Here is a 112,711-nt window from a genome sequence, read left to right as displayed (position 1 = left end):
ATGCATGCATCTGCCACATTTAAGGTAACATTAAGTACGGGATTCTCTTTGTGATGTTTAGCTGTGGTTTTCTTTCATCTTTATGTTTAATCAACTCATTGCATGATACAAGCGCAGTGAGGACAAGCACTGGAAGAAAGTAAAATGCAGATTACCCAAGTCATATATTAGGGGGTAGAACATCTCATTCTAGCTACAAGATTAAGACAATGTAAAATTGTGTCACAGAAGAGACAATAGGGACTCATTTGCTTTTTATGTGCAAGTGATAGGAAACAGCAAAGAAGAGTTTTATAGGTATTCATATTTTTATTGTATTACTTTATTTTAATGGACCAAGAGAACCTGCTACAAGTGTTTCATTATATTAAAGGGGTTTTCTGGGCCCCAACAGCATTTTATATACTAATGACTCATCCATCAGTATGAGAAAGGTGGGAGACATTCAGAGCGTGCACCAATGAGCTGCCTCTGGGTGCTGAAAGCTTCTGATGTGTACACGGCTGTAACCTGTAATAGGCGTAGAGCTGCAGTACCCTGGCACTACTGCCATAGAGTGGAGGGAGCTGTAGCTCTGTGTCTATTACTTGAATAAGAGCAGAGCTGCTTCCAGCAACCAGAGGCAGCTGAAACGAGAATTTGCCAATTCTCTCAGGTTTTTCTTTGCAGAGTCACATCATTTATATCACATATACCATTACAATAGAAGATAACACCTTTATTGTAATCACCACTGACAATAGATGATGTCACAGCTTATTTACTTCCATCTGCACAGAGGAGAGTAATGAACAGAGGTAAGCTATTAAATATCACTGTTCCCTCATTTGCATAAAACTACTGATTTACATGAAAGTGGGGCTCCACAGAGAATAGCAGAATTATATTCGGAGTCTGTAGATAAATAAAATTATTAAATAAATCACATCTGTGACTAGGTTTAGAACCAATTAAGGGAGCATTCCCATTTGCCCTCATGGCCACCTGCCAGGTCTCTGTCCTATTTCCCGGGGAAATTGCAAAGGGGACGGCTTTCCGCTGGTCAGTTTTAACACCTATTCATTTGAATGGGCTTTTAAAGCAAACCGCTGGTGTCCATTTGCAGACTTCCGTGGGGAAACCATTTTTTTTTTTTTGCATGGACACAAAGTCACAAAAGAAACACAAGACCTCTAAAACAATGCCCCTTGGAGAGATAACAGCAAAGTTGAGATGTTGGGCCATAATGCACAGCAGTACATTTAGCGAAACCCAAACACAGCATATCAAGACAAACACCTCATACCAACTGTCAAACAGTTGTCATGGAGGGGTGATCATTTAGGTTTGCTTTGCAGCTTTGGTCATACCTCCCAACCATCCTGGATTCTGCGGGACAGTCCTGGATTGTGGGTCCTGTCCCACGATCCTGGTCAGCGGGAAGTATGTCCTGGATTGAACTAATCTCTGTCCAGAGAGAATGAACCAGGATCCGTCCCAAGATATTTTGTTCAAAGTGGCCTTCCCTCAACTTCAGTTTCTCTTCATTACATATACACGCACCTACACATTACAGTGAGAATCAGGATACAGCTCTCAATAGAGGAGCAGAGTCAATAAAGAGATGCAGGATTTCACAGAAAGGGGCCACAATTTGTTAATATTAGTATAAAATTTATTATTGACATAAATCCTGGCAGAAACTGAAAAGTTACTTGAAACATTTATTGCTTAAACGCTTTAGTGTGTGTGTGTGTGTGGGGGGGTTACCAGTATTTTTTAAATTGGAAAAAAATAGAATTTGCTTTATGCTTTTCTTCAATAACAGTCATGAAGTAACTGCACTAAACTGACATTGTGATAAACTTGAGAAATTTGTGATAACGTCTCTATAAGTGACTTATGTATTACATTTTATACATTTACAGTCACTTCATTCAGAAATCACAATTACAGTGAGGAAATTGTGCCCCCTAGTGGGTATAAATGTCTAATAATTAGAAATATGAATCACCTATGCAATGATAGGAGATGCATTTCAATAATGATTTTCACATCAAGGTGAAAACAAAATGCTCAAGACAGAGCAATATGGATGCCAAAAGAATAAAACACTTGCCCCAATACTACTTCTTACAGAGAAGTACTGAATACTTGAAGGGGTCATCCCATCTCCACAAAACCTTTCTTAACAAAGAAACAGAGGGACCATCTGATCAGAAGTGGAAGCCTCAGATTTACAGGTTCATTTGAAAGTGTGCTTTACACATAACCGAAATACAATAAAATGTGAAAAGCACAAAAATAAATCAGTATTTAAGAATAAATTGCACAGGTTTCTGTATGTTACAAAATAATAATGATACAAAACCCAAAAAGAATTAAAAAAAATAGCAAAAGGCTTGGGGACCCCCCAAACAGAATCCTAATCTGCTTAGAAAAGCGGTTACCCATGGACCCCATAGACAAAATTGTGAAGAAAAAAAGTGTTTCTTGAAGGAATTTTCTCTCTGCATTTTTAAAGCAGAATTGGCAATGGACTCCTGCAAGGGAGGCCTAAGACAGCTGTGAACCTAGTCTTAGGGGGCGTTCACACTTGAGCCCCTGTGCGCCCGGGGTCAGTCTGCAAGTTTCAGTCCGTTTTTTTTTTGCCCGGACAAAAAGTCAGACATGCAGGACTTTGTGTCCGGCCAAAAAAACCAGTTTCCCCATGGAGAAGCTGCATATGGACACTGGCGGTTTGCTGTTAACCTGATTCAGCTGGAGTTTTCCTGTGTGCACATGTGCCTGTTACCATACCCGCAGGAGCTAAGGACAGCATGGACACCATGCGGCATGGAGGAGAAACCTGCATGGAAGTGCAGACTTCTTCTTTGAAGGAGATGATTTTTGGCGTCTATTGCTGATCCCTACAGCTAACTGGTATTTCTGTCTTTTACTGTGGACACGTGGGACTCTGTTACAGCCTGGGAACCTACCATCACCCACCTACCCATGTGTTTATGGAAGCTTGGCAAGAGAGCAGCACCATGTATACCTGGATGGCTTCAGACTTCTTTGGGCAGTAGAACACTGTGATAAGAAGAAAGGAGGAGGGCTTGTGATGAAGGACATTTGGGACATTTTTTGTGGTTAATGGACAATAGTGCTGATGCAAGATACCGAACTATCAGCTGTGAGCAGGAGATCTCACCACCTACCAAAGGAACTGCCACATGTTATCATGATAGCTGCATATGTCCCCCACCTCTGCAAAAAAAAAAAACTTAGACAAGAGGTTTGTCTCATGAACATAAACTATTTCATAATTCAGCACCCCTTCAATGGGCCAAAGAAGCAGTCATGTGTTCCAACATTTAACCTGCAGGCACTTGTCTAGTGGGCAAGGTCCCCTAGCAAAACCAGCTGATACCAGACCCTTCCCTAACAGCCAACTGCAACTGCAGCTCCAGGCTCAAAAGAGGATGAAAACGGAACTGCAATCCCGAATAAAAAAAATGCATCACTGGAAAGTGAAGAAGCAGCGCTAAAACGTATTGTTGTTAGTTTTTAGCACTTTCCTGCTGACAGGCCCCCTTTAAGAGTTTCTATGGATAATACACATTTAAAGGAACCAATTCAAAACAGTTTTATTTTTAGTTTACAATTCAAAACCACAAAAATGACAAGTAATTAAATATATAATGCCATGCATAAACAAAGTATTTCCATGCAACAGCTAGCTAAAATATATAATACAATGATAAAGCATACTTACTATTATAAACAACTTTTCTAAATGAATGTGAATATAAACAATGTTGGAATATATTTCTGTTCCTTTCACCACTTTTTAAACTGTTCTCCTATAACTTATCTTCCATCTGACTGCTTGTTTGCATTATATCTCCGTATTCAGCCTCACAGAGCTCTATGCAGCTTGGAGGGTTGGAGAATAAGTTACTTTATTGACTCATTCTGTGCACTGGTAGCTTCTTATCTCCAACCTAGAAGTAATACAATTATAAATTTTCTTATTTTCACCTTCACTACTCTTTTATGAAAAGTGGTTTCTAACTGGAGGTTTAACAAACATTTATAAGTACACAACATTCCTGCAAGGGTGACACATTACTCCTGTATACAGTAAACATACTGCAAAAAATATACTTTACACAGTCTATAGAGCACAGTCATTCACATCAATATGATATATATATACCTGTAAACCTGGAAAGATTTCAAATAAAAAGCATAAACTCAACAACGGTCAATGATCAATGCTGGCTGTGGGTGACAAAGCTTTTGTCTTTGCGAACCCCAAGTGGAAGAGGATTGAGTTTAGATTAATGACAAGGAATGCATGATCTGAGTTTGCTGTCCTTTGCAATTCTTGGATCACTTGAGGGATGCTGAAAATTTCAAACAACTTCTTATTGCTCCTGAGAAGGAAAAAGAAACAAGCTATTAAATATATGGATATTATACGGGATGTTTTTTGAGTCAGGTTTGAAGTGATGTATCAGATGACATGAGGACATTTTGTCAAAAAGAGTTGCAGATCGCAAATAATCTGACTCTGTTTCATCTTTCATTTACAAGTAGTGTCTTTACTGGATGTTATGACTATCCATCTTTTCACCTGCATTACTTTTCTACTCATGACATCTTATGCTTTTCCTCCTTTAAGCTAAGGTTTCATGTTGTGGAAAAGCTGAGGCAGGAGTGGCTACAAAAGGAATGGGAAATACAAAGGTAACACTTAGGGTCCACTCACACAGAGGAAAATGTTGAGGAATTTGGTGTGGAATTTCAGCGCTGAATAAAAAGCCTCCCATTGACTTCATTAGGTTCCTTTTTCTGCTAGCAGAGCTGAAATTCCACACCAAATTCCTCACCTTTTTCCTCCGTGTGAATGGACCTTTATATTTCTGCCTTCTGCTCAATCCGCACCTGTCTTTAAAGGGATCCTATGTATAATTAAAACACATTTTTTTCTGGTTGACACGCAGGAATAGCCTTAAGAAAGGCTATTCGTCTCCTACCTTTTGTTGTCTTCTCTGCGCCGCCGTTCCGTAGAAATCCCGCTTTCACAGTAAGTAAGCGGCCATTTTCTTGTGGCCTGTGGGCATATGCAGTCGGCTCTGCCCGAGACCTACAAGTTTGACCTCCTGCACCGGAAGAAGACGCGTGCAGAGGACATTCCTGAAGAAGATGGAGGCGGCGCTGAAGAGTTCTCTCGCAACATTGGGGACGCCCGCAGTGCTGCTTGAGCGCTGGGGACTGCCCCCAGTGCTGCGAGAGAACTCATTTGCATACCGACAAGTATCAGGATTTCTACGGAACGGTGCGCGGAGAAGACAACGAAAAGTAAGAGACGAATAGCCTTTCTTAAGGCTATTCCTACGTGTCAACCAGAAAAAATTGTGTTTTAATGATAGGATCCCTTTAATTAAAAAAAAAACAAAAAAAACAACAACAACGCAGCAACGTAAAGGCCTCATCCTTATAATCACACGCCACGTAAAGTGTACCTCTAGTTATAAAACAACTGTGAATATAAGGAACTTTCTAATATTTCTTATTCAAGATCAAGATGAGGCTGAGCTAACTTTTACATAGAAATCTGTGGAGGGGATTGGCTGCTAGAAAAGACACAGAAATAACTGATTCTGCTAAACAGTGAGCAAACACTTTTGACAATGTTGTATGTTCAAGGCAAGACTCTAGCACTGCACAGGCAGAGGTAATAAATCAACTAGCAGGCAGCAGGCTCCCTCCTCGCCCTCCCCTCTACATAGACTTAGTGGAGGACAGAGGAGCCTCTTAAAGAAGTTACAGGTTTGTGAGAGCCAGAAATCTTGCTTGTTTGTAGGTGACCAAATATTTATTTTCCACCATAATTTGCAATGTGATTTTCTGGATTTGTTTTCTCAGTTTGCCTCTCATAGTTGAGGTCTACCTATAATGTCAATTACAGGCCGACCTCATCTTTTTAAGTGGGAGAACTTGCACAATTGGTGGCTGACTAAATACTTTTTTCCCCACTGTATTTACTTAGCAAACCATATCACATCAATGATAGCGAATTGATATGGGACGCATGGGGCACCCTGGTGGGCAGAAGGGGAAGCGGAGGCAGCCGTGAGCAGGGAAAGATAAAGAAGGTCGCGATCCCGCGGGAAGAGTATTTGTTAGGTAAACCCCAACAAATACTGCTATTATTATATTCTGGGAACTCTTCAGACATAATACTGTGTGGAGGGTTCACTGAGGGACATTAAACCTTGAGGAGGGGCTCCTATGGAATATTATACTGCCTGGTAGAGACTTTGGGACATTTTAGTATATGTAAATAGGGTGTTATACTGTGTGGGGGGCCAGGAAAGGGGGTGCTATGCTGTGGGGAGGGGAGGGGGGTGCAAGTCAAAAGTTTGCTATAGGGCCCAGTCTTTGCTAGTTACGCCTTTGGTTCCAAGAATAAGTAGAAAATCTTGCTGACTGATCTGTATTACCAGTTTTGTTTTACGATTCTATTTTAGGCTTCATGTTCCTTTAAACATTTATTTGACTTACCGGACCTTGGAAAGCTTCTGCAAAACAATGCTTAATTTTTCAAGTACTTGCACATCGACTTTGGTGTCTTTGAGTAACGCAGCACATGTACAAAAAAACGATTCTGTGCTACATGACTCCAGGAATGGCTGCAAAAATCCTGCAATATAAATAAAAAATATATAAAACTACAGTTTCAAAACTGGGCATGATAGACGAAGGCCCACACGTTTTCTACACCAGGATTTGTGAGCGTGGTGTAGGAATTTTTGAAGCAAATGTTCAGTAAGCAATATGTGGCACAATAGTTTGCAGTAAAATGTCCTAAAGCAGTGGTCCCCAACCTTTTTTGCACTGGAGACCAGCTTCAAGCAAGACCATTTTACCATGGCCTAGCAGGGTGTGGTGGGGGTGAGAGATGGCTTTGGTCATATGGGGCAGGCGGGTGTGACACGAGCGTCTGAGTGGACATGACTAATTGCTAGAAACCAAGCTTGAATACTTTACACTAGGCGATGTTGCAATGGTAACGTGTAGACTATCAGGTAGTGTGGCATCCTTAGCAGCTACAGGACACCACGCTATCCGATAGTTTACACGCTACCACAGCAACATAGCCTAGCACGAAGTATCCAGCTAAGACTGAAGCCAGCTGCCACAAGACCCGCGAAAGACCTTCAACAGTCCGATCCTGGTTCGCAGACCAGTGGATTGGGGACCCCTGTCCTAAAGGACATAAACATTTTTTAGAAATAAGGACTCATCTCTCTTAAATGACCATAAAGATACAACAGTTGTAAAGGAGAGTTAGTCCATCAGATAAATAGTTATCACAACCAAGCCCTCCTTATTGTTCTATGGAGACGATGACATTTCACTGATATTGTTCATTTTGAAAAAAGCAACCAAAGATTGAACTGTGAAATACAACTATACCAACTCACCCTGGGGAGGAAAATGCCAATGAAGTTCTACACAGACAGCAAAAAAAATTCCTAGATCCCAATAAAACACAGTATATCTTATCCTACTAATATGATAAATGTGAAAATATTTATGTTTGTTACTCAATCACGCAAAATGGCTGAACGGATTTGAATGAAATTCGGCACATAGATACTTTGTAACCTGGATTAACACATAGGCTACATTATATCCCGGTAAATGACATGGCTTCATGACTGTTATGAATTTATGTTCACATACTGTATTAAACTGCTCTTGGCAGCAGCTAATTGCAGGTTGCTGATAAAGCCTGATCTGTTATCTCTCTATGTAAACAAATGCTAACCCTCAGTCCATTGTGAACAAGTATTTACATATTAGGGCTTGTTCACATCTGCGCCCCGGTCTCCATTCTGCAGGTTACCGTTTCCTACTTGAAACTGAACAGGAGACAGAAACCTGCAGTCATTTTTCACACCTATTCATTTGAATGGGTTTGAAAAGTGTCTGGCCGTGAGCGTTTTGTGCTCTCCGTGGCGAAACTGCTTTTTTTTTTTTTAACCGGACACAAAGTTGGACATGCAGTACTCTGTGTCCGGTTTAAAAAAAACAAAAAAAAAAACGGTTTCGCTGCGGAGAGCACAGTCCCCTCTCCCACCTAGTGAGACAGCCATAGCACCCAGGCTGAGTGAGAGGTTGGGTGCCCCTATGTTTGACTCTCTCACTATCCATTTACTTGTATAGGAGTTATACTAGACACTAGTAAAGACTGTTCTTCCTGCATGACAGAAAGATTTATTTTGTTCTCCATAACAGACATTGTAAAACATGATTGTGATTGGCTCGAATGGTACTTCATGACATGTTTTAAGAGGAAACATTTGTTTCTTGGCCTAGCGAGGAACTGAATTGTCCAGATGTGTGAACAGATCAGGAACAAATGTAAGAACACAAAGGAAATCTTTCCTAATGTTACACTGAAAATTCTTCTTAGTCTAACAATTAAATGAAAAAGGTAAAGAAAGAGAAGAAAAAAAACTTATACAGCCATGGTCTACAATTTAGCCATTCTCTGCGCCCTTTATAAAGCAAAATGGTGATGAGGTAATCTTATAAATCCTATTCTGCTTAGCACCCATACGTTTTCTATATATATGCCTAGTTGTTTATATTCCACTGGCAGCAGATCACACAAATGATAGGGAAAATAAAGTGAAAAAAATTCTACCAAAAACTAATGATACGCAATTACAAAAGCCTCGCTGAGTTCAGTTTTCCGGTAATCTTAAACACGACCATTAATCTTAAACTGATGAAAGCTATCAAGTAAGAGAGTTGGTAAAGAACAAGCCGGCAAATAAGCAGACTTTTGCCATATACATTTCAAAGGAATCTCATGTTTGCTCTTAAACTAGGGAGGATGTTGGTTTTTTTTGTTTTTATTAACACAAAATTAACTCATGGAACACAGAATTTACTAAGAAATTATTTTCAATGGCTTATTGTATACTATAGTCAGGACCTGGCACTATCTGAAGAGTCAGAAAATACTCGGAAGTGATCATTGCATCTGGCTGGCTAGAAGTGGGGGAGGCTTTTTGCATCCCCTTGGCTTCCCACACACCAAGATCATAGTGTTCCAAGAACATGCCATGGCAGTCAGAAGAACAATCAATGGCCTCCTTGTTGTCGTGTACAGATGTGTAATAGGTCTTGATCTAATCTACAGAGCCAATTTTGTTCTATATAACGCAATACAAAAGTATTGCAGTATATTGTACAGGGGATCAAGCAATCTCAAGCTCAAGTCCCCTTGTGGAACAGACAAAAAATAAAAAAATCCTGTATCATGAATGATGTAATAAAATAAAAACCACAAGGCACACATTGTGTTTTCATCAACTGTCCCTCACACCCAAAGAAAAACCAAAAAGTGATCTAAAAGTTGTATATATCAGTAAACAGTATCAATATAAACTAAAACTTGTCTCGCCAAAAAGGAGCCCTAACATTGCTCTATCAACAAAAAAGTTATGGACACCAAAATATGGTGCCTCTAGGCAAATAGTATATTTTCACAAAATGGAGTTCTATTTAGTAAAAGTAGTAAAATATAATAAGGCTCGGTTTACATCTGCGTTTGAGGATTCTGTCCCCCTCTCTGCATGAAAAATGAAGGGAGAAAAGTGCTGCAAGCAACACTTTTCTCTCTGCATTTTTTGTGCAGAAACCACACAGAACCCCATTATAGTCTATGGGGTCCTCGAGTTTCCTAAGCTTTTTTATGCGGATTAACTTTCTGTTCGGGAGGTCCCCAAGTGGACCCCCCGAACGGAAACCTGAATGCAGATGCGAACCTAGCGTAAGATCAATATATTTTTGGTATCACCATAATTATGATGACCCACTGAAAAAATTGCCAGGTCCTTGGAGTGAACACCATAAAAACAAAACACAATCAAAAATTGACAGAATTGTACTTTTTTTTTGCATGTGGATGCCCCCAAAACATTACATTACACTCCTACATGGTGCCAACCAAAAATACAACTTGTTACACAAAGAATAAACCCTCATATGGCCATGTCAAAAAAAATAATAATTTTTTTTAAACATATGAAATTTGGAAGACAAGAGACGGAAAATATGAAAAAAAAAATAAAAAAAATTTGCCAATCCTCAATGCCCAAACTACCCTATTACATAGTTTCTTAGAATCGCCTATACATGCACACGTTCGAGTGTGTCATCTGTGGGGGCCTGCGATGGTCCGTTCCATTTCATTCCATTGAAAATAGAGCAGCTCCTATCCTGCTTTGTTTCATTCAAACATAACTGATCAGAAGTCCCCATAGAGGTAAGTGTATAATGGAATATAATCAAGACACTCGGATTCAGCTGCAAACTCGGCCTCCACTCAGATACACACTCAGTCATGTGAATGGGGTCTAATTCATTTATACAAAGATGGTTGATACAATAGTGTCTATTTTGTAAGAGCCCTGACATCTTCTGTAATATAAACAAGCTACTACTTATTTAGCCTATAAACAGCAAGCCATTAGATTTGATAACATGTTTTATTATCTCACTTTACCTTCTCCTGCTGGATTTCCAAGACTTTGTCTGTATTATCAGGATTGAAGTCACCAGTATAATAAAGACTGTCTAGTGACACTGGTCTTCTGGATCTTATTTTACTGTCTGGTCCATGGCTTTATCTTCCTTACTGTACTCCGCTTAGAGAGTTTAGAAAACTGAAACGTATGTGCATACATTTGCTACTTTTATCATTATGTGTTTCCACTTACAGCATTATACTCCGGATACTGTAACTCTATCATCGAACAAACGTCAAAATATTGTCCGTTTATTTTTCTACACTAGTACTATTATGCTTGACTTGCTTACTGGATATGTCGTTTTTTTATTTTGTTTTTTAATCTTTGATAACCCAGTCAAAACTTAGATAAAAGTTGTATGAGACTCATTTGCTTGAATAAGGCTGATCAACAACACAAGACGCAAATGGAGAAAACCTCATTTTTTCTAGTCTGTTACAACCACTAACCTATTGATGATTCCGCGACATAAATTAACTGGCTAAGTAACAGGTTCTAATGCCTTAAAGTGCTGACCAAATGGACACTTGAGAAAGGAACGATTTTATGTTTATGGTTTTTTGAAGGTCTGAATAAACATTTCCTGAGGCTAAGCGCGGAGCCATTCCATTCCATTCCTATGCTATATATTGGATGGATTGGTCTTGATGTGTTCATTACTACGGTTTCTTGGGGATTCCTGCTGATGATGGTCCCTCATTGTATTGTGTTGATATTTGTTGGGCATACTTAACATTTATCAAAAGGTGATTTTCCAACTGTCCCAATATTTGATTAATTTCTAATATAAGGGATAATGCACTAGGTACCGCGCGGTGCTGTTTTTGTGTTTTTTTCTAGTTAAAGTGCAAAAAGTCATTTTATAAAAAAAAAAAGGTCTGTTAGTGCTATTAATGGGTGTCCCTGTTTCCTTAGATAGCCCACCCACTACACCCTCAGCAGCCATCATTAGAATACTAGATCTCCATCACCACGCCCCCTCTCCCACTCACTGTCCCCCTCCCTTTTTCCCTAGCTAGCTGTCCCACTGCACCGCCAGCAGCCATCTTTGTGACGGCACCAGGGGGCTCACGTTTGAGCAATAGCCTACTATTGTTCACTGCGTGCACATCGCTGATGATGCAACCTGATAGAAGATGGCAGGAAGGAAAGATAAGTATGCTGGGTGGGGTGTAGTGAGGGGATGGGAGAGGAGGACTGAGGATAGGAGGAGTGTAGTGAAGGGAGGGAATGGGTCGAAGGAGAGAGAGGGGGGGATATAGTATGTAACCCCCGTCTCTGGAAGCGTCGAAATAGAGAGTCACAGGGTAGTATGAAAATGTGCCTGGGGCGGTCACGTGACCGTCCCAGCGATCATGGTAAATATTCACTTTTGCTAATAAAAGTTATTTATAAAGTAGGTGTGTGGAGGTCTGGTGTTTAATGTAATTTTTTTTTTTTTTTTTTTTATCCCGGACAATCCCTCTAAAATGCAGTATTACAAAAGATGAAATTTAGCTCTGGTCACAAAGGTCCAAAACACCACCAGTCTTGAAAGGGTTAAAAATATAATCTAAAATATTAACTTACTTGTCTCCATTGAAAGCTGAAGCAAAATATCAAGAATGCCTGAAATAAGTCCCCTATTTGGGACATGCAAAAGATCTACAACAACAGGCACTGCCTGATACTCCAAGAACAGAGATCTTCCTTCATCACTTTTCAGGTCCATGCAAAGAGAATCCAATGCCTGAGCAAGGTAATCCACTAGAAATAAAGAAGAGTTTGAGAAAGTCAAATCTCATTTTATACACCAAGTTATTCACATAGCTGTAAACGTTCCTAAACACAAGCAAATACAATCCGGAAAACCAAGCCTGTATATTGGCCACATTTCCCAAATGGACTCTGATACAGAGAATGGGACTCTGCATCACAGTGATGGTAGAAGTGCTTGCACTATACAAAGTGTGGGACAGTAGAGCGGCAGGGAGGTAGATTACTATGATGCAAGGAATCCCACTGTCTAAACCAAATTCGCTCTGAGAAATGTGGGCAATATACAGACCATATATGCCCATGTGCAGGAGACCTTAAAGCCTTTTAGGATTTTTTTTTATTGTGGCATAACCATGTAAAGATAACCTTCCAGAGCTTGAGTTTAAAACTGCATCTCCAATTATAAATCAACTTCTTTTAGCTGAATAGTGCAGGTGAAAACAATAAACTTCGTAATAACATTTACTTAAAAAAAACCAACAAGAAAAACAAAACAAAAAACAAAATAAGCGCTTTATTCTCCATTTATGTGCAGGGAAAAACGACGGCAGGAAAAGACACACCTTAGGGTGCATTCAAGCGGAGGAAAATGGCGCTGAATTTGGTGAATTGTGCCTCCCATTGACTTCAATGGGTTCCTTTTCCTGCTAGCAGAAAATTCAACAGGAGGCTTTTTTTTCAGTGCACAATCTGAGGCGGATTCCATACCAAATTCAGCACCATTTTCCTCCGTGCACCCTTATGCAGCAGCTTTGCCTTCCATTTAGAGGAGGGAGATGAGGAGTCTGCTGTAAAAGATATACCTAACCTATCTGCTCCACATTATAACCAATATAGCACTTAACTCCACTCCATCTTGTAATAGAAGACTCTATCATAGTACAGAATGATTAAGCAAGCTCCTCCTTTCTCTCCCCTCTCCATAGACTTCTATGTGAGGCTGAATACAAATACAGAGATACTAGAGATATAAAGCGGAGTTCAGGATACAGATTTCTTTACCTGTACTATTTATTTATGAAAAGTGGTTTTAGAACCAAGATTGGCTTTAAGAATGAGCTTTGTGGTGTGCCAGAGTAAAACAGCTAATAAAGTATATTTGTGCAGAGCAGGGCTTCTGGGCTATCTTTTTCCACTACTGCTTCAAGACCAAGAACCTAGTAGTAATTTGGCTTCACCCATTGAAGTCCATACTACAAAGGCAAATATTGCTCAGTTTCAAGATATCATAAAAAAAAAAAAATGTCATTCATTATATGCTGAATCAAATTATGGGGCATTTAGGGTAAGGCTTGTGTAGCAGAAAAAAAAAATCAGAATAAGGCCATTCCTACGATAATTGCCTCCTTAGCAATGCCCCACCTCAATCTGAGAAGCATTGCTGTAGAACATGCGAGTCCAATTTGTACTTGTGTAAAACACTGACTCAAGTGTAATGATCATTACCTTGTGTCACAGTTTTAAGTACGACTAGAGTTGATATGAATCTCAGTGCAAAATTGTTGCTTTTAAAGAAAGCTACAGGTCGTGGCTTATCCTCCAGTATACTTTCTTCTCCAGGATGATAGACTACTCCTTTAAATGTCTCCTCACCAAGGCGCCTTATGGTTGAGGTCAAAGTAGACTGTGGATATAAAATAAATTGTAAAAAGATTTGGGTACTTTTCAAAATATTTTAAAATTGTAATGTTAGTTAGTATATGACCAGAAAAGACCTTTAGGCAAATGCCTGACCTGGGTTCGGTTATCAAGCTGCCTCAATGTCCAATATGAAAACCTCATGAAAGAAAAATGCAGTTTACTATTGACCAATGGCATCCATTGAAACTGCTCAACAATAACAGGCAAAATCTGCAAAAGAACACAAGAGACATTTGTTTTAATGGCTACACCAAAAATGCACATCAGTTGGGATCTACTTGTTGCGATCCACATCAGTCCTCAGAATAATAGGGCAGCAGTGTTGGTTGTGACCATTAAAGGCACCCACTGGAATGGGAGTTTATTACAGCACTATGTAGGGAACAAAACAGGACCTGGTAATGTTCTCAAGATCATTATGGATCCCTGAAGTCAGACTTCCACTTGTCGATAAAGCATATCCCCAGTGGTGTAAGTACCGGGGTAGAAGCGGTAACAGTACCTTAGTAGGCTGATGCTCTTTTTTTAATAGGCTGTTATCTTCCATTACCTGCTAGGTAACGGGCAATATTTACCGGTACTTACCGATCCCTGCTCCTTCTCACACCACCTCCGCTTCCCTTTCTGCATCGTATATCATGTTGCTGGGGCCCCACAAAAGTTAGAAGGGGAAGGGGTGGCTGCCGTGAGCAGGAGCAGGACAAACTCCAATAAATACTGATTATCTTTTCAGATCCTGACGGATAATAATCGGAGGCAAGCAAACATAAAAACCAGTGTTACTCACTTCTCTCCTGGGATCCTGGCCCATATGACGCCTGTGCCAATGTCGAAGAGCGCAGCAGAGAGTGTGGCTGAGCGCAGGAGAGGTAAGCAACACTGATTTTTATGTTCCCTCAACTCCCCTGGATCTCCGATCATTATAGTCAAGGGGTCTGAACCCAGAGTATAATAATAATTTGTGGGAGCATAATACTGTGTGCAGGGGCCACTGTGGAACATAAAACCTTGTGCAGGGGCCACTGTGGGGCATAATACTGTGTGCTGGGGTCACTGTGGGGTATAATACTGTGTACAGGGGCGACTGTGGGGCATAATACCGTGTGCAGGGGCACTGTGGGGCATAATACTGTGTGGAGGGGTCACTGTGGGACATGACATGTCTGGAGGCCACTTTGGGACATCATAGGGCGTGTAAATGGCTCATTGGGGCCAGGAAAGGGCACTGAAGACTTTTTACTCTGCAGTTACAGTTTTAAAACAATAGACACCTGATGAACCCCATTACAGTCAATGGAGTCTGCCGGGCTCTGAGTGTACCCACTATTACAGCGGTCTGCCTATCCATTGTTTTTATCCTGTTTGTTTGTTTATTTATTTATTGTGTTTATCATGTTTTCGGACATCTCTAGTTGTCTAATTAAATTGGACTGTCTATGTGGTTTTGATAAGCTCAGCGGTTACAGATGAATGTATATCCATGTCAAAATCTTACAATGTATGAGACTTGATTACTAAGTTCTAAGAGTACAAAATGTTGTAGCACACATACCTTAACACACTTCTCCTGAAAATAGTTTGTGGGCAATTTATCCATGGACAACGATTTGTCTCGGCCTCCGTTACCTTCTGATTCAGAAAGGCAATCCATAAGAATAGTAACAAGCTTGTAGACGTGCATATTATGAAGAACCTGTGGAGCAGCCAAAATGTTAATAGTTACATCTGCGTTCTTTGCACATCAAAAGAGCAAAATCAGGAAAATTTTGATACAGATGATGTATGTAGCTTTAGCACACACAGGAAAAGTTGAAACTTGTTATAGTGCATTGACTCAATGTCATATATTGCCCAAAGATGTTTCTGCTGCACAAAGCTGGTCAATAATCATTTCTAGATGAAATAGAATAAGTTTCTAAATTTGGTTAGGGAAATAGGGAAGCATTATACACTAACAGAAGGTAAAAGGAAGACAAAGCAGTAAGCTTTACCAAAAACACAGTTTGTATTGTGTCAATCTTCTGTTATTTCTCCTGGTAATGTATACATAAACTGACAGCTAGGCGCTAGCAATCACCTTGTTGATATACCACATTTTTATACAGTGATCACGGACTGTACAGTGTGTGGCTGGGTAGTGACACATTCTACATCACACATTGACATTTGTCAGGTCACTCAAACACTATCAGGAACGGGAACTGTGTCCTATAGGAAACGCTGGCACTTTTTCTTAGAATCCCTTTAATGCATAAGACTGTACGTATTTAAGGGGGCGTTCACACTACCATTGGATTCCGTCAGCAGTGGCCGTGGCTATTGTCCGTATAAGATTTTAGCAATGGACACTAGCTGATCAGTCTGAAATTTCAATTAATTTCAATGGGATTTTATCTTGTGTCCGTATGCCCATATAAGCTCATATATCCAAGTACCCTGCCCTACCAGCCGGGGCAGGGAAACTGCGGTTTTTACCGCATCCACACGCTATACCAGAGCGTTGCTTACTCCTCCTGACGAACAAGTCCGATACAGGATTAGGGAAACGTGTAGAGGAGAATGTTTTTGTATTGGGGCAAACGCTCTCTAGCTGCATATTTATAACGGAGAGAGCCTCCAGGTCCTCTTGTTATGCCCAGGCTCCTGGCGTACTTTGCCTGCATATCAGTAGTCTGATGTGAATCACAGGACTCTGATAGCGATCGTGTTTATGTATTTCAACCAAACTCCCTTCACAATATTGGGGGGTTTTACTTGTGTGATTTGGGACAGATGAGCTCAGATATCCAAGTGGTTTTATATTATACCACAAGCACATCTGTTCATTCACACACTAGTACTAGTTTTACCCTAAAGCAATTTTAATTGGACCTAATAAAAGTTACATTTAAATTACTCCTTCAGTGAATAAATAATTCTTATACGTAGTGGACAACAGATGCGACAGGAGTTGTGGCCAAAGTCGTTGTGTAGCCTGGCCTTATACTGCAGTTACCGATTAATACCATAACTGCAGCAATTACCATTTGGTAACGTTAAAGAGGTTTTTGGAGCACTATGGTATTAATGACAAACCACCAATTAGCAGTGTGAAGAGGCCACAGTACAGTGGCCTCTTGACTGTGTACTAATCACTGTGTTGCACTAGTGTATAATGGCTATGCTTGGTATTGAAGCTTCTATTAAATGGGAGTAAGTTGAGCTGCAAAGACACCGTATAGTTCATGAATGTTATATTGCATGGCCTATCTCAGAAAACTTCCTTGCTACAGTGGTTATGTTCAATAACTGCTGTGCTAGGCTATGTGTACATACCCGAGTGCGTCCTCCGAGTGGACTTCTGATGCTGCTTTCTGATCCTATAATTAGAACAGTTCCTACCCTGGTCTGTGATATTGAATCACAATGGGACAGAAGCCCCATAGAAATTCATTAAGCATGGAAGGCACTCAGATGACATTTGGATGATGCCTTTCATTAAAAAATTGGCCCCTCTCAGCCTGCAAACTTGGTCGTAGCTCAACGCTGCAAACAGTGGTCACTTAGTCAGTCATGAGATCTCATGTTATGACCCCATATTCTGCCACTAAGTATGCAAAGAGTCATTTGCATACAGGACACAGATCATATAGAAAGTTTTGTTAACATTTTTGTTAATTACATATATTTAAAAAACTGTATTTTATGGGGGGGAAGTGTTTAAACTAAACGCCCCCCATCTACTTTATAAATCACTTTAGTTATCAAAAGTGAATATTTACCATGATCGCTGGGGCGGTCATGTGACCATCCCAGGCACATCTTTATAGTATCCTGGGACTCTTCGTCTCGCCACTTCCGGAGACGGTGGTCACATACTATATCCCTCCTCTCCTCACTTCCTCCCCTCCTGTCTCCTCACTTGCTGTCCCGTCACTGAGAAGCCCAGAAATCACTCAAAACACTGCTAAAGGTATTTGGTGGCATTTATTAACCCATTAATAGCACTAACAGACTTTTTTGTAAAACGATTTTTTGCCTGGAAGATCCACTAGTAATCTATAACAATAAACTAATCTAAACAATATACTATTAGCTGTTTGAGGCAAACAAAACAAATCGTAATATTACCATACAAAGAATACAGACCTATGGCTAATTGATAACAATGGCTACCGTATTTTTCGGACCATAAGACGCACTAAGGTTTTAGAGGAGGAAAATGGGGAATAAAAAATTTAAGCAAAAAAAATTGGTAAAATATTTAATAATCTAATAATCTAATATTTCACCAATGTAAATAGAACCGGGGGTTTTCGGACACAGGGATACCAAATGTGTATGTGTTTCAACAGTAATGTTTTTGTTTTATATGTATTCTAGGGATATGGGGGTGATCTGAACATATATATATATATATATATATATATATATATATATATATATATATATATGTTGTTTTAATTAAAATTGTTTCATGCACTTTGTGCACAGGTTTGGCATCCATGGATGGAAAGAGACACCCTGCAGTGAAGCTATGCAAGAAGAGAAAAAGGGGCGGGCCAGACAGGTGAAGGAGGTGTGGTTTTCTAAGCAAACTTGAAAACACGCCTGTTTCACCCGTCTGGCTCGTCCCTCCTTCACTGCCTCTTAGATCTTGCTCCTGCAATGAAGCCACACAGGCAGGGAAGTAGGGGCGGGCCAGACGGGTGAAGGAGGCGTGGTTTCAAGCTTGCCGAGAAAACCACGCCTCCTCCCGTCTGGCCCGCCCCTCCTTCCCTGTCTGTGTGGCTTCATTGCAGGAGCCAGATCTGAGAGGCAGTGAAGGAGGGGCGGGCCAGATGGGAGAAGGAGGCGTGGTTTTCTCGGCAAGCTTGAAACCACGCCTCCTTCACCTGTCTGGCCCGCCCCTACTTCCCTGCCTCTCATATCTCGCTCCTGCAATGACGCGACACAGACAGGGAAGGAGGGGCAGACCAGGCAGGCACCGTGCTGCTCTCCTTTTGATTCGCACAGACGGGACACAGACGCTGCGCACGCTGCATTCGGACTATAAGACGCACACACATTTTCCTCCCATATTGGGAGGAAAAAAAGTGCGTCTTATAGTCCGAAAAATACGGTAACCACATTTTCTGTCAATCGTACCTTAGGTTTTACAGGAACAAGTTTCTTCTCAACATTTTGGGGTTTTGGAAACTGCATAGTTTGGGAAACATCTTTACTTTTCTGCACTGTGAAGAAGGAATGTTTTCTCTAAAAAACAAACAAATGTGTCAACCTACTTCTTAAATATCAATTATTAAACTCTCCGAGAGCACCAGGAAGTAAAAAAAAACACAGAACTCACTTGTAGGTTTTCTAGACGAGACTGAACTTTCTTAGCTTGACTTTCCAGTTTCTTATTTTGCTCACTTACTTCATTGAGCTAAAAGACACAATCAAGAGTGTACTCTGAAACACAAGACACAATCAGCCGGATGGCACACAAAGTGGCAGCAATGTGAGCTAACTGCAGACACAATTGGCATGCTGAATATTATATATTTTCTGTCATGGTAAAACGTGCAAATAAAACTAAGTCTTAGAATAATTCATTATGGCGCACTATATAGGAAAAAGCATAGTCTTCTGATCAGCATTTGCTTACATGTGCATAAAACAGCCATGTGCATGAGTAAATATTCGCATTCACCTAAAACTCATATTAAAGAGGACCTTTCACCACCTCTGTAAATTCCAGCACTTTCCATCATTTAACAGGTGCTGCTCCACTGATATTAGAACAGATGGATTTTTTTCTCTAGCTCCCACTGTACCTGAGCAATAAATGCTGTTATTTTTGGTGCCCGAAATTCTATTTAGTGTCTCTACTGTCTGGTGGTAAGTGTTAGGCCGGGTTCACACGATGTATTTTGGCACGTAATGTGGCACGTTGACGCCATGGGAGCTTTTGCGGGCCGTATACGCTCCCATTGTTTTCAATGGGAGCCGGTACCGTATACACGGCGCTATTTTGCGGCCGTGATTTTGCGGTGGCCGCAAAATAGCGCCGCATATACGGTACCGGCTCCCATTGAAAACAATGGGAGCGTATACGGCCCGCAAAAGCTCCCGCGGCATCTACGTGCCACATTACGTGCCAAAATACATTGTGTGAACCCGGCCTTAGGAGTAGGCATGAGGGTGAATGTGAGCTCAGAAACATACACACGCACCCTTCCTGCTCTTGCCTGACACTGCCAACTGACTGTACAGAGGCCAAGTAACATATCAGGGCAATTATCACAAAATAACCAAAACTGAAAGTCAACTCACAGTAACAGTCAAAACACAACTTCTGGACCACAATATAAAGCACTTTAATTAAAAATGTGACTTTTCTGTCTGGAAAACCTCTCCAATGTTCCTGCCACAAGGCTAATATGCAGATCACTCCCTGCTACGAGGGAAGACTTGTCCATAGATGTAAGACAACGTCACACTAAGTGGAAGGATGACAGACTATTCTCTCTACACTCAGTGAATGGAATAAACATCTGCTTTTACTGTGCACTGGACCGATCATTCTTCAGCATCTCACAACTTACATTGTAGGAAAAGTCTTCTACACTCACCGGCCACTTTATTAGGTACACCTGTCCAACTGCTCGTTAACACTTAATTTCTAATCAGCCAATCACATGGCGGCAACTCAGTGCATTTAGGCATGTAGACATGGTCAAGACAATCTCCTGCAGTTCAAACCGAGCATCAGTATGGGGAAGAAAGGTGATTTGAGTGCCTTTGAACGTGGCATGGTTGTTGGTGCCAGAAGGGCTGGTCTGAGTATTTCAGAAACTGCTGATCTACTGGGATTTTCACGCACAACCATCTCTAGGGTTTACTGAGAATGGTCCGAAAAAGAAAAAACATCCAGTGAGCGGCAGTTCTGTGGGCGGAAATGCGTTGTTGATGCCAGAGGTCAGAGGAGAATGGCCAGACTGGTTCGAGCTGATAGAAAGGCAACAGTGACTCAAATAGCCACCCGTTACAACCAAGGTAGCCAGAAGAGCATCTCTGAATGCACAGTACGTCGAACTTTGAGGCAGATGGGCTACAGCAGCAGAAGACCACACCGAGTGCCACTCCTTTCAGCTAAGAACAGGAAACTGAGGCTACAATTTGCACAAGCTCATCGAAATTGGACAATTGAAGATTGGAAAAATGTTGCCTGGTCTGATGAGTCTCGATTTCTGCTGCGACATTCGGATGGTAGGGTCAGAATTTGGCGTCAACAACATGAAAGCATGGATCCATCCTGCCTTGTATCGGTAACGGTTCAGGCTGGTGGTGGTGGTGTCATGGTGTGGGGAATATTTTCTTGGCACTCTTTGGGCCCCTTGGTACCAATTGAGCATCGTTGCAACGCCAAAGCCTACCTGAGTATTGTTGCTGACCATGTCCATCCCTTTATGACCACAATGTACCCAACATCTGATGGCTACTTTCAGCAGGATAATGCGCCATGTCATAAAGCTGGAATCATCTCAGACTGGTGTCTTGAACATGACAATGAGTTCACTGTACTCCAATGGCCTCCACAGTCACCAGATCTCAATCCAATAGAGCATCTTTGGGATGTGGTGGAACGGGAGATTCGCATCATGGATGTGCAGCCGACAAATCTGCGGCAACTGTGTGATGCCATCATGTCAATATGGACCAAAATCTCTGAGGAATGCTTCCAGCACCTTGTTGAATCTATGCCACGAAGAATTGAGGCAGTTCTGAAGGCAAAAGGGGGTCCAACCCATTACTAGCATGGTGTACCTAATAAAGTGGCCGGTGAGTGTATGTACTTGTAGCTACTTCTGGCTGCTTGTGCGATTACATATGGGATGTAAACAAACAGTAGTAATTATAATGAATAGGGGAGGGGGCAGACTGCTCTTTATTGTACACACCCTTTGCATCAGATTCAAATGTAAAATGTGCTGCAGCCATAATGGGAATATCAGCAGCAGAAAAACTGGTAGGACACCATATATAAAGGCTTATACAATCATAGACCAGACTGCCCAGAAAGACCCTGCACATATTTCAACTTTTAATTAAAAATGTAGGTACAGTTTAATCAATATGAACTTGCATCAATTATTTAAATTATTTTGCATCTATGCCATACTTTTTAACACTACCATTAGCTAAAGGTTATGCCACTAACAAAGGTATACAATCAGAATGGCTGATATGTGAATAACTCAAATCAAAATTCAAACAAATGACATATAGTGGGTGTGGCATGTAAAAAAGGAGTGTCCGAAAATAATCGCTTATTCATCGGAATAGACGCAAAATGTTCAATTAATCATGATTTTGATCATAATCGCCAAGTCCAAATATCAAGCAACAAAACTAACTGCACTGATTGCTCAAGGACTAGTGGAAGTAGAGAAAGATTCCAATTCCACTGTAATCGATGGAGCGGTGCCTATTATCACATGCTAAGAACTGGAGTTGATGGAGGTAGTGAAAGGTCCTCCTTAAAGGGGTTGTCCCGGAAATACTGTTTGTTTGTTTTTTCCCCCAAGGGAAAGAGAAAAAAAAAAAAAAAACACCCAAAAAGACAGGTGAGTATGTTTGGTTCTTTTAATTATGATTTTTCTCCTTCTCTGGCCTCCAGGAAATAAAAATGGATTTCCTGGACTACCCCTTTAAGTAATCACACATTCTATGATAGTAAGACAGATTCTCATATATGCTAAGTGAGTAAGGTCAGTCTTACCTGCTTTTTTAAGGTATCATTCATTTCCTTTAAAGTATCAAAAGATGACTTCAATCTTTTGTTCTCCTTGATCTTCTCTTTGAGGGTATCTGACAGCTGTTTTACCTCTACATCATGCTGCTGCAAAGAAACCAATACAAAATGTTATAACTAGTATTAGTTATATCAAAGTAATATTTGCTTGGCAAAACAATCCACATAATAGCACCACAACATTATTGTAAAAGCATAAAAATAAGTTTAACTACTCATCCATCAACAACGAACAAAAAGAATATCAGAATATTAAAGAGTATGAAACAGGATTTCAAAAGGCTAAAGTTGTAATATCAAAGAAAATGAATGATCAACTTGTCCTCAAAGAAAAATCAAAACGATAGCTCAGAGTGTGTGCACATTTTATTACTACCATATGTCGGAAAAGGATCTTACTTATATCAATGTGCAACTGAACCCCCATGGTATCCACTCTGTTTCTACAGTGCTTATGTGATGTTAAATGGCATTGAGTAATATACTTGTAATGTCTGACCAGCTTTACAGAGGACCTTTCATCAGATCGGGCACATGCAGTTTTATATACTGCTGGAAAGCTGACTGTGCGCTGAATTCCGTGCACTATCGGCTTTCCCGATCTGTGCCCGGTGTAAAGCTCTATCGGTCCCGATACCGCAGCGCTTTACAGTCAGAAGGGCGTTTCTGACACTTAACCAGGGAAGCCCTTCTGCCCAGCAGCGCCTATAGTGCAGTACAGTGTGAGCGGGGAGGAACGCTCCCTCCCTCTGCTCACACAGTTCGTCCATAGACGAGTATTATCAGGAGGGGAGGGGGCGTTCCTCCCCGCTCACACAGTACAGCGCGATAGGCGCTGCTGGGCAGAAGGGCGTCCCTGGCTAAGTGTCAGAAATGCCCTTCTGACTGTAAAGCGCTACTTTACCGGGACCAATAGCGCTTTACACCATGCACAGATCGGGAAAGCCGATAGTGCTGGAGAGTACTACCTCTTTTTTTTTAGCTTACAATATCAAAAACTTCAAACATTTCATAAAATTGACAATCTTAGTTCTTAACCCATATAATCCCTCACTCTCTACTCCGGATGGAGCATGTTTTGAATAAGAGAAGAACGTACCTCAATAGTTTAATTAAAATGTATCAGCCAAAACCAATGTGTGACAATGACCTAAGCCAAATACAACTGGCCCTGGAGATGGTGTGCACAAAATAAGCAGCTAATAATACACGTAACCTGAGCATGATGTACCAATGTGGAACTGTTTAAAGATCTGTACCACTTGATTTATTCTCTAAATTGTTTCAAGATGTTTGAACTGGAAAATGACATACCTTTTATTTTGGGACATATGGTATGAGAATGTTGTTTGATGTGTCCTGTATAAGATGTGTTACCCAAGTTGTTAGTCACACTATGGAAACTATGCCATGTTCAAAGAAATCTATTAGAAGATTATGAAAATCTACGAAGGCATAAAAAAACAAAGCTAGAAACATAAGAAACGTAAAAGGAATATTTACATTACATGGCGCAAGACAAAATGCTTTGATTAACCACAGGGGTTTTGAGGTTGCAAGATTATGTGTTTATGAGGTTGTGTGCAAGTGTAAATATCTGTGTATACAGCAGGTTTTATTTAATAACTCTCATATTACATTATAGATTTTTAAAGTTATTCATACACTTAGAAAAACAATGTCCTCCTTCAACTACTATGCCAAGATACACCCGCTGTCTCCTACAGAGATTCGCCACAAATTCTAAAATCCGTGGAGAGAAAAGTCCTGCATGGAGGACTTTGCTCTCCGTTGAAAACCCAATGGACACCATTATAGTCTATGGGGTCAGCGTGTAACCCTTTTTTTTTTTTTTTTTTTTTTAGCATACAGGCTCTCCGTTGTTCGGATCCGCATGTAACTCAGCGCATGGCAGAAGTTATCAGCACTGAGGAAAAATGACATACATGTATGGTTATTTATATATTTAGCATTTTTATTAGTATATATTAAAAAGGATCAACATAATGATGGTCTTTCCTCAGCGTAGGCTATCAGCTCAATCAGGGATAAGCCATCGATAGGCTAGAATACTCCAGAAGGCCCCTCCAAAACGGTTACAGATCAGAAATGTTACTGAGGCAACCCTACTGTACCTAATAGAAAGGAGAGATCTAAAAGACAATTGCAGGAAAAATAAATTACCTGTTTCATTATTCGAAATTTCTCATGTACAATTTCTTCCACATCTTTTATCTTGCTCAGCGTGGCCTGGTGTTTTAGAAGCATCTCCTCCTTTTCTATTAAACACTGCTCTTGCCTTTTCAGCTGAAGGGTATATTCTTGCTGGGACATTCTCTCTTGCTAGGTAAAGCAGAAACATATCAAACAGCTGCTGTGCACAAACAAGCAATACTGTGATGTCATCTTCAACAGCCATTAAAGTTACTATTAATATTGTAGCTATTATGAACATTAAAAGACCAACTCCAATTGTAAAATAATTAAATATTATATATTAATATTTTATAACTAATTTAATAAATGCAAAGATTATTGCATATTTGCTTTCATACTAATTTAGCTTTGACATAATTATATACATATATGTTAGAGTCTAAGTATTAGACATTAATACTAATACATAATAGAGCAATTATTCCATACGTCATATGTATGGAATACATATGGAGTATGGAAAATAAAGATCAAAGTTTGTCTTACTAACTCCCCACCCTGCCAGATAACCAGATACTAGGCTTATCGATACAAAATTGGTGTCCACGCCCGTGAACCAAAGTGGAGAGTCAGTAACAAACAGCAGTTCTCACCCTGGCATGCGCAAGCCATGCATGAAATTGCGAGGATAGTAATTCATTGCATCGCCTCCATGTTATACTTCTCTTTACCTGCAGCTGATGCCACATCTAGCTGCAGATGGTCACAACTTTCTCTAGCAAAAGTCACACATCACTGCCATGGCTTTAAGGTTTGGATATGTTCATACCTGAATCTGTTAGAAGCCTTTAGGCTGCATTCACACAGAGTTTTTTTGGTCAGGAATTTGGTCAGGAAAAGTCTGCTTCAGGAAAATTCATGAGGCGTTTTTTTTAAGTGTTTTTCAGGCGTTTCCGCCTGAAAAAAAATAAATGCAAATCAATGGGAGGTGGAAAATCTGCCTGGCGTCTTTTTGACAGGCCGGAATCCACCTGAAGAATGGACATATTCATTCTAGTTTCCGCTAGCAGATTTTACTGCTAGAGGAAAATCCACTAGCAGAAAAAAAAAAAAGATTACATAGGTGAGGCGTTTTTTGGTCAGGATTTTGAGGCAGATTCCGGACTCAAAAACTCTGTGTGAAGGCAGCCTTTGTTGTCAGAAATAGCAGACAAAACAGTGCAGCATACTTCCCCTTTTTTGTCTGGTAAAGTGACAGCCTTCATGAAGGAAAACAAACGTACCCCTTTAGTCAATGGACTTTGTGAGGCGCTACTGTAGATAGCAAAACTGTCCACATCTTGCATTTAACTTTTCTGTGACGCAGATGTGGCGCTAGGTATAAAGGGTTTGCCAGTGGTGACAAAAGAGTGACAAAATCCTTTAGAAGTCTGTATAAACACAGATACCTACTTTATCAGTTTTTAGTCCTCTGTTAAAATTTCCTACCTGCAGTTTTTGATAGATTTCCGATAGCTCTTCATATATATCATGGATTTCAGAAGGCAAAACATTTGGGCTTCTTAGTGCAGTGTTTTGTGGCTTTCTCATACTGTGTTTAGAACCAGCAGGCCCACTCACTAGAAGGGATGGTTCAGTGTACGTATTGGCTAGTAAGTGAGATGGCAAAGTGACATCTAGAAGAAAATAAATAAAAGTTTTTATGGTAACAGCAGATACAAGACAGTGATGTCATATATGTATTACTAGGCCTTCTTACCTGTTTCTGTATACAAGTGGCTATTAGAATCCTGCACTGGACATACTTCATCATCAGTGTATTCATCTGTGATCTCTAGTTTAAGGCTTAAATCATAAAAATAATCAATCCTAATATCAGAATTGAAAGATAGGTTTCGCATGGTCTGAATTTTCTATGACCTATGAAAGACTATAACTGTAAACACTTCCACAAACATCTATCCCTATTTCTATGCAGTGATATAAATATAGGTTTGCATATGATCAACCATAGACATACTGTAGATATTAAGAGAAATATATTTAATAGTCAGTTTGCTTATGTCTGTACCAATTTTTACTATCTCAGTCAACCCCTTTAACCTCTTACTACTTTCTTATACCATTATTTGTTATGTTTGATCATACTCTACTACTACACACTGTGGAATCAGAAGGATTGACTGTCAAAGTGACAACCTAGAACTGAACCTAGTACTAAAATAGATTATTTTACATCTCAAAGTGTACAGTTCTCTTAACCTAAACACACCAATATAAATAATAATAATTAGAGATGAGCGAGTACTGTTCGGATCAGCCGATCCGAACAGCACGCTCCATAGAAATGAATGGATGCACTTGGTACTTCCGCTTTGACGGCGGCCGGCCGCTTAACCCCCCGCGTGCCGGCTACGTCCATTCATTTCTATGCGAGCATGCTGTTCGGATCGGCTGATCCGAACAGTACTCGCTCATCTCTAATAATAATCGTAAGTGTCTGATTGGTGGAGGTGCGATTGCGACTTCCATTTCTATGGAAATGCTGGAGATGGTGAACTAACAACATTTTCAAACCAAGTACTCCCTCATAATAAACAAGTTCCAACTGAGTATCCCCAAGGGACACCATGGTGTCCATCACGTGGCTGATCCTGCTCCTGATCTGGCGAAATAAAACTAGCATGCCAAGCAGATTCTTTTGTTCATGGGGGCACCTGTGGTAGATGCACAATAAAAATTCTCAGGCTCTTTTAGCTTCTCACCAGCTTTTCTTTCATCGGATAATAGATCAGAAGCTATTTGTCTACCCGTTGCTGTACAGAAGATTCACCCCCTTAATCCTAAACCCAATGTCTTCTTATATTTGCCTTTGCTTGGTGGCCACTTTGTCTCAATATTTGAAAACTGTAGATGATTTTGGCGGCACTAGTCCCCTGGAGTCTCAGAGCCTGGACACTCACTAAATCTGATACTTCCAGAGCACTGGTTCTCAGCCACAGCACATATTTCCTGAGACTGCACAGTGCACTGATGTAATGTGACTTTAGTGTACGATATTTACATAGTTTACCTATTACAGTCACGAATCCTCCGCAGTAAATCCCGGAGAGCTTTATTATAATGTTTCTTCTCAAGGAGGGTTACAGAAGGGGATGCTGGGGACATCCCAGAGTCTGCCATTTGACAACCCAGGTGAACTGTAAAACAATAATAATAAAAAAGAATATACAGTGCACCGCTAGGAAACCACATACTGCAGAGCATAAGCCATATCAATACAACAGTCATGGCCAAAAGTTTTGAGAATGATACAAATATTAATTTTTACAAAGTCTACTGCTTCAGATTTTCTAATGGCAATTTGCATATACTCCAGAATGTTATAAAGGGTGATCAGCTTAACAGCAATTACTTGCAAAGTCAATATTTGCCTAGAAAATGAACTTTATCCCCCAAAACACATTTTAACATCATTGCAGCCCTGCTAAGGACCAGCTAACATCGTTTCAGTGATTGCTCCATTAACACAGGTGTGGGTGTTGATGAGGACAGGGCTGGAGATCAATCTGTCATGATTAAGTAAGAATGACACCACTGGACACTTTAAAAGGAGGCTGGTGCTTGGCATCATTGTTTCTCTTCTGTTAACCATGGTTATCTCTAAAGAAACGCGTGCAGTCATCATTGCACTGCACAAAAATGGCCTAACAGGGAAGAGTATCGCAGCTAGAAAGATTGCACCTCAATCAACAATCTATCGCATCATCAAGAACTTCAAGGAGAGAGGTTCCATTGTTGACAAAAAGGCTCCAGGGCACCCAAGAAAGACCAGCAAGCACCAGGACCGTCTCTTAAAAGTGTTTCAGCTGCAGGATCAGGCAATCAGCAGTGCAGAGCTTGCTCAGGAATGGCAGCAGGCAGGTGTGAGTGCATCTGCACGCACTGTGAGGCAGAGACTCTTGGAGCAAGGCCTGGTCTCAAGGAGGGCAGCAAAGAAGCCACTTCTCTCCAGAAAAAACATCAGGGACAGACTGATATTCTGCAAAAGGTACAGGGAGTGGACTGCTGAGGACTGGGGTAAAGTCATTTTCTCTGATAAATCCCCTTTTCGATTGTTTGGGACATCTGGAAAACAGCTTATTCGGAGAAGATGAGGTGAGCGCTACCACCAGTCTTGCCTCATGACAACTGTAAAGCATCCTGAAACCATTCATGTGTGGGGTTGCTTCTCAGCCAAGGGAATCGGCTCTCTCACAGTCTTGCCTAAAAACACAGCCATGAATAAAGAATGGTACCAGAATGTCCTCCAAGATCAACTTCTCCCAACCGTCCAAGAGCAGTTTGGCGATCAACAATGCCTTTTCCAGCATGATGGAGCACCTTGCCATAAAGCAAAGGTGATAACTAAATGGCTCAGGGAACAAAACAGAGAGATTTTGGGTCCATGGCCTGGAAACTTCCCAGATCTTAATCCCATTGAGAACTTGAGGTCAATCATCAAGAGACGGGTGGACAAACAAAAACCTACAAATTCTGACGAAATGCAAGCAGTGATTGTGCAAGAATGGACTGCTATCAGTCAGGATTTGGTCCAGAAGTTGATTGAGAGCATGCCAGGGAGAATTGCAGAGGTCCTGAAGAAGAAGGGTCAACACTGCAAATATTGACTTGCTGCATTAACTCATTCTAACTGTCAATATAAGCTTTTATTACTCATAATATGATTGCAATTATATTTCTGTATGTGATAAAAACATCTGACAAACACACATAAAAACCAGAGGGCAGCAGATCATGTGAAAATATAAGATTTGTGTCATTCTCAAAACTTTTGGCCATGACTGTAGAATCATTAAAATTCTAGTTTGGTACATATGACATTTTATTCTAGAAAATTATGACAGAAAACGAAAAATTACATTAGTCTTGCCTATTGTGTGGTAATGCTGTCCATACACATGCAACACACATAAGACAGCTGTTGACCAAAAATCATTTAAAGGGGCTCTATCATTGGGAAAAGCCATTTTTAACTAATCACATCCTTGCATAGCCCTTAGAAAGTCTATTCCACACCTACCTTTAGTATGTAAATTGCCTCAGTGGCTTTTGAATGAGCCTGTTTTTATTCATATGCTAATTAGCTTCCAGCCAGAACAGGAAGTTCCCAGCAGCACTCGTCTCTGCTATTATCTCCTACGTGTGTGTGTGCAAACATGAAGCTGAGTCATCATCAGCAGCAGCAACCTGCGCTGTATACACGCATAGGAAAGAATAGCAAATGGGGTGCACGATGCATCGTGCACCATGTCTAATTAGCATATGCATAAAAACGGACTTATTCAAAAACCGCTGAGGCAATTTACATACTAAAGGTAGGTGTGGAATAGCCTTTCTAAAGGCTATGCAAGGATGTGATTAGTTGAAAATGACTTTTCCCAGTGATAGAGCCCCTTTAACCTGCAGTTGATGCACCGATTACTCCATACACATGCATGCTCTGCTAAGCAGCTCATGTGCACTGAATACAAGAGGGGAGAAAGCAGTTACCAGAAACCTCTGCCAGCTTAAGTACCTTAGAACAAAAATATTAAGGGCAGGTTCACACCTGCGCCCGAATTCCGTTATGCAGGTTTCAGTTTCCTGCCCGAGAAACCGGGCAGCAGACGGAAACCAGCAGGGACCTTTCAAACCCATTCATTTGAATGAGTTTGAAAAGTGTCCGCTGGTGAGCGCCAGTGAGCATTTTGTGCTCTCCGTGGCGAAACAGGTTTTTATTTTTAACCGGACACAAAGTCGGACATGCAGGACTTTGTGTCTGGTTACAAAAAAAAAAAAAAATGGTGTCGCCGCAGAGAGTACAAAACGCTCACTGGCGCTTAGTGAATGCAGGTTTCTGTCTTCTGCTGGCAGAAAACAGAAACCTGCATAATGGAGTTCGGGCGCAGGTGTGAACCCGCCCTTAGCTGTTGATATCTTACCTGACCTTTATCTCCTTTGATATCTACCAAAAGTGTCATGAAGCCCCCACACACATTACATGGTCTGCCATTCTCATCTTACTCAGCAGATTGTGGCAAGAATCATATAATATGCATGGACAACTTTAGGCTACAATGAGCAAAAATCTCTCCAATAATAAAAACAAATATAGTACATTGAATGAACGGTTTACGGGGACACCCCGAATGGATTACCGAACTCATTAAAAAGTGGTTAGCTAAGAAACCACATGGACCCCATAGATACAATGGGGTCTGTGTGTTTTCCACGCGGTGTCCACATGAATCATGCGGATAAAAAAGTACTGCAAGTCTATGGGGTCCGTGTGGTTTCTTAGCTAACTGCTTTTTAATGTGTTCGGTTTTCCGAATACTGAACGCAGATGTGAACCAGGCCTCACCAGTTTATTCCTGCAGCTATGTTCCAGGCTGTTACTTATACTGATCCACTTGTAGGGCACATTAGTCACGTCCTCTGTGAGCATTTGTCTGCATCCCTGATACCACATCACGTTTCGTGCTCTATGTTCACAATTTGAGAATGTAAACAAAGACTCACCTTAGTAGGTATATCCAAGGGATCTTCTAGACGTTCCAAAAACTGTCTTGTTACTAAGGTAAAAAACTACAATTAAATAAATATTGACAAAAATATCAATGCTACCAAACTGACAAAAAATTAGCTGTATTCACTTACATAGTGCTAGGAAATTTTCCACAGCCCTGAGTATTCTTATCTAATTATTGTCAGTAATAAAAAGAGAAACTATTATAATAAAATTTTAGAAGGAAATTACTTTGAAAGGGTTTTACTAGAATATAGATATTGATGACCTATATGTATAAGATAGGTAATCAATATTAGAATGGTGGGAGACTGATAACCGGGAACTGCAGAATCAACCATCGGGAGCTGTGGCTACTCAGGCAGTGAGAAACAGGTCCTGGCTGTATAATACAACTGCAAGCGGCAGCGACGTGTGTGGTATGGCAGCGGTATGCCTGAACTGCATAAATGAATAGCGCAGGTGAAGAGAAAAGAAAAGTCGGAATTGTAGGACTTTTTTTTTACTCTGATTTCTGATTGACTTTAGGTACTATTCCGTTATCGGGCCAGCAGCAGCGCATTTCAGCACCAGCTTTCGGGACAGCAGTTCAGTTCAGCAGCGGGAATTACAATGACATCCGAGGACTGCTGGCCCGATGCTTGTGCCCAGTAGCCAGTACATCAATGACCCCCCCCTCCATCTCCTCCTCCTTCCAGTGCTGCCCCCCAGCTCTCCTTACATCTACCCCGTACCCTCTCCCCGCCACATGACTAAGCCGATGCTGGCCCGATGATAGAGGCCGTGCTTGTGTGTAGTAGGCAGTACATCGATCGATGCCCTCATCCTCCTCTTCCTTCCAGTGCTGCCCCCCAGCTCTTCTTACATCTGCCCCGTACCCTCTCCCTGTAATAGGCCTCACCGTAAATCTTGAGCAATGAATGCTACTAGATAGCCGCCGGACGCTGCAGAAAGTTTGTCCCTCCGGCTCGCTGTAGCTCACCGTTCCTATAGTCGGCGTGTTTCTTGTCAGGGCCTGGATTGAGCCCCGGTGTCTTTCCTTTCGGTCTCGGTACTAGCGCTGAGGTGAGGCCTAGTCGTGTGGCGGGGAGAGGGTACGGGGAAGATGTAAGGAGAGCTGGGGGGCAGCACTGGCAGGAGGAGAAGGATGGGGGAGGGGGGTCATCGATGTACTGGTTACTGGGCACAAGCATCGGGCCAGCAGTCCTCGGATGTCATTGTAATTCCCGCTGCTGAACTGCTGTCCCGAAAGCTGCTGCTGAACTGCGCTGCTGCTGGCCCGATAACGGAATAGTACCTGACTTTATGCCAGAGGGTACGAGCAGAGACTCTGACGCAAACGTGAATGTAGCCTTGGTGAAATGTCTCATTTGATTGCCACTGTACCCCTGAACAATCTTGCGTTATTAAATCTATCCAAAAGATATGGCGCCTGGATGGTTATATGTAAATTAAATGAACGGTCAGGAGGGCGGTGTCAAGAGCCGGTAAGGGGTGTGATCCTGAGCAATGACACTGGCTCTGAATCACTGTTTGATAGTACAGAGCCCAAGTAGCATATCATACACCAAAACTATTTGTATTGATTGCTCGGGAACGGTGGGAGCTAGAACTGAAATTGGTGGAGATGGTGAAGGTCCATTTAAAGTGATTTTCCCCACAAAAATATATATCACATACTAGTAGGGAATTTAGATTGTGAGCCATATACAAGTAATGCTAGGTTCATACTAGTGTTTGGGAGCATTCACATGGAGTAAATGCGTGTATATTTTTGGAAAATGCACGTGTAAAAATAAGACTCCCATTGACTTCAATGCTCCGATTGCAGGACTTTTCTCCCTCCCAATTTTAAGCGGAATCATGGATGGAGAGGCTGAAATGCTGGTGTGAGCTTAGTGTTAGAGAAATCCATACTCCCTCTGCTCTGCCCCCTCCTCTATAACATGCTTCAGATTAAACCTCATGATCACAGTGACATTGTCTAGTAGCTGCACTGTATTTTCCTGTATACTACACAATGAGTATGGCACCAACAGCAGTATGTCTAATGCGGATACATCAGGGTTACTATGCACATTACTGCAGGATAGAACTCATGGAGCATACGTAGAAGGATATGAACACCATGACAGAGGCGGATACCGTCACTGAGCGCCACCACTATTGCCCCCTGCCTCCGCCAGACATGTACGGTCTATTGAGCATGACGTCATCCCTCCACCATTAGCTTGCTGCACACGTTACTTTACCAGACTCTGCGTCCTGCTCATCTGCTCCGGTATAACAGCGACGCACGTGACGTCACCAGCACCTCTACCAGAGACCGGAAGTGCTATGGACTGCCCGCCCTGACGCTCGGTATCTGTGACAACGAACTGCCTGGTGCAGTGAGGCGGGAGTGTTGTGTAGCGTCACTGTATGTAGCGGGATGGGGCGCTCACCCTGGACTAGGCTAGATAAGGGATAATGGCTGCCGGGAACTAGGAGGCCGTGTTTACATAAAAGCTCATTAGCCACCAAGGAAACCCGTGCAATGCTGTCTGTACCAGGCAGAGAAATGGCGGACCAAGACCAGGGAACATCATAGTGTGGAGCCCTCTGTCAGCACGGATCACGCTGATGTCCCCTTGTAGAAGGTCCTGTGGCCCGAGCATGGACGCTAGCCTGCAGATACATGCCCTGTGCCCCATATGTTCTGCTGTTAGTACATGGGGGATCATTTACTATTTACAGTTTTTTGCACTTTCCTTGCACCTTTTTTGTCAGATATTTCCATGTATGTATATAATTTGCAAAAAAAGGTGCACGATATATTAATATTAAAACATCTTGGACAAATTCACCTCAAGATGAAATTGTCACCTTAGGCTGGGTTCACAGTAGCTTCAGTGACTGATGCTAATGTCTGCGCAAGATTTTAGCATGTAGGATTTAGCTGTCCGCTGGAAAAATCGTATATATATTTGTAAACAGACACTTAAGGACACCCATGGACGGTAAAGGACACTACATGATGTCCCATTTAACCCCATAGAGACACAGCCCAAAAGTGACTTAAGGACCAGGCCTCTTTTTTCAAAACTGACATGTGTCACTTTAAATGTCAATAACTTTGAGACGCTTTAACTTACACAAGTGATTCTGAGATTGTTTTTTCGTAACACATTGTACTTCATGTCAGTAGTAAATTTTCGACAATATGTTTTGTCTTTAATTATGAAAAAATAGGAAATTTGGTGAAAATTTTGAAAAAAAATGCAGTTTTCAAACTTTGAAATTGCAAGCCTTTCAAATAGAAAGTCATACTACCCAAATTTTTTCATAAATATAATTAACCATGTCTCATATTTATGTGGCAATCAAATTTTAAGCACCCTTTCATTTTTTTCAGAAATTATAAGGCTTACAAGTCAAGCAGTAATTTTCCAAATTTTCAAGAAAATTTCCAAAACACATTTTTCAAGGGACTAGTTCAGTTCTGAAGGGAAATTGAAAGGCCTCTCTAATAAAACCCCCCAAAAGTCACCCCATTCTAAAAACTGCACTCCTGAAAGAATCCAAAACAGCAGTTAGAAAGTTTCTTAACCCTTTCAGCATTTCACAGCAATTACAGCAAAATGGAGGTCAAATTTACATTTTTCAATTTCTGTCACTAATATATTCATTTAGCCCTAGAATTTACACATTTACTAAGGGTTAAAGGAGAAACTGCACCCCACATTTTGTTATACAATTTCTCCCGAACACGACAATACCCCGTATGTGCTGGTACCCTAATGTACGGGCACACAATCGCTCTCAGAACGGATGGAGCGCTAATTGGATTTTGTAGGCCAGATTTTGCTAGAATACTTTTCAGGCACCATGTCCCGTTTGCAGAGCCCCCAAGGTGCCAAAACAGGGGAAACCCCCAAAATGTCACCCCATTTTGGAAACTAGACCCCTCAAGGAATTTATCAAGGGGTATAGTGAGCCCTTTGACCCTACAGGAGTGTAGCAGAATTGGCCCAACAAAAGGAAAAGTAACATTTTTTGCTATAAAATGTTGCTTTAACCCCAAATTTTGCATTTCCACAAGGGGTTAAAAGAGAAAATGCACCCCACAAATTGTCAAGCATTTTCTCCCAACAACAGAAATGCCCCATATGTGGATGTAAAATGATCTATGGGCACGCTGTGAGGTCCAGAGCGGAAGGAGCGCTATTGGGATTTTGGAGGGCAAATTTAGCTGGAATCTGTTTCAGGCACCATGTTGCATTTGGAGAGCCCCTGAAGTGCCAGAACAGTAGAAACCCCCCCCCAAAATGACCCCATTTTGGAAACTAGACCCCTCAAGGAATTTATCAAGGGGTATAGTGAGCACTTAGACCCTACAGGTGTTTCACAGATTTTTTTACCATTGAGATGTGAAAATGAAAAATTACTTTTTTTATAATAAAATGTCACTGTAGCCCCAAATTTTTCATCTTCACAAGGGGTTAAAGGAAAAATTGCACCCCACATTTTGTTACACAATTTCTCCCAAGCACGACAATACCCCGTATGTGCTGGTACCCTAATGTACGGGCACACGGTCGCTCTCAAAACGGATGGAGCGCTAATTTGATTTTGTAGGCCAGATTTTGCTACAATCCTTTTCAGGCACCATGTCCCGTTTGCAGAGCCCCCAAGGTGCCAAAACAGGGGAAACCCCCAAAATGTCACCCCATTTTGGAAACTAGACCCCTCAAGGAATTTATCAAGGGGTATAGTGAGCCCTTTGACCCTACAGGAGTGTAGCAGAATTGGCCCAACAAAAGGAAAAGTAACATTTTTTGCTATAAAATGTTGCTTTAACCCCAAATTTTGCATTTCCACAAGGGGTTAAAAGAGAAAATGCACCCCACAAATTGTCAAGCATTTTCTCCCAACTACAGAAATGCCCCACATGTGTATGTAAAGTGATGTATGGTCACACAGTGGGAGAGAACAATAGTTGGAGGGTAGATTTGGCTGCAATTGGTTTTAGTTACCATGTCACATTTGCAGAGGCCTTGAAGTGCCAAAACAGTGAAAGCCCCCAAAAATGTGACCCCATTTTGGAAACTAGACCCCTTGACTTCAGTGACGTCAGTGTTAAATTGCACCCAAGTATAGCAAACATTTGGATGCAGCTTGTATGGCAATAATTTATTTTGCAGAAATTACTGCATAACCGGATGAAAGTAATTGTGTGCAGAATACGTGATGGTATAAGGAGGCGATATTCCATGGAAAATAAATTCTAAAATTAATATTCCATGGAAGTGTGGTACAATCTAAAGCACTCCTTCATGCACAAGCCAGGTTTATCAGGGCAGGTGTCACACTGATAAGTGGTGTCTCTCCTTATTCCTCTTTTGTAACACGCTCTGCATCTTTTTTGGTTTTTCCCTTTTTTAGCAGTTTGGGGGACTTCGCCGGGAAAATGTTGCCCTGGTACTATACGGGAACCTTGAGTTTCAGAAGTACTGGGGCCTGGCACTTCTAGGTCCCCAAATATCAGGGTCTTGATAATTGTCTCCTGAAACTCAAGGAAAGTTCCTGTGTGGCCTGCACATCGTGATAGCACGTACGCGTTATACAATGCCATCTGAACCATGTGCACGACCAGCTTTTTGTACCACACTCTTGTTTTTCGCATGGCACTGTAGGGCTTTAGGACTTGATCAGATAGATCAACCCCTCCCATGTACCTATTGTATGCCAGGATGCAGTCTGGCTTGGAGACAGTGGTACTGGTGCCATGCACAGGGACAGAGGTGTTGCCGCTGCCATTAGCTGTGGTCAGTACAAGGACATCCCTCTTGTCCCTATACTTGACCAGCAGCATATTCTCATTGCAGACGGCACTACTCTCACCCTTTCTGAGGGGCTGCGCAATACGTGCCCTAGGGAGGCCTCTTTGATTTCTGCGCACAGTCCCACAAGCTGCAGTTCCTCTGGAACTCAGGGATCTAAAGAGTGGGATGCTGGTGTAAAAGTTATCTACATAGAGGTGATAACCCTTGTCCAGCAGTGGGTGCATCAAATCCCACACAATTTTCCCACTAACTCCTAGGATTGGGGGGCAGTCTGGGGGCTCAATCCTTGTGTCCCTTCCTTCATACATCCTAAATTTATAAGTGTATCCTGAACTGCTCTCACATAGCTTATACATTTTAATGCCATACCGTGCCCGCTTACTGGGCAAGTATTGGCGGAATTTTAGCCTCCCTTTGAAACTGATCAGAGACTCATCAATTGCAATGTTCTGATCAGGGATGTAGGACTCTGCAAATTTGGTACTAAAGTGTTCAATAACTGGCCTAACTTTGTATAAGCGGTCAAAATTTGGGGCATCTTGGGGCGGGCACTGGGAATTATCATTGTAATGAAGGAACTTTAGGATACTTTCAAACCGCTTCCTGGTCATAGGCATTCGATAGATTGGAGTGTTGTGCAAGACATCTGTACTCCAATACTGACGAATTTTAGGTTTTTTCACTATGCCCATATGCAGAATAAGACCCCAGAAAATCTTCATTTCTGCTGCATTTACTGGGGTCCAGTTCTGTGGCCTGGCATAGGAAGAGGTGGCATTTTGTTCCAAAAATTGTACAGCGTACAAATTCGTTTGGGCCACCATAAGATCTACAAACTCATCAGAGAAAAAGATTTTGAAAAAGTCATTTTCTCTGAAGCCCTCAGTCTCAATTTGTATTCCTGACCGGGCAACAAAGTCAGGAAGCTGAGGTTCAAAATTTTCTGGTGGTGGGGTCCACATGGGCTCTACAGGTGTGGCAACTAAATCAGCAATTGTTCTGGGGCGCCTCCTTTGGGGTTGCTCATCACTGGAGGAGGAGGAGGAAGAAGAGGAAAAATAAAGGAATGGGGCATTTTCCTCTTCTCCCTCGCTGGCGGTATCAGTGTCAGAGGCCAGTATGGCGTACGCCTCTTCTACTGAAAACCTTCTTTGGGATGATTGGGACTGTTGGGACATTTTTGTGTGTGTGTGGTGTTTTACTTGAGTATATAAAACTTTATTTCTTGAAACTTTATTGAAAATTCAAAGTGTGGGGTGTGTGTTGTGCTTTAACACGTGTATTTGATGTAAAAAAAAAAAAAAAAAACCTGCAAAAAAAGTACAGATGTGATCACTAACGTTTATTTGTTACTGATCACTGCGCTGAGTAGCACAAAGGAAAAAAAAAAGATTCTTTTCTTCTAACTAAAATTGAATTAACTAGAAAAAAAGTGTGCAAAAAGTACAGATGTGATCAGTAACGTTTATTTGTTACTGATCACTGCGTTGAGTTTAGCACAACGGAAAAAAAAAGATTTTCTTCTAACTAAAATTGAACTAATAAAATATAAAATAGACGGAGCAGTCTATATATATTTTATTACTAAATCTAACTAGGAAAAAAGTGTGCAAAACAGTACAGATGTGATCAGTAACGTTTATTTGTTACTGATCACTGCGTTGAGTTTAGCACAACGGAAAAAAAAAAAAGATTCTTTTCTTCTAACTAAAATTGAATAATAAAATATAAAATAGACGAAGCAGTCTATATATATTTTATTACTAAATCTAACTAGAAAAAAAGTGCGCAAAACAGTACAGATGTGATCAGTAACGTTTATTTGTTACTGATCACTGCGCTTTAGAAAAAAACTGAGTTTAGAAAAAAATTCTTCTCCTAGCTAAAATTGAACTGCAATAATACAGATAGAAGTGTGTGTGTGTGTATATATATATATATATATATATATATATATATATATATATATATATACACACACACACACTATATCTTTATTGCAGAAACTAACTAAAAAAAAAAAAACCCTAAGAAGGGCTTTCCAAAAAAAGTTCTGCTGGTAAAGTGTTAATTTTACCAGCAGTCAGGAAGAAGGGGGAGGGAGGCTCTGTTCTGCACCCACTGGCTAGGTGCAGATTGCAGAACTTTTTAGGAGCTGATGCAGCCAGAGTGAGATCAGAGGTTGGTGGAGAGGGGGGATGGGAAGGGAAGGGGATGGGAGGGTGGAGTGGCTGGGGGGAGATTTTTAGGAATGACAGGAGAGGGTGGCTGGCAGCAGCAGCGACGGAGCTCTGATCAGATCAAATATGTCACTGAAGACACGCAGCAGCAGCGGTAACGCACAGAAGGCTCACAGGGCAGCACGGAGGTCTACTCTGCTCGCAAGTCCCAGGGGAACTGACATGGGAAGCAAAGTGACCCCCGGTTAACACTGTCCTGCAAGCCTGCAATTGGTTGATCGGCCGTGACACGTGCCGATCAACCAATTGCAACATCTGGAGGGTTGGCGCCACTGTACGCCCCCCAAACACTCGACAGGGATTGGTGGTATGTATACCTCCAATCCCTGTCACTTTTACTGACATCTGCCGGCGCAGATCCAATGATCTGTGCCGGAAAGCTGCCGGAAAGCTGAAATTTACCGATCTGAATAGATCGGTCATTTTCAGCAATCTAAGTGGCAGGGAGGGGGTTAAACCTCCCGATTCACGTGGAGAAGGTTGTCTGCTGTCATGGACAGCAGCAACCTTCTTACAGTTAGCGTCTCTTGAGACGCGGAGACTATTTATAACATGACGTACTATTACCTCATGGGTCGCTAAGTACCAAGCTCCCATGAAGTAATAGTACGTCAAAGGTCGCTAAGGGGTTAAATTAATGCAAATTGTAAACGGACGCAGCTAGTGTCCGATGCCAAAATCTTGCGCAGACATTACGGACACCGACGCTAGTGTGAACCCAGCTTCACTCCTCTCAGTTTTTGTTACGCCGTCCATGTACTGCAGTGCAAGTCACACCTAGGTCACAAATAGGCCTATTTTAGAAATGCACCTTAAAGTGTTGTTTCAGATAAACTACCCCCCTTTCCCTGGTGTGTGTGTGTATATATATATATATATATATATAAAGCATGATCATTTTGTAAGGGCACATTCTCACATCCACATTTTATCTGAAGTTTGGTCTGTGTGTAGGCCTATAACTTATGCTGAGAGAGGGACTCCTAGCAGTATAGCTACTGTGTTTCTCCTAAAATAAGACCTACCCCAAAAATAAGCCCTAGCTAGATTTTCCAGGTTTTTTGGAGTAGGCTTGAAATATAAGCCCTACTCCAAAAATAAGCCCTCAGTTAGTGTAACCCCTTCCCGACGTCTGCTGTGCGATTGCAACAGACGTCAGGACCTTAACGATGGCGGCCGCTCTGCTGCAGAGTGGCTACCATAGCTGGTCTCGAGCTAATGCCTGTGATCAGTGTCTACTCTGATTGCGGGCATTGTTTAGCATGAATCACCCCCCAAAATATTTCAACTGCCCAGGTCCAGTCTGTGAACATGTATGATGTTATTCAATATGGTTTACAATTTGAAAAAAAATTAAGTGTTAAAAAAAAAAAAAAAAATTGTATTGCAAAATTTTTACTTACCAGCGTGAACCTTCTCTGCATCTAAGTCATCCAATTCTGGATATAGGCCTTGGCACAGATCCTGCTGCACATCTAGCCTGGCAACCTTGTCCACATAAGAAGCGTTAGTTTTGTCCCAGAAGCGTGGATGTGAATGAACCTGCAGCCCAAAAGTGCCTTAGATTCAGTTCACAAGGCAGAAAATGAGGAGGAAGTTCCTCTCCATTTTATGTATGGACATACAACACAAAACTCACTAAATTATCGCAAAGTGCCAACATGGCAATTTAACCTTAATATTACGCAGATCCAGAATTGCGGACAGTTACAGACGTTAAACACGTGTCAGAGTGAGCGCTTCAAAACAGAATCCCATTGACTTCAATGGGTTCTGTTTAACGCACGTAACACATTGAAATCAATGGGTTAAAAAGCCTCCCATTGATTTCAATGTGTAGCGTGCGTAAGACTGAACCCATTGAAGTCAATGGGATTCTGTTTTGAAGTGCTCACTCTGATACTTGTTTACGTGTCAGAATGAGCGGCGCGTTACTCCGTGGGAACGGGACCTTATAGTGACCGTATAATGATATTATAGCCTATACTAATATCACGTCTGCTATAAAACACATACTATAAATAGTGAAGGGGCCCCACACTACAATCTGCTCCATAGTGGTCCCAAGGTTGCACAATGTTCTTCACAGTGGCCCCCACTCAGTATTTTATGCTCCATAGTAGCCCCCACAGTAATATATGCTCCACAGTGGCCCTCCCTACACAATATTATATGCTCCACAGTAAGCCCCTCCAGCTTACATCATGTCTGTGTCAGGGCAAAGGTCACACCCTGCAGTCAGTGTAAGCCGCAGCCTACACTGACAGCTTTCAGCTGTATGTGCAAATACAACTGAAAGAAGCAATCGCTCACTAACAGAATCCTGTACCGAATTCCCTGTTAGCGAGTGACCCAGGCGACGGCGCTTGTACCAACAGAGGGGGCTCTGAATAGGGTAAAGGAAGGAAGGAGAACTATTGGGACTTTGAAGGGCATACTAGGCTGCAATCTGTTTCACCATCTCGCATTTGCAGATCCCTGAAGTGCCAGAACACGGATGGGGGAAAAAACAAAACTTTTCCGTTTGGAAGGGAGGAGAACTCAGAGTAGCCAGTCGACACCACATCTCGGGCCCAGGCTTCATCAATGCTGGGAAGACAGATCTCCCATAAGGAAAGCAGCCATCCCCTCGCCAGGGTAGCACCGAGTGGAGAAGAACTTCATGCATGAATGGTTCTCAAAGCTTAATATATAGCAAATGAGGAAAAATCTATTCATAGATTTAAGAGGACCTTTCATGCGCACTGTCGGCTTTTCCGTTATGTGCCCCAGGGCAACAGATATCTGTGCCATTACGGATACCTATTCACCGTCAGAAGGGAGTTTCTGACCGTATAGCTGGGCTTTGAGGAACACCCTTCCAGACAGTACTGTCCATAGCTCTGTAGTGTCAGAGGGGGCGTTCCTTACCGCCCAGCGATGACACTGAACTATAAGGAACGCCAATCCCGTGCTAGTCTATGAATGGGGGGGCGTCATGGCACAAATATCTCTTGCCCTGTGGCACATAACAGGAAAGCAGACAGTGCGCTGAATTCATAGCGGTATATAAAACTGCGTGTGCCCAAGGCCATGAAAGGTCCTCTTTAAATATACATACACCAATACAGTGCCCCATGTCCTGTGCCTAGTTTGTGATAAGAGTGCCATATCAGGTACAACGGTCATATATGTGAGCATAAACTGCAGGTTTGGGCATACAGCAGGGGCAGAAGGGATATTATTAGGTTTCCAGAGTGCATATTAAGGCTCAGGCCCCACGGGCCGTAATCGCAGCACTAAAGCACTGCGGGAAGAACCGCTGCGTGATCACATTGCGGTTCTTTTCGCAGCACTTTGAAGAGAAAGTTCAGAGTTTTCCTCTGCGGACTTTCTCTTCCCATTATCAACTACTGAACACTTCTCTCAATTTTTTTTTATTTTTTACATTATATCTACGGGAACGCCACCAGCATTTCTGTAGATATACAGTAATTGACATGCTGCAATTTGCAAAGCCGCAACGGCTTTGCAAATCACAGTGTGTCCGCAGTGTGTTTTTTTTCGCAAAGTGGGCATGGGATTCACATGAATCCCATCCCCTTTGCTTGCACTGTAAAACCCCGCGATTTTTCCCGCAGTTTCCGCTGCGGGCAGATCGCAGAGCTTACGTCCCGTGGGGCCACGGCCTTAGGCAGGTTTGGTTTCTGACTGCCATATCACATTTGCAGTCCCTTATATTCAATCATAGTGGAATCCCCAGAGACAAGACCTCATGTTGATCATCATCTAGTCAATGAATATATCAAGACTGGGTAGTAAGGAACACATTTAAATGTAAATAAGGACAATGCATATGGAAGCTGTACAGAGTACAATGGATACACCAAGGCCAATACGAATTTCACACTAGCTCCAAGAACTTGGGGGAGCTGGAATTCTGGCATCTGTTCCCTCAAACTCTAAACCTATGGTGTAAGCTGGCATCATGTACATGACATAACAGTATATCAAGAGTTGATAAGACCTTACCAAATGTGACAATATTATATCAGGTATCAAGTTTCCTATTTTTGTATTAATAAAGTGAATAAAAGTTAGTTTGAGGCTTCTGCCACATGAGGTACCTGAATTGGCTATAGTCCCCTGGGAGGGGGGGGGGGGGGCAATGATTTCACTTCTTAGGGCTCGTTCACATCTGCATCCGGTCTCCGTTCTGCAGGTTTCCGTTACCTGCACAAAACAGAGGCAGGAGACGGAAACCTGCAGGAGTCTCTCTCACCCATTCATTTGAATGGGTTTGAAAGCTGTCCGGCCATGAGCGGCGGTGAGCGTTTTATGCTCTCCGCTGTGAAACAGTTTTTTTTTTAATCCGGACACAGAGTTGGACATGTAAGACACTGTGTCCGGTTTAAAAAAAAAAAAAAAGTTTCGGGGCAGAGAGCATAAAACGCTCACCGCCGGACCCGGTCTGTGGTTTCCGTCTTCTTGCATGCAGAAGACGGAAACCACAGAACGGAGACCCGAACGCAGGTGTGAACCTAGCATGAGACAATTTCACTTACTTATACTTCTGAAGACTCCTAGATATGCTGAACTATATTTTTACATTGTGGATCTGCACTACTGAAGTGGAGCACACAACAAGCTGGGATGTGCATTTTTTCCTATGTTTATATACTCTTGTCTACCATACTGATATCATTACTGTATACTGTTTCTTCGTATTCACAAGTGTTTAGACGCATGGAGCAAACATTCAGCTAAGACATGAGACAAGGATTTCACTCTGAACTTTATTTACAATACTAACATTTAAAAAATAGGATTGTGTTCTTACAAGTGCACAGAGAAGGCGTTTACACAAATGTAAATCTAGTTATGGTTGCTCATCTTTATCCTGTCAAGAAAGATGAAAAGATCTTCTGAAGAAGCACAACTGATTGCTCTTTACCAGAAATATAGACAGAAGTAAAATCTAACAGGACCCAGTCAGTGAATCCAAAAACGTTTGAGTTGTAGAATCCTTATCCAATGGCATTCCCATTAAGACTGTAATTTGCTCTGACATTCCTCAAATATTTTCTGGAAAGAATCAGCCAACTCCTGAGTTTTGAATCTAGCTGCAAGTTGCTCAAACCTTCCTTCTCCATCTGTAGAAGGCAAAATTGGATCATTTACTTGGACGAAACATTTGAATGACAACATTTTGTTCTATCAATATCAACAACCACCACCAAGCATAATCAACTACCAGAAGAACAACATACCACTGATATGCCGGTCACTTCTGTAGATTTGAAGAAAAATAAATTAGAAGTCTTATGCAAATTAAGCAGTTTGTACACTGGGGGCCAGACTAACTACCTGGAGCACTCATCTTCCCACTGAGACCTCTTCCATCTCCAGCCTGATCCTCCCACTGCTGTGACATCACCCATCCTACTTTGGTAGCAAGAGCAGTGCACTTAGGGCTGAAGGCCCACCCCCAGAGCACCACCTGCCCTATTTGCATAAGAGTTTCTCTCCAAATCTAAAAAAAAACCTGTGATAAACGTACCTTTGTTATGTATATCACTAACGTGTTCTGCAATGATAGGCTTCAAAAGTAATGAGCAAAAAAACTCAGTGATCCAGATCGTTACATTAGTTGGTAAATGGTCCGATTATGTGCAGGGATGATCAGATGTGCACTTGGTAAAGAAGATTGGGGTGTGATAACAAGGACAAAGGTTTCTGTACCACCCCCCTTCTGTGGCAACCGGGAAGATGTACAGGATGAGAGTTTAACTGATCTCTCTGCCCATCATGGGAAACTTTTTTACAATATAATTTCCTGGACTTGTCCTTCTTTATGTTTATATCAGTCCTTCTGAAACTGTGATGTTGAAAATGAGATGTTGCAGGTGAGGTGCAGCCAGGGAAACCATTATATATTCCTCTAGCACTTATTTCAATGTTAAATATTTGTGGGGGGAGGGGGGTTGGGGCTAAGATATACCAATTACGCTGGGTTCACACCTGCGTTTGGGGTCTCCGTTCTATGGTTTCCGTCTTCTGCATGCCAGAAGGCGGAAACCATAGACCGGGTCCGGCCGTGCGCGACGGTGTGCGTTTTATGCTCTCCGCCGCGAAACCGGATTTTTTTTATCCGGACACAGAGTACTGCATGTCCGACTCTGTGTCCGGATTATAAAACCCGGTTTCGCGGCGGAGAGCATAAAACGCTCACCGCCGCGCACGGCCGGACATCTCTCTCACCCATTCAAATGAATGGGTGAGAGAGACTCCTGCAGGTTTCCGTTTCCTGCCTGTGTTTTAGGCAGGAAACGGAAACCTAAGTACGGAGTGCCGGGCCGCAGATGTGAACGAGCCCTTAGAGTTAGTTTTAGTGTGGAGTGCAACCAATTATGAGTGAATTCCCAGGCACTGCCATGAACATGGCTCAGAAAAACAACAAAGCTTCAAAAGGGGATTCTTGTGGCTGGGGGGAAAGATTATTGGTATCAGATCAGTGGGGGGGAGGCATCTGAAAACCAGACACCATTAAATGAATGGAAGCAGAGCAGCAGTACTACAGCACAACTACTATACAGTAGATGGAGTCTTCTACTTTTGACTATCCCCTGTACTGGTTCTGGACCAGAGACTTAAAAAAAAAAAACCTTTAATTTACACTACTATTAACTGCAACAGGAATAAATTGGTTACATTTCTATTTTGGAATTACTGACATACTTACCAGAATAATCATGTGCTGTCCAGACCAGAGCGTTATTAGATGTGTTTAAGGGCGCCAGTTTCATTTCTTTTGAGATCACATGGTTAGCACACACTTTCAGTACTTGGTCCCGACGCATTAGAACACGATAATATTTCTTTTCTTGGTGGAAAAGGATTTTTAACTCCCCTACGCCTCTTTCTTTCCATTGATTGACATCTCTGTCCCACCGGTATAGCTTCACCCTCTCTTTAAAAAGAATCTCTTCATCTTCTTCTCCCGATTTAACTTCCACCTTAGCAAATCATATAAAAAGCACAGATTTTATAGTGTATGTAGCTTAACATGAAATAGGTTTCAGTGATGTGACTGATCTACAAAGCTTAAAGATCTCTCCTACCCGTGTAGGCGTACCATAGACAATTCTAATCATCTAGTATTAGTAATTGGTTCCCAAAATGTAACATATCAATAGTAAGTCTCAAAATCGGATTTTATGGTCTGCCTGCCAAATTCTCAACACATTCTATATATTGGGAGATATGGCTATATCAGTGGTTCTTAACCACAGGCCAGTGATGGCGAACCTTTTAGAGACCGAGTGCCCAAACTGCAACCCAAAACCCACAAAATTTTCGCGGAGTGCCAACACGACAATATAGACTTAATACTATGCGGATCCACAATTGCGGACAGTTACTGACCAAAAATTACAGTCATGTGGGGCTTTACAGAGCTTTCAATAATACAAACAACGTTGTACTGAAATGTAAAGGTCTCGGCATTTGGTACTTTGAACAATTAATTTTCACTATTTACATCGCACAGGATCTGTTTTATAGTTACCGTGTAATATTCTTACATCCTGTACTAATATCACGTCTGCTATAAAACAGATACTGTGTGATATAAATAGTGAGGGGACCCCAGACAGTATTATATGCTCTGCAGTGGGCCCACCACACAATATTATATTCTCCACAGTACCACAGTAGCCCCCCAGTGTTATATGCTCCGCAGTAGGTGTCCCCCCCCCCACAGGATTATATGCTCCACAGTGGCATCCACACACTGTATTGTGTGCTTATAAATAGCCCCCCCCCCCCCCAGTATTATATGCTCTTTAGTACACCCCCCAGTATTATAAGCCACCCCAGTATTATAAGCCCCCCCAGTATTATACACTCCCCCCAGTATTATAAGCCCCCTCAGTATTATACACTCCCCCCAGTATTATAAGCCCCCCCAGTATTACACTCCCCCCAGTATTATAAGCCCCCTCAGTATTATACACTCGCCCCAGTATTATACACTCCCCCCAGTATTATACACCCCACCCAGTATTGTAAGCCCCCCCAGTATTATACACTCCCCCCAGTATTATAAGCCCCCTCAGTATTATACACTCCCCCCAGTATTATACACCCCACCCAGTATTAAGCCCCCCCAGTATTATACACTCCCCCCCAGTATCATACACCCCACCAAGTATTATAAGCGCTCCCCCCAACATCATATACACAGTGAGCCACTCTCATACTCACCCCTGAAGAGCCGCCGGCATCCACCTTCTTGTCACTGGCGGCGCTGATGACGTCATCGCGCCCGCGTCGGGGCAGAGGTCAAACTCTGCAGCCAGTGTAGGCTGCGGTCGCGCGATCCGCGGCCTACCCTGACAGCTTTCAGCTGTATGTGCATTTGCACATACAACTGAAGGCAGTGATCGCTCATCAACGGGGAATCCTGTACCGGATTCCCTGTTGGTGAGCGATCCGGGCGACCGCACGCGTGCCAGCATGGAGGGCTCTGCGTGCCCTCTCTGGCACGCGTGCCATAGGTTCACCATCACTGCACTAGGCCATATGCACAGTTCATTTTGTGTACCAGTAAAAAAACATATACCTATGTCTTGAATTTGGAAAAAAATCATATTTGATTTATCACAAAAGAAGGGTTCAGTGAATGTGCATATGAAACTGGTGGGTTCGGTACCTCAAACAAGGTTAAGTACCACTGGGCTATATGAATGTAGTCACTCTCCATTGAAACACAAAATACACAATTCTGCACAAAAATAGGTCTTGGGACTGGCTGGGGTATGTTTAAGAAGTTACAACTTGAGAAAACAATGCCCCTTTTTTATCAGATTTTTTTTTTATTATTATTTTAGAACCTTCACACAGAACATAACCTCTTTGTTGGAGAAAAACCCCCAACTGCTCCTGAATCTAGATATCACTATTACCCAGTGTACTTAATACCTTCTCAGAACAGCCACCTAATGTGTTGAATGGGGATGGGAAGTTGCTTCTAGTTTTCTGATTCTTATAGGTTGGCCTGTATAATATTAGATATAACTCCGCTGTCTCCTGTACAGTAGGATCTAGGCAGTTTGTCTGAGCTACAGTCTTGTAATGAAAAGCAGTTTAGTAGAAGGAGGAGAACATGGAAACAACCTGGTAAGTTTAGGAATAGGTAATTCTGTCTGATGAGATACATTATAATGTTTCTTACAATTACCGCTACTATTCATTAAAGGGGTTGACCCATCACAAGGATCCTATCTATACTGCTAGTTTATGTGGATTTAAGACTTTTCCTAAATGCATTGCTTTATCAAAACTGCTTTATTTGGCCGCTATCTTAATTTATTCACTTCATTGTTTACACTCCGTTTCTATGGCCCTTGGGATTATCTGCTCATTTGTCAAGTGATGTAGCTGCCTGGGGGGGGAGGAATGGGCTGGGAGCAGCTCTGAGCGGTTTGTGTCTTTTAAGTAGCGGAGCTTCTCACATAAGGGAGGTGAGAGCTCCGGGATTTCTGAGCTCTTATCAGTCGGTTTAATTGAATTTGACTGATAAGGGCTGAGATAGGGAGTCCGTTACCTCTGTATGTAATGCAAACTGACTCAAATGCAGCTCTGCTACATCAGCTTCACACTGTGGTAATTCATTTACAACCAATCCCGTGCAAGTAAAACCCCGCCCACCTATGTGCCGAGAGAAGCAGGAAGTGAAGAGAGCACAACAGCCTGCAGGTTAGTGAACAAGTGTCATGGGAATACCCCTTTAATGCAAATTGCTATAACATTACCTCTGGTAGGGAAACGATAGGTTCAAAATGCACGTCTTCATTGTGAACCACATCTTCATCGCTTTCACCTTCATTCTCTGGTTTCTGGCTCTGCCCTACAGAGCTGAACACTGCTGCTCCTGTGTTTGCCCACTGGAAGTTTTTGTCTGCATTTGTTGAAAAAAAATACACATACTGAAACTATATATATTTAAAACATTGTCGTCACAGTAAATATCTACAAGATTATATTCTTCACTTGTAATATGCAAGAATGCAAAGCTAGAACTAAGGTATCAGCCCTGCTATGCTGATGTCCGATGAGAGCTAAGAACTGCACAAAGTGTTTCTAGTACTTTAGAAAATCACATTTTGCAATGAGCAAACACCTAAATTATCTACTAGCACTTCATAGGTGGCGACACTTGGTGCAAACTATCTGCCTTGTCACATTTGCAGTAATGATTGGTAAATAATGAGAAGACAAGACCGCTTCTAAGAGGTGTTCCCCTTTCTCTGCTGTCACAATAAGACGATCCAGCTTTTCAATGAACATGTTCATCAGAGTGAATGGTTGTCATGTACAGATGGTTAACTATCAGAGCATCTTGATTTCATTTAAACTTATGGGCGATTTTTCTCTCCATTTTCTTGTTTTTCCTTAGTGAGGACAGGGAGAATCAAGCTCTTTAACTTCTACTCAACCATGGGCTACAGTGAAGAACCTGTTGATCAGCTGAGAAGAAAAAGCCTGCATGGAATATAACAAACTCTTGGGTGGGTCTAAAATTGAATTATTTCAATAAAAATCAGAATCATGATTCTTTAAAATGGCAGATCAGCTCCATTTATATACCTAGCCATTGGCAATACCCTTGCTCTTGTACCCATATCTATGACACTGAACATCTCAGCGTGGGTGGAGCGGGGTCTCTGGAGGAAGGCACATGGCCTGGAATGGTACCGAGCTCGCTGCCAGCTGAAGTTGGCTGGGGTCCCACAGCACCATGACAGACCAGAGAAGGGGATTATACTCACCTCTCCTGGGCTTTTGAGGTATCCCCAGCATCCTCTTCAGGTCTCTTCCATTTTGGAGCACATTTATATTGTGTGAGGGCACGACGGTGCCAGTACAAGCCTCCACCACATGATTGGTATGTCCCATATTAATACAGGCAAATTCCACTGCAGGGCCACCGGTCACAAAACTACAACTACTGTCAAGCTTGGACAGGTTGGGATGATGTGAGCTGTAGTTTAGCAACAGCTACAAAGCCACATACATTTATGTATTAGTGTCCAGTAATAAGTATTTTCATGATCTGCTTAGTCCTTAAACAGTTTAATTTAATAATTTATAAGAAAAAAAAAAAAAAATTTGAAAAAGTATAACCTACCTTTGGAGCCAAAAGCAAAATCCCCATTTTTTGATGCCAGGTCAGCAAATGATACTCCTGCTTCAGAGGTTAGGCCGAAAGAGAAGTTGATAGCTGACAAAATAGCAACAAAATGTAATGAATTAAAAAAAAAAAAAAAAAGCATAAAAACACAAAAACAAAAAAACGAATTGAATGAATTTGTATAGTTGAGGCAGTTTGCACATTCATGTGTACTGTTTCACACAAGTCAACGTGCCAATATTCTGGGTCTATGTACTGTAAAATACATGAGATACTTCTGTTTGGGTTGAGGAGAACCATAAATGTTGCTGTTGTACTAGCCCACGTTATTGCTTAGGTGACCCTACATACCTGTGGTAGTTGAATCTGGTTCGGGTGCTTCAGCTTTTGTTGATAAGTCAACCGGTTGCAGGCTGGTGGTGGAGTCTGGCTTTTCTTGTATTGTGGATGAGGTTACAGATGCTGCAACTGTTCCAGTCCTTGTTTCAGTGGATTCCTACATAAATAATTTCGTTTTAAAACATTGCTCCAACAATAAAATTAACAATATCCATAAAGAATAATGCCTTTACACAATGGCTTAATTTCTCACGCAGCACAATCCACCACTCAGCAACGTAAAGGGTTAACTAGCATAGGAGCAAGAAGGGACTTACGACCATTAAATTGTCTCTGCCAGAGTTAGGATTTCTTTTATGAGTCAGCCATTTTTTTCCAACCAGCTTTACCATGGGGGATGTGCAATTTTCTACGGTGTATAGATAAGTACTTAAACACTCTTATGGTGTGGTCACTTGCCAAAAACCAGTAATGGAATCTACACAAAATCAGAATGGAAAGATATGCGCCTGCTCTGTGTTTCAGAGCCGCTCCTGGTTTTGACTTACTGAGCAAAATACTACAGTGTGAACATACATTAAGCACTAGTGCTCCAGAGGGTATGTCTATCCTAACCCAACAAATTCTGAACTTCTGCTGTAAAGCGATCACTTCCCATAGTATACAATTTTCACACGCTATCACCTGGGCCCTTACATGCACTTTCAAGATGGAGGAGATATGAGCCATGTTTATACAAAATCACAGACACCATATTGAGCTAGATATGTGCTTTTTCATTTAGTGAAGAGATGGCAAGCAAAACCACCGAGTACCATATTTCAGCGCTATGGAGTTGGTACGCCAAACCACTGACCCCAACCGTGGACAATCAGAAGCAGTAAAGCCCCTCTAATTCATTAGCTAGTGATTGAATTCTGATCCTGTTAAAGTAAATACGCAACAAGCTTTGCATCTAAATTCTACAATATTACAATATGTTATTTTGAAGTGGGGGAGGGTGGAGGCTACATTTTTTCATTACTTCAACCGCCACCCTACCATTTTTTAAGCCAAAGCTAGGAGTGAATTGAGCAGAAGTTAAATATATAAGCAGTTCCTGTATGTTTCTCACCATCGGAGACAAAAAAATTAAAATAAAAAAATACAGAGTGCCACAGATTTGTACTGGTGACCTAGTTTAGTATGACACCCACCTCCTCCATGGATGGCTGTTTTCAGCAGCTGATACAGAGACTGGAGCAGAAAGCAGACTGTAGGGGAACTGAGGTCCTACAGCTAAGGCTGGGTTCACACCGGCGTTTGAACTCCATTCATGGTTTCCGTCCTCAAACTCGTTAAAAAAAAAATGCAGAGAGAAAAGTTCTAAAAACAGGACTTCTCTCGGAATTTTTGGGGCGGAAACCCAGTGGACGCCATTGTAGTTTATGGGATTTCCACAGGTAACTTTTTAAACGGGTCCTCTGTTTTCAAAACTAGTAGTTGTTGCAATTCTAATGAATGGGACTGAGATATAATACCTACAGACCTATCCCTGTCTAACTTTAGGATAGATCTTCATTATCCTGGAAAACCACCTTAATAGCACATTTACACATTCGTATAGTTGTGTAGGGCAATGTTAAAGCTTTGCAAACACTGACTCTCTATATAGCCATTGACACCCCCCCTTGTCTGAGTCAGCATCTGCAAAGCCCCACCAGTAGGGCAAGCCGTTTACCTAAAGATGACAGAAATTTTTTAATGATTATTAGGCAACGAGAAATCTTTCACTGCAATGGCATAAGTTTAGTTTTGTGTAATCACTTTCAAAAACAATATTCCTTTCCGTATTTTCGGAAATCTGACGACACAAATGGCAAGTTGGGCTATATCAGGTCACACCAAGGTCAGCTGAATTATTTTACTTCTTAGCTTACCTCATATCCCCAGATCGGGAAGGATTAAGCTTCATGCACATTGTGCAGGTCAATGACACGGATTGGTATAAGTTTTCGCTGACCCATACATTCGATGAATTGACAGGGCCACAATTACTAACATATATAGGACCTGCTCCAAAATTTGCGACTTTTTAATTTGTTCACACAGCCGCAAATACTACAGCTGTGTGTACGGGACCACTGAAATACATGAGGCCGTACTTTTATCCACATCCAAATAATATATGTTCATGTGCATAAGGCCTTAGGGCGAATTCTGCCAGAAGTCAAGAAGCTGCTTAAGTCTTAAATGGTCACTAAGTGGTCAACAGACTTTGCCTAACTAGCACAAGCAAATAAATTCTATATCTTATCCGATACAAATGCTTCTTGCTCCATTTATGAGCATTTTCTCCTCCCCCACCCTGCCAAACTAACTTTCACACTGAAATCTCTGCTTAGAAGGTTGAGTACAAGTTGTGAACAGTATTGCAGCACAGCTCCATTCATTTCAATGCAGCTGATCTGTATTTCCAGGCCCGATTAAGTGACAGATGTCATGCTAGTTCATGAAGAACGCAGACTTATTTTCCTATTTCTGGACAACCCAATCTTACTAGATCAAAATTGAACTGGAGTTAAAAAGAAGTCTAAAGAGGGGAGAGAGCGGGAACAGAGAGAAAAGAGGCTCAGACAGGCTGGGTTAGGAAGCCAAAGTACTTTAATTTACATCAGTACTGGCAAATACTTTTCCATAGTGTCCCACATGCCCCTTTTGATTCATTTTCAGTTATGGCTAGTTACATGAATTCTGTGTGTGAACATTCCCTCACGGCTAGCCGATGCAGTGCACTGGCATCCCGATCCGGATTAGGCCCAAATGAATGGGCCTAATCAGGAGGGAGCCTTGCACCGCGAATGATTCAGCCGCGGAATCCGCAGTAAAAAGGGGCATGTCGCTTCTTTTTTTCCACTACTAGATAGCGAAAAAAAGAAGTCAATGGGAGCCATTTTTGGCAGTGGATTTTGAGGCGGATTCCGCGTCAAAATCCGCTGCCAGAAGACTGCGTGTGAATGAGCCCTTAGAGCAGGGGTAGGGAACGTGCGGCTCTCCAGCTGTTGCAAAACTACAACTCCCAGCATGCATACTTGCTCTGCTGTTCTTGGAACTCCCATGGAAGTGAATGGAGCATGTTGGGAGTTGTAGTTTCACAGCAGCTGGAGAGCCGAAGGTTCCCTATCCCTGCCTTAGGGTGCATGCACACTGAGTAACGCCGGGCGTGTATGAGAGCCGTACACGCCGGCATTACAGCAGACTGCCGAACACTTCCCATTCACTTCAATGGGAGCGCTCGTAACAGCAGCGTTTACGAGCGCTCCCATTGAAGTGAATGGGAAGTGTTCGGCAGCCCTGCTGTAACGCCGGCATGTACGGCTCTCATACATGCCCGGCGTTACGTAGTGTGCATGCACCCTTAGAGAGTAAAGGAGAATCCATTCTCTAAAGTGCTGGCCACAGCAGAAATGACACAGCAGCAAGACCCCACACATCAACTCAGGAAAACAAACATTGGAGAGCGCCCGCAGAGGGGAAAGCTGCTAAAAATTCAGAATACAAGTTATATAATGGTAAAAGGCTTGTCACGTGCACATAATGGGAAGAAAACATAATTTGCACCATTTCTTGGGACAAAATAGTCACAAATTGTCAATTTCTGAATATTTAAACCCACTTGTACCTAAAATAGTTGCAAGTGGCACTTGTGCCAACCTCACCACTTTCCAAAAAATGGGCAAGACTGGGTCTGGGCCACATCACTGGCACCACATTCATGATTATCCCACTTTTGTGACATAAATAGCAGTACAATCTGCACTAGCAAGGAACAAGTGTAGATTTTCACCTAGGCGCAGAGATGCTGAGAGGATGGGCCTAACTCATGACAAGATGCATGAACATCAGGAATTAACTGCATCCTCCACTGGCTCAGTGGACATAAAGATCAAGGTATGTCATTCTATATCAATTCCCCCCGCTATGTTATTAGTGAAAGCAAATTTTGATGAAAGGTTTAACAAAAACTTTACTATGCTAACGTGTCAAAGACTCAAAATACTGTACTATCCGAAGCTTGAATGCTCTTTTCAAGGAGAACCTGCCATGTCCCTTGACATTTTTGACTTCTTTATATCCATGAATTGTTGCTGCTGCACTGACTCTGCTGCTTTTCTATTTTATGTGTCGCTTTCTCGGTTTCAGAGATATCAATATCATTACTTTTGACTACAGACAGAAGTGTATTGTCAAGGGGTCTTCCCCCTAGGCCCACAATTATGCTAATTGGTTGATACCACTAAGTCCGTATACTCAAGTGTTGGTCCTCCAACTTTATAGCATATGTCTATCCATAGCACCAATGTCATTGAAACCGAGCAAGCTACACATAGTAGTGACACTAGTGAACTCTGCACAATGGAGACAGTCTATACATAAAAGCCAAAGTGAGAGGACATAACAGTTACGACAACTAAAATATTAGTACGCACCTGATTTTAAAATAAAAAAAAAAAAAAAAAAAGTAAAGCAGACAGACAGCAGGACAAAAACCCTCAGCAAAACATATACAGCAAGTAGGTAGAAAACTGCAGAAACGGGGAATTGTGCCAGAATAGAGAAAAAGGACAATAGGTAAGGGAAATAAATCTTTATTCATAGATATGTAACCATGATTGTATACTTTTGACATTAACAAGAAAGCTGTAAAAAGAAAAAAAAATGGTAGTAATCCAGAACCATTTTACAGACTAAGCAGCCAAACAACTGTTGTAGACTTGGCACAGTTGGTGACACCGAAACATATTAGAATTAATAGCTGAAGGAGGAATAAAGGAAAGGAAATATCAATGCTATGAACAAATAAGTAGATAGAAATACAAGTATGCACCACGAGTATATAACATGAAACATATTTAAGAGAAGTGCATCCAAATAGTCATATACAAGTAAACTAACCCCTTGCGCTCTCTACCATTTATGTGCTTTAAATGGATTTTCTGATAAATTACAACATTTTCCCACTGCAAATTACTTGTCATAAAATAACAAAAGAGCACATGCTTACCAGTTTATTCCCCATCACTACGAGCATCACTGCTCCAGTCCCCCTACCCCTGCAGGGTGTCACTGGTCTCTGTGGCATATGCCCCAAGACTGCCAAATTCAATCATTGGTTGCAATAATCAAATTATGCCATATAGCATGTCACTGCTGCAGCCAAACAAAATAGGGGGAAGAGAAACGGAGCGGCCATGCTGGGCAAATGTTTTAATAACTCAGAAAATCCCTTTAATTCACAAGGTCCACTGGAACTCCAACCCTCCACTCTCACTGACACAGGCCAATGCTATTCTCACTTGTGCCCTCAGCACCCCTTAGAACTACTTTTTCAGAATGAATTGCACTCAGACATTACGTTGTGTAGAGTCACTGGCACTAGAATGCTACAGCATGGTGTGAATATACAGCTTAAGTTCTGCAGTTAAAAGGGAGTCCACCACCACAAAAACAAACTCTTCTAAAACACTCCTATTCTATTGTTAGTGACATATTGAACATACCGTTCCTGTATCAAAGTGCAGAAAATGAATGGTTAATGTATACACAACTAAGGGGGCGTTCACACTACCGTCGGTGTCCGACAGGTAGTGTCTGCTCAAAATCTGGCACGGACATTAGGAGCGGACACTAGCTGTGTCCGTGACACCTGTCATTTATTTAAATGGGCATCGGGTGCATTCTTTTGCACTCAGTGCTCTTCCTTCCCTGTCCGCAAGTGAAGATGTCCGACTTCTCAAGCGGACAGAAGAACCCTACATGTCGGGTTTTTCTGTCCGCTTGAGAAGTCGGACATCTTCACTTGCGGACAGGGAAGGACAGGCACGGAGTGCAAAAGAACGCACCCGATGCCCATTTAAATAAATGACAGGTGTCACGGACACAGCTAGTGTCCGCTCCTAATGTCCGTGCCAGATTTTGAGCAGACACTACATGTCGGACACAGACGGTAGTGTGAACGCCCCCTAAGCTGCCCAGTGGAACCAGGACATGGACGTATCTGCTAAGGCACCCGTAGGTTACCACACATCAGGATCTGTCCATCCTTATGTTACCAGGCTGCACTGTATATGTTTATTATTTTGCCTGCAAGACTACCATAAAGGTATGATGGACACGCTGCTAACTAACTCTACAGCAGCACAGAAGTGTTTTAGAAGAGGTTTTGGCAGGGGTAGAATCCTGACCACTCTGCATACCTAATGTCACAGTCTGCCTTGATAATTCTGTTCTACCAGACGGCACATTTTGGAGTTTTGTATAGTCCATATCTCGACAGGTCAGCACTGTCGAGATATTAGGCAGGTAGCTTTAATGTTATAGCTGTATGGTGTATATGAACATGGCGGTATGATACAATGATGCCATAAAATATAAGACTTTGCGAAATACCAACTTCGAGTGATCTTAAGAAAATAAATTTTTTGGATGTTATAAACCAGATAACTATTAGTGGTGACCAAGTTAGGGCTAAAGCCAAACATACACATTAGATTCCAGACACCAACCATATCAATGATGGGATCATTATGAACAATCCCACCAGCGACCAGAACAACTAAACTGACCGATTGGGGGGGCCTCACTAGTTGGAAAGAAAAACCCCACAACAAAACAGTCCACGGGAAAAGTCAGTACAGTTTTTCACAGTAGACACACTTTTGTTGGTCCAGTTGACGAAATCTATCACTAAAGTATATATTCAGACTTTAACTATTGCATATTTCAAAGCATTTAAAAAGAACCGCACCAATTGGACCAATTCAAGTTCTTAGCATCAATTAGTTGCTGCTCCACTGATCCCAGCTGGAATTTACTCTCTAGCCTCCACTGTTCCTGAATAACAAGCACAGTTGGTTTGGTCCATGATGCGCTATTACTAGAGTTGTCCGGGATAAAATTAAATCCCTACACTAATCTAAGCACCTCCCCCCCCACCATGTGACTATATGATTCTGGAAACTGTATTTCATTACCCCCCCCCCCCCCCCCCCAATCATACATATCCATCTTCTTCCTGTCCAGGCTTCCTTCTGCGGGGAATGGCTCCTCTTCCTTCTGTGACGTCTGCCTGCGTATGTGCAAAAGAGCCAAAGCCCCAGCTTTGAACTGAAGCTGACACTCCATCTCTATTGCGCAAGCTTGGGAGTCTGAAGTAGCTGCCCATGCCTGTGCTGTAGGAAGCCTTGACAGGATGAAGACAGGTAAGTGTAATGGAGTAGGGGGCGTAGGCTGAGTTATTTGGGAAGGGCTAGTAGAAGGAGGAATAGCTAGGGAGACAGGGAGGGGGGAGAAGTAAGAGGGAGATAGTGTGAGCCTACAACTACCAGAATGAATTGCATCAGCTAAGGCAGCAGGAAGCTACACCACGTAAAAAAATGCAGAAGATGCTAGGTGCTCCAAGAGATACCCACAAATTTTGGGTGCACTTATTAACCCAACAATTGCACTAACAGACCATTTTAAGAAAAAAAAAAATCCCCAGAAAAAACCTTTGAAGGCAGTGTCAGGCAAGGGTGTGATTCAGAGGCAGCAAGCCATAATGATGGTGAAAGGTCCTCTTTAAAATCATCCAAAGTTCAATGCTTAGCAGTCATTCAGTAACCTCTGTTGCCTTATACATAAGCTCTAGTCTCTCAAAAATAATCTTTACAACTATACTATTCTTATTTATCATCACAAAATACATTATTACGGAATGTATTCATGTGTGCGTAAAGCACATATAATAAATACAATTATCTTCACAAACATTTGAGGTAAGGAATTTTGGCCTTCACAACAGTAGCAGCTTACATCTAAAGTGAAATACAATAACAGTCCTAGTACCTGAGAGTGGGTAGGTGGTGAACTATTAGCCTTGTAACATTGCTATCAGACAGACTCCTCCCATTTGCATTTCCACTGGAGAATATCTTTTTCTATTGGAAGACTGACAATGGATCAGGCTAATAGTAATTTATAGACCACTGGCCAGGTCAAATTGAACTGACGTGCAGAAATCAATGCCATGCATCAAGACATGCAATATGTTGAAATGTATAATTCCAACAGCTAACCAATCATACCTTGTTTCACATACAGATACCTTCTATAAAACCAAGCACAGTCACCACATTTACACAAACACACAAAATCAGCAGCAATGCACTATCATAAATGGAAAATAAAAAAATATTGCAATTCACCCAAATAAAAAGGCAACTACTGCACATGTCAAGTGGAAGCAGTATTTGTGCCTTGTATAAGACTATTTCCAAGTGGTATACAAGGAAGGAGTAGTACAGAATGTAGTTCTATTACTCCAAACTAAACTCACAGCAATTGTCACATTTTGGTACTATGGTCTAGAAAATGTACTAACCCATTTACACCAGTTTTCTGTTGTATAAAGTAGCAACATTTAGCCCAAGTCATAGTTTACAAATATGTGAGATGTTTTGCCATGCTATGCATTTAAAAAGTGCTGAAAAATATGACAGAGTTTAGCAGAAAAAGCCCAGCCTCCAGCCGGCTGACAGATTTACCATAATTTACACCAGACATTGCAATAAGTTGATGAAGATTTGCTTTTCTGGCACAAAACCAAGAATTTGCCAAAATTATTAAAAGGAGAGTTCCTCTTAATATATTTGGTTACTCTTAGTAACTTCCACTTCACCCACTTTTATTACATTTCGCAATATTTGTGGTTAACCCTGTATTCCACGATGCAGTCAATCCCAACATCACCGCATAAAGTCCTTTTCTAGCGGGGATTTAGGCAATAAACTATAAATTTACTGTGCAACAAGTGTTGCTATGTTTCCTTCTATAGGAAATAACAGCAAGTTTAGCAAATCTCCTGAGAACTCCTTAAGCAAGCTACACAAAGCCAGCACACACCAACGCTTGACACCTGAGCGGAAGGGTTCATTGCCCAGCAGTCTACGACAAGTGCCAAGAAGCATTGTGCTTACTTCAGGCTCCTTCACCTTCCTTACTGCGGAGTCATAGTCTTCAGAATTCTCTTTATCATCGTCTGTGTCACTGCTCACCCCGCAGAAAAACGTTGGAGGCAGTTTCAATTGTTCAGCCTTCGCTTTTTCCTCAGCAGTGGGTGTTTTTTCCCATACAATCACACACTCCTTCTCCGACTCAGTGGTGGGCTTTTCAGTAGAATCTAAAGAAATATAGGTGGGAAGAAAGTAGAATGGTAAGTCACACTGAAGACTAGAAGTAACCTGTCATATTCAGTGGTTCACTTTATTAGATAGGGTTTAACATGCATAAGACATACACTGCACAGGCTATTGTGTGAGAGCTGGATATGGAGACAGAATCTGATGTAAACAGGCTGATTGAAGATAAAGAAGGAAAGCAGCCTGATATTGAAGACGGAAACATATTTTAATACGTTTTAGTCAAATGCCCTGATCATTTATGAAAAGTTGAGATAATCATTGTGTACAATACAAGGTTTCAATGACTGGTGCAATTTAACATTGACAGAGCAAAAATGAACATTTTACAACAGAGGCCCATTTATTACCTGATGCAGCATTTCGGCTTTTCTTACTTTCTTGGTAAAGTTGACCATTTAGCTTCTTGACAGCAGACTGAAAGTCCTCGTCTGTTAAATGACAACAGAGCGGGTCTTATTTTTTATTTTTTTTTTTCAAAAAAAAACAAAAACAAAAAAACAAACATGAAAAAAAACAAAACAAAAAACAAAACAACTGTGGAACATTGTACAATACCTTCACCTGAATAACTTTTCCAAGTTTAAAAGAACTCTTAGGGCTTACCAATTGTTGGCTTATACTTTTTCATAAACATTATTGACCTGTCAACTACATTTATTTTTAGTTCCCTTGTTTTACTCTCCCTACAAGGTGAAATAAGGGCTTTAGGAAAACGTAGTTTATTTTACGTAACTGACAGTCTTGGTCTTGCACTATGGCCTTTTCAGTGTCTACATGGGTCAATCCAGTAGAGCCTGTGCAAAATGTTGCAGCTTAAAGATGACGCTGAGCTATAAGGAACACCCTTCTGACAGTGGGAAGATATCAGTGCTGAAACTAACGACACCAATGTCTCCATCGGGGCACATATCAGGAAAGCAGAATGCGCTGAATTCAGTGCATTGTCAGCATTCTAGAGGTATATAAAATCACACTTTCATGAGGACATGAAAGGTCCTCTAATTCTCTTTCAAGTAAAAAGAAAAAAACTGCAATGCTGATCAGATAGGGTGCCATGAATCAGATATCGATCCTAAAGATTAGTTATCAATATCCTGTTTCTTGGAAAAACAAGTGAAGGGTCTTTAAAGAAGATGGGCAGTCCACAAGTAATTTAAGGCTTATTCATTACATAAGTAATGTAACATATCCAACTGTTGGTAACCTCAAGGTCCACTAGAAAATGAAACCACAGTCCACACTGAATTTATTGGATGAGTAAGTTCCAGCATGAGAGCTGATTGCAACATTAGTGACACATTTTACATTCCCAAAATATAATTACCATCGACATCATTCTCATCACTGACATATCCAGGTTTATTCTTGTAGCAGAAGAATGTCGGAGGGAGGAGGAGCTGTTCCGCTAACGCTTTCTGTTCTGCTGTCGGAGTTAACTCGTACACTACCACCACATCGGAGGAGCTGTCACATCCAAGATCACTGCTACTCTTGGCTAGGTTAGAAAAAAAGAACAATATCAAATGTTAGTAATGAATAAACAGACCAGGCAAAGCATTCCCTATTAGTACAAGGCACAGAAGGTAGTGTTAAGTACATCAAGTAGTACAATGTTAAATTCATTTTAGGCAGCAAAGATTAGTTACATCGCAGGCCAGGTCTTGTAGGCTAAAGATAAAAAATAAACCGAAAAATCATGGAATGATCAGAGGTGGAAAGGGAAGCAAACTAAACAAGACGTTACCGAAGACACTATAAGACAATCACCATAAAACTCTCTCTAGAACATTATTTCGAAAAGATCCAGAATTCTCACCCAGTTGATAAAAAAAACCCATCTTTATTGGAATGCCACAGCTCGAACAGCGAAAGCGTTTATACCGGGTCTGACTATTTCTGAAATAATACTCTAGTAACTGGAAGTCGCCCAGTTTAGGCAGTGCCCCAGGAACGAGAACTCCAGCATTACCAGGAAGAACTCTGCAGCATATCACAAAATTATTGCCATTTTCTTAATACTTCATTTAAAAAAGAAAATCTTAAAGAAAAATTTTATATCTACCCATGTTTTTTCAAAAAGAAAAAAAAAGCAAGCTAGGGTGTTATATTTTTCTGTTTATGAGCCTGGTATTAGTGGTAGTCAAGCCTTATAATTTGGAGAACTCTCTCACTAGTGCCATCTTATACACACAGCTCTTTTGGGGGTGTCGCTTTGCTTGATGAAGGGTCTACTGTATTTGTTCTGCTCTTATTGACTTTTTAACATGTACAGCTAGATTTTTTTTATTGAACTGTAACTAGGGCTTATTATCAGAATATGGCTTCTATTTCAAGCATACTCCAGAAATCCTGAAAAAAAAATATCGTGCTAGAGCTTATTTTTGGGGTAGGGTTAATTTTTGGAGAAACAGGTATATAATTTTAATAATACATATGCACACACACACTCATGGTCTCATATACACAATACTACTTTTTGCAATTGTGGATTAAATACAGACATTCATCTCTATAGGCCCATACACACAACCTATAGATTTAACAGCTGAGACTCTAAGCCATAGTGAAAAGCTGTAAAATATAGAACAGGGCTTATACCTGTCCACATTTGCTTCTCTGTCCATTCATTCTAGTGTATTGGTCAGTGAAACTCATGGATGATACATGCATACCAATCCGTGCCATTTTACTGACCGTACACTGCACACCATTATGTGTAGGAGGCCTAAGAGGAACACAATATCCAGAAACATATATGGGTCACACTAAGGGCTTGTGCACATCTGCGTTCTCCTCTCCGTACTGCAGGTTTCTGTTTCCTGCATAAAACAGAGCAGGAGACGGAAACCTGCAGGAGTCTCTCACCCATTCATTTGAATGGGTGAGAAAGATGTCCGGCCGTGAGCGGTGGTGAGCGTTTTATGCTCTCCGCCGCGAAACGGGTTTTATAATCCGGACTCAGAGTTGGACATGCAGTACTCTGTGTCCGGATTAAAAAAAACAACCTTTTTTTTAAAAAAATCCGGACACAGAGTACTGCATGTCCGACTCTGTGTCCAGATTATAAAACCCGGTTTCGCGGCGGAGAGCATAAAACGCTCACCGCAGCTCACGGCTGGACCCGGCCTGTGGTTTCCGTCTTCTGACATGCAGAAGACGGAAACCACAGAACGCAGACCCTGAACGCAGGTGTGAACCTAGCGTAACTTTTATCTGACTCAATCATCACAAGCAGGGTTTCTATTTTTCTGGCAGTTTCTGTCAGATTTGTGGCCTGTTCCATCAAATGCCCCTTTACTTAGTTATTCTAACCCAAAAGCAGTACATTGTACTCAGTAATATGGTGGAAGGGCTATAGTGGCAAACCAGGAGTCTAACAAATGGCAGTCGGGGTAACCATATTTATAAAAGCAGAGGTTCTTGACAGTGAGTTGTCTAGGATAGACTGTGCTCTGCCTCACTGTCTCTAGCCTTTACTTGTAGGCTATATGAACAAATTGGGGAGTACATGTGGAAAATCCACAGCATACTACGCTAGCATTCAAGTCAATTAAATTTTCTCAATTTCATGTACCCAATGCAGATGTTTTTCATATACCAAGGAATCGCCATATGGTTAATATTTCAAAAATATTTCAATGAGAGCAGGAAGAATTAGCCATTTTGCCATGGATTTTAGTGCTCTGCATCTGCAATTAAATTGGTTATCTGAGAGGTAAAGGATTCCTTCAATCTTATTAAACCTAATTACAATGATAATTAACCTGTGCAAATTCACTTTGCACTTCTAGTTTGTAGATGTGTCAGAGCAGTGTCATAATCAGTGAGATCTGAACTACTTTTTCCTACAATTATAGGTAGTGTAACATTTTAGGCTTAGTTCACACGGGGACGGAATAGCGTATTTTGGTCCCAATTTTGACGCCGGAAGCTGCGTCAAATCAGGACCAAAATACGCCTGTCGCGACCGTCAGTCGCGGCTTCCCGCTCCGGAGTAGGCCCAGAATGAATGGGCCCAATTCAGAGGGTGCTGCCGCAAGGCGGACGCTAAGCCTCAATGAGCCGCGGAATATACCTGAAGAAGGGGCAGCTTGTTTCTTTTTTCCCCGTGAGTGGCAACATGACGCTCACAGAAAAAAGATCGCTAGTGGTCTCCATAGATCACCATTGTGAGGGGGCAGATTATGATGTGTATTCTGCACCAAAATCCGCCCCCTCTGTCCCCGTGTGAACGAGTCCTTACTGTGGCGCGGCATCAACCATCCTGCACATGCATGATCACCATGTGCACACAAACAAACCCCTATCTGTGTAACTTTGCTGTACATAACACTTCTACAGCTATGGACAAAGTCATATAACACTAATTTTTAATAACTACAGTAAAAAAAAAAGGGTGTGGGAAAAATCTGACTAAGGACAACACCTGCATAGAGCACATTTCTCCGCTTTCCTTCAAAATATCAAAGAATATGGATAGGCTAACTGGCCATAGTGGGTGTGTATGCGAGAGACAGGGAAAGAAGAGTGTGAGCCCCGCCAAAAACAGGGACTGATGTTAGTAATGACAACTTGTACAGCCCTGCAGAATATGTTGGCACTCTATAAGCAACGGAAATAAACTAGGTTTAATAATTCCATCCTTAGTGCAGTAGAATATTTGAGGAAACAAGATCTTGACACAAATGCAGTCTACAGACCCCAGCAAGCATGCAGGTTAGGAATTTCAATCATGTTTCCCAAAACAGCTACAACACACTGGTAGGTGGTGTCTGCCCAGCCAATGGCCAACACAGCACGTAGTGATCCAAATACCTTCCACATCAGGTTTGGAGGGAGTTGTGCACGTCCAAAAGGCAGCAGGGTTAGACTTAAAAAGACTAAAATTAAATCCTACAAAACAGAAATGGAAAATGGACAGCTCAATGGGCCTGGAGGGGAGGATGAAGGTTGTGGGGGTGGAAATGTCACAATTCAACAAACTACTTGTAGCTGGAGAAATAAAAACCTAAATTTGTTATCCCAAATAGCAGCAAGAAAATAAATTTATCAACAGAAGAAGTGAACAGACACTGCACACAACTTATCAGCTTCTTGTCATCCACACAGAGGTGTCTTACTTGTGGTGCTCTGAGCAGTCAACCCCGTTTCCATTATACATAAGGAAAGAGATTGAATTATAAAACACACCTGAATAACACATTATTCCCCCCTGGTCCCTCGTTCCATGGGGTAAGGGCCACACTGAGATGACTAGTGTGTACCCATGGCTACACCACCAGATTCTGCACACAAATTACTGACACTGCAAACTGCCATCTTCTAGAAGTGACATCAAGGAAAACATGGCATAGACGAATAAAAGTCTGAATCTTCTTCTGGAGTGTATTTTCTCTCTAAGGGGGCATTCACACTACAGTCGGTGTCCGACAGCTAGTGTCCGCTGCTAATGTCCGTTCAAAATCTTGTGCGGACACTAGCTGTGTCCGTGACATTTTGCATTCATTTAAACGCACATCATGTGCGTTCTTTACTGTCCATGTCTGTCCTTAACTGTCCGTTCACAAAGATGTCCGACTTTTCAAGTGGACAGCAAAACCCGACATGTCGGGTTTTGAAGTCCACTTGGAAAGTCGGACATCTTTGGGAACGGACAGTTAAGGACAGACACGGACAGTAAAAGAACGCACCCGATGTCCATTTAAATCAATGCAAAATGTCACGGACACAGCTAGTGTCCGATGCTAATGTCCGCACAAGATTTTGAACGGACATTAGCAGCGGACACTAGCTGTCGGACACCAACGGTAGTGTGAACGCCCCCTAAGAGTACAGGCAGATGATAAGACTTGTAGTCCTTCCATACTGCAATGTCTAGCACACACAAGAGGATGGCATTTTTGCAGTTTCAGTAACTGATATGAGCTTGATCTGGGGCTTGTGTAATAAAGATGTACAGACTGGTTCTGCTTGGCTCCAGGGGGGCTTTAACCTTCTGCTACCTGCAATATTGATGTATTCTGGTAAAACTGGGATTTCCACAACTTGCTGGCAGACAAATGTCACCATAGACTGACATTCTCTATAAATTACAGTCTTATTTCTATGTTGTCTATGTTCCTTTTTGTGGCAATAGCAGCAGTGAGATAAGGAGTAGAAGAGCTTTGGAAGGGACTCTGACCTTATATTAAAGGATGGCTTAGGCACCACTTTGCAAGATTTGTTCCTTTTTTTTTGTGCCAAAGCCAATAGCAGCTACAGAAGGAACAGGAAATATATAGGAGGTTCTTATACTTCTACCTTCTGCTCAATCCACTCCTGGGTTTGGCTCAAAAACAACAGCAAAATCTAATAAAATTTACAGCGAGTAAGAAAATCCATTTTTTTTAAAGTTATATTCATGATGGACACAGCACCATGGGTATAGACCTGGCCACTGGGAATAACAAAAGAGGTCTGCTCTGTCTCTGGGAATGGATCTGGTAGAACTTGGTGAAAGTGTGGACAGAGACCCAGGTGGCAGCCGTGTAGACCTGGGTGACAGAAGCCGGACATTGAATATCCCAGGAGGCGCCAATAGCTCTCATGGAGCTATGAGTAAGGGATCAACTATGTTTTCCCAAAACGCATAAGCTGTATCTTGCTCTCGTTTCCTGGATTCCTGTTTGGAGAATGTTTTACCCCAATATGAAGTAAAAAAAAAAAAAAAAAAATTAATTTTGGCATGCTGGATTGTTTTACAACTTTTGTATGCTCATTAAGCTCTGATTCAGTCCGGAGTGGTTTCCATGCAGTCGCATATGCTCATACTCGTTTTTATTATGCTATATGCTTCTGTGGTTGAGCAATATATCTGGTGAACTCCGCCTCCTAGTGGCCAGGTCTATAACCATGGTGTGGTCTATTCTTTTTGGGCTTAGTTATGTGGGCAGTCTACGCATTCATTTACAGCCATCTGTGTGACCATTCATACACAGGACCACGCTCTAGACCAGTAAGCACAGAACAGAGATAAATGTGTAACAGGTTATACTGAATCTTTTTCTACAAACCTAATCTGCAAAGTTCCTCCTATATAAGAACACATAATATATACAAAGCACTATCATTCTCCAGTGCTCCATTCATATCTATGGCACTGACAGATTGCTGTGCTTTGCTATCACCATCAAGCCCATAACTATAAAGAGAGCAGCGGACACACGTGTACTACCACTTCATTCACACAGGGGACACAGACACATCACCTGTCCACAGAATAAGTGCAGGAAAACCCCTTTAAAAGGAAATCTTACCAGAACCACAATAATACGGCTGTATTAAATGAAAGGGGTTGTCAACAAGCACCCATGCCACTCCAACCTTCTAAATAACATATTGAGATTTTATATTATTTTTTTTAGTTTTACTGTGATATATGTAGGTCATGTGGGATGTCACTGGAAAGAAGCCCCCCACCCCAGAACAGCACAGCGTTTGTGCCATAGTCAGGTTTGTATCTCCATAATCATGTAGCACCTTATAACATGGATTGCAAGAGCACAATCGATATTATACTGTGCGGGGGAGAGGCCACTGAGCAGCATATTATACCGTGCGCCAGGGAGGAAGGTGGGGGCACTGTGCAGCATATTATACTGTCTATGTATGAAGAATTCATTGTATCCCTGAAGCTCTATCTCTGTGATTGTAATGAGGATATACGGTGATATACTGATATTACAACCAAACGAGAAGATTATTGTGTGAGTGAGAATTAGGGCTAGTTCACATGGGGACAATGATGCAGATTTTGACAGCAGATTTCGCCTCAAAATCTGCCTCCATACAATGGTGGTCTATGGAGACTGCTAGCTTTTTTTTTTTTTTTTCTGCTAGCAGAAAAAAGAAGCGACATGACCTTTCTTCAGGTGGATTCCACCTGAGGAAAGGAATAGAAGTGAACGGGAGGCAAAAAACGCGACCGAAAACGCCTATTTTTTTTTTTTTTTTTTACAGTCCATTCACTTTAGGGGAGGGGAAAACCGCCTGCGTTTTCTGAAGCAGTTTTTTTTTTTTACCAAAAACTGCTACAAAAAAAAAACGCCTCAAGGTCAAAAAAAAATAAAAAAATTGCTTCCTAATTAGGAAGTGGTTTTTCTCAGGACCAAAATAAGCCACGTGGTTTTTACGTGTGAACTAGCCCTTAGGAGGGTTTAGTGGGCGGGCAAGTTAGGGAAACAGGAAATGGCAGTGTGTGAGGAAGGGGAAGGGAGTAATAGAGGGAGGGCGTGAGATTCAGATCTGAGTCAACCATAAGGCATCATGGTAGTTGTAGGAAGACAAACAGGAAGATGGCCAGGTAAATAAATGCAGAAGATGCCAGGAGCTCACAGAGAACCCCAGAACTCACTAACAACATTGCTAAAAGTATTTGGATGCACTTATTAACCTATTATTAGCACTAACAGATCTTTTTGGAAAAATTATTTTTTTGCCCTGAAATTCCCTTAATGTTGCCAAAAGATGTTAAGTCTATATGAACAGCTGCTGGCAGCATGTGTGTAACATGGTCAGATGATACTACATCACTACAGACCCAATACTATGGCCTCAACGGTGACTAGAATATAAGTTAAAGTGGCAAGTAAGACGTAAACCAAATAGAGGTAATGGAAAATGCACAATTGACATTTCTACTGGAGAAAGAAACCTCACCTCTAGATGGAACCTGCTGTTGTGGTTGGGTGGTCACTGTGGCAGATGACGAGACTGTTGGGTTTTGCACAAGATGTTGAGATGTCTTCTCAGGAGCTACTGTAGAGTCCTTGAGATTAATAGGTAGGGTTGAACTAGGCTTAGATGATTGTTTTTGTTCTTCTTTATCAGATGTCTTTGAAGAGTTAAAGCTGAAACCAAACATTGTTCCAGCTCCTGAAGGGCTCCCAAACGTGAAACCCCGCTTCTCTGTACCAAATATATTTTTTACAGCATCAGATCCAAATACAAACTTAGGAGGTGACACTACAGTAGTAGAGGTCTTCTCTGTTGTGCCTGAAATGTTGGATTCTGCTTCCGAAGCAGTGGAAGTTATGGATGGAAGATCTGTCCTCTCTCTTGTAGTTTCTTCTAATATGGCCACAGCTGCCTTTCCACATGGTGAAGCTTTTGGAGTTGTGACACGAGAGGAAAATGGAGCGAGCATGCAGCCTTTACTCTGTGCAACTTTTGCTTCTTCAAAAACTTCTTTGAACAGATCAGCAACTTCCTGAAGCTTAAAGCGTACAGCAAAACACTCTATTTTACCTTCACCTTCAGCAAAGTCATGAGCAGTCCAGGCCCACTCTCTCTGAGATCCAGCTTTCATAGGTTCAAGATGGATATCGGGTGTTATACGGTGATTGGCACACAGTTTTAACACTTGATCCCTTCTCATTACTACTCGGGCAGATTTATTCTCGAAGTTCTGTAAAATCTTTAAGTCTCCTATTCCCCTTTCTTTCCATTGGTTAGCACCTTTATCAAACCTATAAAGCTTAGCTCTGTGGCAAAAGAGAGTTTCTTCATTTTCTTCACCACTGGTGACTTCAACTAAGTCAGGCAATGGAACCACAGGCTCAAAGTACTGTCCATCACGCTCATCTTCCTGTGTCACATCCGACTCATCATCAGTCCCAACAGACACTCTGCTCTGATTTATTTTTGTTGGAGACTTCCCAGGGCTTGGGGAAGGCTGAAAACTAAAATTAAAACCAGTAGTTGATTCACCAAATCTGAAAAGATTTCTTTTCTCTGGGCTGCTGGCCAAGGGCGATGCATACACAGAGTCTTCCAAATTGCCTTCAAGGGCACCAGCCATCATGTCATACGTATCCCACTCATATGTAGCCTCAATGTACTCAGGCATTTTGCTAGTTTGGTCTTCAGAATCATTTGGACATGTATCCTCTTCTCCAGGTTTAACCTGGTCGGTCAGAAAGGTTTTCAGATCTTTAAGTCCACTTTTCATTTCTTCTGCTTTCTTGATCAAGTGAGCCGTCCTTCCAGTATCTACTAGTTTATGTGGCGTCTGCAGGGGTATGTCTAACAGCAGGCGTTGGCACTCTTCAAATTTGTTTTTGAACTCTTCTGCTTGCTCTGGCGTCTTAAACTTGGCTGCCAGTTGTTCTAATTTTGCATCCCCATCAGAGTAGTCACTAGCCATCCACATCCAGGCACGGTCTGAGCCAGACAATGGTTTTAGGTTCATGGTGGTCGTAATGAGGTGGTTTGCACACACTTTGAGAACTTGTTCTCGCCGCATTAGCATTCTTAGCTTCCCATTTACCTCGTTCTTAAGAATTTTCAGGACGCCAACACCACGTTCTTTCCATTGACTGATTTCAGCATCAAAACGGAATAACTTCACTCTTTGTGAATAAAGCACGGTCTCATCTTCTTCCCCAGTAACTAGCTCCACTTTGTCAGGAAGTTGCACAACAGGCTCAAAATGGATGTCATCGCGATCTTCCGTTTTGTATAGGTCATCTAAAACCTCTTGCTCTGCACTTGCTGGCTCTCCTTTATTATTTACGGAAGCAAATAGTTTTTCTCCTGCACGAGAAAACCCCTTAAAATTGGGATCTGTTTTGCCAAATGCAAAGCCTTCAGAATTTTTAGAGAGATCAGCAAAAGAAAAGGCGCTTGCAGTCGTCTGCCCAAATACTGACTCACCACTTTGTTTGCCTTCTTCAAATTTTAACCCTCCATCAGATGGGGAAATCTCTTTGCTATCTCCCGCAGAAGCTGTCACATCAGTAGGAGTCTCTTTCTCTTGTTCATCCTTTGTGTTGGATTCTGTAAAGCCAAACTTAAAAGAACCAGAGTTAAAGGGCATAGTAAAGCTAAAGCCCCCAGATTTCGTTTCTTCACTGGTACTCTGTGGTTTGAAACTAAAGGATGCTTTCTCATCACTTGTGCCAAACTTGAAATCTTTTCCTGGGAAATTACATTTGAACCCGGTAGACGGTGGACCAAATGGCTCAGAAGTGGCTTTCAGACCAAACGTGAAGGCTGGTTTTGTTTCTGATGCCATTGTACCACTTTTTGCATTTGGATTGCCTGCTTTGCAGGCAACGCACTCTGTGGCTGAATCATCATTTCTAACAAGACACACAGAACAGTCCCACTGTCCCTCCTTTTTCTGAAACATTGCTTCAAGGCTTTCATTTTGGACCTTGGTGAAACTGAAGTTTGATGGTTGAATTGGAAGCCCTGTTTTTGTTACTTTTGGGCTATCACAAGAAACACAATTTGAAGCACTTGCTTCATTGCGCACCATACATGTACTACAATCCCATTGTCCTTCCTTCTTTGCAAAAAGAGATCCAATATCTTTTAATGAACTTGTGTCAGAGGTGACAAACTTGAAGGATGAAGCAGATGGTGCTGTCGTCTGTAAACTGCTGGTTGAGTTTTGAGCTTGGCATGCAACGCATTTTACTGCAGAAGGCTCATTCAGTACCAAACACTGATCACAATGCCACTGGCCAGCTTTCTTCAAGAAAGCAGAGCCGAATGTACTAGATTGTGTGCCTGGAACATTTTTTAGATCAGCAACAGGTTTTGGAGTGAAGGACAAGGTCGTTTTGCCATCATTCTGATTTGGAGGCTGACAGTTCATACATTGCTTATCGGCCATGTCATTCTTTGCTGAGCACTTACTACACATCCACTGTTCCCTGCTTCTTGCAGATTGTTCACTTGAAGTGGATTTGCGGTTTAGAGTGTCCTTACTAAATGAGAAGGCAGATGCTGACATGCTTACAGAACTTGCTCCAGTGTTGATAAGTTTAGTGTCTTTATTAGAGGAGATTGAGCTTTTGCTATTTGGATTGGGAGTCTGACAAGAGACACATGAAAATGAGGTATCTTTATTCATCACAAGACAGATATTACACTGCCATTCTCCTGGTTTAAAACCAAACTGCAAATCAAGGGAAACTGCCTTGGGCTTTATGTCCATCTTTGATGCATCTTTTACCAGCGGAGTCTGGTTATCAGCACTGCCTTCTGTACTCTGGAGCAATTTTTGTGCTTCTTCAAATTTAGTCTTGAAACGTGTGGCCTCCTCCACAGTCTTAAAGCGGATTGCAAGCTGCTCTGACTTTGGCATTTCATCAGCATAATCATAAGCATGCCATACATATGACCTATCAGATCCGGAAAGTGGTTTTAGTTTCATTTCAGCATTTATGTAATGGTTTGCACAGATCTTAAAAATTTGTTCTCTCCTCATCAGTAGACGTATCTTGCCAGATACCCTGTGTCTTAAAATTTTCACATTTCCTAAACCTCTTTCTTTCCATTCTTTAGAATCGGCATCAAAACGAAAGAGTTTTGCTCTGTTGCAGAACATTTCTTCCTCATCCTCTTCTCCAGTTTTTACTTCAATCTTCTCTGGTAGTGGCACTACAGGTTCAAAATGGGGCCCGTCCTCCTCAGGAACATACTCACTAGCCGATTCAGACTCACGGCTCTGGTTGTGCTCGTCCTTTGATGGCAGATCAAAAGCTGGAGGCACAAATCCTTTCTTTCCAGAGTTTTGGAAACTGAAAACATTATCCGCTTGCCCAAATATTGCACCGCTTTTCTCTTGAGACTGAATTGGGCTATCAGTGAAGCTGTTAAAGCTTTTCTCACCAAACCTGAACATATTTCTAGGATCTGTGGCATTTTCAAAACAAGCTGATGGCTTTCCTTGGTCAGGAACAGTCTTTTCTGAAGTAAGAAGTCTTAAGAGACATTCATTCCCAGTAGCCGACTGTGTTCCAGCCTGATTAGAAGAAAAGGTAAAGTCTCCATCATTGGACTTAAAGTTAGGATTAAACTTGAAAGTAGATGGAGTAGACTGCATTGGAGCCGTGAACTGGGGTGGTTTGGCCCCTTCGTTCGGAATTGGCTGACCAAAGCTATTCTTTACAAATTCTATCTTTGATCCCTCTGATTTGGTTGGCTGAGATCCAAAAGTAGCTTTGGTGAAGTAGCCTGGCTCTGGCAAAGCTGGATTTGCAGTGTTTGGAGGCAAACTGTAGTTATAATATTCATCAGGTCCAACCATGGCTGTATTCTGTACTGGTGGCGTGTGGATGGCGTACATGTGCTGTGGATTTGTCATTCTATTGACTGGATACACAGAGGTCTGTAAGAGGACAAAAAATAAAAAAATGTTGTTACAAGGTATGGCATTTAAAAAAAATTAAATGATAATATATATATATGTGTGTGTGTGTGTGTGTGTGTGTGTGTGTGTGTGTGTGTGTGTGTGTGTGTGTGTGTGTGTGTGTGTGTGTGTGTGTGTGAGAGAGAATGTATATTTTATGGAATTCTCTCTGGATTTTCTCTGGAGTGTCGGAATAAACTAACTTACTTGGCAATAGTGTGTGCCCCTACACATTCTGTCACTGCCAGTACTGACTGGACAGTAACACACAGAAGGCAACACATTGATAGATGTGCAAACAAAGGAATATCATACTGTAGAACAGTGGTTCTCAACCTGTGGGTCACAACCCCTTTGGGGGGTCGAATGGGCACAGGGGTCACCTAAGACTATTGGATAACACCTTTCCAATGGTCTTAGGAACAGAGACACCGCTCCTTTATCTGTCTCCAGGCAGATATGCCCACCAAAGGAGCCCCCAAAGGAGCTTTTAGCCTGATGCTCCAGATCCCAGGAGCTCCACAGCTACCCCATTGAAAAAGTGACCCATCTTAGCCAGTGATTGGCAGAGCCGCACAGTGTGTGTGTGTCAAGAAACACTAGGCAGTGTGGTTAAGCAGGGCAACTTCGGATCTAAAGCACCAGAGTTTAAGAGCATCAATTTTTCAGGACCCCAAATTTAAACAATCTGGAAAAACCCTGTAACATATAAAATCAACATATATAGCCCAAGCAAGAACATATATAGAAAAGTAGAGTCTGGCAATACTAATCTTCCAGGTAATAAGCAGATGTATTAAAAACCAACATGTCTCTAATCCTAAAAGCAGTAGTAGAGTTTTAATAATTTATGTCATACACTAAGAATATGCCATAAACATCCAACATTGGCAGATCCAGAACCTTTATAGCTTCATGGCTGAAGTAACTGGAGAGGATGTGGTGCTCGTGGCTTCCACTCATTTCTATGGAAGTTACAAAAGTAGCTGAGTAAGTTCGCTGAATTATTTTCAGAATTGCCAAAGAAGACAGAATGAAGGATCCTCATTGTAAAGAAGTGTCAAACCCATCTCTGGGACCTGCACTTATCAGACATTAAAGGCATATACTGGAGGATATGCTAGACATCGGAGATGGGAATACAACTTCAAATCTTTTGACAGCAAATCTTCAGAGAAACTGTAAGGATGTCAGTAGATTGCACTATAATCCATGGGAACTACCGATAATCCCAAATTATATGGATAGCTTACCCAAAGAACTGTACAGATAAAAGCATAAAAAGTCATAATTTTTTTATAATAAATTTATAAAATGTAGCCAATAAAAATATAATGTATACTGATAAACTACAGATGCCATAAAGAAAACAAAAAAAATGCTACATCATTCTCGATCATGAGAATAGGGCCTTAAAGAGGATCTGTCGCCAAGAACAAAATGCTGAAAGCCATTTATCATTTGATCCTAATCAATTCAGAGATTTATTGGTAGCACGGTGCCTCAGTGGTTAGCACTGCAGCCTTGCAGCGCTGGAGTCCTGGGTTCTAACCCTGTCAAGGACATCATATGCAAGGAGTTTGTATGTTTGGAGTAAGATAGGAAACCCACAGAAAGACATACTGATAGAGAATGAAGATTGTGAGCCCTATATCGGACAATGACAATGTCTGTACAGCGCTGTGGAATATGATGGCTCTATACAAGTAAGCATAATAAAAAGATCCATCCACCCTATCAAAAGATATAACTCTCCTATTATAGCCCCAATTCTCTAAATGGGTGGTAACCTTGTGTTTTTCTAAAGGAAAATAAAAGGATCCAGCTTACATAGAGAACCAGAACTAGTTTGCATATCTTTTGAGCAGATGGACAAATAAGAAATACAAATTGTTCAAGGGAAGAACAAAACAAATTATATAGGTTACTTAGCATTTACTACTGGGTGACAAGTCCTCTGTAAAAATGGTATGTCACCAAGTACAAAATACTAAATGCCATATCATCAATTGATTCCCGCTGCGTACCTGATCAATTTGCAGTTTCAATTTTAAAATCTATCCAAAATATAAAACTGGATTATTATATATAAATTAGCTCTCAGTCACCAAGTGGGAGAGAATCTTTACCTTTTCTCAATGGAAATATAGGGTTCCTACCCACTAAGTGAATTGAATAGTTTACATGGAATTTGTCTACCCATTGAAATATCTTCAATCAAGGCACAGTAAGAATTAAGCATCAAATAATGTATGGCATTTGGTATTCTGTACTTAGCTGATCGAATGCTCTAAATAGGATCTGTCAAGAAAATCAAGAACTAGAACACTAGGCATGAGGCCTTCCTCTGACGAAACAATATTTCAGCTTACTGATGAAAACAGTACCTTAGTTGGAGTAACATTTGCCACTGGTCTGAGAAGCTGTTGAGGATTATATGCTGGTGACTGAGCATAATAACCAGGATGTGCCGTTGTAGAAACTAAAATAAAGTAAAATAAGGAAAATATTTTTAATTCAATATGCATGCAAAGTAATGTATTTGGGGAAACATTACTATACATTAGGTACAACTTCAAGTATAGGTATATTCACACACTAAATCTTTGCTGCAGGAATTTGTGTCTGAAAAGTCAGTTTTATTATCTGAATGAGGTTATTTTTCTTTAGCATGTGTTTGATCTCTGTAAACTCCATTTAAATTACTGTGATGGTCACAGAAATTTCAGCAACAAATCTGCCACGTGTGTATACACCTTAAGACTGAGGCCTCTTATTGAAGAAATCTGGGTTTTTGTTGTGGTACTTGAGCCAAAGTGAAGTGTGGCTTCAAAGGCATGGGAAATATAAAGAAAGCACTTACGCTTCTCTATTCTACTTAATTCATTGCAGTATTCACTGCAGACCCTTTTGTGGGTCAGTTTGGCTATCACATCAAAGTATTGTGCCTTTTGTAAAACTGTCAAAGAAAGAATGAATGTGGTAGACTTGCACTACATGCACATTATCGCAGGACAGAACAGCAATGGATCAATGAAGTGACGGAAACAAACAGGTCCTGAGGGACTCCCTTTTCCTGTTGTATTCACAGAGGGACACAGCACCATATGGGGTATAGACCCGGCCACTAGCAGGCTGACACTAGGAGAACGCAAAGCTGTCAGCTCCGACCACTGAGCTATATCCCACCTGCAGACACACTGCTAGTCAGTTTGTGCCACAGGAGTAGGAAAAAGACAAAGAACACGGAACATAACGCCAACACATCTTGCACCTGAAAAAAGAAAAACAGCTCGGGCAGGAACAGCAGGAAGAAAGCAAGGGTGGGATCTGCTTCCCCCAGTCAATACAACAAGAAAAGGATTGTACGGCGAGTATATAAAAAAAATAAATAAATCCCATTTTCTCACTTATTTCACTGGGGGAAATAGCACCATGGGATGTCCTAAAGCAGTCCCAGAGGGTTGGAATTACACGGTCTCGTGAACAACCCAGCTCACTGCTGCAGAACTGCACGGCTCAATCGGCGTCGGCAGAGGTCACAGAACGGACCTGGGAAAAACAGCAGAAAACTAATGCAGAACATCCCAGAAGACCCCAACAGCTCTCGGAGAGAGCCGACACACGGAAGGGCAGAGCCCAACCCCTAAGTCTTTGGCCTTCCAGATCGCAGACTGGAGCCATCGGGAATGGCAGCCTAGGAAACCAGGAGGGTGCAGGCAAGGGCCCTCAAGGACAACAAACAAACCATCTGAACGAAAGAAAGAGGCAGGTCGAACCAAATGGCCTGGACGACATCCAGGCAGGGAAGAGAACGCTAGCATGAATGCTCAAGGTCCAGGGAAGCCATACCCAGAAGATGACAAGGAGGGAACCACCTTAGGCAAAAGAATGGAGACTGACAAGGACAGAGTGGTTTCTGTGGGCAACTGGAAAGGGAGGGCTGCCAGCAGGCAAGCCTCCACAGGGACCCTGTGGATGGGAGAAAAGGCCACTTGGAAGCGGCCTTCAAAAACAAAAAGGGGGAATACCACAACAGCTGAAAGCACCTTGTGGAGAGAGAAGATCCCACAGATCTACGAGTGGACGGTGGGAGAAGGAGGCGAGCCACTCCCCGTTGGAAAGCCTACACCTGAGGCTGGACGGCCAGGGCCTACAGAAAAGGAACAGAGAGCAGAGACCTGTCATTCAAGAGGAGAACAACCAAGACTGAGATGCAGGCCAGAATGGAGACAAAAAACAGGAACCTGGGAAAAGAAAAGGATAGCTGATGGCAAAACAGTACTCTCTCACAGGAGCAGGCCCAGGAAACCTACAACAAGAAGAAGAACCTGGCTGATTGTGGATCGCAAGCCTAATACATGGCCTGGACAACAGGTTACGAAGACCCTGGTGACATTTCAGAATCCCAGCTTCACCAGCCATGCTGTAAAATGCAGCTGAGGCGAGGAGTGAATGCCAGCAGGAACATGAGATGCAGGTACCAGGCCCAGCTTCACCAACCCGAAGGCACCAGGATGGCTGGAAACCTCTCGGGCTCAAGCTCTTGAAACCCAAAGCTGAGGAGGGAAGAGGTACAGAAGGAAGTACGACCAGAGAATCACTAGAGCGGCAATGTCAGTGGGCCCAGGGACCAGGCCACAAGGCAAGGAATCCTGTGAGTCAGGAGGGAAATGAAAGTTTGACATGCCCCACCAGGGGCAAGCTGGAGGACGACAAAGATGAAGCAGCCACGCGCCCGGGAAGACACTGGAGCAAAAGGACCAAACACGCCAGGAGGACACTGGAGCACTGGCGACAGGAGTGTATGTTTTTTTTTCCCTTTCACCTCCCCCAGTTGTCTAGGCATTAAAAATTGCCTAAGAAGTTATGTGCTCAGCTCCAGAGCAACAAGCTCCTTTCTGCACCACTGATGCCCACTGCTTCCTGTTTGAGGAGGTAAAACTAATAGGCCTCCAGTGAGTGCAAGTTTGACCTCCTGTTCATATAGGAAACACTGAGCATCAGAGGAGCAGCAACAGAGTGTGAGCCAACAGGAAGGATATATCTTTTCAATAAACCCAGCAGTAAGGCTTTGTGGGTTTTTTTGTTTGTTTGTTTTTTTAAAACACACTGTAGTGCTAATTTGGGGTCTGTGCACACAGCTGAATTTGGACCTGGATTCCGCCTCAAAATCTGCTCCTATATATATATATATATATATATATATATATATATATATATATATATATATATATATATATATATATATATATATATGACATTTTTCACCTTGAGGTCTCCTGCATTCTGCAGTGTGTACAAGCTGTTAAAGATATTAATCACTTACACTTCAGTATAATAAAATAACATAAGCATAAGAAAACAGACTTTGGGAAGTAAAGAAGCAAGCATTTTTACTTTTTGTATGGTTAGCAATTTCAATGGTTGCTTAAGATGAACATCTGGGAAAATAAAATACTAAAATCTGTGAAAAACCACACCTGTTAGTGGATCATAATAATTTGAAGTTAAATGGTAGCCATCAGTTGCCGTCTCCGTATACCCATCAGCTGGCCAACGCTGGGATGATACATTAGTGTTTGAACTATTCATTCTTAGCTCATGGACTTCTTTCTGTAAAAAGAACAGAAACTTAAGGGTTTGACCTACAATGCATTGAGTTGCCACTTTACCAAATGACATTGGTTTCTACCACCTTAATGGTGAGCTCATTTACTGTTTCCACAAACATGTACCTTCAAGGCTTCAACTTGTTGAACAAGTTTTTCGATGAGCGATTTCTGATCTTCAGCCCAGGGTGGTGGGGTTTTCGACAAAGACTGTAAGGTAAACAGTAACAATACATAAGCAATAAGGTGATCAAATAATACATTATTTATATATACCAAAACTTGATCATAACGGACAGTATGATCTACTGTTGTAGCAAAATACCTTTTGTGCTTTGGTAGGAGACACTGAGAACTTTGAAGGAGATGGAGTAGAATGCTTTATTCCAGAAGCAGACATAAAGGACTGTGTGTCTCTGAAGTTTGGGCTATGAACTTCACCAAGGTTTTTCTTCACTTCCTCCAGCATCTCTTCAACAGATTCAACAGGTACTGGGAGCTGGAACAAATAAAAAAAAAAACAAAACAAAAAAAAACAGTGATGACGAATTCAAAATCTGAATACAACTACAAAAAAACCCCCAATAGCTTATGCCATTCTCATGTGTAGGTTAGGCCCACAAATGCAAAACTTCTTAAACCAGGAATATGCCAAGATTGAAATTGGAAAAACTGCATTTAATAGATTTCCCTCAGCAAGTTAAAGGGTGTTTCCAAGGCTTAAATACTTAAGATTTACCTTTAGGACAGCTCATTAAGCTTAGACTGCTAAATGACCAACTTTAATCACAGCAATTGATGTGATGTCATACTGGCTTTGTTGGTGATCAATATTTAATTCCTAGAAACCCCCTTTAAGGTTAAGGGCACACACAGCGTCCATAAGTGAACCCCCAAGGTTAGGGTTGGTGAACTGAAGTATTGAGCTGTCTTCAGCCATGAGATGCATTACTAGGCTGAAGGTTCTAGGCTACAGCCCAAGACCAATGTGACATGGGTAGATTACCTTTCCAGTCATTGAAGGATCTGTGGAAACTTCATCAAGAATCTTAATCAGATATGATTTACACTTCTGCATGCAGTTGAAATATTCCTCCTGCTCCTCTGAGGGTGGAATCTCATTCTCCAAATCTTCAGCTTTTTGTTTATAAACCTGTAAAAGAGAAAATATACAGTAATAAGAAATTCAAGTTTCATACAAAGAATGCTAAATCACTTTATAGCATGACAAGTTCTATAGCTGTTTAATGGACTGTTGTGTTTTAGCTCCTTACCAATGTCAAACACTGTTTATATACTATGTCTCCATCCGCTGCATTCAGAGGCAGCAAATCTGCTCATACTTAGTACTGCTCTGAGCTGAAAAATGGGTATTGTAGCAAACTGCCTGACTGCGGAGTTTAGCTAAACCTGTATTTTCTTCTCAATTGAGAACAGGACTAGCTTTTATAAATTAATAGTAAGTATATGTAAATCTAAGAAACGTATCCTATTCCAAAGTTTTCTTATCAAGCAGAGTTACATAGAAGTCTATTGAGGTGTGTGTGTGGGGGGGGGGGGGCGCAACATGGTGGCTCAGTGGTTATCACTGCAGCCTTGCAGCGCTGGACTCCTGGGTTCATATCCCACCAGGAACAACATCTGCAAGGAGTTTGTATGTTCTCCCCGTGTTTGTGTGGATTTCCTCCCATACTGATAGGAAAAAAAAAAAAAAAAAAGTACATTGTGATCCCTATATGGGACTCACAATCTACATTAAAAAAAAATATGGAGGGAGGAGGGGTAAGAGGTTGCTGGAAGGACACACAATTGCTACTCAGAGTGACGGATATATCTTCTGATAAGACTACCACGGAACAGAATGAGGAAACAAGTTAACCACCTCTTCATTGACTTCTGTGTGTGAGCTGGAATTTAGTTTATAGGAAGAATTTTTGTTTATTACAGACAACCCCTTTAAACTGAGACAACAATACTTTCAAACCTGTTAAAGCTACACTACAACTGTCTGGATAATTTATAGTTAACTTACACAGACTACTTCTACAAAAAAAAAAGTTACACAACATCCTAAATTGATTTATATTATCAGGCTAAACTCAGGCAACTATGTACGTGACAAATCTACAGCAATAAAGCCCTTCTCTTGGACAAGTGGCTAAGGGCTCGTTCACATCTGTGCCCGGGAGTCCGTTCTGCAGGTTTCCTGCACAAAACTGAGCCACCGTGTTGGCCCCCCCACCTCAATAGACTTCTATGTAACTCTGCCTGATAAGAATGGGTTTGAAAGGTGTCCGGCCGTGAGCGCGTTTTACGCTCTCCGCGGCGAAACCGGTTTTTTCAAACCGGACACAGAGTCGGACATGCAGTACTCTGTGTCCGGCTTGAAAAAAAATGGTTTAGCCTTGAGAGCATAAAACGCTCACCGCAAAACCTGAGAACGGAGTGCCCAACGCTGGTGTGAACCCAGCGTAAGGTGTTTAGCTGATCTCCAAAGGATCAGATCCTTTAGAGGACAGTAACAGAAAGCACTTTATTAGTAATATAACAGTTTAGTTGCTCATTTAAAGACATATACACATCTTATACTGGTTATTCCTAAAGAAGAATTAAAAAAAACAAAAACATACGTACCACAACAAGATTCCAGTAGGAATCAACACTTTTAATGGCTTCCAGGGCTAGCACAGCATCATCAGTTTTTCCTTCAATGATATCAATTTTTGCAAATGCAATTCCTGCTTCATCTTCTAAATCTCTAACTTCAGATAGCTGTAGAAATAAAATACATTGATCATTCTTCAATCTATTTTCCTATGCCATTGGTTATGCCCAACTACCACACTCTGCTGAATTGCCAAACTTGTTAGATGGGGTTGGAGGCGACGCCAGGTTGCTGGATTGGTTATCAGCTGGACATTAAGGTGGGAGGAACCTGGGCCTGTGGTTGATATTGATGGGGACAAATGGGGGAATTTCAGTCTGTGATTAAGGAGAACCCATCAGGTGGATTTTGCTCCATAAACTGGCCCCATCATGTGCAGGATGAAGTACCATATTTTTAGTACTAGAAAATACTTTTTCCCAAAAAAAATTTGGGAGGAAAATGGGGGTGCGTCTTATAGTCCGAATTTTGGCGGGGAAATGGGGCCTGGAGATGTGGGATTGCAGTATCGCCTCACTCCTGCCGCCGCTGGCTTTCTGAAACGGCAGGAGAGACAATGTGCGGGCCCTAGGCTGCGTGGACAGGGTGTCTCCGCAAACCCATTCCGGCATCCACCGTGCTATTACAGCGGATGCCGGGTCTGTAAAAATGATGGCGGCCGCTCTGCTGCAGAGCGGTCGCAATAGCAACCAGGTCTCTGCTGTAATGTACAGTGGAGGGCCAGAGCTAATGAAGGCTTCCAGGCCTGTCATAGGAATATTACTTTATATATACACACACTCACATATATACATATACACACATACATACACACATGCATTTATGTTTCACAAAAAGAACAGAAGCATGTACTTCTATTGCCTGTTTTTTTTTTTTCTAACAAAACGTGCATTCAATTCAATGAAAATAATAGACACCACATACATGGCATCCTGATGGGCTTTATTTTACATGAACTGTTGTACAGGAGAAAATTGAACCTTTGCAGTCGTGTGACCTCTCTCAGTGGGCTGGACTATTTTTTTTTTTTTTTTTTTGAAGGCCTAGGGAATGTACATTTGCTCAAAGATTAAGAATCGCTATTTTGAAAAAAATCAAAACTATAAACAGATATTTATGGCTATATTACAATAGAAAGTCAATACCTTAATATCTTTGCTATGGAAATGTTTGAAGAGAGGGTCAACAGGCTCAGGAATGCTCTTCTTTTGCTTGACCAAGTCCAGCAGAGGCAATACTTTCTTCCAATAGTGAATGCAGCGGACCATGTAGTCCCTTTCATCATAAAATGATTTCAGATTATTACCCTGCAGAGACAAAGATTGCAAGAAAAATGCGTTGTGTGGATCTTAAAAATAGGATGCATGACAATTATCCACACCTTAGCAACCTGACCTGCATACATAAAGTTAAAATTTGCTACCCTCATAAAACTGGATTGGCAAGTCAAAGGAATTCTAGGTTGTCTTAAAACAGACACTTAATGTAGACAATAACTAAAGTAGTTAACATTAAAGACTTTTTACATGACACAAATTCAGCTTTAGGCAAATTACTTCTGTAGAATGAAGGAGACAAGTGTCACCTTTGAGATCACAACTGGGGGAAAACCAAAGTAGTTTCACCTTTCCAAAGTAGGGCGGGTTAAAGAAAACTGCAGCTATTCAGTTCTCTTGTAGAAAATATGTACACTTACTGTAGTGCTAAGACTTCTTGCCCAATGTATGAGAAGCGCAGGTTGAAGTCCATGTTTTTCCAGGGCTCGCAAAGTGTTAAATTCATGCTGTATCACAAGGCGAAGTTTAGCTGCAGTACCAGGCCTAAATAACAGAAGCATTTGGTAAATACCTGAAAATTCTAGACCTAAGAGTTGTATAGTAAATTTAACACTGTAACTTACTGAGCCATCTTATGAGTAAGGCTATAGACTGCATCCCACCAAGACCTCTGCTTGTCTGTGAATAGCTGCTTGCAGATTGGCAACGGTAGGCAACGAGGTCTGTGTCGGTCATTTATTGTGTTATAATTGCCTTGAAGCTGAAGGTGGCTAGTGTATACAACTCCCAATAAAAATACCTAGAAACATAAAGGAAAACATTTATGGCCAGTTATTTTAAGTAGCCATGCACAAAAAAAATTAAACATGTGAGCAAACATCTAGTTACATCAGTATTTTCAAAAAACTGATGGCAATCTATTTGCATGGAATCAATGTTAAAAAGAATTGAGGTTAAAAAACAAAAACAAAACACACACTCTACTACTACTAAAGACCATCAGTGAACCAATGTCAAACATAGAACAAAACTTCAGAACGGAGCTGACTATACACATCATTATAAGCAAAAATAGTTGGCCATGGGAGGGCTCAACATACTTGATCCTTTTGTGTTAAGAGATGTGTTGTCACCAGACAACACCTTTCCTTCTCCCCATTCAGAACATATGCACGCTAAGTTATTAGCAAACCTTTTATAGAAGTGCAAGTACTTCTATAGTGCAAGTACAAGCATCAGTATTTGTTAACCAGACCTAGAAGTGGAAGCTACAGAGAAATAATGGAATTGAATCTTGCGTGTTCAGGAAGCAATTCCATTTTCTATTACAGAGGACCTTCTGCCATGTTACCAAGTCCAGCTTTTTCTAGCATTTAAAAGGAACCAGCGGAGTTGGAATTATTTCTTTAACTTTAAGATCTGTGCCTGATATGCTATTTAGCCTCTAGTAACAGGTGGGTGGTGTCAGACTGAAGCAGACAAGAGGCGCGATTCACATCTCTGACTATCTACATCTGACTGGAGCTCTGAATCACTTCCTTACCTGCTCCAGCCTGACAATATAGAGCCCAAGTATCACATCAGGCACCAAAACTAAAGGGTCTTATAACTATGGAATGGTGGGCGCTAGAGGAAAAATTAAAAAAAAAAAAAAAACACAAAACAAAAACCTACAACTTTTCCAGAATGAGTGCATCGTTATCTATTAGATACTAAAAACAGGAGTTGGTGGTGAAAGGTTCTCTTTAAGCACATGGGATGTAAAGCCTCAAAGTGTTGTGTTTTTGAAGTGCAACTTTTAGGGTGGTTGAAAAGAGATGCAAGCTTGCAAAATACCTCAAGATCTAAAATGCAAACAGATTCTGGGTTATTGGATTCAAGCCTTGAAGTTTCTTGAGGTAGCCGTGGAAAAAGCTGCTTAAGCCACTTGTTAAAGGTGGGTATAGTTGACATATAGTGCCACTGAAGGCCAAGCCAAATTAAATGTTGTAAACGTCCGTTGTGCACGCGAACTGCACCTAGAACAAAATAGACAGAAGAAGTTGTAATCCAATAATACATGACATGTACAGCAAAAGGAAAATGTTTGTTTTGGTACCGTGTTAGCCAGTGGTTATGAAATATGAAAAAAACACAAAAAACTTTAAGTCTTCAGTAGGTGATACCTTTTTTAATGGCTAACTCATAAAGATGACAGAATAGGACGTTATCTGAAGAATATCTGAAGAAGAAGCTCAGAGGAAGCTTCGAAACGTCATATTCTGTCATCTTTATGAGTTAGCCATTAAAAAAGGTATCACCTACTGAAGACTTAAAAAGTTTTTTTGTTTTTTTTCACATGTACAGCAGTAATGGTGACAGGCACTAATAATGATGAAAATGAATAAAGTGAATGGCTATCCTGAGTGTGAGAGTAGCCTTGGAAAGGACACAAAAAACATAAGTCTTACCATTGTCAAATCGGTGCAGATCATTTAGGTCCGGTAACTGACAGTTTACATTTCCAATGTCATCGGTGCCCAGGAAGGAGTTCTCCATTGACAAATGGTCTTCAAATAGGAATTTCAGTAGAATGCCTTGTCCACTCTTATTAGCAAATGTTTCTGTTATATTTGTGAGGAAGTCATCGTGGCCATGGCTTAAAGTCAGTAGTAAGTGTCCTATTGAAAATGTAGAACAAAAAATATCCATTTATAAACGATTCACTTGGGATATTTCCTACAAGCCTCTTAACTATCCAAAACTGCATTTCCAAAAACTAAAATAAACTGAACGGAGAAGCAAGCATACAATGTCCATGTATGAAAACCAGAACTTTAACCATCACCATACAAGTGTTAAAGCAAAGCAGATTTACTAATGTTTGTATATCAAACCTTTCCTAAATTGCGCTGCATTTCAAGTGCAAAATGTGATATCTAGTTTCAGCCCATTTTGACCGTGTTGCTCTACAATTGTACGTAAATGGGACTTGAGGAAATGGAGACACGACTTAGTGGGAATAGTCTTGCGTCAAGCAAGTGTTAAAAATTCTTCCGCAAACTATGCCAATTAACAACTACAGGGTGCAGCCTTTTCAACAGGTAGAAAATGCACCAGATTTATCACAAGATCTGAGCCACTTCATAAAAAAAACCCAAAAAAAACCTGACACTTATTCAGGTGGCTTGTCTAATGATGTAGATTAGTAAATGTGGGCCAGTGTTTTATCATTGTGAGTGGTAGCATATATGTACTGAAGGATGACATGTCATACAATCAAACTGTATATTTTATTGTAGGGGCAAAACCCTTAACACAGAAAGGTGCCTGTAATATTCCAAATATTTCACAGCTAACTCTAGTTTCATCATCAAGAACAAAAACCTCACATACCTGATTGACTCTGACGGTCACAGGCTAATCCTTCAAGAATATTAGATGAGCTGTCGTCGCTCTTTCTTGGTTTATTCCACGGTACCTGAATGGAAAAAATAAAACATAAGAAATCTGAATTGTTCAGTTGTCCTACTGAACAACATTAAAAACGGGCATGTGTTGGGATCAGATACTACCGTACTACCGAATTTATTCACATACCTGATAAGCCAGAAGATAGCAAAGAGCTGCAGGTTCTAACAGGGCCTTCCACTGAACTTCACTGTGTTGAGCCATTTTTAGTAATTGAGTTCCAGCATGCATGTAGTAATGGCCACGCATTTCAGAAAAGGTAATTGACAGATCGTCTGTGTCATTCACGTGGGGTTTCATTGAAAGAAGGGCCTGATCAAAACTTGAAAAAGAAAATAGTATGTTTAAACAGCAGCAAATTAGGAAGATTAACTGAACTTCTCAATCACCCCTATAGGAAAAAACAAAAACCACCTTCACTTCCCGTGAGCGCTGCAATAGTGCATGGACTCGCTCATCCTGCCCATTCTGTGCTATGTAAAGGACACGTAACTATACACAAAAAAATACTCTATACAAAAAAAAAAAAAAAAACACTACTGTGGTTGTATTACATACTGTCAGTATGTGAAATGTTCACAGTAAAGACCTGCATTTTAAGGACCTTAAGAATAAAGCATTTTCTTCTTTAGTAGAGATTCCATTAAAAAAAATAAATAAATAAAAACTCTACCCTACAACTACCTACATATAAACAGAGAGACAGAAAGAGAGAGAGAGATAGTGAGTGTCGGACTGAAGGGCCTAGGGCCAACCAGCCATGTGCGCAGACATAGCACACAGGGCTGCCAGCAGGAACCTTGAGGGTTTCCCCGACAGTATAATGCTCCACATAGCATATAATGCGACACTGCGGCCCCTTCACAGTATAAAATATGCTGCACAGAAGCCCCTGCACAACAGAATATGGTTTACACATGCATAGTCTATATTATACTGTGTTACATGCTGGCAGGATTCACCTGCCAGCCACCCACTCCACAGAGAGTAACTACTGCTCATGTCGGCATTACAGATGTATTGCACAGGCATGGGTTGTCGGAGCACTGGACAAAAGGTGGTGCTGACTGCCCAGAAGTGACAGCCCATAACCCTAAAGGTCCGGACGACAGGCAAGTATGATGGGGTGGGTGGGGGTTTAGAGTAGCTTATGTTCCGTGCCTGGAAGGAGATCATAGAAAAATGTGCCTGATGCAGTCACATGACCACCCTGGTGATCAAGAAAAATACTCATGTTTGTTAAAGGAAGCAATTTAACCCCTTCTCAACATCAGCCGTAATAGTACGGTGGATGACAGGTCTTTAAAGATGGTGGTTGCTCTGCTGCAGTGCGGCTGCCATAGCTACCAGGTCTCCACTGTAGAATACAGCTAATGCCTACGATCACAGCTCAGAGCCTCCTAAAGGCTCTCAGACTGGTCACTGCATTATAGCTATTGGTCTACGTAGCGAATCTCCCACAGACTGCAATCCCTATGATCCCTGCACAAGGAAACAGTTACAGGTGTCAAAAAAGAATTGTTTGCAAAGTTTTAGATTTTTGTAAAAGGGGTTAAATAAAACCTTCTAAATTTGGTATACCCGATATTGTACCGAAACATAGAATACAGGTGACATGTTACTTAGGCTGTGAAGTGAACACTGTAAAAACGAAGACCGTAAAAAAATCTGTGCACTTTTTCTTCAAATCCACCCCATTTTAAAAAAAATTTCCAGCTTCCTAGTACACTGTAGACTCTTCTTACAATCAAAGAGGTGGGAGACTACTTTTAATAGAGAATATTTTAAAACAGACCTGTCAGCAGGCACATAGAAGCAGAAGACAAAACAGTGCAAAGATGTGCCATTTTGCTACAAGCATTGCTTTAAAAAAGTCATGTGCCATGCTGTATTCATGAGTATAAAATGGAAAATGCTGCGTCTGGTATTAAAGCACATCATTATTCAGATGAATAGGGCTAAGTCACCAATTCTAGATGCAACTAAAAGTCCCTAAAATCTGAAGAAACAAAGCCGTAAACCACTCAAAATGATGCATGAACCATACAAACAAGCCAAATAACTGCTAAAAAACAATGTGTGTGTTTAGGGAACCTACTTTTCAAGCGCCAGCCTACTTTCTGGTACATCCCTAGTAGAGAGTGTTAGAAAGACAACATCTGAATGTGCAAGTAAGAGTTCTTTGTTAAATGTTCTCCAGTTGTTTTTATCTGTGGATGGATTTGCAGACAGGTACTCCTGGAAAAGAGGGAAAAATGAAAGAATGATTTAAGAAAAGAGGTGCTACAGCGAAACATCTAATAAATAGCTATCTAATAAAGAGATAGTATTTATGCAGGTTAACCAGCTGGAGTAGGTAAATTAATCTCTCGTTCTGTAAGGGTTTACAAGTTATTTCACTCTTCTCCCTCCCCCAATTCCACCATATCTTTGTATTTTTGGTGTATACTTATTATACAATGTAAACTTAAGACACTACAGTTACAAGATGTGCCAAATTAATCACAATGGTGTATTCTTTGAGAAATCTGGTGCCTGTTCTTTGAAGCTAGACCCTCGCCTCCTCTGAAGCCAACAGTAAAACCACCACACCACACCTCCTCTTCCCAGGAGTACTGGGGACATATAGGGGTGGTCACACATTGTGGGTAGACTTAAAGAAGACTGAAAATCAATCACATTCAAGTGTATAGGGATGCAGCACGCACATGGATTATAATAAATCTCATTCCAAATAGGACAGACTAGAGTTACGGCAACAAATCTGCTATCTCTGAACATAGGTAACTAATAAAAACAGATAGCATTAACACAAGCTCTATAGTAATTATTCAGAAAGACCACTTGTAGGGACGACAAAAAAAGAAAAAATGGAAATATGTTAAAATTTTATTAAAGTTATAATTATATAACATACCAAAGGAATAAAGGGTATCAAGGTAAACACAGTAAAATTAAAATCCAATAAAAAAGGATTAGAGAAAATAAAACACCAAGACAGAGACATGCAAAAGGGATGGGAAAGGGGATCAGACATCTCGCGGTGTACAATACATATCCCATGGGGACCAGATTGGCTGTCAGGCATTTCAAGTTACGGATATTTTTGACTCTGACAATACAATCAGATCAAAGATTGGGGGGGGGGGTAGGTAACAATTTGTAGTTTAAAGCTACAATGGATTTAGTTGCTGTATAGAGGTAGAGGAAGACTTTGGCAGATTTCTTGCCCATATGTATCTGTGGTAAATTGAGTAGAAGAACGAAGGGATCCAGTGGCACAGGTTGCAAAAAAAAGGTCATCTGTGAGTGCCTTGACCCCTCTCCGATAGCCTATCAGGAGACAGCCACAAAATATGTGATACATGGAGCTTAGGGTCGAGTTACATCTCCAGCAAGCAGAGGGGACTGTAGGATTCAGAAAGTGTAGAAGGGCAGGTGTATGATACCAGTGTATGAGAATCTTATATTGAACTTCCCTAAAAGTCACCCATGTTAAGGTTTTAGATGCCAGTGACCATATAATCTGCCACTGAATTGGAGAAATAGTGTGCCCTAGGGTCTCCACCCATCCGGTCATATATATCTGGCTAGGAGGCGTCCGACACTCAAGAGAGGATAGGAGTTGGTAAATAACAGTGATACGTTCCTTAGTAGAGGTAGCCGGCCTACACAAATTCTCAAAGGCAGTAGGAGTAGAGACCCACAAGAGTCAAAGAGGGAAAACGTAAAGTGGGCAATTTGGCCATAAAGAAACCACTCTGTTTGGGGTGGGCAAGATGAAGTGAGAGGGCCTGAGCTCCAGAGTCAGAAGATCAGTCATGTACACCAATCTAAAGAGGCCAGCTCTGGACCAGGGACGTACCATGGAAGCCAAGGAACCATGGTCCTTATTAACAGCAGCTTAAGATCACGGAATGTTTCCCCGATTATTTTAAAGGGGCAGGTGACAGTGCCTGTTGAGATATCCTGCTGCTCACAGGTGACAGCAGCAGAACTCCCCATAGTCAGTTAGGCTGTAAAATAGGAGCTGCAGGAAACCCCCACTAGTCCTATAGGAAAATTTGACTTAAATGACCTAACACAACATTCCAGAGTTTACGTCTTAACAAAGAGTTAGTATAAAAATTATCAAAAACATTAAACTCTGTATTCATGTTCTAACTCTGAAACATATTACAAAGTGGAATAACAAAAGATTACAAAAATCATCTAATATAATAAGCTAACCTTTAAAACCTGAACAACACATGTGCACCATTCTAAATGGCTGCGCAGCGCTCTTCTCTCAGGCTTGAGACAATGGATCACAGCTTCATCTAGTCTCTTATTAGACCGAAATAACTCCACCAGTCTGATATTCACATAGACATCGTCAGGTCGTGCAAATAGCTCCGACTGGATCAAATCGAACAAACGATTCCAACCAGCTTCACCTTGTGAGTTTAGCAGCTGCTCCTAAAAATTGAGAAATAAGTAAAAATACACTATTAAATACAGTATATAGTTAAACAATTTTAGTAAGTATTGACTGGGCTTAGTAGGGCTACTGAAGTTTCTTTAAGATGATGCTTTCACAATACTCAAAGGGATACAGGCTTAGACCTCATGTAGTGAAGCTAGGGTCCCACCCCGTCTCAGCACAATAAAGAGAAGCTTCACAAAAGCTGGTGTCCAACCAAACGTGTTTTATTAGTAGAGTTTCAATGGTGAACGTTTTCGGTCTTACTAGACCTTCGGTCAGACTCTGTCTTGCAGTAGAAACAGTAATGAATGAGACCAATGTCAAGGTAATGGAGGCTCACAGATACCTCCGCTGGAACCGAACCAAGCCCGCTATGGAAAGATGAATGCTGCGCAAAAAATGAACTAGGCAGTATTCCTAGGCGCTTTCCCTTGGCATACTGCCTAGTTCATTTTTTGCGCAGCATTCATCTATCCACAGCGGGCTTGGTTCGGTTCCAGCGGAGGTATCTGTGAGCCTCCATTACCTTGACATTGGTCTCATTCATTACTGTTTCTACTGCAAGACAGAGTCTGACAAAGGTCTAGTAAGACCGAAAACGTTCACCATTGAAACTCTACTAATAAAACACGTTTGGTTGGACACCAGCTTTTGTGAAGCTTCTCTTTATTGCGCTTTCACAATACTGTTACACTATAGATTTCCCATATGGGTAAATACAGGAGTGGCAATAACAAATAATATCCTTAAGACTCTGCTGGGGTCTAATCCTAGAAGTCAGCAGTCTATAGAGATTGGTGGTGTTTGACTTTCATTCTACAGGACTGTGGAGGAAGAACAGAATCAAATCAGGAAGATACTGTGTATTACTATATATACTATGTGCTTTATTACATTTTATTCTTGATTTAGAAATCTGCAAAACAACACTAAATGAACTACTAACTGGGGTGAATCCAAGAAGGGAATCATGGGAAAATAAAACATTACTTACTTTTAATCGGTATATGACAGGACTTCCGGGAAACAGCTTGGCTGCTTTTTCCACCCAGTACTCTGCTCTACCATCTGTGACATTGATAGTGCATATTAATTCTGCAATCTTCAGTACAAGATCCTTCTGAGTGGGATTTAATTCCAATGAACGCTACAAAGAAAATTGAAAATACTATTATAGATGTTTTGGGTTTTTTTTCCCCATGTCAGTGTGATCTTTAGTTTGCAAACAAATTGTATTTAGAAGGATGATAGAACACTTAACTGGCAACAATGAGGCAACCACGTGCAGCAGAAACCCTGTCAGCAGCAGCCAGAGAGCAAACTATAAAAATCAACACTCATAAGCCATAGAATTACCTTGTAGCAGCCAACAGCTTTTTCCACATTTCTTTCAATTTCATACAAGTGTCCAAGAAAGAGGTGAGCTTTTGGATCCCGTTCCTGGACATTTATGTATGATGACACACACCTGAAATATAAATTCAGTTTATTTGGCGTATAACCATGAACACACGCATATGGAAACTTCATACAAAACATGAAATGATTTATTCACAGAATCTAAGGCATACGTCTCGCTGCTTTTTATTTAGAAATAGTGGGACTAATACATTAATGCTATACGCACTACATATATGTTCTGCTAGCTTTCCCTTTCCTATGAAAACAATTGCTCAGATGTCCTTTGGTTCACATCAGATGAAGGTTTTCAAATTACACAGTTAGGGCGAGATCACACTGAGTATACGCCAGCTTATTCTGAACGTAAAACAAGTTCAGAATCAGCGGCGTATAAAGCAGATCCCATTCATTTCTATGGGAGCCGGCATACGAGCGCTCCCCATAGAAATGAATGGGCTGCTTTTTTCACTACGAGCACTCCCATTGAAGTGAATGGGAAGTGCTCGCGTGTACGGCTCGCCGTGTGAAGGGGCCCGGCTCATTCTGAGCCATACACGTGAGCACTTCCCATTCACTTCAATGGGAGTGCTCGTAGTGAAAAAAGCAGCCCATTCATTTCTATGGGGAGCGCTCGTATGCCGGCTCCCATTGAAATGAATGGGATCGGCTTTATACGCGCTGATTCTGAAAGTAGTGTGAATGCACCCTTATGCATCTCAGAGTTTAGAGAACTAGAACTACAGCATGTGCTGAGAAACTGCATGTGCCCTGTAATTTCATAATCATGGAAGTCAATGGGCAATATATACCACTGTAGAACTATATAGTATCAAACAGATGTCCAAGGAACAAAAAAAAAAAAAAAAAAAATGTTAGGCTTGTAGGAATTTGTTCAAAGAGATGATAGAAAAATATGACCTAAAACGGCTCACCTTTTAGCAAGATCATATTCTTTAGCTTCATAGTACAACTTGGCAACAAGGAAGCCTTTCATCGATTTCTGAAAGAGATGAAGCATAAAAGCAGTTTAAGTCAACAGGTCTCAAAATGTCTACAGGATCCTCAACGGAAAGCCCTGTGATATGACCGGCTCCACTCGGACATACAGCAAGAGTATGTCAGAATAGACATTGCACCAGGTAAGCAGCAAGTGCAGACCTGCGTAAAAAGGTTATGGTCAGGGCTCCGGGAGACCGGCATATATTTTACTAATAAAGCTTATCAAGCGCAGAGAATAGCCTGGAACGTTTTATTCCCCCTACATAACACCTTTACGTTAAAGCCCCATGTTGCAGTAATTCAGTGTTTTTTGTTGCAGATTTTGCAGTGTTGTTTGAGCCAACGTCAACAGCGACTGTAACAGAAGGGAACTAAGTACTTCCTTTATATTTTCCATTCCTTTTCAAGCCACTCCTGACTGTCTCAAAAAACAAAACAAAAAAACAGCAAAATCTGAAATAAAAACACACCGCGTATTGGCAATATGGGGCCTTAGTCTTAAAGGGGTTTAAAAAGTTTAAAATAAGGGCCCTACTATAACAAAACATTACATTTCCCCAATCACTTGCTGTGCTCTGCTTCCTGGGGCCGACCACTGACTGAGAAAGGCCACCTCTCCGGTCAGCAATTGCCTAGGTGGGTATTTATAAGGATTCCCTGTATTTTGGGATAGAGCCAGAGCCAGCATGCATCAGGGACCCTGAAAGTGTCTGAACCAGTGGATTACGATGATGTTCTTGATATTCTGTGTGTCTTCATGATTATAGCGACATAAAATTTATATAGTTTTGTCAAGTTAAAAAAAAAAACCTTTAAAAAAATTGGAGTCGCCATATTTTGCTGCCCATGAAAATTATATATATATATATATATATATATATATATATATATATATATATATATATATATATATATATATATCTCATGTCAAAGGGAAACAAGGGGGGGAGGGAAAATTTAGGTTCAACTTGCAAAAAATATATAGAAGAATGATGTAACTCACGTTCTTGAAAGAGTAATGCATGGAGAGTTCTTGCGGCCCAAGAAACTTGTAATCAGAAACATCTCAAAAATTTAAAACTCCAGCATAAACGTCCTTTTTCATAAAAAATAACTTTTAATAGGAAACTTTTAAGTTAAAAAATCCACAAGTGTCTCTTAAGCAACCTCTGAAAAACAGAATATGCTATACAGTGAGCTACATTGAATAACTAACAGATGTTAGTAGACACTGACTGACGCGTTTCGACACATGATGTGTCTTAGTCGTAGCCTTAGGCTACGACTAAGACACACCATGTGTCGAAACGCGTCAGTCAGTGTCTACTAACATCTGTTAGTTATTCAATGTAGCTCACTGTATAGCATATTCTGTTTTTCAGAGGTTGCTTAAGAGACACTTGTGGATTTTTTAACTTAAAGTTTCCTATTAAAAGTTATTTTTTATGAAAAAGGACGTTTATGCTGGAGTTTTACATTTTTGAGAAGTTTCATATATATATATATATATATATATATATATATATACATACACACACACACACACACACATACATACATAGTGTGTAAAGCATCTTTTTGCGAGGACAGGGTTTTTTATGCACAACAGAGAACTAATTTTTATGTTTATAATTCAAGTATTTTGGAGCGTTACAATCTCTGGATTCAGAATTGGGAGATTTGAATTTTTAGGTCTTTTAAAATATTTCGTAAACTTATTTTTATGTTTGTCTTCATTAGTATAGTGGATGTCTGGAAGAGGTTAAAGAGGACTTTTCATGTCCTCATCAATGTGTGGGAATATACCCCTAGGAAGCCATGATGCTGAGCTGTGAGGAGATATTTGTGCTGAAATTACCGGCACCAATACCTCCAGCATCTGGCACGTACCGGAAAAGCTGACTAAATTTGTACACTGTTGCCTTTCTATCGGTATATAATACCGCACATTGATGAAGACATGAAAGGTCGCCTTTAAGTCTAAGACCCAATGCAACGGTTTTGGAAATCGCAGTCTGCCCGATGCACAGATTATTCTGCAGTGTGTGCATGTTATTGACTAGAATGCCATCCACTATGCAAGGACTGTAAAACATTGCATTTTTTTTCATGCCGTTTACACAAAGTGGAGCCCCAACCTCAGGCAGTTTTCTTGGACAGAAGCTGCAGAATTATTAGGACACAGCTTTTGCACCAAAAAGTGCACTTTCACTTTTCTGTAACGTCAAAACTGGACCTTTTAACTCACGCTGGTTCACACCAGCGTTCGGCACTCCGTATTAGGTTTCCATCTTCTGCCGGCAGAAGACGGAAGCCTGTCATGTCGAGTCCGGCCGTGAGCGCCGATGAGTGTTTTATGCTCTCCACAGCGAAACCGTTGTTTTTTTTTTTTTGTTTTTTTTAAACCGGACACAGAGTACTGCAAGTCCGTTTCTGTGTCCGGTTAAAAAAAAAAAAAAAAAGTTTTGCAACACACAGCATAAAACGCTCACCGGCACACACGGCCGGACACTTTCCAAACCCATTCAAATGAATGGGTTTGAAAGATGCCGGCAGGTTTCCGTCTCCTTCCCTGTTTTGTGCAGGAAACGGAAACCAGCAGAACGGAGTCCCGGGCGCAGATGTGAACGAGTCCTTACACCCGAAAGCTGTGTGCCAGAATACTCCATCTAGGAGCTGCCGTAGGTTACAGGTGCAATTGGCACCAAATGCACCACAATCATTAAGAAGCCTACGCCTCTTCATTGAGCACCACTTGCCATAAAAAAAAAAAACCTTAGACCAGCATATTAAAAATCACTCCTAATAACTTCCCTCTACTTAGTATTCTTCATGTCTGTGTCATTCGCTCCCACCTTAGGCCCTGAACATGTAATGTATCTTTTTGGTCCAACCCAAAGTGTTCCTATAGGGTAGTGATTTCAAACAGAGATGCCTTGCAATCTCACCATGGACCCAAGGGACACTAGTTGGGAAGATGACCACGTGCCTTTATGCAATTTTATCTCCATCCTTAAGATAATTTTTGTTGCATTTTTTTTTTTTTAAATCAGTAGGGGTGTCCTGAGGAAGATTTTTCTTCTGCTTTAGGGCTTTTTCACAAGACCAGGTTTCACCTGGGAGACAATGTGCAGACATCCTGGAATGACTATGGCAATGTAAAGTGGAACTCATTGGATCATGGTGAGTTATGATGCAGCGAGTCCCTGTATAGCTAGATCACTACAGTACTGAACTGACAGCTAATGGAATTGCTGACGAAGCCCCAAAATGTAAAAGATAACAGCTTGTGTCTATATAGAGCACTAACTGGATATAAAGGGTCACATCATGAATGCAGAGCAGGTAGCTGGGATGTTTGACAACTGAATATCTGAAATTGCTGCCCAAGAAGCTTAAAGTGAGAAATTATATGGTGCGACCCTGTAAAGTATTTCTTTCCAGCCATGTTGTAAATACTATTAGAGAGCCTGCACTATATATTTTCTAGAAGAAGAATATTAAATTTTACTAGAGACTTACTAAAATTCTATCAGATCTGATGGGGAACAAGTTACATACAGATACAAGAGGAAAGTTGGTCTGCACTCCTTTATATTTTATAAAACATCTTCTTTATTTCATTATTTAAAATAAATGATTACAAGTACAAAAAAGTGCCAGTGAACAAACTCCCCAAAAGGGGCGAGAGCGCTCAGAAAAGCGTCAGCCATGATTATTTATTAGACACTTTTGAGGAGTTTGTTCACTGGCACTTTTTTGTACTTGTAATCATTTATTTTAAATAATGAAATAAAGAAGAAGTTTTATAAAATATAAAGGAGTGCGGACCAACTTTCCTCTTGTATCTGTGTACCGAAGCAAGCTTCAGGAGTCCGGAGCTATTTGGCCGTGCACCCAAAGAAAATCACATAAGACCAACAGGAGTGGTGAGCTTCAATCTTTCCATACTATTTCAAGTTACATACAGCACCATGATAAAACCCCACTATAGCTGCTACTATATCAATGGGATCTATCAAAATAACTGATCTGGCACTACATTACAGTGCAGTGGAAATACCATGACACAGATGAGAACAAAATCCTCCTCCTTACTACATTGGAGATTACCCCTAAAGTACAGAGTCACCCACAAACCAGGACATACCCTCTACACCATCAATATTCTTACTTACTGCTTTTAGATGTGGTAAAAGAATAAGGGTCCGTTCCCACGATGTAACACGGCGTTGATTCTGACACGTAAACTCGTGTCAGAGTCAGCACTGCAAAACAGAATCCCATTGACTTTAATGGGTTCCATTTAGCGCGCGCAACACATTGAAATCGACGGGTTAAAAACCCTCCCATTGATTTCAATGTGTTATGTGCGCTAAACGGAACCCATTGAAGTCAATGGGATTCGGGTTTGCAGCACTGACTCTGACACGAGTTTACATGTCAGAATCAACGCCGCGTTATATTGTGGGAACAGACCCTAAACCTGTAAGCCTATATTCACATACGTACAGGTTCTGTGAAGAGCCTCCATAACAGAATCCATCACATTATTCCAAACAATAACTGCAGTTATTTTTTTTAAAGATACTGACATACAACATGAGAAGCTGTCAAAACTCATAAGCCAAAAAAATGCTGTGTGTCAATGTATCTTGTCAAGTAATGGATACTAGTGCAAAGGAGAAGAGCTTAACAACCCACTTTATAAATGCCCTAATGTGCCATAAAATAGCACCTTACCAGTTTTCACTTACTCTGTGGCTACTACACGTGAAGTCACCCTTAAGGCTAATACTCCACATAGCGAGCCACAGCCAAAACACCACAGTGAAAACACATCACTTTTTTCTGCAGCGCTTTTCCTCTACGGACTCTGTCACTATTATACCTATATGGTAAATGCCGGCGTTTCCATTGGTATAATTGACATGATGTGATTTACAAAAACTAAATTTTCACAACATGGGGCCCCGGCCTAAAGGGGTTTCCGTACAAGAGACATTTATAGCATATTCACAGGACATGCCATTAATGTCTGACAGATGTGAGTGCTACCTCTGGGACCTGCATCTCTCTGTAAAAAGCCTCCACCCTCCAATACTAGGGCTGTGGAGTCAGTAGGACAAGCCACAGGCTCCTGCTTTGACTCCTTCATAACTGGCTTGTGGCAATATTTTATGTATTAATTACATAATATAGGGCTGGGCAAGTAATCAAAAAATAACCAAAACAAACCATCAGTCCAGATAACCGATTTTGCGCACATCGGTTATTACGTCATGTACTTGCTTTTGCCTGCAGTTTCATTCTGACTAAACAAGTACATACTGGGACCTCTTATTATACGGATCATGAGAAAGGGGTCTGCATGAGCCCCATGTGAATTGTGGTGCACGTTACAGGAGTCAGACTAATGATCCAATACTGAGATCAGACTGATGTCAGACTGCAGCCTCATACATACTGTACATTATTTGGTTCTAGGATGACTAAGATTAACCATTGGAACTTGAGACCATAACTGTATGGAAAAGCTAATAGAAAAATCCTTAGCTGATTATAATAAATAAATATATATATATATATATATATATATATATATATATATATATAATCTTCCCACATGATAGTCAGAAAGATCTGCTGGAGCTTGTAAGTGTTCAGCAGAGCTGTAGTACTGCGCTATAGTGTATGGAGGCGCTATAGTCAGTCAGTGTATGCGCTCCATACAGGGAAATGACCAATTGTCGGACGTCCAGCCAAGCACTGTATGCTGAGATTGGATCCAGAGAATATCATTGTATGCCGAACATTTGTATCCTGAGGCCATTGTAACCTGCCTGAGCACTATATACCAATATACAACACATAGCTGCCATCACAATGCACATGTCTCACACAATACACAGCAGACATAGGCAGGGATGACTCGGGCAGAGCGGTACGGGCGGCTAACTAGCGGGGAACTCCAATACGGAAACATGGCAAGAGATGACGACGCTGGGGCCGGCACTGTGGAGTTCCGGCAAGAGCTGGATGCCGGCTGTATGGAGGGCGGCAGCAGGAGGAAGCCACTCACCTCCCGGGGAGAAGCCGCGCTGTTCTGGACGCTGTCGATGTATTTCTGGATCTCTGGCTTGCTGCGCCTCATGTTTACGGTGCGTCTCCACACGCGGCCCTTACGAGCCTCACACAACACTGAAAACTTCCCGGATGGCGCTCACGCAGAACTGGCGGCTAAGCGGAAGTTACGTCACTGAATGTCATTTCCTTCTAGGTAGTTTCGTGCAAGACAACTGACAGAGAATAGAAACTGATAATGCGTGCCGCTCTCGCGAGAGCTCCGCTTTAGCACGTGACGCCAAGGTCCGCAGAGCGGCTGCGTATTTCACTCAATCACTGCATCAGGAGTAAAAGCAATGAAATGTGGGGGTTGAGTCTAAGTCCTAGTGGGCTACAGGATCTGGTCTCTCTATCCACTAGGATTAGCTTTCTTATATAGAGTGGGCTAAGGGACCTGGTCCTTCTATCCACTAGCCTGCTCTATAGAAAGCTGAATCCTAGTGAGCAGAGGGACCAGCTCCTTTAGCCCACTAGCATTTAGCCTGTTTCGTATAAGAAAACTGAATCCTATTTGGCTAAAGGACATGTAATATATACAGAAATCTAAATTTTTTTTATTTAAATATAAAAATGTTTTATTTTCATTCATGCCTTATCTGATCAATTTAAATCAGCAGTTTGAAGCTGCAGTGATGATCGCAGAAACAGTTTCCATTCTATTAGCCCTATGGCGTAAGTCACATGACTTCATTGCAGCTCAGTCCCATTCAAATAAATAAGCTGAGCTGTGAAATCAAGCACAGTTCACATGAACGCTGATCCGCTGTGGACTCCTGGCAATCTGTAATTGCCCACTAGAGATAGATAGTTTTGAGTAGAAGGACCAGGTCCCTTAGCCCACTAGGATTTAGCCAGCTGTATACACTCACCGGCCACTTTATTAGGTACACCTGTCCAACTGCTCGTTAACACTTAATTTCTAATCAGCCAATCACATGGCGGCAACTCAGTGCATTTAGGCATGTAGACATGGTCAAGACAATCTCCTGCAGTTCAAACCGAGCATCAGTATGGGGAAGAAAGGTGATTTGAGTGCCTTTGAACGTGGCATGGTTGTTGGTGCCAGAAGGGCTGGTCTGAGTATTTCAGAAACTGCTGATCTACTGGGATTTTCACGCACAACCATCTCTAGGGTTTACAGAGAATGGTCCAAAAAAGAAAAAACATCCAGTGAGCGGCAGTTCTGTGGGCGGAAATGCGTTGTTGATGCCAGAGGTCAGAGGAGAATGGCCAGACTGGTTCGAGCTGATAGAAAGGCAACAGTGACTCAAATAGCCACCCGTTACAACCAAGGTAGCCAGAAGAGCATCTCTGAACGCACAGTACGTCGAACTTTGAGGCAGATGGGCTACAGCAGCAGAAGACCACACCGGGTGCCACTCCTTTCAGCTAAGAACAGGAAACTGAGGCTACAATTTGCACAAGCTCATCGAAATTGGACAATTGAAGATTGGAAAAACGTTGCCTGGTCTGATGAGTCTCGATTTCTGCTGCGACATTCGGATGGTAGGGTCAGAATTTGGCGTCAACAACATGAAAGCATGGATCCATCCTGCCTTGTATCAACGGTTCAGGCTGGTGGTGGTGGTGTCATGGTGTGGGGAATATTTTCTTGGCACTCTTTGGGCCCCTTGGTACCAATTGAGCATCGTTGCAACGCCAAAGCCTACCTGAGTATTGTTGCTGACCATGTCCATCCCTTTATGACCACAATGTACCCAACATCTGATGGCTACTTTCAGCAGGATAATGCGCCATGTCATAAAGCTGGAATCATCTCAGACTGGTTTCTTGAACATGACAATGAGTTCACTGTACTCCAATGGCCTCCACAGTCACCAGATCTCAATCCAATAGAGCATCTTTGGGATGTGGTGGAACGGGAGATTCGCATCATGGATGTGCAGCCGACAAATCTGCGGCAACTGTGTGATGCCATCATGTCAATATGGACCAAAATCTCTGAGGAATGCTTCCAGCACCTTGTTGAATCTATGCCACGAAGAATTGAGGCAGTTCTGAAGGCAAAAGGGGGTCCAACCCGTTACTAGCATGGTGTACCTAATAAAGTGGCCGGTGAGTGTATAAGGATGCTAAATCCTAGTCGGCTAAAGGACCAGGTCCCTCAGCCCACTATAGATAGCTAGTTTTGAACAGAAGGACCAGGTACTTCAGCCCACTAGAATTTAGCCTGCTCTATGTAAGGATGCTAAATCCTAGTGGGGGGGGGGGGGGGGGGGCATCAGTATAAAAGATGCCCTCTAGCCCAGAAAACCAGTTTTTTTTAAACTCGTTTTATTGAAGGAGATGCAACAAAAAACAGGGTTATCAAGAAAAACATGTACAGAACAGCAAAAAGAATAAAGCATAGAAAAAAAACCCAACACAGATAAACAATCAACTCCCCACGCCACCACCACACCCCTGCCCTCCCACCACGAGCAGAGAAAAGTGCAAAAATGGAAGGGCACTACAGTGTCAGCAAATACACAATTTCACCTATAGACAAAGGGCAACAGATCCACCTGGCAGACGTCTCTCCTCATGGTACATAAGCACCCAATGCTGAACGCCTGGAGGGAGCAGAATATTGGGTGGCGGGGGAAGCACACCATGCCCCCCAAACCTTAGTAAATTTCTGAGGGCAGCCCCTGCCTTTATATATAATTTTGTTAAAGGGGAGGATCGAATTAACCAATTTGCGCCATTGAGACACCGACGGGACCGAGGGGCCATCCACCGCAGGGCAATAGCCTTCCTGGCATAGAATAAACTTTCTCGGAGAAATATCCGTACATCATGGTGCCAGGTCTCCTCATCCAGAACGCCAAATAAGCAAAATTCAGGAGAAAATGGGACAGGACGGGCCAGGACGTCTGCCAGGAGATCCACCACCCCCCTCCAATAAGCCTGCACAATCGGGCAATTCCATATATGCCAGAATTCCGCACGAGGGTGCGGGCACCTGAGGCAATTCGAGGCAGGCAAACAACCCATCTTGTGGAGGCGAGTCGGAGTCAGATAACATTGATGCAAGATAAACAATTGAATCAACTTATTATTAGCCAAGGGAGAAACGTAGAGAGGAGATTCCAAAATATCCTGAAACATTTCATCCGTTAGCTCTGGGATATTGGTGCGCCAGCGCATCAGGGCCGGGGTCTCGGCCAAAGACACTTTAGCATAAATCAGGTAAGGGCAGAAATCAAACCCCGCGGACCCTGAGAACGCAGCACACCAATCAACGGATATTCAGAAATGGCACTCGGCTGGATAGGAAACAGAGAGGAGAGAGCATGACGAATCTGCAGAAAACGAAAGAACTGGTGACAGGGTATCTCGCGTGAGGTGGAAAGGGAATCAAAAGTAACAAAGACCCCCTGTACATATAGCTCCGAAAGGAAGAGTACACCATACCGGGACCAAGGCCGGGCATCAGCAGAAAACCTGTTTGATGAAAGTTTTTTATAGACCACAGAGAAAACAAAAATGAAAACAGGACAATGAATATTTTTAGTTAAAAATCTGTTTTAATTTTATATTTAGTATCAAAAAGGTTTTCGTTAAAATACAAAGAAAACATTATATATGTACTAAACATAGAAAGCCCCACGCAGGGGGCATACAAATAAAGATCACATATAAAAAAACCTATAATGTACAGCATAATTTAAGGTAAAAAAAAAAAAATTAAAAACCCATAAAAGGGAGACCGAGGAGTAGGGGAAGGCACAAATAAACAAGGAATGGGAATAGGAAGGGAATCCTAGACTACATCACATTAGAAGAGCATATAGTAGATACTTAAGTGACCTCTAGCGCAGACATAATGGACATTTCATGGTGCCGGTATCAGCTAGTGTCAGAACCTGAGGGGCCGCGCCTACACTGCACTGGGATTGGTGGATTCACACCTGCATTCCATTTCCATTGGGGGTCTCTGTCCCCTATTCTGCTTGAAAAATACAGAGAAAAATCCTACAAGCAGCACTTTTCTCTCCACATGATTTGTGCGGAAAACACACGGACCCCATTATAGCCTATGGGGTCCATGTAGTTTCATTGCTCACTGCTTTTTAATGTGTTCGGTATTCCATTTGGGGGTCCCCAGGCAGTATTACCTAACACAGATGTGAACCAGGCCTTAGATAGTGCGAGTCAGCCTACACGTACCATGATGCATTATCTCCGTCTCACTACCTCGCCCTCCGTTTCTCTAGCTATGCCGCCCACTACTAGACCTTCCCAATTAACTTAGCCCACCGCCCCCACCCCATCATACTTACCTCTCTCTTACTTCCAGACTTCTTCCTGCAAGACAGCTGCTCCCTTTGTTCTGACTCTGTACGTAATAGTCTCACCGCTGCCCTTTGCTCTGCAGCCGGCAATCCACCTCTACAATGGAGGCATGGGAGGCTATTGCTCCCACGCCTGCGCAGTAGAGGTGGATTGTCGGCAAAGAGGGAGGAGCCATCCCGCAGGAGGAAATCTGAAAGGAAGAGCGGTAAGTATGATGGGGTGGAGGGAGAAGTGGGGAGTAGTTCTCACGTTCCATTTCCATGAAACAAACAGAAACGTCCCTGGGGCGGTCATGACTGCTCCAGGGATATGGATAAATATATATTTTTCATAAATGATGCAATTTAGAAAGTAGTCGGGGAGAAGGTGTTTATATTAGTATAGGAATTACATTTTATCCTGGACAAATCCTTTAATATTTGCAGGACAAATTGTTCTTCATAAGGGCTAGTTCACACTGAGTTTTTTTGCAAGCGGAATTTGATGCGGAATCCGCCTAAAAATCTGCCTACAAAAAGGGCCTCCCATTCATTAACTAAAATGACATGTCCCCTGTATTCTATGTTTCGGTACGATTCCAGAGAAAACAAATTTCTATAGTTTTATTTACATTTTAACCCCTTAAGAAAGATCTAAAACGTTGCAAAAAAAATTATTTTTTCTTCAAGTCGCCATTTTATGACACTGTAACTTTTCTATACTTCCATGTACGGGGATGCAGAGGGTGTATTTTTTGCAGATCCAGGTATACTTTTTAGTTTCACTATTTTGGGGAATGTCTATTGCTTTGATCACTTTTTATTCAAACTTTTATCAGAGGCAAAACAGTGAAAAAATAGTGGTTTGGTACCTTTGATTTTTTTTTTTTTTTCCTGCTATGGCGTTCACTGTACAGGAAAAATATTTTTATAGACCGAGCATTTTCGGACACAGGGATACCTAATTTGTATGTGTTTCAAAGTACTAAAGTACTTTTACATGTGTTCTAGAGAAAAGAGGGGGTGATTTAAATTTTACTTTTTTTCTTGAATTTATTAGACCCTTAGGAGGTCTTGAACCCCAGGGGGTCTGATCCCTAATGAAATGCATTACAAAATATTAGCAATTCTACTGCAGGCTGCATACATGTAGAGCAGGGGAGTAACTACCATAGAGGCAGCGGAGGCGGCTGCCACAGGGCTCGGGCCATTAGGGGGTCCGGTGACAGCCGCTACTGCTGCGTTTTTTTTTTGTTTTTTTTAAATAGGCCGTTAGGGCCCCTATTCACTTGCCGATCCTGGCTGGGCCGGGATCGGCAAGTGACACCGTGGGCCCCACAAAGGCTATCATTATACTCGGGGGTCTTTGCAGATCCCCGAGTATAATGACCGGCGGATCGGGAGAGGTAAGGGAACATAACAAACAGTGTTACTTACCTCTCCACGATCCTGCCAGGCCTCCTTTCTGACGTCTCTGACGTCACATGAACCCGGCCTGCGTCCCGGGTCATGTGACGTCTGACGTCATTTCATAAGGACGCCAGCGGAGAAGACAGCGTAGGAGCCGGAGACAGGTAAGCAACAGTGTTTTTTTATGTTTTTATTCCCCCGGGTCTCCGATTATTATACTCTGGGGTCTGAAAAGACCCCAGAGTATAATAATTGTTTATGGGTGTCCACTATGTGGTATTATACTGTGTGCAGGGACCACTATGGGGGATAATACTGTGTGCAGGGGCCACTATGGGGCATAATACTTTGTGCAGGGGCCACTATGGGGGATAATACTGTGTGCAGGGGCTACTATGGGACATAATATTGTGTGCAAGGGACACTATGGGGGATAATACTGTGTGCAGGGCTTACTAAGGGACATAATAGGGTGCAGAGGAGGGGGTTGGTCGAGAATCTTCGACGTCGGTGTCGGTTGGGGGGGGGGGCATGTCAAAAGTTTGCCACGGGGCACCGCCATTCCTAGTTACGCCACTGATGTAGAGGGAGAGTAAGGGCCATTATATAACATGTTGGTTGCTGTGGGGCCATTATATTACATGTAGGCGGCGAAGGGGACATTCTCCTGAGTGTGGGGGCACTGAGGGGCCATCAAATAACTGTTAATGAAGGCTCCAAACAAAGCCTTATTTTATAAACCTTTATTAGTGTTGCCTATTTGGAGGTGAGACTTTGAGACATTTGATCACTAGGGGGCACTTCGCTTGGTCTAAAGCACTAGCACCTACTGATCTTGTAGTGGAGTCTTCACACCATTGAGATCTCACATAAACCTAGAAACAAACAAAAACCTTGTTAAACATTGTTTTGAGGGGTTTTTTTTAGTCATAAATGACCAGAATATAGTAAAATAATAAGTATTTAATAAATGAAAAGAGATAATACCTAGCTGCAGTTACAAAAGATGCAAAAATGGTCGATAATATGATGTGGTGCCCCATTATATATCATGCACTGATATATACACATTGTTTGATGATATCCAGAGGGTGCTGGGCACTTTTCTCACATGGTCCCAGCAGAAGCTGACTCAAACATGGAGTTTAAAGGGATTCTACCATTAAACTTCTTTTTTTTCTAATTACCACGTCGGAATAGCCTTAAGAAAGGCTATTCGTCTCCTACCTTTAGACGTGGTCTCTGCCGCGCCGTTCCATAGAAATACTGGTTTTAACCGGTATGCAAATGAGCTCTCCGCAGCAATGAGGGCGGGCCCCAGCGTTGAAACACCGATGAGCGCGTCCCCATTGCTGCCCGAGAGCTCTTTCCTGCGCCGCCTCCTTCTTCTGCAGCAACTCCGCCTCTTCTGGCTTCTCTTGCTCTTGTAGTTCTATACAAGAGCATAGAGAGGCCACCCCAAAATGGCCGCCGGCCAGCTCCTGTATTGAACTGCAACAGCGGCTACCCCAAAATGGCCGCCGGCCGGCTCCTGTATTGAACTGCAAGAGCAGCTACCCAAAAATGGCCGCCGGCTGGCGGACATTTTGGGGTAGCTGCTCTTGCAGTTCAATACAGGAGCTGGCCGGTGGCCATTTTGGGGTGGCCTCTCTATGCTCTTGTATAGAACTACAAGAACAAGAGAAGCCAGAAAAGGCGGAGTTGCTGCAGAAGGAGGCGGCGCAGGAAAGAGCTCTCAAGCAGCAATGGGGATGCGCTCATCGGCCTTTCAGCGCTGGGGCCCGCCCTCATTGCTGCGGGGAGCTCATTTGCATACCAGTTAAAACCAGTATTTCTACGGAACGGCGCGGCGGAGACCACGTCTAAAGGTAGGAGAGGAATAGCCTTTCTTAAGGCTATTCCGACGTTTTCATTAGAAAAAAAGGTAGTTTAATGGTAGAATCCCTTTAAGGGTCCATTCACATGGAGGAAAATGGTGAGGAATTTGGTGTGGAATTTTCCACGCTGAAAAAAAAAGCCTCCCGTTGATTTTAATGGGTTCTGCTAGCTTTTTTTCTGCTAGCAGACCACACTAAATTCCTCACCATTTTCCTCCATGTGAATGGACCCTTAGAGTAGTCAGTGCTATGTGTTAACACCTGGCTCCAAGCAAGTTGGTCAGGTTCTTCTAAACATACAGAAAATAGGCCCATTCAGATGGCCATGTATGGTTTGAGAAGCATGTCTGTGTGACGAGGGCATTTTCTGGACCAACTACAGCTCATTTGAATGGAACGTACAGCATCATGTGCCTATGGGACAGCAGACCCACAGCGTCATAAATCACTGTCATACTGTGAGTTCAGTTCCATGGTTGGTCCAGAAAGTTAGGCCATTAGGCCAAGGCCCCACGGGCCGGAACCGCTGCGCTAAAGCACTGCGGGAACAACCGCAGCGTGAACACATTACAGTTCTTCCCGAAGCGCTTTGAACAGAAAGTTCATGGAGTTTCCCTCCGCGGACTTTCTGTTAAAATTATGTCTATGGGAAAGCCGCCAGCATTTCCGTAGATATAATTGACATACTGCGATTTTCAAAACCGTAACATTTTTTGAAATCGCAGCGTGTTCTCGCTGCGATTTTTTCCACAATATGGGCGTGGGATTTGCATCAATCCCATCCACTTTGCAACACTGTAAACCGCCACAATTTTTCCTGTGGCGTTTCCGCCACGGACAAATCGCGATGTTTCCGGCTTGTGGGGCCCCGGCCATACATGGACTTTGTTTACCAGACTTGGCATGGATGTCCAAATGGAACCCATACAAACACCAGTGCCTTATTATGGCTTAGTACAACTCTGAGATTGTACATACAGTAAGAGTGCACGTAGCCTATAATTCATAACTGACGGTAAATTTACTTCAACTCAGTGATTTAATGTTAACATTTGTGACCCTATTCCTACTATTGCAATAAAACAATACATGAACGCCCATCACACGACAGTTTCAACATGAAAATCTATGGGTATATTCACATCCTTTTTTTTTCTTTTTAGCAGACTGAGAAGAGTTGTTTTAAAAAAAAAACCAACAAAGTGAGAACCCTTGTGAGAACCCAGCCTAATACTTCGGGCACATTCCTTTAATTATTATTATTTTTTTCTCATGTTTAACATTAGAGATGAGCGAGTAGTATTCAATTGAATACTACAGTATTCGAAATATTTGTACTCCGACTGTCTTTGAAAAACTATGTCATAAATATCTGGAGAAGTGGTCTGGGGCCTTGAACAGGCAGATCTCCCCGAACCAATGGCAAATTATTTGGTCACGTGCAGCTAAATCATCCACCTGTGTTACGTTTCGGGAGACTCAGTAAAAGCTACTTAGGCACTGGTACCATACCCCAGCCTTGCTTCACTCTCTTAACCCTAACATCTCTTCCCAGTGTTGGCGTTGCCGGGCAGGAGTGGGTACTCTGTATCATATTTTTTGGGACTGTCAAGGGATCCACCCTTTCTGGCTGGAGGTCACGTCCCTTACAGACGTTCTATTTATCCAAGGTGTCCCTTTAGACCCCCTCATCTATCTTCTCAATCTCCCCCCTGCTCATCTGGGTAAGCACACCTCTAAATTGTTTCTTTATCTCTGTACCGCAACCAAAGCTCTCATTGCTCTCTGATGGAAGAGTGCCTCTCCTCCCTCTGGCTCTGATCTTGTAGTCCGAGTTAAGGATGTCCGTAGCATGGAGAACTTGACAGCCGTGCTTAACCATACTGTTGAGGCGTTCCAGGCTCTATGGTCATCTTGGGACGCATACTGTATTTTGAATGGACTCCTTCCCCTTATTTCCACTCTCAGGTTTTTGTGATGTGTATACAATTCCCAGTCTATTGGATGGGCATTGCTTCACGTTCATGTTTCTTATGTTTTCAACTCTTGTGTTGCATTGTATTTTACAAAAATCCTTTCAATAAAAATTACAGTTCAAAAAAAAATAAAAAATCAGACCACAATGGAGACTGGTGTGGTCTGATCTTAGACTCCGCCTCCTCACAGACGAGCCTCCGGCAGAACCAGCGTTGATTGGCCGAATGCTGTACATTGGCCAATCAACGCTGGTCAATGCATTCCTATGAGAAAAAGTAAGCTCCCTCGTAACAGCAAGCTGCCAGCTCTCCTAACTAGCAAGGATGAGCCTGCGGCAAATCAACGCTGGTTCTTCAGCAGGCTCGTCCTTGTTAGTCAGGATTGCTGGCAGCTTGCTGTTACGAGGGAGCTGACTTTTTATCAGCGCAACCGCAAGCACTGTGCAGTTAAAGCGCACGGACCCCATAGACTATAATGGGGTCTGTGCGCTTTAACTGCACAGCGCTCCTCCTAAACACTCTCCACCTGCTACTCGTGGACTTGATGGCTCTCCTTTAGTCGAATAGTGGTTTCCCCTGAAACGAGCATTTTTTCCTCTACTCTACTCGAAAGAAATCTCGAATATTTCACTGTTCGCTCGTCTCTATTTAACATTCTACTTGTGATAGTGTCCTGAGGAGTGTTTATAGGCTGTATAATTTTATATTACAGGATATTTGCTTCTAAAATCCAAGCAGCAAAAGGAAGAAAGCAGTTTCCATAAACATAACCTTGGAAGTACATTGCCTTCCTTATGCTGTAGCTATCCTGAGTTCTAGCATGTATTCAGAATTCTGTAGGTTTCAGGAAAAGAAATCTCCAAGCCTTCTATCCTGGCCTAGTTAGTGTCCGCACAGAGATTGTTCCAGAAATTCTGAATTGCATTTTGGGAAGTGGCATCTTTAAAGTGTAACTAAACTCTGACAGCTTTTGATTTTCTGGCAGTATTTATGTCATTAATAAATTTTGTAATATACTTTATTAACCCATTTTATATCATTTGTGAAATCCTGCATTTTTTGTTTTCACTTTTTTGTATTGAGAGTTGTTCCCGCCTCTCACTGAATGTTACTGTGTACAGGGCTGTGTAGTAGAGAAAATGGAGGGGAGGGGGTTGAAGAGTCACTTCAAACAGTTATATCTCAGACCTTATAAAACAGGGGTAGGGAACCTTTGGCTCTCCAGCTGCTGTGAAACTACAACTCCCAGCATGCTCCATTCACTTCCATGGGAGTTCCCAGAACAGCAGAGCCAGTATGCATGCTGGGAGTTGTAGTTTTGCAACAGCTGTAGAGCCGTACGTTCCCTACCCCTCTTATAAAACATACACTTGCTTTTGGAGTCAATATGAAAGAGGAGATTCTAAGCTTACAGTGCCTTCTGAATTATTTTCAGAGATATCATTGACTGTTGGGATTGGGATTTTTATATCATACAGTCCTATGAAAAAGTTTGGGCACCCCTATTAATCTTAATCATTTTTAGTTCTAAATATTTTGGTGTTTGCAGCAGCCATTTCAGTTTGATATATCTAATAACTGATGGACACAGTAATATTTCAGGATTGAAATGAGGTTTATTGTACTAACAGAAAATGTGCAATATGCATTAAACCAAAATTTGACCGGTGCAAAAGTATGGGCACCTCAACAGAAAAGTGACATTAATATTTAGTAGATCCTCCTTTGCAGAGATAACAGCCTCTAGTCGCTTCCTGTAGCTTTTAATCAGATCCTGGATGAAGGTATTTTGGACCATTCCTCTTTACAAAACAATTCAAGTTCAGTTAAGTTTGATGGTCGCCGAGCATGGGCAGCCCGCTCTAAAATGATCTGAAAACAAAGATTGTTCAACATAGTTGTTCATGGGCAGAATACAAAAAGTTGTCTCAGAGATGTAACCTGTCAGTTTCAACTGTGAGGAACATAGTAAGGAAATGGAAGACCACAGGGACAGTTCGTGTTAAGCCCAGAAGTGGCAGGCCAAGAAAAATATCAGAAAGGCAGAGAAGAAGAATGGTGAGAACAGTCAAGGACAATCCACAGACCACCTCCAAAGAGCTGCAGCATCATCTTGCTGCAGATGGTGTCACTGTACATCGGTCAACAATACAGCACACTTTGCACAAGGAGAAGCTGTATGGGAGATTGATGAGAAAGAAGCTGTTTCTGCAACCACGCCACAAACAGAGCCCCCTTAGGTATGTAAAAGCACATTTGGACAAGCCTGTGGACTGTTGAAACAAAGATTGAGTTGTTTGGTCATACAAAAAGGCGTTATGCATGGCGTCCAAAAAAAAACAGCATTCCAAGAAAAACACTTGCTACCCACTGTAAAATTTGGTGGAAGTTCCATCATGCTTTGGGGCTGTGTGGCCAATGCCGGCATCGGGAATCTTGTTAAAGTTGAGGGCCGCATGGATTCCACTCAGTATCCGCAGATTCTTGAGAATAATGTTCAAGAATCAGTGACGAAGTTGAAGTTACGCCGGAGATGGATATTTCAGCAAGACAATGATCCAAAACACCGCTCCAAATCTACTCGGCATTCATGCAGAGGAACAAGTACAATGTTCTGGAATGGCCATCCCAGTCCCCAGACCTGAATATCATTGAACATCTGTGGGATGATTTGAAGCGGGCTGTCCATGCTCGGCGACCATCAAACTTAACTGAACTTGAATTGTTTTGTAAAGAGGAATGGTCCAAAATCCCTTCATCCAGGATCCAGGAACTGATTAAAAGCTACAGGAAGCGACTAGAGGCTGTTATCTTTGCAAAAGGAGGATCTACTAAATATTAATGTCACTTTTCTGTTGAGGTGCCCATACTTTTGCATTGGTCATATTTTGGTTTAATGCATATTGTACATTTTCTGTTAGTACAATAAACCTCATTTCAATCCTGAAATATTACTGTGTCCATCAGTTATTAGATATATAAAACTGAAATGGCTGCTGCAAACACCAAAATATTTAGAACTAAAAATGATTAAGATTAATAGGGGTGCCCAAACTTTTTCATAGGACTGTATATATTATACAGCTGCCAATAAGACCAGGGAGCAGAATAGAAGATGCACAAATGTTGTATGCAAGAGCAGGTTTCAGGAGCTGCATTAGTGACCAGGTAAGTAAAATTAAATTGTAATTATAGCAGTTCTGCAGCAAAACCACCCAATTACATTATTTTTGCAGCAGAAGCTTTTAGAGGATCACACTATGGCTATATGCCTTGCGCAAGAAAAGGGGTCCACCGAGGCTCAATTGCCCAAGAGCCCACACAAACCCGGAGCTAGCACTAGGAAATGTTAGGGGGCATTCACACGGAGTAACGTGGCGCTGATTCTGGCACGATAACTTACGTAAGAATCAGTGCTGATAAAAAGACTCCCATCGACTTCAATGGGTTTAGTTTAAAGTGCGTAACACACTGAAATCAATGGGAGGCTTTTTATCAGCGCTGATTCTGCTGTGAGTTATCGTGGCAGTATCAGTGCTACTTTAGTCCGTGTGAATGCCCACTTATTGAGCAGGATTGTGCGAATAGCTCTAAGCTCCAATACAGACTGTAACTCCATTAGTAAAGCATTGTAATTTCATGTTGTCCCCATTTATAATTTGTAAAGTAGTGCACAGAGTAACTCACTGCAATAAACAAGTCAGATTGACAT

At 41.7% G+C, this 112,711-nt stretch overlaps 2 protein-coding genes across 4 annotated transcripts; both read right to left on the bottom strand.

Annotated features, from left to right (window-relative positions):
• Positions 1-3,731: 3,731 nt before the first annotated feature.
• Positions 3,732-33,778, bottom strand: CCDC138 (coiled-coil domain containing 138). Of its 2 annotated transcripts, XM_075265123.1 has the most exons (15): positions 33,739-33,778; positions 31,480-31,532; positions 27,989-28,115; positions 26,675-26,760; positions 26,404-26,591; positions 24,943-25,101; positions 22,726-22,845; positions 19,309-19,386; positions 19,107-19,214; positions 15,532-15,672; positions 14,073-14,189; positions 13,785-13,962; positions 12,150-12,326; positions 6,535-6,673; positions 3,732-4,400 (listed from the first exon to the last, which is right to left on the bottom strand). In XM_075265123.1, exons 3-15 carry the CDS (start codon positions 28,096-28,098, stop codon positions 4,229-4,231), a joined length of 1,773 nt encoding a protein of 590 aa, XP_075121224.1. In that variant the 5' UTR covers positions 28,099-28,115; positions 31,480-31,532; positions 33,739-33,778; the 3' UTR covers positions 3,732-4,228. The 2 variants fall into 2 exon arrangements, with proteins under 2 accessions (XP_075121224.1, XP_075121226.1); XM_075265125.1 differs by lacking the exons at positions 31,480-31,532; positions 33,739-33,778 and having other exon boundaries at positions 26,675-26,835; positions 27,989-28,079.
• Positions 33,779-44,325: 10,547 nt separating this feature from the next.
• On the bottom strand, positions 44,326-99,594 carry LOC142195367 (E3 SUMO-protein ligase RanBP2-like). Of its 2 annotated transcripts, XM_075265099.1 has the most exons (29): positions 99,416-99,594; positions 93,267-93,334; positions 92,290-92,401; positions 91,928-92,080; positions 90,699-90,926; positions 88,567-88,706; positions 86,598-86,790; positions 86,394-86,478; positions 85,469-85,678; positions 84,855-85,036; positions 83,642-83,817; positions 83,438-83,561; positions 82,887-83,048; positions 81,711-81,848; positions 80,083-80,229; positions 79,402-79,575; positions 79,203-79,286; positions 78,948-79,080; positions 75,852-75,946; positions 68,982-73,443; positions 65,100-65,177; positions 61,609-61,779; positions 60,632-60,712; positions 60,060-60,262; positions 51,076-51,220; positions 50,722-50,814; positions 49,346-49,491; positions 46,273-46,546; positions 44,326-44,683 (listed from the first exon to the last, which is right to left on the bottom strand). In XM_075265099.1, exons 1-29 carry the CDS (start codon positions 99,485-99,487, stop codon positions 44,577-44,579), a joined length of 8,436 nt encoding a protein of 2,811 aa, XP_075121200.1. In that variant the 5' UTR covers positions 99,488-99,594; the 3' UTR covers positions 44,326-44,576. The 2 variants fall into 2 exon arrangements, with proteins under 2 accessions (XP_075121200.1, XP_075121201.1); XM_075265100.1 differs by lacking the exon at positions 65,100-65,177.
• Positions 99,595-112,711: the final 13,117 nt, after the last annotated feature.

This window comes from Leptodactylus fuscus, chromosome 2, assembly GCF_031893055.1.
Source record: "Leptodactylus fuscus isolate aLepFus1 chromosome 2, aLepFus1.hap2, whole genome shotgun sequence".
NCBI classification, from domain to species: Eukaryota; Metazoa; Chordata; class Amphibia; order Anura; family Leptodactylidae; genus Leptodactylus; species Leptodactylus fuscus.
Note: the sequence above shows the minus strand (reverse complement) of the source record. Positions and strands in the feature narration are given on the sequence as shown.

Excerpts from the sequence above, each read along its gene's own strand:
- CCDC138 (XM_075265123.1), bottom strand. The coding sequence starts at position 28,098 with ATGGCAGACTCTGGGATGTCCCCAGCATCCCCTTCTGTAACCCTCCTT. Across the intron at positions 26,761-27,988 it reads AGGATTCGTGACTGTAATAG|CCTTAAACTAGAGATCACAG; the intron begins GTAAACTATGTA and ends TTATGATTTAAG. Across the intron at positions 15,673-19,106 it reads TTGTTCCTGTAAAACCTAAG|GTTCTTCATAATATGCACGT; the intron begins GTACGATTGACA and ends GCTGCTCCACAG.
- LOC142195367 (XM_075265099.1), bottom strand. The coding sequence starts at position 99,487 with ATGAGGCGCAGCAAGCCAGAGATCCAGAAATACATCGACAGCGTCCAG. Across the intron at positions 92,402-93,266 it reads GAATATGATCTTGCTAAAAG|GTGTGTGTCATCATACATAA; the intron begins GTGAGCCGTTTT and ends TTTATATTTCAG. Across the intron at positions 85,679-86,393 it reads TGACCGTCAGAGTCAATCAG|GACACTTACTACTGACTTTA; the intron begins GTATGTGAGGTT and ends CATTTTCAATAG.